General features: G+C 35.7%; 3 protein-coding genes across 4 annotated transcripts; 1 reads left to right on the top strand and 2 right to left on the bottom strand.

The window, feature by feature from the left end:
• Positions 1–3,410: 3,410 nt before the first annotated feature.
• On the bottom strand, positions 3,411–42,227 carry SMC4 (structural maintenance of chromosomes 4). 2 transcript variants are annotated; one of them, XM_090273354.1, is made up of 24 exons: positions 42,008–42,227; positions 40,705–41,033; positions 39,608–39,786; positions 38,963–39,154; positions 37,295–37,471; positions 30,133–30,297; positions 29,764–29,891; positions 29,131–29,271; positions 28,334–28,484; positions 26,445–26,609; positions 24,543–24,776; positions 22,622–22,807; positions 20,504–20,665; positions 15,875–16,100; positions 15,717–15,793; positions 14,659–14,811; positions 13,519–13,645; positions 10,979–11,168; positions 9,479–9,623; positions 9,021–9,194; positions 8,108–8,290; positions 7,749–7,981; positions 5,247–5,430; positions 3,411–4,774 (listed from the first exon to the last, which is right to left on the bottom strand). In XM_090273354.1, exons 2-24 carry the CDS (start codon positions 40,841–40,843, stop codon positions 4,622–4,624), a joined length of 3,864 nt encoding a protein of 1,287 aa, XP_090129480.1. In that variant the 5' UTR covers positions 40,844–41,033; positions 42,008–42,227; the 3' UTR covers positions 3,411–4,621. The 2 variants fall into 2 exon arrangements, with proteins under 2 accessions (XP_090129480.1, XP_090129488.1); XM_090273362.1 differs by lacking the exons at positions 37,295–37,471; positions 38,963–39,154; positions 39,608–39,786; positions 40,705–41,033 and having other exon boundaries at positions 42,067–42,202.
• Positions 42,228–53,619: 11,392 nt separating this feature from the next.
• Positions 53,620–54,579, bottom strand: LOC150020799 (C1GALT1-specific chaperone 1-like). Its single transcript, XM_090285841.1, is given in 1 exon segment — positions 53,620–54,579. A coding segment is annotated over 1 exon segment (957 nt). The 5' UTR covers positions 54,577–54,579.
• A 5,851-nt stretch (positions 54,580–60,430) lies between these two features.
• IFT80 (intraflagellar transport 80) lies at positions 60,431–143,429 on the top strand. Its single transcript, XM_090273076.1, has 18 exons — positions 60,431–60,647; positions 74,598–74,708; positions 76,218–76,286; positions 84,446–84,555; positions 88,213–88,302; positions 89,051–89,188; positions 106,313–106,492; positions 112,694–112,812; positions 115,463–115,537; positions 119,138–119,301; positions 125,115–125,179; positions 128,636–128,771; positions 129,167–129,314; positions 130,435–130,606; positions 131,740–131,829; positions 131,928–132,100; positions 139,739–139,862; positions 142,982–143,429. Exons 3-18 carry the CDS (start codon positions 76,259–76,261, stop codon positions 143,090–143,092), a joined length of 1,923 nt encoding a protein of 640 aa, XP_090129202.1. The 5' UTR covers positions 60,431–60,647; positions 74,598–74,708; positions 76,218–76,258; the 3' UTR covers positions 143,093–143,429.
• Positions 143,430–144,179: the final 750 nt, after the last annotated feature.

Here is a 144,179-nt window from a genome sequence, read left to right as displayed (position 1 = left end):
ATATTCCATATCATTGCTTTGATTCTCAGCTTCATCCATTCTACTATTGATTCCCTGTAAATTGTTCATTATTTCCATTAGTTTATCCTTCATTTCTGTTTAGGTCTTTTTATGCTGTTGAGGTCCTCACTAAGATCCTTGAGCATCCTTATAACCAGTGTTCTGAATAATGCATCTCAAAAATTGCTCATCTCCATTTAGTTCTTTTTCTGGAGTTCTGATGTGTTGGGTGGGTGGAGCCTCAGGGATTCCCTAGGGCGGAGCTAATGGTGTCATCCAGGTTGGTGGAGTCTCAGATATGAACCCCACCTGTTGGGGGGAGGGCTCAGAAAAAGAACAATGGCCTCTGGGAGAAAGTTGTCCCCCAGCTCTCCTTGATGCGAGCCACTTCAGTTCTTCCTTATATGCCACTGGTGCCTTTCAAGCTGCTACCCCAGTGCTGGAGCTGGGGGAGAATCTGAGTACGTCTGTGTGCGGGCCCTTTAAAGAGGCACTTCTTGGGAATTAAGTCGTCCCTTCACTAACTCAAACCCCACTGGTTTTTACAGCCGTAAGTATTGGGGCTTATCTTCCTGGCACTAGATCCCTGGGCTGGGAGACTAGGACCCTTCACTCTGGAGATCTCTTCTGAATTTTTATTCACTACATGTGTGTGTGGGGTCAGCCTGTCCCACATCTCCCTGTCTCCGACCAGTCTGGATGTATGTGGTTTCTTTAGTTCTGTAGGTGTCAAACTTCCATTCAACTCTTATTTCTGATGGTTCTGAGTGATGGTTGTTCTCTAGCTTAGTTTAATTATGATGTGGTTGTGCAAGGAGGTGAGCCATATTTACCTATGGAGCATCTTGATTGGAAGTCAAAAGATGTTTTTGATCAAACATACCTGATCCACACATTGTTTTAGATTTGTTGAACCTTAAAATGTTTATCAACATTCACTTCTAATAAAGCTATTGCTTTGGAAATCTAAGTGTTGTTAGGGGAGACACAGCAACATTTTTTAGTACTTATATTCTGTGATTTGTGTTAATTTATTTTAGGATATTTAACTTGTGTAGTATTTTAGTGGTCAGTGAAAGCAGTTCTTGGATATAAACTGTGAAACATGTTACTAGAACAGTATATTCCATTCTTATCAAACATGGCAACATGTTAGCTATTTACCTTAAAAATTATCTTAAATTGTTTGCCAAACATTCCTTTGTGTTAATTGCAAAGTACCGATAATTAAATCTTATTTTCTTGAGTTTTGCGTAAAAGAGAGTCTTAAAACTAAGATGGCTGGCTACATTAGGGTCATTTATGACCAGCATAATATACCTAGCGCAATTAATTATTGTTGGACAAGAAATACATGAAGGGTGTAATGGAAGTGGGGGAGATATATACTGATGCTAAAATTGTATTGACTTTGATTAAAATATTGTCACAACATGTAGTTTTAAAAAAAAGTAAAATTTTAAAATTGATTTGAGAGAGCAAGAGATACATTGCTTTGTTTCACTTATGCATTCATTGGTTGCTTCTTGTATGTGCCCTGACTAGGGCTGGAACCCACAACCTTGGTGTAATGGGGATGATGCTTTAACCAACTGAACAATCAGGCCAGGGCCAACATGTTTTAAAAACATGTAAATATTAATAAGCACTGCAATGTGTTATGTATCAAGCACATAATCTCACATTTCAGAGGTAGGTATGAACTTTGTAGAAGAAAAAACACAAAGTAATTTGTCCAAGGCCATGTAGTTAGTATATGGGCCACCCATATATTCTTTTCTTAATTCATGGTGTCATGCTACCTTTATTTTATTTATTTTTAAAAGGTCTTATTTATCTTTAGTGAGAGAGGAAGGGAGGTAGAGGGAGAGAAATATCAATATGTGGTTGCCTCTCATGGCAATGAACTGGGGACCTGGCCTGTAACCCAGGCTTGTGCCCTGACTGGGAATTGAACCGGCAACCCTGACATGCTACCTTTAAAAGGATTTAAGCCGACCAGTGTGGCTGGGTTGGGCGTTGTCCTACAATGGGAGGAGTCACAGTTCTAGTCCTGCATGAGAAGCAACTGATCATTGTTTCTCACATCAATGTTTCCCTCTTTACCCCCCTTTCCCCTCTATAAATAGTAACATCTTTGGGAAAAACGAAAACAAAGAAAAGGATTTAAGTACGCGAAGATATTTATTATATTGGGGCTTCTAATCTATTAAGAATCACAGCTAAAAACTGAAGCATAAACTTAGCAACATTTTGTTTGACATCACTTTTTTTTTAAAGGGGGAGAAAGGGCGAAAAACATGGATGTGAGAAACATCAATTGGTTGCCTTCTGTTTGTGCCCCAGGGGACTGAACTCACAACCCAGGCATGGGCCCTTATGAAACACGTGACCTGTTCTTTCAAGGGATGATGCCCAATCAAGCCACACTGGCTGTGGTATTTGGCCAGTTTTGTAACTTGCCAGTTTTTAATAGACTAAAACTTGATTTTTTGATTTATGTAGTGTGCATGAATATAGTCAAGTACAGGTATACCTTGTTTTATTGTGCTTTGCAGATTTTTTTTTTTATTTTTAGCAATAAAGCATTTTTAAATTTAGGTATATACATTATTAAAAATATATGCTATTGTACCAAATAGACTGCAATATGTGTAGCATAAACATAACCTTTATATGCACTAGGAAACCAAAAAATTGTGACGTGCTTTATTATGAGTCGGGAAATGAACCTGCGGTATCTCCAAGTTATGCCTGTATCCAAATAACTGATTCTTAAACATGCTGTTCTCTTTCTTAATTTTACCAGGAGGATGAGACGATAATATTGAAAGTATATATTGAAATATTTCTTATATTTATATATAACAAAAGTATGTATTTCTTAAAGTTCTTGATATTTAGAGTGGCTTAAGAAGGCACTCAGACTCAGGAGTGGTAACTTTGGAATTTTGTGGATATCACATACTTTTAACTTTTTAAAACTTAGTACTAAGCTTTACTACTCCATCGGTTATTAAAATGTAATAAATTATTTAATTCCATTCACCTCTGCTCTTGATTTTAATTATAGCCTTTTCTAGTTACTTTTACATAATCTTGATTGAAAACAAATGACAAGGGTGTGAGGACAAACTGGCTGGCTGTAACATCTATTGCCAGGGTGATTGTGCTGATCTGGCTGGCTAGGTGGATGTCCCCTTTCTCCCTCACTACTCCATGTGTCCCTCCTGAAGCCACACACATTGTTGAAGGCTGCACTCCCCTGCTAGAACCTCCGAACAAAATCTTAAGGTCCTTTGTAGGAAAACAGTCAAGCTTCCAAAACTCCAGACACACGCAAATGAAGTGCTGCCTGTGGCAGCCTGCCTTTCTTTTCACAATGCAATTTAATAAATAAAAGACTACACTTGAGTTTCAGATATTTATTTAAGTCCACACTAATGTATTTACATTATGATACAAATCTTTGTTGGATTTTTAGTCTCTCCTAACACTTTACTAAATAATGAGCTAATTAACTCTTTTAAGTTCTCAAGATCAATATGTACAAATTGGATACTAAGGGTAGACTTTTGACTCAATACTGAAAACTGATAACCACGTGGTTGCCAACTTATTTCCAGTAGTGTATTTCTTGAGCTAATACAGTGTGTAAAAACACACACACAAACAACCCACGACAATTTGGTAGGGGAACAGCCCTCCATTTTAATTTCCACTTATACTAAGGAATTTAACCTCTGTATACACCTTTCTTTCATGAAGTAACTATAGTGGCATTTCTTCTCTTCACCGTATGCAATATCCCAGTCATGTTCAGACAACTGTTTGTTGGCCCTCTAGCAAGTGTTTTAAATATACCTCAAATTTTAGACAAGCATATAAAGTATTTATATTTTCATCCTTATAATTCAGAATGACTTATTTAAAAAAATGTTCCCAGTATATGATTAATAAACATAGTGATTGTCTAAATTAGTAAATTATTGGAATACCCTAAGAATTTTTTTTAGAATTTTTTAGAGAGGGGAAGGGAGGTAGAGGGTGAAAAATATTGACGTGTGGCTGCCTCTGACACGCCCCCAACTGGGGATGTGTCCTGCAACCCAGGCAAGTGCCCTGACTGGGAATCGAACTAGTGACCCTTTGGTGCGCAGGCCAGTGCTCAATCCACTGAGCCACACCAGCCGGGGCTGGACTCCCTTTGGAATTTATAAACTAGTAGTTGGTAAGTTTTCCCACTGTAAGTCCAAGGTCCATGAGAGTATGCTGTGTCTTGAAAACATGAACTAGTTTAGAACTTTAATGTTACCTAAACTAACATACTTTTAACTGCTGGTAGCAATTTGGGAAAAAGTGCAGCAACCTGACCCTCTAGATATCTTATTTTCTCCATAGTCTGCTCACAAAATTGTCAGATTCTTATAATCTCCTAGAAGCAGGTAGGGAGAATTATTTATTAGACTTCTAACAGCATGAACTAGGAGCCAGGTTACATGATCCAGTTTAGGAATATGAATTTTATACAGACTATAATAATTTACAAAGAAAAATAGTAGTAATACAATACACTGAATCTATGCTGATTCAATTTGATGAATTTTCAGTATAAACAAGTTTAACAAAGTCCCTTAGATGCAATTTCTTTTGGGTTTACCGCAACACTTTTTGTTATATTGTATGTCTTGTAAATTCCAATAAGTCTATCTGAAATCTCAAACATATTATTTCGAAGAGATATTATTATGAACTGGGCATTTTTTGTTTGTTCCTAAAGAGAAAAGAAAAAGTAAGTTAGAAATATTAAGTATCGACAGGTACATCATATAATCATCATCTAAGCTTTACCTCCCTGCAATCTATTTTAGGCAATACATTTAACAATACATCAATAATTAACATAAACAGGAATGATAAGATGGGTAATTTATGAAACAGTATTTGAGAGGAATTTGGGTATTTTGCTTAGAAATCTTCTAATGAAAACAAATTCTAGGCAGGATATAGAAGATTCTAGCTGTGTTTCTGCAATTAATTTGTATTATCAATTTATATTTTACTTTCCCCAAATGAAAATATTTGGTTCAAGTAAAGAACTTTGTTTCCTTTGATACTGCAGGACATGGAGTTAGGGAATAGTTTTGAAAAAGTTCAAAATTAAGAAATAAGTCAAAGAATTCCATGTGCAATGTTTGAGGCACTCATAAAACTTTTAGGGTAAGAACCTCTAAATGATTACTTACGTATATGTAAAATGCAACAATAGACACATTTTTAAAATCAAGGGCTGCATCAATCTCATCCATGAAGTACAGGGGAGTGGGTTTGTAGTGATGAAGAGCAAATACTAAAGCCAATGAACTAAGTGTTTTCTCTCCTCCTGAAAGGTTGAAGATCTTCTTCCAACTTTTCTTAGGTGGTCGAACACTGAAATAAGAAAATCTCATTAGTTGAATTATGTTTAAAGCTTAAGACTGATTTGTTTCCCAGGATCACCTTCCTCAAGAATTTCTAACTTGCTTTTCACAATTCTAAACTTTTGGGGGGTAATTTTATAAAAACATGATTGGAGGATGAACACATAAGAACATCTACCCAAACTTTAACATTTAAAAAGCAGGCTAGTAAGTACTGCTTGCTATTCTTACTCCATTTCCAATGCAGTTTTTAAATCTGAATGTTAAGATTGAGGTATAAACACACTTTGCTTCTGTACACAAGTACAGCAAGAATTACAACTAGACTATAAAACAAATATGACCCAGATTCGTCAGAAAATCAAGCTGTAGGGAAGTCCAACAACCAAGGATTTAAAGAAGCCACACTGATCCAGATGGGTAGGAGCAGAGGCATGGAGAGGCATCAGAAGGGATGGCCCCATATTAACCTGTGGTGGATAAAAATCGGGAGGGATACCTCAGGAGCAAGTGGTCCCAGCTCTAGACCAGATCACCCAGCTCAGGGTTCCAGCACTAGGAAGATACATTCCCATAACTTCTGGCTGCAAAAACCAGTGGGGACTGGGTGTTGGAAAAAACTGTGGGATTCTCTAAAGAGCCTGTACAGACTTAGGACTTATTTAGACTCACCCCCTCTAAGATTCAGCACCAGGGCTACAGCTGGAAGGGCACCAGTAGCATATGGGGAGAAAGTGAAGTGTAAGTGCCAGGAGACAGCTTCCTCCTGGGCAATCTCCAGAAGCCAGGCAGCAGCACTGTCCTCTCCCATACAAAGCCACAAAGGGTGAAATGGGTTGCCTTGCCAGGGTGATGACCTAAAGCTCTGCCCCATACAATTTACAGGTGCCTTTTCTACAATAGGCCACTCTACTAAGACAGGGAGTCAAAGCAGCTCTATCTAACACAGGAACAAACAGGGAGGCTGCCAAAATGAGGAGGCAAAGAAACATGGCCCAAACCAAAGAAAAGAACGAAATGAAATGGAGATAAGCTACCTATCAGATGCAGACTTTATAACACTGGTTATCAGGATGCTCAAAGAAATCACCGGATACTACAACAGTATAAAAGACCCAGGCAGAAATAAAGGCTGCATCAAATGAAATAAAGAAAAATCTACATGGAACCAACAGTGGAGGAGATGATGCTGAGAATCAAATCAATAATTTAGAACATAAGGAATGAAAAAGCATTCAATCAGAACAGCAAGAGAAGAAAGAAAGAGAAAAAGAGGATAGAATAAGGAGCCTCAGCAGCATCTCCAAATGTACCCACATCCCGATTACAGGGATGCCAGAAGAAAAAGCAAGAAATTGGAAAATCAATGGAAAGAAAAAAGAAAGGAAAGTTCCCTAATTTGGTGAAGGATGTAGACATACAAGTCCAGGAAGCACAAAGTCCCAAACAAGCTAGACTCAAAGAGGACCACACCAAGACACATAATTAAAATGCCAAAGGTTCAAGATAAAGAGAATCTTAAAAGCAGCAAGAGAAACAAGAGAGTTACCTACAAAGGAGTTCCCACAAGACTATGAGTTGATTTCTAAAAAGATACTTTGTAGGCTAGAAGGGACTGGCAAGAAGAATTCAAAGTGATGAAAAGTGAGGACCTACAACCAACACTACTCTATCCAGCAAAGCTATCATTTAGAATTGAAGGTCAGACAGAGAACTTCCCAGACATGGTAAAGCTAAAGGAGTTCACCATCACCAAGTCATTATTATATGAAATGTTAAAAGGAACTATATAAGAAAAAAAAAAAATCAAAACTATGAACATTAAAATTGCAAATTCACAACAATAACAATCTAAAAAACAAACTAAGCAAACAAGCAGAACAGGAATAGAATTATGGATTCTGGGAGGGGGAAGGGGTGAATGGAGGAAAAAGTACAGGGATTAAGTACAAATTGGTAGGTGCAAAATAGACAGGGGCATGTTAAGAACACTATAGGAAATGGAGTAGTCAAAGAACGTATATGCATGACCCATGGACATGAACTAAGGGAGGGGGCTGCTGGAGGGAAGGGGGGTACTGGGTACAGGGGGGCCAAGGGGGAAAAATTGAGACAACTGTAATAGCATAATCAATAAAATATATTTTTAAAAAGTATTGGCTGTTTGCCCAGAACTTATGCTCTAAACTGCCAATATGTAAATAATTTAGTATTTATCATCAAATAAAACAAGTTATATATTTTCAGACTTCACATCCCTCTAAGAGTTTGGAGAAAATACAGAGCTATGTAACAGGAGGATCCAGAACTTAGGATTTGATTACAAACCTGAACATGATTCCTTCAGAGAAAGGATCCAAGCTGTCTACAAGCTCCAGTTCAGCATCACCTCCTAAAGTAAGCATTTGGTAATTTTCCTTTAATTTATTTGTTATTATATAAAAACCTGCCATGAATTCATTAAGCCTTTGTTTCCGAAGATCTTCATATGCCTGTCTAAAATGATCTCTTTCTTGTGTAATTTTGTCCAATTCTGCTACCCGTTGTAAATATAATTCTTCCTATGAAAAGAAGAATATGAGAATAAGGATATGACAACACTGAAAATTACTTAAAATTAAAGGTCACAATTTAGGTTGAGGACTAACAGAATTTTTGACTATGATAGAAGAACAGTTTTTTCGTACCTTCTTTTTATACTCTGCAATGGCACCAAGGTTTGGTTTCATTTCATGACACTGGGCTTCCAAAAGTGCAATTTGATTTGTTATGGAATCTGGATTCTTGATTGCTTCAAGATCCTCTGGGCTCAGAACGGAAATCTCTTCAACAGGATTATGTTCTATGGGATGCAGTGATATTTTTGAAATCTAAAAGTTCAATTAAATGAAAAGTTAGGGAGGGCATGGTATTACCATTCATTGTTTAAAAAGAATCAAATCAACAAAATGACAACAAAGAATCAAATCAACAATGTGACAACTTAACCTGTCTACTAAACCAACATATATTGTTTGTAACTAATTAGTGCACCAACTACTTTTCAAAGGACTTCAAGAAAAACAAGTATGGTACATTTACACAATAGAATACTACTTGGCCACAAAAAATAAAAAAATAAATTTTTTTTACCTTTTCCAATAGCATGGATGGATCTAGAGAACATTATGCTAAGTGAAATAAGCCAGTCAAAGAAAGACAAATACAATGAGTTCACTCATCTGTGGAATCTAATGAATAAACTGAACTAACAAGCAAAACAGAGACAGACTAATAATAGATGGAGAGCAAGCTGACAGCTCTGGGGGTGGGGGTTAGGGAGTAGAGGGATTGAGTAAAAAGAAAAACGACTCGTGGACATGGACAACAGCCCTTGGATGAATATGTCGACTACTTCTAAAAATTACCCAGATTTTTCTGTATGTATATTACTACATATTGTTCTTTTATGTTCCCTACAAAACTGTGAAGTGATATTATGGAATTATGAATTATAAAATACCTCAAACACACACACACACACACACACACACCAAAAAAAACCAACCATTTTTCATAAAGGATATTTTAAAAGTTATATTTAACTGGTAACAATCTCACCTCTTTTTGCCAATATCTTATTTTAGAATTATGTTCTGCAATGTGCCCATCTATTTGTTCAAGTTTCAATTTAATACTAAGTGCATCTTTTTGAAGAGCATGTTCATTTTCTTGAATTACTTTTAGTTCTTGAAGTAGATTACGATGTTCTTTTTGGATCTCCGGTAAGGATTCCTAAAAACCAAGAAGAACTGCTACAGATATGACCTTCCCAAATAAAGAACAGGTATTTCACACACAAAGCTGAAATTGGCAATCTCTCCCCATGCTCTTTCCATTTTAAATTAAAACTTATTTACTCAAAAGTTATAGTACAGTATTCATTTTTATTGTACAAAGAAAAGTTAATATAGTTACAAGTTTTAACCTACTAAGTGTTTATTTTGGAAGGCACTGATGCCATATATACAATTCCTTAAACTGCTCCACAACCATTCTCTCCCTTCTCCAAGTCTTACCTCTGCAGCATTTGTATTCTTTATGACCTCTGTTGCTTTTTCCTCAAGATTTTTTAGCTCTGCTGTTAAGTCACCTACTTCTTTTGCAGTATCTTTTATTTCTTTTTCGGTGCGAAAGACAGAGTCTTGTGCTTTTTTAAGATTTCTAAACAGGCAAAATAATATAATAAAAATGAATGTGGCAATTAGTGACTAATTAATCTGCTTCTTAAAACCTACCAAAGAATTTTCATGACATATCAGTAATTTTTTTCTATTACAGATTTAAAGATTTACGATTTACAAAACCACCCCTGAATTGGTTATGTTTATATATACACATATACTTGTGGGATTTGTATATTTTATTAAACTCTCAGTACAAATTCATGAACCTTCCTTATATCTAAGCTTCTACTATCATTCAATCTTACACTATGAAGCAGGTTCAATTATTATATTATTTTGTAATTTTCTTCTCAGATTGGAGATTCTTAAAGTCACTGTACCCATGAAGCTATACATTGAAATGAAAATTACCTCCCAGTTCAAGTCAGGGCAACAAGTGCTTCCAAAGAGGTGTAGGAATGGGGCTTTGGGGGAAGACTGGGAGGAACAACAGTTTTCTCCCTTAATAAAATTACTTCTATTTTGACAAATGTGTTTAGGCAAAAATCTGCTCCTAATAAATGGCTTATTAGCACCTTATCTTTGAGCAAAAAGGCACTGACATAACTTAGTTACCGAATAATCAATGTGCAATCAGTTTCTTCCAATTTCAAGATAAAAGACAGCTGTTCACATTTCAACACTTATATACACTTCAATTATTTTAGAAACACTTAAGTAATCTAAAAATTAATTTTAAAACAGATCTATGAATGGATAAAAAAACTGATCTGGGACAATGGAATAATCTAGTTAATTAAGAATTTAAGTTACTAAGACAATTTTGCCAAGAGATCTTATCTCTTACTCTTCTAAAACCTACAATCTATTTAATCACCAACTGCTCTAAGCCAGTGAAACAAAACTAATTTCTATGTCCTCACAACATATGGGGAGTTACAGAACTACACTTTGTCAAGGTACAATAGTCCCTCTTTACATTGCAGTTCACTTATCATGGCCTCACTGTATCATGGGATTTTAAAAAATATTTAATTATTTATCACGGATTTTTTGCTATATTGCAGGATTTTGTGGTACTGTATATGTATATCGTTAAAGATACGTAGGTTTAAGAGTAGAATAAATGTAAGGTTCCTACTTTGTGGGGGTGGGGGGATCTTAAAAGTAATACCCGTGATAAGTGAGGGAACACTGTATACCTATTTATCAGTTAGAAACAAAACAAAACAGGTCATAGCATAAATATTTATAGCTTTCCCCTTACTAAAGTCCTATTAGGTAATTATATTTCACTAGTAGAGATATTTAATGGATATTAAGTATTAACCCCCTTTTCCAATGTTGAAGTAGGGAACAGGAAGACAGGTTAGGGTAGTATGCATACTCTACCTGTCAGCGGTCTTGATTGCCACTTGGGCTTTAGTAATAGCAGAAGCACATTCATCTAATTGCTTATTAATTTTATCAAGTTTGTCTTGCTGGGCCTTGAGTTTATGATTATTAATTTCCACGATGATATTGTGTAACCTTTTAACCTCAGCTTCTATTTTACCAGCTCTCTCAGCCACCTTGTCATATTCTGAAACAAAAAAATTTAAAAACTTAACTCATGTTTCTAGGTTAACAAGCACCACTTGTTGGATGTAAATTTCCTCAGTCAATATGACTAACCCAATGTATTTAAAAGAAATTTTAATACATTTGTGGAAAAGCCCCTCAAAACAAAAAACCTCCAAACACTCTATGTCAAGACAAATGGTATTATAACCACCATGGTAAATTCTCTGGCTCAGCTCTGAACATACAGATTTATTTAATGGCTTCATGCACTGAAGCTCTTTTCAACTTTTTCTTAGGGTACTTCCTTGACTATTGGTCTCATAATGATTTTTACCGTTAGACTATGTGTCCGTTAACTGCCAGTGGTGAGGAAATTGTGGTAATTTTATTCCACTAACCTAAGAGTTCTCCTCCACAGTGTTCTAACAAGAAAATGCGGGAGATAGGGTAAAACTGGCATTCTTGAGTGGCACAGAAAGCTAAGTTTTCTTTCTTAGATTCCCTTGTACCTAGGATTCAGACATTATTTAGGTCCATTCAATCAAAAGGAAATGCATTATTTGGAAGACAAATTAAACATGTTTCTGTAAGCAAGCAGTCACAGGGAAGTTCTTGGTGGAGTTAAGAGGTTCTGGTGTCCAGGCAAAAGCTTTGTGAACACAGGCAGTGGGATTAACTTTGATGGTATAGATTTTAGTGGGCGTAATGGGCTTCTGTTGGTAAATTATAATGTATCGTCCCAATTTGAGATTTGACTTTCCAATGGCAGTAGAGCTCCTTTGATGGTTCTCCAGAGTAACTCTGGAAATTATTCTTGAATGTTCAACCTAGAATTTCTTTCTTTGGTTATCCTAATGACTCTGTAAACAATCTACTACTCTCTTAAGCACACACACATGCTGTATACAAATCCTAATTACACTAGCCAGAGCGGATTCTGTTCTACTTGAATCTTAATCACTAATATAGGCAGGATGAAAGGTGACAAAAAGGTGAGAAGTTCAAGCTATCAATAAGATCTATGTCTAGAAAGGTAAACAAAAAATTGAGCTCACTTATGGAAAGAGATTCCCATAAAGCTCCTAGTAGGTGCATGGGCTTTTGATTGGATAAAAAATTAACTATTGCTTCCTTTTGTCTCTTCTCTTATGTAGGATGCAATTTCAACCTTTGCTATATCCCATAACTTAACCATTTCTCTCTTTTTATTCTACATTATCAGATAATTCTTTAGCCTGATCTTTCAGCCCATCCACTGAATTATTCAAACAACTCTTTTTTATATTTCTGAGATCACCACTTGACTCTTAAAAAACAAAAACAACCTGTTCTGTTGGTCTTTGGCTCCCCCTTTATCCTTTAAGGATATTAAATATATGTATTTAATAGTTCTATACTGACAACAGTAATAATTTTTTCTTCAAGTCTAAGATGGTTGAAACTCCATGAGGCTGCCTGTGTGCTCGGCTCACCTGCAGGCAAAGTACCAGCTGCAGTGCTGGCACCACGACTTGCATTTGGGATGGTCCGGCTCTGTAGCTGGAAAGGGTTCCAGACCTTTAGAACAATTTCTTCTTATTTTCAAGTATATACAATGCATTTCTTTTTTAGTATCTATAGGAGCATGTGTATTAGAAGTAGGAGAAAAATACTGTGGCATATAAAATCTGTAATCTTGAAGTCACTATTCTAATACTACCTTGCCTCCTTCCCCTTGCCCTATTTCTCTGCACATTAGCCAGAGAGACATTTTTAAGAACTAAACTGATGTAAGGTAAAATATTTAATCTTAAAGATATGCTTGCAGAAACGAGTTTCCAGGGAACACCGGGCCAAAGTATACAAAATATGAAAATCAAAGAGTATGGGTTCTGAAACAAGACTGGCTTGATTTTTCTTTTTTAAAATATATTTATTTATTTATTTTTAAAATGAGGGGAAGGGAGGGAAAAAGGGAGAGAAACATCAATGTGTGGTTGCCTCTTGCATGCCCCCAACTGGGGACCCCGGCCCACAACCCTCGCATGTGCCCTGATTGGGTGACCCTTTGGTTTGCAGGCTGGTGCTCAGTCCACTGAGCCACACCAGCCAGGGCTGCCTTCATTTTTTATAGCACCATATGCTATGTGACGTAGGGCAAATTACATAAGCCATTCTATGCCTTGGTTTCCTCAACTGTCAAATATAATTCTCAATTTAATAGTGCTTATTTAACCTTAATAGTACTTACTTTATAACCTTTTGAGAATGAATAGAAACCCTAAAACAGAGCCGTGACTTGCTATTTTTAGCCTACAAACTGCTATCTTAAACATCTCAAATGTTAAAAACCTGTTTTTAACAATCTCAGAAAAAGGGTCTGTACATACCTGTTTTGAAAGCACTAACATTTTCTTCTAGTAATTTCTGCCTTTTTTTGTCAGGGGCCGTAGCAAGCACATTAGCTTCAAGTTCCTTAACTTGGACATTCAAATATTCTTCTTGCTCTGACAAAGGCTATAGAACAGTTTTAACATTCAACGTCAAGATTTTAACTCAGTAAATTTCCTTAAAACACTCTGAACTTAAAAAAAAGGCACTTAAAATCTTTAAGGACAAATACAAAGAGGAAATCAAAAAACATGAACAATTTATATAAAAAATGAAAATGGCCAACAAACATAAAATGACAGGTAAACTCATTGCAAATATAAGTTAAAATGTCATTTTCAGTATATTAGAGTAGCAAATTTACAATGTACTGAAGACTACCTAGTGTTCTAAGAATTGGAAAAATAATTACTTGTATATGCTGTTAGTAGTACATGAATTAGAACCATCTTTTTGAGGTCACTTTGGCCTTATGAAACGAATGTCTTAAACACTGTACACATACTGAGTAGTAATTTTTATTTTAGAAATCTAACCTAAGGAAATAATTGAATTGAATGAATATATACCTAACAAGGGTATTTTAAAAATACAAGTGTACATAAAAACATTTATCAAATGGTATAAACAAAATGCTCTAACGCAACTGCAAAGTAAATATCCATTGGCTTAGAAAGAAAACCAGTTTCTAAAAGTGAAGAAAAGTTAGAAATAATTCATTAAAATTCCATATGGATACTTACTATATATATCCATATTTATCACATAAATAAACATTGAGGGTGATAATCTTTTGAGTATTTTCTGAAAATTGTTTTTTGGTGTTGTTTGTGAGCATGCATTGCTTTTCATAATTATGAAAACATTCCATTTTGAAAAAATGAAAATAAAGGATCACATAGTTGTTAAGGAAGAGACATTTCTATGGAGTACAAGTGGAAACCAGGAGTAGCTGTGGCTAGAGCAACACGGTGACAGGGCATTTATCCGTCAGTAATCAGGGAAACAAAATCATCAAGAGACAGACCTTCCACCTAGAGACCCACCTCCTCCCTCCCTTATATTTTAAAATTGCGAGCAAACAACAAAGTGCTTCTGCCAAATTACTAATCATTCAGCTAATAATAACAAAAGAGTACCTGGATGCTTGCAGTAAACTTTTCTAGGGTATTCCTCATTTCTCGTTGACTATGCTTTAACTTAACTACTGCCTCTTCCAGTTGTACTTTCTGTTCCTGGATTTTTACTGCTTTTTGAGAGTCTCGCTGCAACTGTGATTCCATTTTATTTACCTATGAAGAACAGTACCAGTGAAATAAGTTTTCTACAAGAGCACATCAGATTAACAGCAAAGTCAGTTGATGGTACCCTTTGGAAATATCTTAAGTGGAAGGAAACAAGCTATTTTAAAATATGGGGAGAAAAATGAAGAAATGAAGGCATAACTCTTTGAAAAAAGTCAGGTATCCAGGAGTAGATATAGTGTTCTGGGGGTGATAATAGAACACAGCAGTTTTCCCTAGACATTTTGACATTCTCATATACCTGTGGGCATATAAAATATTTTGAACTAAAATTTAAAAGCATGATCAGCAGTCTCTACTTATACATTAAAGAATTACTTTTGAAATAGAAAAAACTAATATGTAATACAGTAATAATTATATGAAAAAAAAACAAGTTAAATGACAAATAGTAAGTGAATGGTTAAATTATGAAATAGCCATATGATCCAAATGTAATAGAAAAAATACGTTAAGCATATATTTTCTAATTAATGTTTTATTTTTAGAACTTTAAATAAAGAGTTTTACATAAAATTCCACATCTTGCCCTAGCTAGTGTGGCTCAGTGGATCAAGCACTGGCCTGTGAATCAAAGGGTTGTCAGTTCAATTCCCAGTCAGGGTACATGCCTGGGTTATGGGCCAGGTCTCCATTTGGGGGCATGTGAGAGGCAACTACACATTGATGTTTCTCTCCCTCTCTTTCTCCCTCCATTCCCCTCTAAAAATAAATAAATAAAATCTTAGAAAAATAAAATAGAATTCCACATCTTACATAATAGTCATTTATGGAAATCTGTTAAAATGTGGGTACAGGATACTTAAAACGGCTGCATTTTATAGTTATGTATGTTATATATCAATAAAGCTGTTACAAAAGAAAAGTATGACCGTAGTTTTAAATGTGCCAACCTCTTCTTCAGAGATTTCAACAACCGATGAACCCATTCTTCCTTTCATTACTTTGCTTCCACCACCAGTCATTGTACCTGGAGAAAAGAGAAGTCAGACTTAGATGTCTCCTAAAATAAGATTAAGTAAACTCAATAAAAGGAATAAAACCATATTACCTGACTGTTCTATTATTTGTCCCTGCAACGTTACCACTCTCCATCTTCTATCTTTTTGATAGGCGACTCTTGTGGCTTGATCTAAGTTGTCAGCTACTAAGGTGTCCCGTAAAGCAAAGTAAAAAGCCTGGCGAATTTCCTCATCTTTTACTTTTACTAAATCAAATAACCGAGGAGTATGTTCAGGGGTTTGAATTCTGGTCATTTTCTTTGCCCATACTGCCATCTAAAAGTAAAATAATACACAAACAAATAAGTAAACAAAATATGATTTTAAGGTCTTAAGTAATACACATGTTATGTATGCAAGGTTCTGAGTATCTGCATAACTGAATATAGTAGTTCCCTGTTATCTGCAGGGTATATGGTCTAATACCACCAGTGGATGCCTAAAACTGTGGGTAGTACCGAACCCTATATGTAAAGTGTAATTTATAAATTAGGCACACTAAGAGATGAATAATAAAATAGAATGTTTATAATTCACTATAATACAAGTTGTATGAATGTGGTTTCTCTGATAACAGATCTGGCTACGAAGTGAGGAACAGGCAAGTAGCATATAACTTGGACAAAGGGATGACCTATGTCTGGGAAGACAGTGCGAGATTACACTACTCAGAATAGTATAAAGTTAATAAAACTTACGAACTGCTCTTTTCTGAAATTTTGCATTTAATATTTTCAAACTGTTACTTCACTTATTAAAAAAGTTATTATTAAACTATCCCTATTAATGACATAACGTTATATATACATAATCCTAAAGAACCCCCCACAAAACTATTAAAAATGATTATGAATTTAGCAAAGTTATAGACAAGACCAATATACAAAAATTATTTGTATTCCTACATAGAATTAAAAAACAAACCCAAAACTTACAACTAAGTTTAAAAAGGAACGCAAGACCTGTTTACTGAAGGCTATGAAACATTATTTTATGAAATTACACCTAAATAAATGAAGACATTCCAGGCTCATGGACTGTTAAAATTTAACATTAAGATGGCAATATGTACTATCCAAACTGATCTATTCAACCTGTATGTATGCAACCTATATCAAAATTCCAGTCACTTATCAAGGTCTATAAGTTATAGTAATGCCTAATCATTATATTGAACACCCCAAACTAAAATGATACTGTATGCCAACTATAACTAAAAACTAAAAACATTGGGCTTAACAAAATTTAAAAAAATTGTGCTTTAGAGGACACCATCAGGAAAGTTAAAAGAGGACTTCCGGCCAAGATGGGGGCGTAGACAGACATATTGCGTCTCCCTACACTACTAAGAAGGAATACGACTACCTCAAAACTAGAAACAACCAGAAGTTCCAGAAAATCAAACTGCATGGAAGTCCAGCAACCAAAGATATAAAGAAGAAATACTCATCTAGACAGGTAGGAGGGGTGGAGAGGATGTGGTGTGATGGCCACGGCAGTGGTGGGCCGGCAGAAAGCGCAGTCACACGTTTTAAAAAGTCAGGATGGACACCTGGGGAGCGTTCCCAGCTCCTCATCAGACCAGTCAGCTCACGGTCCCAGCACTGGGGAAAATCAAGCCTCATTGCTTCTGACTGTGCAGACCAGTGGCAGCTGGGACGGAGGAAGAAACTGCCGGTCTCTCAGCTGAGTCCGCTTGCTTAAACGGCCCCCATGGTCCTAGAACGTCCGCAGACCTACCCACTCTGGGAACGATGGCCAGGGCAGCAGCTAGAGGGGGGCCAGTCCGGTGTAGAAGTGGGAGAGGTGCCTGGAAAAGGGGCAAGTGCTGGGCAGGTGGCATTGTCCCTCTCAGACCCCTCCCCAACACACAGCACCACAACATGGTAAAACAGGTTGCCCTGTACTGACAAATCCCTAAGGCTCCGCCCCTTACATTGTAACAGTAGTGACAGCTCTACCTGGGACTCGGAGACAAACAAACACAGGAGCCTGTCAGAATGAGGAGACAGAGAAGTATGGCCCAAAAGGGGGAACAGATCAAGGTTCCAGTGGGAGAACTAAGCAACGAGAAGATAGTCAACCTCAAAGATGAGGAGATAAGACAACTTAATAGATGCAGAATTCAAAACACTGGTGATAAAGATGCTCACAGGCTTGACAGATATGCTTGAGTATGGCAAACGCATAAGAGAAGAAGTGAAGGCTATGATAAGTGCGACGAAGGAAAATCCACACAAAACCAATGGTGAAGGGAAGGAAACTGGGGTTCAAATCAATGATTTGGAACATAAGGAAGAAAAAAGTCAACCAGTGCAGAATGAGGAAGCAAGAATTGAAAAAAATGAGGAAAACTTCCCAAATTTTGCGAAGGAGATGGACATACAGGTCTGGGAAGCACGGAGGGTCCTGGGCGAGGTGGACCCAGAGGGGACCACACCAGGATGCATCATGATTGAGATGACAAATGTGAAAGATAAACAGAGTCCCGGGGGCAGCAAGAGAGAGGCGGAGAGTTGTCTACAGGGGGGTGCCTATAGGGACTATCAGCTGATTTCTCAGAGGACACTAAGAAGGGACTCGCAAGCAGTATTTAATGTGATGAAAAGGCAACCTGCAACCAGGATTACTGTATCCAGCAAAGCTATCATTTAGAATGGAAGGGCAGATGACGTGCTTCCCAGACAAGGTAAAGCTAAAGGAGCTCATTATCGCCAAGCCATTATTATATGAAATGTCAAAGGAACTTGCTTAAGAGAAAGAAGATCAAAACTATGAACATTAAAATGACAATAAACTCACAACTGTCAACAACTGAATCTAAAAAAATAAAAACAAAATTCAACTAAACAAACCAGAATAGGAAAGAATCAGAGGTATGGGGATCATTTGGAGGGTTATCAGCTGGGAGGGGGCAGGGGGAGAAATGGGGAAATGGTGCAGGGACTAAGAAGCATAATTGGTTGGTACAAAATAGACAGGGGGAAGTTAAGAATAATATAGGAAAGGGTGAAGCCAAATAACTTATATGCATGACCCATGGATATGAACTAAGGGGGGGTGCGGTTGCTGGAGGGAAGAGGTGTACTGGGCAGAGGGGAGAAAAAGGGAAAAAAACGGGAACTACTGTAACAACATTATCAATAAAATATACTTAAAAAAAAAAGTTAAGACAATCCACAGAATGGGAGAAAAGATTTGTAAATCATATATTTGACAAGACTTGTATCCAGAATATATAAAGAACTCTTACAACTCAATAATAAAGACAAATAAACCAATTAATAGGCAAAGGATTTGAATAGATATTTCTCCAAAGATAACAAATGGCCAATAAGCACATGAGAAGATGTTCATCACTAGTCATCAGCAGATGCAAATCAAGCACGAGATACCACATGACTACACCAAGTGTTTGTGAGGACGTTAAAAAAAAAAAAAAAAAAAGAGAATGCCCATACATTGTTGGTAGGAAATGGGACAGCCACTGTGAAAAAGTTTGGTAGTTCCTCAAAAAGTTAAACAGTTTGCATGTGACCCAGCAATTCCATTCCTAGGCATTAACCCAAGAGAATTAAAAACATATCTGCACAGAAAATTGCACTCGAAAAGTTCGTAGCTGCATTATCCTTAACAGCCAAACATGAAATAACACAAATGTCTAACTGACGAATAAACAAAATGTGGTATATACATACGGTCAGAACATGGCAGTGGCTGGACTGCCCACCTAGACTTTTGACATATGCAAATGATCTATATGCAAATTAACCTGCAAAAAGTGTTGATGGGTAAACTCACCCTCAAGGAAATGAAGGCACCTGCAGAAACATAAGCAGGCGATTCCCATGGGCCGTGTGGGTGACTGGGAGTCTCCTTTCCTGTTTCCCTTGCTCCTATGGGCCCTCGGGCCCTCAGGTCAGTCCGGGAGTTTCTTCCCTGCCCCCCTTTCCCCTTTTTATCCTCAATAAACCTGCTGTACAAACCTAGTGGTCTCTGGGAAATTTCTCAGAGCAAAGCTATCCTGCCACATACAATGGAAAATCATTCAGCAATAAAAATACTGAATAGATATTTCTCTAAAGATAACAATAAAAATGAAGTACCGATGCATACTACAACATGGATTAGCTTTGAAAATCTGCTCAGTTTAAGAAGCCATATACAAAAGGATCCGTATTATATGATTTGATTTATATGAAATGTCCAGAATAGGTAAATCTATGGTGAGACACAAAAAACAGCCTGAGGTTGCTTGGGGGGAGTAGTGACTGCTAATGTGAATAAGGTTTCTTTTGGAGTTGATGAAAAAAATCTGCAATTAGAGAGGTCAAAATTAAACAACCTTGTGAATACATTAAAACTCACTGAATTTATGTTAAATGGTGAGTTTTTTGGTATGTGAAATATATCTCAATAAAGAATTTATTTCTTTAAAACACTTACTGATGGAAATTAGAAATGCAAGCCACCAGTCACTCTAACAATGGAATGTATAATCCTTTAGGGGATGCATTATAAGATGATTTATTCACAACCATGTAACCCCAGAGCCTAAAATAATCCTCAAAATCTATAAGGCATTCACTAAATAACCATGAAGAAAAAAGCCAGGGGGGAAAAACACCAAAACACTTGGTGCTTAATTAAATTACATGTAGCTTTTTATGAGTACCTACCTTATCCAAACCTATAAAGGTCGCAACTCCAATATTTTGTCTCTTAAGGAAGTTTACACACTCTTGCGCTGTATCAATAGAATCAACAACAATGTAGTCTAATGCACGACAACAGGATGAAATAGCAACATCATATTTTTCATCAATTGCTCCTAAGTCGCCCTAATATATAATAGGAGGGGGGAAAAAAAATCAATGTACAATCAGCAGGAAATTAGGCACATGATCATCTCGTAACTATTCATATGCTTTTGCAAATGACTCTTAATTGAAAAACTGTATTTACATATGGTTTTAAAAAATACAAAAAAGGACCCTGGCTGCTGTGGCTCAGTGGATTGAGTGTTGGCCTGTGAGCCAAGGGTCGCTGGTTCAATTCCCAGTCAGGGCACATGACTAGGTTGCACGTCAGGTCCCCAGCTGGGGGGGCGAGTGAGAGGCAACTACACAGTGATGTTTCTCTCCCACTCTTTCTCCTTTCCCCTCTCTCTAAAAATAAATAAATAAACAAATAAATAATTTTAAAAAAATACAGAAAGGGTACACAATGAAAATGTAAGTGTTCCTGTCACTCAACTTGAGTTAATCTATTTTTAAAAAGGTTATAAATATGCAGTTTTAAATTTTAATGAAAGCACAAAATGAAAGAACTGCTTTCATTGTACAAAAATTAAAACGTGAGAATTTGAAACCTAAAATACAAACAAAATAACTTATGAAATAAAACTGAATTATTCAAAGCCATCAAAGATTATGTAAATCCGAATGCAACAATTTGCTTATCAATCTATTAATAAATTAGCTATCAAGCAGTATTAACTGAGTAGATTGATTTTTCCTTGAGAGCAAATAAATATGAGGGGGGACTCCCAACACCCCCCCCGAAAAAACACCAGAATTTATTTATAAGAAATTGTATATTTATTCTCATGTTTAAACTTCAGTTGCCTTCAAAGTACTCTCCATTTGATGCTATATACCTATCAAGACACCCCCCCCCCATCCACTGCTCAAAACAGTTTTCAATTACATGCTGGCAGAACATTTCCCTTTGAGAACCTTTTTCATCCAGGGAAACAAAAAAGTTCTTCAGGGTAAGATCGGGTGAATATGGAGGGTGAGGCATGGGGGCCATGATTTTTTTTGTTGAAAACTGCTGGACACTCAGTGTACTGTGGGCAAATGTGCTTGTAAATAAACCATCATGAAATGGACAAAGGCATTGAAAGAGTCTTAAAAAAAAACGTACTGAAGCCAAGTGCAGCCTCTCACAATACCAGCTAGTGCACTGATACAGAGGGGTTCCTAGAACACTCACCTCACAGCAGAAGCCGGTGCTACAAAGGGCCCACCCACCAGAAGATAATTCTGGGTTTTTTTTTTTGGTCCCCCCTGATAGAATTGTGTATCTTTGAGAAAATTAGATGGCAGTCGCTTAATATTTAAATATGAAAGCAACTATGCTGGGTAATTTTCATTAGCCCATGTGAATCCCTCTCTTCTGCTTCCTTCTCAGGGGTTACATCAATTGGCTCCTCTGGCTCTCTAGCTTTTTAGCTAATGTGAAGCACTAACTAGTGTAACGGGCAGGGTAGGAGATGAATGAAGTTGAAATATATAAATATTTCCCCCATTTCTCCTAGCCAGCCTCTAGCCATGGCCACAGTTTTCTTTCCTCTTTGGTCTCAGGAGCAGGAATGGTCCACACTATTGCTAGCCTTGGGTTTCTGAATATCCCTTGCTGACGTTCCTAAACACTAGCCACATCCTCTGGTATAATGGTATAAAACACAGAATATAATTGATCAAATTCCTTATAAAAAGAAAAAAAGAACAGAGTAGCTTTGTAAGTTCCCTTGGCATTAAAATGATTATAATTACCCAAACTAAGAAACAAACAAAAAATCCTAGTTTTGATATGAGAGAATCCATACTACAAAGAATTTTACCTTGCCTAAGTGTAAGAGCAAAATGTTTAAAAATGAATGTCCTTTCAAACAAACAAAAATGAATGTTATTTTATTTTAGTGACACTCAGTTTCGCTAAGGTAAGAAAATTATTTACAATGTTTTACTTGAGAAAAAGAATGTAGTTATTTCCAAATAAATCTACTTTACCAATCTTCCATATATTCCTGGAATCCTGCCAGCTTTTTTTTCTTGAATTATTGCATCAAGAACTTTCCCCCTACTTTGATTCATTGCTAAGGAACTCTTTGCCTCTTCAACTTTTTGGAAAAGATCACGAACCAAACTTTTGCAATTTATTTCTTCTTGTGTGAGTTTTTGAAGTTCCTTTTCTTTCTAAAAGTGAAAAGTAAAAAAATAAAAAAAAATTGAACCCCAGAGTTCTACTCTCAATTACAGCAGTGTTAGTTGTAATGCCTGAAAAAAGAAGAAAAAGACAGACCAACAAAAAACACCTGAACCAGAACTAAGTGACCATATTGCAACTGCTGGTTTGGTTTTGAAAAAATGTGGATGGATTTTCTATTTTTAAAAGGGCATTAAATTATTTGGGTCAATAATAAAGAACACAAATGCAGTATTGTTCTAGGAGCAATACATTGACATTCATAGAGCAAGGAAAGCCAGGGTTGTGGAAATCCCAGTTTGGAACCACAGTTATGTGTAAGTGTGTCCTAATTCTTAAATTCTGTACTAATAAAGAAAGAGACTCTAGTACAGGACCCTGGATATGGGTGACCAGGCAGGACTATGGTTATACTGTATTTTGCTTTCTAACTAATAAAGAAAATTTGTTATATATTATGTTTAATTAAGTAAAGGAAAAAAACAACAGAAAAGCACAGTTCTGAAATGAATGGGAATATGAGTGAACAGTACTACTGCTATACAAAAAAGTCAGGCTGCCAAAAGGACAGGAACCATACACATGCACACAAAAATTCAAATTCTCAGTTGTTTAATTTCCAACTTAGAGCAGCCATTGTTTCCTGACACTCCCCTCATTAGCAGTCACATAGGTATAAAGTTAAAGCTCCAGTTATAGCTACACTTTATCCAAAAATAAACTGAATTACTAGGGAGATAATAGTCACTAAATATAACAAGTTTACATTTAAATTTTACAGTCAAGAAATTCCCCAATGACCAATGAGTGTACACTTACTAAAATGGAAAAACAAAAACAGAACAAAAACCAAAACTATTTCCAAACTTATAATTTCTCTTCAGATTGCATTTTCTATTGCCACCTTGCCTCATAAGGCTTTGGAGATTAAATTTATGAAATTACTTAGATAGATATGTCACTCAGGACTGGAGGGGCACCAATGGGCTAAACGAGGTATCCTGAGTAGTTCAAAAGTTTGTAGTTCCAACAAAGAAACTACATCCATAAAATAAAAAACAATACATTAAGATGGCTGGCTTGCATATTCATCCATAAATATATTTATGGTTTTCATTTATGTGTGCATAATTTGTCTACACTTAAACTTTTGTTTAAATTATTTCCACGGGAAACAATGGGGGTGGTAACAGGGTTATTTGCTGTTCAATGCCAATTTCTTGACAATCTCAGGTCTTGTCGGTTGGAATACTAAAATTCTAACCCCATTCTGTGGGAAAGATTAACACTAAATGAAATACACACACACACACACACACACACACACACACACACACACAAAAATGTCCCTTGACTTAGGATGGGGTTACACACCAATAACCACATGTTAGGTGAAAATACTATTAAGTCAAAAATGTATTTAATACACAACCTACTGAACATCATAGCCTAGCCTACTTAAATGTGCTTAAAACATTTACATTAGCCTACAGTTAAGCAAAATCATCGAACAAAAAGCCTATTTTCTTATAAAATGTTGAATATCTCATGTATCTTATGTGCATTGCTTTCACACCACTGTAAAATTAAAAAATCCTGAATTGGGAACCATCTGACTACTAGTCACTTCAGATGTTGAGATTAAAAGAAAAAATAATCAAAAAATATATACAAAACTTGGGTTGACAAACAATGTTCAAATGAAATACAGAAGCAAAAATTTACCTCCTTTAATTCGTGTTCAGTGTGAGGGAGTTTTGCCTCTATATCTCCGATTGCAGCTTTTCTTTCTTTGAGAGTCTCAGAAGCTGCAATTAAAGCTTCCTTGGCCTTACTTAATTGAGACACCGCAGTATTATGCCGACTGAGATAGATATCAAGTTCTGACTGGGCTACATCCATCTTTGAACGTGCTTCATTTACCAATTTGCTGAAACCCATGAGTTCTTTCTCTTGACTCTGTTAAAATATGATAGACTCCATTAAATCTGAAATATGTTTTCAAACCTAAACTGAAATAGAAGCCATGTATTTTGAATTCAGTTTAAGAGATTCTACATGTGGAATGGACTAAAAGTTTTTGCCTAATTGCCAGTGTTCACAGTATACAGTCTTTTCCCAACTGATTTCACAAGAGTTTAATGAGGTATATACTAGTATGCTCATTTCAGAAATTAAAACAAACAAAAAAACGGTTAAGAGAATAAACATTTGGGTCTAACCTCTCTATGGTCTTTACACACCACCTTACCTAAAATGGTTAAGGTTTAAGGTCTATTCAGCAGAAAATTCCAAAACTAATCCTCTTTTTGATAGTGAGTAGAAATTTGGGCTACCATAATGGACTGTGTATAATTTACTTATTAGAGTAATGGCACAAGAAAGACCCTCACAAAAGTCTGACCCCTTCATTTCACACATAAAGGAATAGGCCCAGAAATATCAGGTCTGTCCAAAGTCATCAGATAATCACTTTAAATGTTTGATGGTGAAAATCATTAACACTAACACATTATTCACTATATTCTAGACAGTTATGTTTTGTATGTGTTCATCCTTAACATAATAATCCTATGAGATAAATACCATCGTTATGTCCATTTTGAGGAGATCAAGAGTTTGAATAACTTGCTCAAATGCACTCATAAATGGCAGAGGCTGTTTTGAGCTACTACTTCGTGCTGAGGAATGAAGACACCTGGATGTGTCTCGTTTTTTTTTTAACTAACAGAGGGTGCAAAGGCAAATACTCAAATACAACCACTTTTTGAGGTATAATTAACAAAGGTTGTACGTACGTGAATTTAACTTAATTACCAAAATATATATTAAAATACCTAACATACTCAGTATTCTTAAAAAGGCTGTGGTGAGTATAAACAAAGACAGCTAAATATTGTGCTTATAATCCCCTTGTTAGGAAGATAAATAATACCAATGTGACAACCATGCACTCATTATATTAATCAAATGCTAAAGTAATGTAATAGCCAACATTTCTTAATTCCAAGGCATTTATATGAGTATATGTATATGTATATTATATACACACACAAACACACATACATTATTTTATTTTCACAAAGATTCTTAAGATGAGTATTATTTTTTCAGTTTTGAGGAATATGACTTGGAGACACAATCTACACAAGATCAGAAATAATAAATTAAGTTAATGACCTAGGATTTGAACCAAGAACCGACACAAGGGTTGTAATTTTAAACTATTATGTAAAAGCTATAGAAGCAAAGAAAGGAGATGTCAACCTGTGGTTAGTTTGGTCCCAGGTTTTTCTTGGTAACCAATTAAGTTACCAAGAAAATAAATTAGGACAAGATGAAAAAGAAAATTTGATGATAAAATTAACAGGCTCACCAAAGAATGGCATCTATAACAAAGTATTTCACATAGTACATTTTCTGCAACCACTATAAATTCTCATTCAGCTATTTTTTTATTTTTAAATGGGAAAGCAGAAAAGAAGAACGGTGTGAGCTATTTTTAGGAATTTTAGGTATTAAAAACCAAATTTTTTCTTCTAAAAGGTCAGTTTTTACTATTACTACAAAAACTGAGTTAGAAAAAAGCCACCAAAATAAATACCAAGTGATGAAAAAAAATCTTACTTCTTTTTCTTTCTGAAGCCCTTGTGTTTCCTGTTTAAGGCTATCCATAACTTCCTTCAATTTTTCTTCTTCTTTCTCTTTTTCCTTCTCAAGGACATTCTTTCTAGTTGTTGTCTCAGTTATGATATTCTCACTCTTGGCAGGTATATTTTCAAATTCTTCTACCTAAAATTATAAAACAAAGTTGCAGGCGCATGTGCCTTTAGGCTGCACAGCACTATCAACATCTGACTTATTTAAAAAGCATTTCTCAGGGTCTTCCAGGTCTTTTGGTTTTCTTTAAAATGAGATTTAAAATAGTGGGTTTCAGCAAGCACTTTTTCTTTTTTTGTGTCTCTTTGATAGAATTTATTTGCAAAGGGTTATCAGCAAGTACAATACCTTCTTAACCATTTACTGAAATTTCTATATTCTCTCAGTCAGGTAAAGCTAATTCTATGAAATCTTGATTTCTTATGAAGAAAATTCTCCCTGCCTGGGCGTTAGGTCTTTTCTTCCTTCGGTTTCAATTTCAGGTGATAATTATCCTTTCACCTATTAAAATGCTCTGAATACATGACATTTCTTAAACTATCTCTCATGGTATATTACAACTTACCACGAATTACCTTTACATGCCCCCCTCTCCCCAGATCCCTCAAATCTTAAGATCTTTCACAACTTAACCCTTTCAGAGTCACCATGTAGAACTAATATTTTATTCCATTACTACTTTCTGGTAATAACTACTCACTCACATTTGATTCCTAAAGGCCAATCCCTCTCTAACAGTTACATGTGGCTATCTGTCCAATCTAGGGGTTACTCTCAAATCCAAATAATATTCTATTCTGATTATCTAGTACTACAGAAATTCAACATTTTCCTAAATGGTTATTTCTCAAACACTGATTCATGTAAGATTCATTATTGTACCAAGCAGAAAGTATTCTGTAAACAAATGCATTTAGGAAATGCTAATAAGGTAAAGCAAAGCCTATATTGTAATTACTATGAAACTACATGGTGAAAAGCTGTTTGGGGGTAGGGGGTTTAGGTGTCATGTCTTATTAGTATCTGACAGAGCTTTGAACTTAGGCATTCTGGTCCAAAGTTCATCTTTAAATATTGTTGGAAATTACCAGATTCCCCCTTCCATCCTTTATAAGGGGGAGCTCAATTTAATTTTTGTAGAATGCAGATAATATTTTAAAGTCTATAACACATAACTAAAAATTTCATATTTTCCTTTTAAAGAACTTTATTTTTTGTTTTTCCATTACCATTTATCCCCGTTGTACCCTTCTCCCACATACCCCACAATTACCACACTGTAGTCTGTGTCCACGAGTTTATTTTTTTTCTCAATCTCTCCACCCCACAACTGCTCCCCCCTCTACCCTGGAGGGAAAAATTATTTTATCACCAAAACAGAATTGCTGATTTGGCAAATGTTCCCTGAACAATATATATCATAGAAACAAAAGCTCTAAAACTCAAAATCAATGAATGTCAAGATTTCTCCCTGGGAAAAAAATCAGGTTCAGATATAAATCTTAAAACACTCAACATTTAGAATCCCAATACATTCTCTTAGGTAATAAGGGGCAAGCACAAGCCCTGGCTGCTGTGGCTCAATGGATTGAGCGTCGGCCTGCGAACCAAGTGTCGCTGGTTCGATTCCCAGTCAGGGTACATTACTAGCTTGCACGTCAGGTCCCCAGTTGGGGGCGCGTGAGAGGTAACCACACAGTGATGTTTCTCTCCCTCTCTTTCTCCTTTCCCCTCTCTCTAAAAATAAATAAATAAACAAATAAAAAATATTTTTAAAAAAGGGGCAAGCACATTTATGAAAAATCATAAAAACTGTTATGCAGATGTTAAATTTTAAGGATTTTCTTTAAACCTACCTTTTCTTTATCTTTCTGAAGTTGTTTCTCCAGTTTTTTTGCCTTACTTGAAGCATGTTTTAATTTTTCCCTAACTTGAACATCTTCCAAATCTAGCTGTGTAAATTTTTCTTTGTTCTCCTCAATATATTTTGTAATTTTATTCAGTTTCCTAACAAAAGCAAGGAAATCATTGGTCACTATATTTGATGTTCAAATATTTAAAGCCATACTATACACCTTGCCCAGGAAAATAACCTATTTTCAAGTTGATTCTACCTTACCCCCGTATTTGACTAAGCCATTAAATGATTACGAAAGTTATTTTGTTCTTCTAAGCTGGATGATAAATACTCCATTTTACAGGAAGTCTAGGTATAAAATTTTGCTATAAAAGCCAAATTTATTTTAAAGAATAAAAAAAATCACATTAAGAGATATTGGTTTTATTAAATATGGGCACAGAAAAAGTCATAAGCAAAAATTTTAAAAAATCTATCTAAAATAACCCCAATTCTACCTCCATTAGATTTGTGGACTCTTTTAGCTGTGATGTTTTGTATTATGGAGTTCTGCCACAAGAGGGTAGCATCCGCCATTATTTTAAGACCAATGAGTACTAAAATCTGTAAAGATGACGTACTGGATGCAGGACAATTAAATTTTTTGTTTTTGTCTCCAAAAGGAGACCATTTTATATGCTTGTATATGTACTATACGCATGTGCTGCCAGTAGTTTATATATATACACACACACATACAGGTAATAAAATTAACTGAATTTAAATACTTCTAGTACTTTACAAAAAAATTATTACTTCTCTATATCTTTTACAGCTTTATTTTTAGCTTTCATTTCATTTGACAGTATACTGCTCTTCTCATTAATTTCTTTGGTATCTTCATTAATTTTTTCCTTTTGAGTTTCTATTTCAGCAACTCGTTTCTGCAGGTCATGACTATAGAGGGAGGAAAAGAAAAAAAGAAAAAAGAAATTGGAGATCCTAAAATGCCATTTCTAAAATTATGTAACTATTTTAGTAAAACCAGCTGTTCCTAAAATATTCTTAGCTACAGTCAATTACAATTACCTGGGGCTACTGGGGGATGTGTGTGGAGGAAGGGGAAGGCAACATACTCGGCTCAAGACTAGAATTAGGGGCAAAACCGGTTCCATATAAACAAAGTTAGATCTGTCAAATGAATTTAAGGAATATATGTAAAATAATTTGGTAATAAATAGTTGGGAACCCACCTCTCAACTTAAAGTTGGATACTGAAAAGTCAGCTTCAATACTATGGTAAACAACCCTAATTTAATGTATTCATCATCTAAAACAATTTTTAGAACTTTTTTACTTCAGTCTTCACATCTCTAATATAGGAAAAGAGAAGGGGATTTGATTTAATGTCAGAAACTAATATAAAAATTAAGAAATTAAGGTACTTACACGTAATATTGACAAACATGATTCTTTTTTTTAAATATTTCATTTTCCAAGGTAAGAAAATCAATTGCTAAGTTTTTCTCTCCTTCTAAGGCATCTTTTTCCTTTTCCACCATCTTAACTCTGTTTAACTACAAAAATCAATAGTGTGTAGATTGTTAAAATACACTTCAGATATATAGCCTGAATTTAAAATATGCCAACATTAAAAACATAAATGATGTTAATAAAATGTTAACAAAAAATATAAAATTCAATCTAAAATAAACATTTTCCAGTAATTATGATCTATTTTAACTTGAATATTTAATTCAGTAAAATTTGTTAATAAATGAAACATTCTGATTTACAGCAAGTCTACAAAAGATTCACCTTCTCTCCTCTGTGTTCATTTAAAATTTCAACTCTCCGACACAAGACTTTAATAGGTTCATTTAGCCGTCCACAACCAATTATATCTTCTAAGTATTCAAGCATACCCTCATCATGTTCAGTCTGGCCTTTCGGTTTCATCATAGCAATTTGTTCAACTTCACCCTTTAAAAAAAAGTCACATTTCACATTCATTTTGCATGTTTACCCTACATCAACCTTAAACTGAGAATTAGGAACAATTAACAAATCCAACAGTAATAAACAGACAAGTGTTGTAAATCGGTAGTTTAGAGATTTAATAAGATACAAATAAAAAATGTTCTCTTTACTGATATAGTCTAAGAGTTTTAATTTTACATAAGAAATGTATATTTACACTCTCTTACATAAACTCATATATTATAATATATACCCACATATACACACAGAGGTAAAAGGAAGATTCCCCAGGTACAATGTTCATTCAATATATATAAAACAACTTTCCTATTGCAAGATTCAGAAAGATTATTCATAATCTGCAACTTGATTATTGTGGCAACATTATCAACTGTTAATAACATAATTAGAGTTTCTGTTTTAAAACCAAGAATTTTCAAAAAGACCAATTTATGGTTATGACATGGCAGGAATCCTGTCTCTAGGTGGCTAGTATTACTAAACTTGCTCTATAAACTCAGTATTATGAGTTGCTCAACAAGTGCTGGGATTCATAAGGATGTCGCAAACCTAACGTTCTAACTTTCTAAAAACAAGATCATTAACTGGAAAAGGAAATCACCTATTTCTCATGGTAATAGAAGAAATTTAACTTACTGAAAACTAAAGGTTCTGATACATTACATTGAAAAACTTGTTTGTAATCATTAATATAAAACTTTGAACTATAATTAAAATCTTAGATGAACATCATATATTAGTATTTACATCATTTATTTACAAAGGAAAAGGGAAAAAGACCCACAATCAGTAACCTTCAAGAATGACTTCTAGGCAGCCATTTGTTTGATGGTGGAGAAAATTTTGTGTAAATATACTCAGGCAAAATGCTGCTATTTTACTTCACAGAAGTAGCCTGCTTGAATTCTATATTACTACAACAAAAGAACAGGAATAGGCAAGTACAAAAAAAAGAAAAGAAAAACCCTTATTTTAGAAAAATAGCAAGGATGAAAAATAATTTTAAAAAATTACACATTAAAAAGAACATATTACTCTTTCTCAATTTAAATATTTAAAGTATTTATTTATGAATGAATCCAAATATTTGGGATAGAGCTTGTTCATGACAAAGCATCATGTACCAAAAGCTTCAACATAATTATGAAAAACCAAAAAACCTCATTTTTAATACTCACTAAAGACATAATTTTTCACATTTATACATCATCATCACATTTCCTATCTGACAACACAGTAGCACCTGATCGTCAAATACAAAGTGAAATGTTACCCAAAGAACCTGTTTAGATTTTTCTATAATCTTCAGTATGCATGAATGAATGTTTTTTAAAAAATTAGTGTTTGAAATATGTAGATATTTTATTCTGCTTTCAATGATCAGTTCTTTCTAAATATCTGCAGAAACAGTTTAAGTTTTAGACAAGATTTAAGCCTGGAAAAGACCCAAAACTTCGGATTACAACAGGGTGAATTCTAACCACTGCAGAAGCAAACTCTTTAAAATTTTCATCAGGCAGGGCTTATCAATAGTGACATTTTGTGCTAGATATTTTTTGTTGTGGGGAGCTATGCTGGTCATCTTAGTATGTTGAATAGCATCTCCTTTCTCCCAGCTGTAATAACCTAAACTGACTCAATGCAAAACTACCCTTAATTGAGAACCATGGATTTATTTTTTAAGTCTTTTGGGTTATTCAAGTAACAAATATAATAGCTGATACCTGATATTACAACTATGCCAAGAGAAATTACATATTAATCAAATGGTCATATAATTTAAGTACAGTATACATTTTTCAGATAACCAAAAGCTGAGATCCAGTATACCAGTTTGCACTGATAAAAATATTCCTAAAGGCATCACACTTTTCCCTGCCAAATTACTTATTGAAGTGATGACATACCACTATTAGAACACTGCCTAGCTTCGGGTATAGTGGTTACTTGTTTTTCCTCCCTCTATCCACAGTTAAAATAAAGGATTTAGAGCTGTAACTTATTTTCATTTTAACAAGGTTGCCCAGTTGAAAATAAATATTAAAACGGAAAAGGACACTTATGAATCAAAATAGTTCAATCTCAAGTTCCAAACAACATTCAGTTTTAGACTTTTATTATTAGGTACTAAAAATTTTTTTAAAGCAGTTATCAGATTAGAACTATCGCATCAATAAGCTATTCGAACACTTAGGCCTCTCTCCTTGTCACTTGACTGTTAGGACTGCTCTGGTATTCTGATGATGACCAGAGACCTTTCCTGTGACTGTTCCTTGATGTCTTTGCCCCCCTTTCCCACCTCCTACTATTTGCTTTTATGCTTTTTACATTTTGTGCCATTTCATACAAAATCTGTGAGTTGATAGTCTGTGCCCTGATGACCACATCTTTATTTTTCAGAAATATTACCTGTCCCATAGGAAATTATAAAAAAGTTTTAATTTAAGACACTAAGCTCAATACATTCCAGATATAATTTTAAGGCATCGACCTGAATTTAAAATCATCCTTCCATAGCAAGGCTCACATATAGTGGTAACATAATAATAAAAAAGTTTCAAGTTGCTATAATTCTAGCATCTGAGGCTGACAGTTTTATAGGTCTCTATACTGTTATTTCTAGTTTCTATGGCTTATGTATACTAAATAAAATTTTAAACAAATTTTTTGCTATTATTTATTACAAACTATGTTTTAAATTATGTTCAAACTATATCAGACATTAAACAACTGTGGAAAATATCTACTATGGTTTTTAAGAGTAACACAGAAATAACAAACATATTTCAAGAGAATATTTATAATATAAAAGCTTAAATCTTAACTTATTGAAGTGGGTGGCAAACCTGTATATTGTGATTCAGCTATACCATTCTTTGATAATATAACTTACAGGAATTCAACATAAAAATCTAAGAGGAATGAATAGGTATGATGCTGTTTACCTTTATTCAATGAAATTCAAAATTTTAGCAAAAGCATGAACCACAAAAACTCAAATATGTAATTATAATAAAACGTTTTTCCCTAATAAGGCCTAAAGTATTCTTAAAATAAACATGGGTGTTCGCACCAAAATTAAATGGCCCACAATTACTAAACTTTAAAGTTTAATCTTTTTGTTTTCTCCATTTCCACTATAAATTATTGTCATTTATCTTATTCTAAAAAATTTCATTCTAACTTGCTCTTTGTGAGCTACCAGAGGCCAAAAAACACTATCACTAAGGTTAGTAGTTAGTATCTGTCTTAAATAAATATACAAATAGAATGGATCTGGCTCAGTGGACTGAGCACCGGCCTGCGAACCAAAGGGGTTGGTGGTTTGATTCCCAGTCAGGGCACATGCCTGGGTTGCAAGCCAGGTTCCCAATTGGGGGTGTGTGAGAGGCAACCACATGTTGATGTCTCTCTCCCTCTTTCTCCCTCCCTTCCCCTCTCTCTAAAAATAAATAAGTAAAATCTTTTAAAAGGAAAAGAAAAAAGAAAAGAAAAACAATGCTTTAGAGCAGTGATTTTTCAACTGGTGTGCTGTAAGAATATTTAAAACATGCAATACCTGACTATTTAGTTAGGGGCACTGACCTTTTTTCCCTTGGATTGTCAAATTAAAAAATGACAACAGCCAACACAAAAGCCAGCTGGTATGAATGAATCAAAATAATACCTATTTTTTTTTTTTTTTTGTCAAATTGGCAAAAAATGTATTTTTTGGTGTGCTGGAGAATTTTAGCAATTGGTTTATGTATGCCATGAATGAGATGCAAAAGGCTAAAAATTGCTGCTTTAGTGGGTGGATGGCTTGATATCTCTTCTGGTTGCTTATGGTCAGCCTATTTTCTTTCATAGTTGAGGCCACTGAACAAGACACTATTAAATAATTGAGGAATTGTTGATAAAAGTAAAAAATTTCTTTGATCCAGCACGGACTTACTTCTACAGGCTAAAAGACTATAACTCAAATAGTTTGTATGCCATGCCAGGCTTAGGGAGAACTATACTGGAAAGAAAGAGATGGATAGGTAACAACTCAGAGCTAAATCTAATCTCCAAATTATTAAACAGTAAGAAAAAACATCTTGGTTCTTATTTGAAATCTTCTTAAAAAATATTTTTAAAATTTATTTTTAGAGAAAGGGGAAGGGAGGGAAGAGAAGGAGAGAAACATTAATGTGCGTTTGCCCCTGGTAGGCCCCCAACCCAGGATCCAGCCTGCAACCCAGGCATGCACCCTGACTGGAAACTGAACTGGTGACCCTGATTTGCAGGCTGGCACTCATCCACTGAGCCACACCAACCAGGGCCTTCTTTGAAATTTTCAATTCAGATTTGGTAATAGAAACACAAACCATATAAAGTAGAAACCCTGACAAAACTAAAATTGTGTTAATTGTTGTAGCTTTTCAGGTGTTTACAAAAAAACTCCCGAGACAGCAATCATTAATGCAACTTTGAACTATAATAAAAGCATTAAGCGTTAGCATTCTTCTAACCTTGAATGGAGCAAATGCATCCAAACCAACTAAACCTAACTTATAAGACACAGTCACCACGAAATGCTTTCCAGAGCTAATGAAACCCTACTTGTTTGCACCGATAATTATTATAATGGGACAAAGGATCCCAATCAGGTACATATAAATGAATAAATATACAAACATGACAAGTACAATGGTCAATTATAATCTAACACTTTTTGAAGGCATGTATATTAGTGCCTCTAAGGACAAGAACAGGGTTTAACCATCTCTGTATCATTTATAGCATCTTAGCATAGTACCTACTGAGGTACTCATCTGAGTGGTCAACTGATAAAATATAACCTTATGGACTTCTGTTGTTCATCACTGCTGGCCAGTCTATACACTTTATTCAAAGTAATCACTTATGTCTTGGATGGTGATATTATGATGTCTCCATGTTTCCAGCCTCCCAAACCATAGCTAGTTTTTAAGATAAATGTTATTCAGTGGGAGAGAAAGTAATAAAAACCACATTATTACTTACCTTCAAATGCTTTAAATCTCTAGTGCAGAAGTCTAAGATTTTGATAAGGAACTAAATAAAAATCTATAGAAACCACTGCATCTTTCCCTCAAACTTTTAAATGGGGTATCATTAGTTCTACCTAGTCTAATCCCTCTTTCTTCTTCCTAACAGATAAGTTCCTGAAGTGCTTACCTGTAAATTTAATCAAATGGAATTTAATCTGTTAATTTGGAAAGCTTACCTTTGTAAGCATCTTAGGTACTTCAGAAGCACATATATAATATAAAGTTGACAATTAAAAAAACTATTCTTATTTACTTTTTTTGGGAAGCTGTTACTTTATTTAGCTTCCTTTATTATTGAATTATGGAGAGAGGCTGCACCAAGGAAAAAATTTACCCTTACAAGGGTTAAAATGCAGTCCACTTTATTTTGATGTCTTTGCACATGCATAAAACTTTGATTATCCCAAGATAATAGTAAACAGCAAATTATAAATAAAAGATAAATACAAGTATAGGTTCCTACAAAATGGTATCATTATCAAATTTAGTATTATAAAGGGACACAACTTTCTATCCATAATTAACTAAACCAAATCCCAGAACACAATGGTCCATAAAACAGTTAAAACTTGATTTATAAAACCCACAAAGCTTTAATTCCACTTTTGGTGGTTAACTCAAATCTTGTTTAAAAATATATCTAGAGCTGATTTACCAACATTCTTTTAAAAATAATTCTGGGTTATAAAAGCATTACAAATGTACCGTCCTGGTAACAAAAGGTATTAATATAAGTCATTTCAGAATAATAATTATTTACTTTGTACATATACTATGCATGTCTAAAAGTAAAATTTTCTTTTAAAAAAATAGTTGAGAAACAAACACAAAAATGGAAAAAGGGGTTAACATTTTATAAATCTGTTACTGGGAACACTCAGTCACCCTAACAAAACTTGCAGTATCAAATAAAAATTCCCAGCTTAGTGTAAAATCGTAGAACAAGATACTAAAGAATATTAGCAGCTATTTACACATTGCAATATAGTTTTGTTTTTATTATGATCCCTTTGGTGATTCTGGGCAGGACACAGGAAAAGACAGCCTCAAGTAAAAAAGGAACTTTACTACGTCAGGCAAAATCATGCTTTACACTAAAGTTTTTAAAAAGGCAATGACACATAAAGAAGAAAAGATAAAGCATTTTTCTTACTAAGCAATACTAGTAGAATATATCCTTACTGAAATAAAGAATACAGGCTTTGTAATAAAAATCAACTTAACACCAAGTACTTAAATTTATACCTCTTTAAAAAAACTTTAAGAGTTGTGATACTTAAGAATAAAATATCAGTTATTCTCTGATCTTCCAATAGTGATTCAAGTAGGCCATTCTAAACAAAACAAGAACCAATTTCAGTAAGCTTTTAATTAACCATTCTAGATTAAAGTAGCTAGGTGCTCACTTAAATTTGGCAAAGACCGAGTGTACAAAGTCTTTTCTTTTTTGCTATATAATATTAGTACAGATAAGAATAAGAACAAAAGTAAAGAAAAAGAACTATTTGGAGATAATGAATCTTATTTAAAATGTTATATAAAAAGGAAATAAGAACAAAAATCATAAATAGTTGCTATATCCCTGTCACACTAAAGCAGCACAATAATATTGGTGTTTGATATTTATTTCACTACGCCAATATTTACGTGCTGCTAGAGCGGAACAGGACAGTCAGTCCATCCAAACACGAGCAGCTAATGATGAAAATATAGTTTAAAACGAATTCCCTTAAATTTCTAGAGCAGCAAATAATGATTCGCATCTTGATTGTAGTATGTAAACCATGATGTGCTGCTATAGTACTTTAAGGCCTCAAAAATACAGGATTTCTCCAACAGGGGAAACCCCCCTAAACTTTATTTGAGGGGGAAAAAAAAAAAGTTAACAGGAATAAGAGAACCTATTAAGCCTTTAATAAACTTACCTGCAAAATTAAAAATCTATTATGGTCCAAGTCAATTCCATGGCTTCGAAGAAGATTTCCAACATCCTTAAACATTGACTTCTTCCCACTTATGTGATACACAGAAGTATTATCTCTGTAGGCCGTTCTGGACACATAGAAGTTACTGTTAGGAATGACTTCATAATCATCCCCTTCCTGTTTTGAGGAAAAAACAAAACCAGAAAACAATTGTTGGTACTAAGTTACAGGTCTGCTTGAAATTGTACTCATATCATATTGAAAATAATTCTATGGATTAAAATTTTAAAGAGTATGCATATAAACTAGAAATAGTTCTCAGAAATAATTTTCTTAGCAAAGTATACTTTTCAAAGTTGTCTGACTCCTTCCTCAGATCACAAAAAACAAAAAGCCAAACCAAATAAAAAAAAACAAAGAAACCCCCACCTTCAAACAAGCCTAAAAACATTTGACTGAGAAAAGAGTTGATGAAGGGGGCAAGAACCTGACCATATCCAAAATAAACCCACACAGATTATTAAATCATGTTGACAGATTAAATTATTAGTCCATTAAAAAAGGCAGCAAAGGATGATTCAAGGAAAAAAGAAGGCAGTAACGAAGTGATACGGCTTAGTTGTTTTTTTTTGAGGGGCTGGGGGGAGGAAAAAATACCATTACTTGAAGGTAAAAAGAATTGTAAAAAATTAATTGATAACTACATTCCCCACACTTAGAAACAATCAGATTTAAAAAAATAAATGAAGTACAAAATCTACTTTATTAAAATTCACTTCCCCTTAAAAGTCTGTCATTTTGAAATTATGACTTAAAATTTACATTAGCAAATAGAATTTAATCTGATTTACTAGCAATCCATTTTCCAATTCAATTTGTATGATAAGGAGTTAAACAAAAAGAAAATAGATGCAACTGTGTAGATCTATAGGCCTTTATATTAAAAAAATTAAAATAAAACCTACAAGCTGAGTAATATCCCCTTTTCATTATATAATTAGTTTTCTATATTTTTAGGTTCCAGCCAGTCATTTTTGAACTATGAATTTCCAAAGTTAATTATTAATCAGAAAAGAAAAAAACCTATAACAAAACCGTGTAAACTGCCTCCTTTTCTAGAAAACAAACATGTCAGCTCACCCTTCCCCCTTCCCGTATGAAAAGGGTAGTGCAAACTGAAGCAAAGCTCTTTCATATCAGATACACAGGAATACTGACATTACATTTAATGTGAGCTGAAATAACAGAGATGGTTAAATTGGCCAACTGTTACATTTTCAAGTTTAAGTAATTTATTTGAAAGCAATACAAATGTAGTTTTAAAAATGAAGCAAAAATTCATAGTAAAAGAATGCCTATTTGGCACTCAGAATACTAAAACTGCTTAATGTTTCATTCTAGAAAAGTAAGAACTAACTACTGCGAGCTACTTAAAATTAACTTCCCTGGCTAAAAATTTTAATATTTTAAGTTTCACAGCCACCACCACCACTACTCAAAAAGAAAATATGGTCACGGAGGTAATTAAATGAATAATCTGTTTTGTTTTAACCATATATTAACTTTGAAAAGCCAAATTCAAGCCAAAAATAACAAAATGTGCAACGTATTAAAATATTTTGTATTCCTTACTTGAAATTGCAAATAATAGCCAAATCCCTTCCTTACCTTATCAATTATCTTTTGAAAATGAACTTCTACAGTACAACTCTGAATATCCTTGTGTTCATCAGAATTGTGTATTAGTACTGAGAGTTTTTTAGATCTTATTTTTTGTGCTCGATAGCCAAACACAAAAAGCATAGAATCAATAACATTGGATTTGCCACTGCCATTTGGCCCAATAATACAGGAAAAGCGCTGCATAAAAAGAACAGAAAAAAAAAAAAATTAAAGTGAAGTTTAGAAGGTCATACTGATTATGAACTGCTTGATTTTTTAAACTTGCAGCAAATCTACACATATTCAAGTTTTCACTGCTACAAGATAACACAACTTAAGTTTTTTTACTCCTGTCACAAGCTTCAAAACCTTAAAAGACCACATTCTAATTTTTTACAAAATTCATCCTAATAGTAAAGAGAAAATACTCACTTCAAACCCAAAACTCACCAATTCTATTTAGTTAGAAAAACTTTACAATAGAGAAAGAGGTACCAAAGAAAATCATATAAAAAAACTAATTTATTGTTAAAAGCCAAGAAAGCATACTATGTATCAATCATACATCAATATAATACTGTAGTTACAAAAATCAAAACGCCTTGTAATAAACTCATTATCATTCAATAGTCATTTAAAATTATCAAATACCTTATGAAAAGGTCCCAGAATTTTTTCCCCAGCATAGGATTTGAAGTTCTGGTTTACAATATGAGTTATCATAAGTCGAGGAGCTCCAGCTTCATTGGTCATTGCTGGAGGTGGGGGAGGAGGGATGCTATTCAAAATCTCTTCTAAACTTCTTTTATCAGTTTCTTCACTTGGAGTCTCTAAGTCAGTCAAAGGAAACGCAAAGGAAGGCAAGGGGGGAAAGAACCTGAATTAGTGCAATTCGTTCTGAGGACTGGAAGTGCCTGCTAATCTCTGTAGAACTGTTACTTAAGAAATTTAGGAATCTCTATTTTCCACTTAAATAGTATTAACCTAAGCTCACACGAGACGAGCATCTTTCATCTTGGTTTAAAACAAAAACAAAATCAAACCCAAATTCTTTCAAGAAATGCCACCAGTCACAAAAATCTATAGAAGCATAACTCTTTGGAGTCAAAACACTACATCACAAGGCAAATCTGGGAAAACCACAACAGCCTGATCCCTGCTCCCCACGTAAAGAGGTGGTTAAATCCTAAGGCTCTAGATCCAACTCTCTACGTATCTTTCAGCACCTGGAAACTTAACTTTGGACACGCCCGGGCTCCACCGAAATTGTCACAGGGGTTCCATGTCATTCAAATTATTGGACTCACAAAAGCTCCGATAGTTTCGAGTAATTATCATCCCTTTAATCCCACTTTAAGACCACGTAAGTGACGTTAGGGTCAAGCAACTTTTCATTATATTGACATAGTCACGGTGATGCTGCCTGAAAAAAAGTCCCCTGGCTATTGGCTGACCGTGCCGATTTCCGCGGAAATAACAAGGCCAGAATCAGAAATTCACAACTGAGGCCATTTATTCGCCCCCACCTCCTCCAGCACCGTTACACCGAAACAGCACGAAGAGCCTAATCTCTGAAAATTGCCAAATCGCTTTCTTGAGCAGACCTAACGGACCGACACGCGATCTTCAGATGTCAACCCCGCAGCCACTCTCGCCCACGCTAAATAACCCGCAGGTCTCGGGGTGGACGCGGACCCCTTGGGGTCGCCCCCGCGCGCTTTCCGGCCGAGTCTCGGCGGGCTACTCACCTGCGGTACCAGAGGCCGGGCTCCGGGCACGGCCGGGCGGCGGCTCGGGCTCCGCGTCGCTGCTGGTGCCGTTCGGGGACTGCGGCGGCCCTTCCTCTCTGCTCCGGGCCGTTGAGGGCTGGGTGCCTTTACGGGGCATGGTCGCTGCGACCGGATGAGAGCGGGGAGGAAGACAGCCCACCGGCCTCAGGGCCCTGCAGGTTACGTAGGTTCCCCGCCAGATCCCGCGGCCGGACGGCTCTGCCTCTACCCGACCCCAATCGAGGAAAAACTCCGTCCACCCGTTTCTGAGAGCCTGTTTAAAAAACCCCGCTCAACGCCAGCGGGTCCTGGGGAAAGAAGGCACAAAAGACCCAAGTGCTAAGGAGTCGGGATTCGCGTTCTTAAAAAAAAAAAGAAAAAAAAAAAAGTCCTAAGCAAATGGGGAAACCTAGACGTGCCTGGGAATCAAGCAACGATGGAGCAACTGCTTAAGGAACTTTTATTTTTAAATGCTCTACCCCCTCGCCGATAGTATAAGTGTATAAGCATATCTGAATGCAATTTCTAAACGAAGTCATTTCCATACGTTGGCATTTACTAACATTCCCACGCTCTCGGGGCTAGGGATGCAAGTGCAGACTTCTTAGACGAGTTCGTATTAGCTTTTGGTTGGAGGGGCTATTAACTGTGCCTAGAGCAGAAGACTAACGGACTACTAGCGCCCACTATCCTCTCCCCGCCTTTTGGCTCTTGGGTGCCGTTGACGGCTCGGGGACTTCGAGGTCTCTTCTCTACAGCCCGACTGGGCTGGCCGGAGCCTGGGGTCAACAACTCGCGACTTCCAAATCGGACTCCGGGGGCGCCTGCTCCGGTTCAAACATTTTGGGGTGACCGGGGCTTGTCCCTCCGGGGCCCGCGGCGGAATCTCGTTGGATAATAAACTATGAAAGGTCACCAGTAAAGGCTAAGACCCGCCGATTAGTCTGTTGGGAGAAGAGAGTAGGGCAGGGGGCAGGGGGGCAACGCCCTTTCCCCGACAGACACCAAGATTTCTGAGATCCGTGAGGCTCAGAACCCCTACCCCCCCACCCCGAGCGACGCTTGAGTAGCTCAGAGAAGTGGCGCCCGGGAAAAGCGCGCGGGAGCCCCGACTGCCGAGGAGTGGCCGAGGGGGGGAGGGGTGACAGCGAAACAAATCTCCCGGCGACAGCCTCAGCGCAGACTTCGGCTGCTCCAGCTCAAGGCCTCTACTTTCAGGGCGCGCGCGGACGGCGTAGGAAGTGAGAGTATGACAACCTGATCAGGAAAAGATGTACTTTACCTTCGGGACAGTCCACCAGACCAAGACTGGAAACGGCTGTATAAGCCCCCCTCTCCTACCGGTGTTTCGGCTCCGGGTCCTTCACTCGAAAATGGCGCCTAAAATACAAACTCGAACGGAAATTCGTTACAAATGTGCGCAATGCTTTCTGGGAATCATTAATTTGAAAAAAAGTGCGGCGATTATCATCGCCATCTTCTGGTCGTTTACACACATGCGCGAACTACTAGAGGGGGAAGCCAGGAGACTGGGGACATTTTTACTAAGTGAAAAGGAAGAGAGAAGCAATGTTTACCCTGTGACCTACGGAAACAGCATTCTTATAAAAATATTACAACCCCCCTTAACCCTCCTCCAACCTGACGAGTTTTGAAAGAGGAAAAAAATAAGAGTAGGGTTCCACCCACAGTTGGAGGCGGGACTCATTAGCCCAATAACGCCCAAAGACAGGGCGGGCTCTCCGGGGGGCGGGGCTTCAGGCCCGCTCGGGTGACGCGCTGTGGGGAAGTATCGCGGGAAGAGGGAGTGAGCGTAGCTCTTTAGAAGTCACTATGGTGACAGGGAGGTCGGGAAGCTTCTTGATAACTGGTCTCAGCTCTGTGAGAGCAATCGCCACATCTTTCCTGAAATTTAAGGTAAATTTCTTCATCTTTGGACGTGGCGAAGAAAGGGTTTGGAAGTTGTGACCATCACTGAGTCCCACCTTTGCTGCTTCGAGGGTGTGTGCGGCTTGGAGCATCGGTTATTTTCTGTCTCCTTGGGGGGGCAGTGGGGCTCTGGACGTAGCTTTTGGGATGCGACGGAGGAAGCCCTGAATTTGGAGGGAGTCCAGGGACAACAAGGAGAAGATCTGGATTGGTGAATGATCGTATAGTACACATGTGAATAACGAAATAATAATTTAGAGTTATTGGTGTTAGGTCGTTAGTGTTACTAGTGAAGGGGTCGGGGGTGGCCTTTTGAAATCATTTGACTTTTGAAAAACTCCGTCAGGGAAGAAACGATTTACTGATGTCATCTGGTTATCTTTATGAGGAAATTATAGATCCGCAAATATTTCTAAAGTAGCTATCGTATATATCGCACTGTACAAGGCATAATCAGGATTATTAAGCAAGTAGTTCTGTTCCCAGAGAACTTAGTTATGTCAGTAAGTTTTTAACCCGGAGTCTGTGTATCTGGTGGTTGGTGACTGGACTTAAGAGGAGTTCCGAGTTTCCTCCTTCCACCCTCTGAAATAGTATACAAAATTCTGTATGTTTGTGCATTTTTCTGAGGAGTTAGTTTTTCCAGAACTTTGATCAGATTCTTCAGAGTTGTCTTAATCACCCAGTTAATATTTACTCAGCAACTTTTCTGTACTTGACATTGAGAACTAGGAGCCTCTTTTTTCTTTCTTTAAATTTTGCACACCGAGGGCCTGGTATACTAAAGCACCAATCAGCTTTATGAATGAATTTATATTGTCGTTCTAAGTAAGTATTATGACTCCTGTCCTGAGGAGCATAAAATCAGGTTTAGTAATTAACAAAGAGGGGTGTGTACACTCACCACAGGTGTATGAATCTGGTGAGCTTGGGAGACTGGTGTGGTTTGAATAAGCATTTACTTGATATTATACCTTTATATTTATTGTTTTCGTAAGACAAACTACAGAAAATAAAACTGAAGGAAAAAAATTGGCTGGTAGGCATACAAGAAGATATAAGGATTCTCTTTGAAAGCTTCTGAAATCTTTTGGATATTTGAAGTTTGTAAAACAATGCAAAACATGAGCTGGAGAGATGCCAACCATGAAAAAGAAAAGACTAGACCACATTGAGTGTTGTAAATTGGAGACAGCACAATGTCGTAGAAAGATGTAATAGGTAACAATCTCAAATCCCATCATTTTGTAGCTACATGCTTGGACAATTTATTCAATGTATCACTTTCTCTGAAAGTATTTATTTATAAAACCAGCATGTAATACCTATCTCAAAGAATTGTTTGATTGTTCATATAGCACGCATGCGATAAGCATTTGCTATTGTGCTAAGAGTGTACAATGGGATGTCAAGTTAGAAGAAGGTTAGCTTATGAAGGGTCTTGAAAGCTAGGTCAGGGATTTTAGATATGATATAGAGGAAACATCTATTAAAAAAATTTTGCGCCAGGGAATGACTTGGTAAAAAGAACAGTAATTAGTAGTTATGTGAGATGTGTTAAAGGCAAAAGAGACTGAAACCAGGCATGGCTTAGTTAGATTATTACTGTACAGTCTTCCATGTGGGAGGTGAGAAGTCCCTGGTAGCAGAATGGAAAAAATATGACACATTTGGAAGAAATAAAGTCTGTAGCTTTTATAGATTTTAATGTACAAAGTTAAGAGTGTAAACTTAAAATGAGATACTGTTCTTTGTTTGAATCTTTGAATTAGTGATGAAGGGATAGGAAGAAAGCTAAATCACAGATAAATCCTACTTTTACTGCCTTTGATGATTGTTATAAATAATGGTAGGTCCTAATGACTGTTGAGAAAGAACTGTAATTTTAGTAAATCAATAAAGTGACTGATGGCTTTAGATTTAGTTGAACCTAACTATGCCCAACTCAGAACAAATATTTTCTAAACAGCCTTAAACCAGATTGTATAATGAAGAAAAGACATTCATAACAAACAGCTACAGAGTAGACATAAATCTAGAGTGAAAATAGGACACTCAGAATAAGAAGTGATTTGAAAAGAGATAAAGGTCACAAGAAATAAAGACTGGAGCACTGGCTGGTGTGGATCAGTAGATTGAGTGCTGACCTGTGAGCTGAAAGGTGGCTGGTTTGAATCCCAGTCAGAGAGCATGCCTGGGTTGCTGGCTAGGTCCCCAGTTGGGGGTGTGCAAGAGGCAACTGATGGTTTCATCTTCTCTCTCTCTCTCCCTTCCCCTCTTTCTGAAAAATAAATTAAGAAAATAAATAAATAAAGACTTGATCAGTTCCTGCCAATACTTCTCATGAAATTAACACTGTCTAATTGATAAAAAGAGGCTGGTCCAGTTGAAATGGACTAGGTCATAATCATTTTGGAAAGTATAAATAAGTCTTTCTGATCCAAAATCATCCACTAACAACCATTTACTATAATTTTAGGCAGACCAGGAAGACAGCCCACAATTTTACATTTTAAAAGTAAAATTGTACCCCATAGGAAGAAATAAGTTCAGAAAAAAGTTGAAAGTAGAATTAAAACCACATTTGCAATTCTTCAGGTGCATGATTTTGTCATTATTACAATATAAGTTTTGTCTGTCTTCTAATGTGGTTGCAACATTTCATAAAGTGAAATTAGTTTTGCAGGTAAATATTTAAAAATATTAATCAGGTTCGTGATTGTAAACTTTGAGTTAACTAGATATTAACTAATAAATCAAAATGAATAAATATGAACTTATATAAGTGATGTATAAGTACTTAGAAAATATTGTTCAAGATTAATAAATTGGATATAGACACAGGACAGATAGTAATAAATATTCCTCTTGGTAATATAAGCCTCCACGTATATTAACCTTGTTGAAACTCTCACTTAACTAAATGCAGAGAAAATAGAAAGTGAAGAAGTAGAATAGTTTTTTTTGGGGGGGGGGATCATTTTGAAAGATGAGGTTTTTTAAAAAAAAATTCATGTTTGTTGGGATTATGAAAATATATGCATTTATCCAATGGGCAGTAGCAGTAGAGAATATAGATCAAGAGAGAAAATAGGATGAGACAGTGTTATAAGAATAGTTGGAACACTAAAAATTGATTAGACTTTTAAAGTTATGAGTAGAGAAGGGATAACATCAGAAAATTTTCATCCTTAGAATCTAGGAAAAAGAAATAATCATAGTAATATCTATGGTAGGACTCTACACATGACAGAAAACCCAATCCTATTTGTTTTAAGGGAAAAAAAAATTGGCTCCCACAATCAAAATATCAGGTGACCATAACTGGATTCAGAGTTCAAACAAAGACAACAGGGTTTGGTTTCTTTCTTTGCTCTGCTTTGCATACCATTGTCTTGGCATTATTCACAGGCTCCACATAGTCGCCTTTGGCACCTCCAGGGTGTGTCCCTGCTGTGGTAAGATAGCTACAGTAACTCCAGCCTCAAATCTTCTAAAATTAAAGACTGAGGGTAAGGAGGGTTTCTCTTCCCCATCATTTATTTGACTAAAAGTTCTAGGCCATTTTTGAAACAGTCTCTATGTAAAGGGAATGGAATGCTCTAATTGGCTGAAGTCTGGGTCTCATGCTGGCCCCATTCAAGCCACATGAGTTAAGAGTGAGAAAGTCTGTGTTCCAAGAGTTCTTTGTAACTAGGACAGGAGTGAATATATGCAGGGTGAGAAAAACACCAATTTGCACTATAAATAGGTAACAATGATTAAGTTCTTACTATGTTTCAGCATTCTAACTGAACACTATGTACTTATTTAATCATCATAATCAATCTGTGAAATAAGTATTAGCCCCATTTTAAATAAGGAAGAACACAATGTACAATATGTGGAAGATCACTAGGACAGGGTCACTGTGAGAAGGGGGTCAAGTGTAGTAGAGATTGCAAAGAGAATGGACATGATGATTTTATTAAAAAATATAATAACATGTTTTTTAAAAAATTCAGAAATGCATAAAGAAAAAATATAATTGGGCCATAATCCTATCACGCAGTTAATTCTATAATAAATATATGACTGTATAGATCAATAAAATACTATGAACATGTTAAAACGTCAAACACTTCAGAAACATAGAAAATGAGAATTAAAAGCTTCCCTTCTCATCCTTGTGCCCCTACCCTCACAGACATCTCCATTAAGTGTCTTGTATATCTTCCCAGAAAAATAATTTAGTATCCAATAGCTTAAATATATATCCCTTTTTATTTACACAAAAGGGATTGAGTTATATAATATTGCGGTATAGCTTTTGTCATTTATTATAGACATCATTCTATATCAATAAATAGTGATTTCTTTTCATTTTTTAAACAGTTGCACAGCACTCTAGTATATTGGTTGAATGATTCTTCCATGCTAGTTGAATTAAAAGGATGAATTAAAGATGACTACTTTTAAAAAATTTTTTGAGTCACATGGTTATTGGATAGAGTAATAATAAACACCCTGCATTTATTAGGACACCCTGCCCAAGGATTACAAATTTAGCCAATAAAAATAATACGAAAGTGTGATTGGCAAGGTCTAGCTATAATGACAACTAGAATTGCAAGGAAATGTAAATATGACAGTATATACCTACACTTCAGCAAATGCATACGGGTAATTGGAGTGGTGTGGGGGTTGGAGGTCTTTTGTAATTGAACTGTACTCCCATTTGAAAACCTGTTTCCTTTGCTTGTTGTGTCTTTGAATCTGTCCCTAGAAATGGTGAGCCTGCCTCTTTTCCCAGTCATACAAGAGAGTTCTTGTACAGTTCTATGATGGGACCAATCTGAATAAAAAATCTACCTCTCTCCCTTTTTTCCTTTTTTTGGGAATGAGACATAGTAGTCTGATTAGAGCTATCAGTTGAGAAGATTGTTGATAAAAATTGCACTTTTAAAAATAGGACCTTGGGTAGTCATAAGCAAACCACTAATTTCAACTATTAATATCAATACACCAGTGTCAGCCAACATGCAAATGACCTAGAAAGAACTTGGTATTAATATGCTTATGATCTAGCTTTTGCATTTCTTATCTATCCTTCACATTCTTGTTCACTACTGAGGCGTTTCTGCTACTTTTTATCTATAGGTACATTCTTGTCGACAAATCATGCCTTACTGCTGAAATTTTCTGCTTTTATTAGTGCTTCTGTCTCTGTTTTAGTTCTTCAATGTCATTCTTTTTTGTTTTCTTTTTTTGTAAACCATCGTAACAGTTTTTAAGTGTACAGTTCAGTAGCATTAAGTTCATTCATATTGTGCTACTATAACCTTCATCCATCCATAGAACTCTTTTCATCTTGCAGAACTGAAACCCTGTACCTATAAACAATAACCCCAATTGTCCTTCCTCCCAGCCTCTGGCAACCACCATTTTACTTTCTGTCTGTGCGAATCTGACTACTCTAGATACTTCATACAAGTGGAATCATACAGTATCTGTGCTTTTGTGCTGCCTTATTTCAGTTATCATAATGTTACATTTAATTCTTAACATTAATGCTTAATTCTCTTTTCTTAGTTCTAACTGTCTTCCACATTATAAACACATATATCCATGACATGAACCCTAATAGGGATCTCCAGAGAAAGATTTGATATAATAGTCTTGAATTTGAAAATTCAGGCAAAATTTCTTCTGTTTCAGCCTGGAAGCACAACTCCTTCTTTGGGAAACCTTGGTCTTTGCTCTACATCAACACTAGTACTGCCTAAGAGACCAGTTCCAGGAAGGAGGCTACAATATAAATTGATTATCCACCTTTCCTTAAGAGAACACTGGGACCATTCCATCATTCCTTATACCCCTGTTTACCTCCTTCAGGACTCAATTCCCTGCATTTGTTCGTTAGTAGGTTTAGCTCCTGATGACAGTAACTTAAACACGATAAAACTTTATTCTCTATCACGTAAAATTCTGAATAGGTGGTAGAGGACTTATGTGACTCCACAAAGCAAAGAGTCTTGGTTCCTTCTATCTTGTTACTGTGTTATACATGGCCTTGATGGTACAGCGTGGAGAGTACTCTTATTTTCTAAGTTCTTATTTGCCACTTATGTGATTTATATAACTTTTATAAGAGGTAATAAAATAGCTTCCTTAAAAAGTAAATGAGTTACCTCTGTGGACTCATTACTTTTGGGCAGTGTCATCTACCACCACAGAATGTAAATCCCAGATTGGGCCACTAGGTTGATGATGTTCTAATAGCAAACATTCAGATTTTTCTATCACGTAAGTAGGGATAAATGAATATTGGAGGACAGTCTGCTGTTTTGACCATTTCCCACTACCTGCTCCAAACTCTTGGCTCTTTCCAATCTAAACCCTACCGCTCTTTTGGAACTCACAGTGTGTCCTTGGCCAGATCTGTGTCCTCAACCTTTACTCTGATTTATTTCTTTACCTTCATAGTCTAACTTAAATCTTGTTGTTTCCTAAGGAAATTGCTTTCCACATGGTCCTCTCAAGTGGAGGCTGTTTTGCCTCCAAGATTCCCGTGTGTCTGAGAGCCTTGTTTGTCGTTAGTGTATCTGGACAATGGGTTTTCTTTCCTCTTCTTCTAAAGTCCCCTACTGTCTTTGAAATAAGTCCTACCAGATTAAACCATTCTCTACCCTGCCTTTCTGCAGTCATATGCAGATCTCAGCTATTTTTCCTTACTCAATGAATATTCTAGCACCTGGCTAACTGTCTATGGCTCCACCACTATTCCTCTCATTCTCAGTTACTTAATATCCACAGATCAATCCATGCCATTCCCTGGCCTCTCAGTTCCTTGACTTTGGCCAACTATTCTTCACAGGTTTAACAAACCTCATCATTACCAGTATCAACACACTCTCTCCAGATCTCTCTTAAGCGTCTGATTGTCTTTATATCTCCACTTGTTTTTCTCTGGTTTACTTTTTTTTTTAAGTATATTTTACTGATTATGTTGTTACAGTAGTTCCAATTTTTCCCCGCTTCGCTCCCTTCTGCCTAGTACCTGCCTTCCCTCCAGCAATCCCACATCCGTTTGTTCATGTCCATAGGTTGTGCCTATAAGTTCTTTGGCTTCACCCTTTCCTATGTTATTCTTAACTTCCCCCTGTCTGTTTTGTACCAACCGATTATGCTTCTTAATCCCTGCACAATTTCCCCATTTCTCCCCCTTCCTCCTCTCAGCTTATAACCCTCCAAATGATCCCCATACCTATGATTCTGTTCCTATTCTGGTTTGCTTAGTTGGGTTTTGTTTTTATTTTTTAGATTCATTTGTTGATAGTTGTGACTTTGTTGTCATTTTAATGTTCATAGTTTTGATCTTCTTTTTCTTAAATAAGTTCCTTTAACATTTCCTATAATAATGGCTTGGTGATGATGAACTCCTTTAGCTGTGCCTTGTCTGGGGAGCACTTCCTCTGCCCTTCCATTCTAAATGATAGCTTTGCTGGATAGAGTAACCTTGGTTGTAGGTCCTTGCTTTTCATCACATTGAATACTTCTTGCCAGCCCCTTCTTGCCTGCAAAGTGCCTTTTGAGAAATCAGCTGATAGTCTTATAGGCACCCCTTTGTAGGCAACTCTCCGCTTCTCTCTTGCTGTTTTTAGGTTTCTCTCTTTATCTTTCACCTTTGGCATTTTAATCATGATGTGTCCTGGTGTGGTTCCCTCTGGGTCCAGCTCGCCTGGGACTCTGTGCTTCCTGGATTTATATGTCTATTTCCTTCGCAAAATTTGGGAAGTTTTCCTTCATGATTTTTTCACATAAGATTTCAATTTCTTCCTCTTCCTCTTCTCCTTCTGGCACCCCCATGATTTGGATGTTGGCACGTTTAAAGTTGTCCCAGAGGTTCCCAAGCCTCCCTTCATTTTTTTGAATTCTTGTTTCCTCATTCTGTACTGGTTGACTGTTTATTCTTCCTGATGTTCCAAATCATTGATTTGAACCCCGGTTTCCTTCCATTTGCCATTGGTTTTGTGTGGATTTTCCTTCATTTCACTTAGCATAGCCTTCACTTCTTCCCTTATGCTTTTGCCATACTCAAGCATATCCGTCAAGCCTGTGAGCATCTTTATCACCAGTGTTTTGAATTCTTCATCTGTTAGGTTGGCTATCTCCTCGTCACTTAGTTCTCCCACTGGAACCTTGATTCGTTCCCTCTTTTGGGTTATACTTCTCTGTCTCCTCATTCTGACAGGCTCCTGTGTTTGTTTAACTCTGTGTCTTAGGTAGAGCTGTCACTCCTGTTATGTTGTAAGGGGCAGAGCCTTAGGGATTCGTCAGTACAGGGCGACCTGTTTCACCACGTTGTGGTGCTGTATGTGGGTGAGGGACCAGAGAGGGAAAAATGCCGCTTGCCCAGCACTCGCCCCCTTTCCAGGCACTTCTCCCACTTCCGTATGGGACTGGCGCCCCTCTAGCTGCTGCCCTGGCCATCGTTCCCAGAGTGGGTGCATCTGTGGATGTTCTAGGGCCGTGGCAGCCCTTCAAACAAGTGGACTCTGCTGAGACCTGCAGTTTCTACCTCCCCTCCAACCCTACACTGGTTTGCACAGTCAGAAGCAATGAGGCTTGATTTTCCCCAGTGCTGGGACCATGAGCTGCATGGTCTGGTGAGGAGCTGGGATTGCTCCCCAGGTGTCCCTCCTGACTTTTTAAAATGTGTAACTGTGCTTTCCGCCGGCCTGCCGCTGCCACCACCACACTCTGCCCCGGCTCCGGCCCTCCTACCTGTCTAGATGAGTATTTCTTCTTTATATCTTTGTTTGTTGGACTTCCATGCAGCTTGATTTTCTGGAACTTATGGTTGTCTTTAGTTTTGAGGTGGTTGTATTCCTTTTTAGTTGTGGAGGGAGACGCAGCGTGTCTGTCTATGCCTCCATCTTACTTCCTATAGAATCTTAATGCAGACAGTACTTCAGACTTGAGTAGGACTTCTAGGCCATTGAAACAACCACCTTTTCATGTAGTGGGGAAGTCTCATCGTATCCATGGCTTTGAACACTATCTTTGTGCTGGCAACCCTCAAACTAATATGTCATTGTCATCTCCAGCTCTGTCCTCTTCCTTGACTCCAGACTTGTATATCCTACCTATCCTTGAATTCTCTGTTTGGGTGTCTAACAGGTACCTTAAACTTATCATATCCAAACAAGAATTCTTCTTATCCTCTCTTCCAACATGTTCCTCCCTCGATCTTCCTCATTTCAGTAAATGGCAACTCTGTTCTGCCTGCTGAAACTTCAGAGTCCTTTCTTATTCTTCCTTCTCTTAAACCTAATTCATCAACAACTCCTATGGAATCTTGTTTCAAAACATATTCAGAATATACCCACTTCTTACCAGTTGTACCTACACTGCCTTCCTCATCCAAGCCACTTTCATCTCTCTTCCAGACTGTTGAAATCCTAATTGGCCTACCTGCTTCCAGTCTCATTCATCCTTGCTCTGCTTTTTTGTTTTTTTCTTTGTTTTAAATATACTGTTCATACTGACACTTTAAAAAAACTGTAAGTCAGATCATACCACTCCGTTGTTCATAACCCTTCATTGTATTCTCTGTTCATTCAGAAGAAAATCTGAAGCTTTTATTGTGTTTTTTCAAGCCCCTACATGATCTGTATCCCTCCTCTTCTCCCTCAATTTTTTTTGCCACTTCCTTCACTCATTCTGTATTAGCCATACTGGCCTTCATGATCTTAATCTTAAAAGCATTACTGGCTGCTGTATTTAGAAGAGTTTGAAGGGAGTAAGTATAGGAGCAGGAAGGTCATTTCTGGGGTTACTGCAATAATCAAGGCCGGGGATGATGGTAGCTTTGAACTATGATGGATGTACTGAGAAGAGGCCAGATTTGGGGTGTATTTTGGTAGTTGGACTCTTAGGGTTTGCTGAGCACATTTTTTCCTCTTAAGCCCTGTGAATGTTGACCCACACTAGACCAAAGACAACTTATAAATAATTTTTGGTAGCAAAGGCATAGTTGCTCCCATGTACTTCCTATACAAAGTTGTGAACTAGATCAGTTTATCTATATTCAAGAAACTTTCTTTTTATTATTTCCCCCTGCCCCACTTCTAATACCACTGACTAGTCAGATCCTTGGTAACCAATGCCTTTGGGCAGAAAACATGCCTCAATGCAGCCCTCAGGAAGCTCTGTACTTCCCCAAATTGACTATGTTCTAATACTACTTTTTCATTATTCATTTAGTTTCACATCAGAATGCACATATCCTTCATGCAAATGATCTCAGCTCAATAGGATTAATGGGGAAGATCTTTCTGAGCAAGGGAGAATCTTCCCAGTGTTAGCATGCCACCCTCCTCTTTCTGTAATTCCTTGGCACCTTATTTCTGAATGGTTGCAGATTCCTTTCTCATAAAAAACATGAGAAATTATTCCTAATTATTCTGGGTTTCATGTTTGAGGTATTTTGATCTAGATTACATCATATCTTTGTCAAAGATCTTTTAAGTTTCTGGTTGAAATATCTATTCAGATTATATACATACATATATTTTAAAGTTTTAACTTTAATCATAAGTTCACAATTAAAGACTCATTTACATATCTTAGAAAGCCAAAGACATGAAAAATTTTAACCAATCAGCTAAAATATGTGCCACAAATTTTAATGTTAATAATTTAGAATTTATCACATAAATATATTTATAAATATGTGGTTTATTTGCAAGATTATTATATTTAAAACATTTCTTCCAACATGTTTGAAATTTTCATGTTTTAAGGAAGAAAACCCACCCTATTTAAAAGTGTACTACTAAGTTTTAATGTAATTAAATCAGTGTCATGAAATGGAAAAGGAATAAAAGAAACATACTGCAGTGTTAGATATGTAGTTGTTACTACAAACAATGACAACACATGTCCTGTAAGGTGATCACATACATGCTCTTGTTTCACTTCTCAGCCATTGTCAGAACCATTTGGAGGTAAGAAAACCAATGCATCATTGAAAGTATGCCCTAAGGCCCTAAGACGGTATACCCCATACATCATCACATGCATCTGATTAGGAGTCAGTCCATTAAAAGTAACAGCCACATCTGAACAATGTCCTTCTACTACCAAGTTGGGTTGATTAGTCATTGCTTCTTTAATAAAAAGTCCAACAGATTTGGTATTAAATACATCTTTTCCTTCAGAATCTTCTGCGTTTTTTGCAAACACTTGAGCATATTTCAGGCAGACTGCTAGCTGTTTATCTTCAGATATCTTTCAAATCATCCCTCCCTGTTCAGGACACTTTTCAGGGACACTAAGAAGGCTGTTAAGCCTTTTCATTGATTCTATAATTAAGACAGTTCCTCCTTCCACATTCACATATTCAAGGTCTCCAGATTTTACAGTGTGGCCTAGATAGAAAGGTTGTGATGGATCCTTTTTTAACAAAAAATACTTCAGGTTTTCAATAATAGCAAATGTTGAGGGATGTGCAAGGAAGAACGAGTTGTACTGGTCTCTGTATTTATCAAAGGAGTATTTATAAGCTTTTCTCATCATTAACCACATGTCATTTGTTTCCATGTTAATTGACTCAAATACTTTAACATTTTCAGAACTGAAGAACTCTGCTCTGTCACAGTGTTTGGTCCAAGTCTCCTTCACTGCTGTCCAAAGACTCACATCTTTAGGTTTTACAATGACTTTACAGGATACCCGAAAGCTCTTGCTGAGCTCTATGCGTTCATTCTCTGAAATTTTCAAGATATCTTCTTTATTGGGACCTTGTCGGTGATAATGATCATGGTGGTACATTCTATTTCCATAACCAATCCTAATGTGCCCTTGCATAGTGATCAAGGCACAGAAAACACTTCCCAGCATCACACCTTCCAAAAATGAACTGCTTTCAGAAAGCATTTTTCCGCTGTCCTGCCTCCGTTGCTGCTGCTGCTGCTGCTGCCGCAGACAGCACAGCTTGAACTCTTCTCTCGGGCTCCGCTCCTCCTACCTGTCTGGATGAGCACCACTTCTTTATAACTCTGTATGTTGGACTTCCATTTATTTTCTGGAACTTCTGGTTATTTCTGGTTTTGCAGTGATTGTATTCCTTCTTAGTTGTAGAGGGAGACGGAGCATGTCAGTCTAGGCCTCCATCTTGGCTGGAAGTCACCTGTGTTTGTTTACTTCCGTGTCCCAGGTAGAGCTGTCACTCCTCCTACGTTGTAAGGGGCGGAGCCTTAGGGATTCGTCAGTAATGGGCGACCTGTTTCACCACGTTGTGGCGCTGTATGCGGGGGAGGGGTGCAAGAGGGAACAATGCTGTTTGCCCAGCACTTGCCCCTTTTCCAGGCACCTCTCCCACTTCCACACTGGACTGGCCCCCGTCTAGCTGCTGCCCTGGCCGTTGTTCCCAGAGTGGGTGGGTCTGCAGACGTTCTAGGACCGTGGGGGCCCATTAAACAAGCAGACTCTGCTGAGACCAGCAGTTTCTGCCTCCATCCCCAACCCCTACTGGTCTGCACACTCAGAAGCAATGAGGCTTGATATTCCCCAGTGCTAGGACAGTGAGCTGCGCAGTCTGGTGAGGAGCTGGGAACACCCCCCAGGTGTCCCTCCTGACTTTTTAAAACGTGTAACTGTGCTTTCTGCTGGCCCACCACTGCCGCCACCACTGCCACCGCTGCTGCCACCACCACGCCTCGTCCTCTTCACCTCGGCTCTGCCCCTCCTACCTGTCTGGATGAGTATTTCTTCTTTATATCTTTGTTTGCTGAACTTCCATGCACTTTGATTTTCTGGAACTTCTTTTTGTTTCTAGTTTTGAGGTAGTTGTATTCCTTCTTAGTTGTGGAGGGAGACGCAGCATGTCTACACCTCAATCTTGACCGGAAGCCAGATTATATATATTTTTTCTTGCCTTTTGTGTTGTCATTTCCAGAGGCAACAATTATCTGCTTTTCGTCGGCAGCCGTCTGTCTCGAGAGACGATGGTGTAGCTTCTTAAGAGTCTATCTGCACCGCCGAGAATGGCTGTGCAGTCCAACTCGGGAGTGACACGGTATCTGTCTCCTCCCGTGTTGAATCGACATCTTGTGATGACGCTGGAGTGTCCTCTCCAGTGAAGCTGAAGCTACAGAGCCTGGGCAGGGTGATATGGAGGGTCTGCTGTTGCCCATGCAGCAGACCCCCCCTCTCTTCGCAGCTGAAGGGTCCAAGGGAAAGACGGAGTCAATACAGCTTGACTTCAGGTGCGCCGCAGGAGTTGCGGGTGTTGACTACAACGTCAAACCGCCTTAGGGACTCCGGCTCCGGATTTTCTGTCGGGGTTTACTCCCTTAGCCTTTCCCCTGAAGAGATATGCCGCAAGGCAGCGGAGGTTTTTTGGAGTCAGAGTTTTCCTTCTCTGATGTGCCCTGACTGGAAGATCGAACCAGCGACACTTAGCTCGCAGGCCGACGCTCAATCCACTGAGCCAAACCAGCCAGGGTTATCTGCTTTTATTCTTTAAAAATCCATATAAACTGGGTGAATTTGAATTATTGTGAAAAAGCAGAATTCTATAAATATGTTGACTTTTCATTCTCTTATTAGAAGAGATCTGATGGAAGGGATAAAGGAGTTTTGAGAAAAATGTTGAAACTCCTACAGATCAAAAGTGAGCCTGCAAGGTGTACCGGGCAGAGATTGTATTCTCTCTCTGGCTGCTGTACATAGCTTCATATTTCTGATTTCAAACAGAAATCTTCCTGAGTGAACTGGAAGAGAGAGAAGGCTTCTTACCCTAGTTGCATATTGGCTGACCATAAAACTTCAGTTTTTTTCTGTGGTTTTAACAACTTTCCTCCCAGTCTAACAAACTTATGAGTAGAATAAGTGAAAAAGGTGCTTTGAAATGCAGTTATATTTAGCACCTTGCTGATCTAAAGGTCTTCCTGGAGTAGGGGGAATGAGAGGTTATCTGAGGGAGGCCTACTCAATTCTTATCTATACTCAGCACATACTTTGATCCAGTTAGCATTAATTTTCTACTTGAAGAGGATTTTGTCCTTTTAATAACATTTATTTAATTTATTAATTTTCTTATAGGTTAGTGATATTACCCAGAAAAAAATCCCATAACTATAAACTGAATTTAGAGAAGTTAGCATCTTCTTGATTTGTATCTTTTGATGTCCTAATTATTGGGGTGGAGGCTGTTTTTTTTCTTCTTCCAAATTTTTATTTGTCAATTATATGTGATTGTTATATAATTTTTATAAGAGATTTATTACCTCTGCCTTAAATAACTCTCTTGTTTTTTACATTGCCACTATAGCAAACATAACTGTTGGGGCAGTTTATCTGCCCCCAATAGAATGTAAATCTCACATTGGACCACTAGGTTGATGATGTCATGATATATCCAAGTGGGTTCCAGAATTAAGGCCCTTAAGATCTTAGCCCTTGATCAGACCTTTATTCTAATGTATTCAGTAGGACTAGCATTGATTTGCCATTGAGGGGATTCCCAGTTTACAGAGTCTTTTGACTTGACCTCAGTATAGCTTTTGGAAATTATTTACCCGACCAGATTTAGTGGTGTTCTGCACCTGTTTCAGGCAGAGTGTTGAGGGTCTCTGGAGTCCAACCCATGGCCTGCAATCGCCCCTTGACAGGAATAGCACACTGATTGGTTTTCTTCCTCTTTTATCTCTTTGATACCAGCAGGACTGAAAGTGTTTGAGTGTCCTTGGGTGCTAAGGTGTTTTGCTTGCTTGTATTTTTTTGTGTACATGTGTTTGTTTTCAATGCAGATTTTATATGTTTCCCCTAACTTTTATTTTTACAGTGAATACAATCAAGTTACGTTTTAAAATTTTGCTGGAAAGTCGAAACATGAGACTGAAGATATCTCTTTTAAAAGAACCAAAGCATATCCTTTTAACACTTACAGACTTTATTGTGATCATCTTACTAGAGTATTGTTAAAAGGTTTGTTCTATTTTGTGTTCTACTTGGAATGTCTTTTTTTCATTCCTTTAATGGTAGTTTGGCTAAATTGTTTTTGAAATATTTGAGATCATGTGTTGAAGGTAATTCTCCAAAGTAAACTATTTGCTCTAAATCTTACTTTCAAATTCTATTGACATTTTTCTTACTTTACTTAAGTACTGTACTTAAGTACATAAAAAACAGTTTTGTTTAGTCTAGTAAGATCTTAAAGAGAAGCTTTCTTTTTAACCAAATAATTTCTTTGCTAATGTAATCTAATATGTTTTTGAATGAGTTCTGCTCTATTTCTTCATACTTGTGATAAAGTGGAGAACAAGCTTGGGAAAGCTGAACAGTCAGAACTTAATTATTTCATGTAGGAAGATGGCAATTATAAATATTTTCTCAAACACATAACCCTATAGTTTGTCATTAAGAATTACCAATTATGTTTCAGGAAGATACGGTAGGCCCTTCTACCTTCATTCTTATTTATACCAGTGCTTCTAAGAGAATTATCTGCAGACTTGATCACAGGTCTGTAAAGGGATAAGTACAGAAATTGAAAGTAAGAGATAAAATATTTTTGTAGCAATTTGACATTGTGACACCATCCAAATATAAGCTCATTTTAGTAATCCATCTTTATTTTATCTTACAAAATGTTTGTCTGAGACAGAGTTTTAATCAGGAAAAATGTATTCCTTCTTCAGAGATAGAAAAGCACTGATTTAGACATTTGATAAAATATTTGAATTTATATAGTCTGCTTGTTTTACCTTTTGAGTGAAGATATAATTCCTCTTATTTCTACTTAAATCATTTTTACTGCTTTTTCAAAGTATGTGCTCAAGTGTTCATATAATCATACCATATACAATATTCATACCATTTACATGATTCTCATTATCTGCTTTTACCTTTCTTTTCAAGCTTGAATAATAATAATATAATAGCAATCTTTTTAGACTTTCTTAATCTGGTAGTCTTCTCATTTCTCTCATAATTGTAGTTGTCCTATTAGTTTGAAGATATATCATGCACATCTGGTGTGTATTTATAGCAATTTATATAAGGAAAAGCTTAATGTGTTATGTTTAGGGGTGTGTGTGTGAATTTTTTCCTTTTCTAGGTTTTACCTAATGTTCTCCCTTTCTAAAGGTCTTATGTAACATCATTTAGGCTATAGCCTTGACTGGTGTGACTCAGTTGGTTGGGCATTGTTGGCAAAGCGAAATGTCACTGGTTCAATTCCCAGTCAGGGCACATGTTTGCCTTGTGGGCCAGGTCCCCAGTTAGGGATGTGCAAGAGGCAACCAAACGATGTTTTTCTCACACATTGATGTTTCTCTCCCTTTCTCCCTCCCTTCCCCTCTCTCTAAAAATAAGTAAATAAAATCTTAAAAATAAACATCATTTAGGCTATGGAAATATTTTTAGTAATGGTCTAGTGATATCCTTGCTTGCTTGCTTGCTTGATTTTTTATTGACTTTAGAAAGAGAGAAAGGGGCGGGGGGTATAGGTTTGTTGTTCCACTTATTTATGCATTCATTGGTTTATTCTTGCATGTGCACTAATTAGGGAGTGAACCCTATGCTCTAACCAATAAGCTACCCAGCCAGGGCTCTTCTTGTTTAGATTATATATTGAATTACCAGTATTCCAGTGCCACTCTCTTGCCTATTTATCTTTAGACTCTTATATCTTTCTAAAAGTTCTTTTAGCCTTTTTGGTTATTTGCTTAATCTGCCATGGTTTGAAGTATTAAAAAATCTTAGACCATCTCAGAATAAATATGGCACATTGTCTCTTTTTCCTTGAAGTTTTTTGAATGCTCAGATAAGCTGATAAAAAGCACTGATGAGAAGAGGAGGAAGTAAAAGGATTAGATAGTAACAACAAAAGAACAAACAACCCACATAAGAATGATTTGGTAATATAGAATTCCAGATTTAAGCAACAGAAGGCGTCCCTTGTAAACAACAAACTGAATGCCTTCTCTAGATATACAATTCTGCTAGGGTAAGCAGCCTGTTCTGATAGAAGAAGTGAGGGCTGCTTGATTTAGAAGAAATCTTCCTGATAAATCAGAGACCAAAAAAAATGGGTTAAATAAAGCAAGAATTTTAGGGCTCACATCTCATCCAGCACTATTCACTTTATAGGTGCAGTAAATGGTAATTGAACTATTTCCTGAATTTAATGTCAGTAAGTTTGGTAAGATTTTAGTTTCAGCTGTTAAGTTGTAGGTTTTTTCCTAGGTAAATTGTTATAATGTGTAATTTAAGCAGATATTTTACTGTTAGATTTCAATCTTCTTTTAATACTTGATTTTTTATAAACATATTAAAATAATACATCTTATTCTAATAACTTAAATGATACAAATATATGTAGATAAAAAAGGATAGTTCCCATTTCTCCCCCACTTATCCCCCAGTCGTTTAGTGTATATCCTTTCATCCCTTTTGATCTCTTGGATGTCTTTGTGTATCTTTTGGCCTTGTTTATAGAATATCTTTTAACAGAATATTCAAGTTTTCATGTTGTCAAGTCTTTCTTTTTTTCTCTTTTGGCATCTGGTTTTCTTATCTTGCTTTCCATTCTTATAACTGTTTTGATTAGATGCTCATTTTCCTTTAAATGGAAAAGATATAAAGTCATAAAATGAAAAATAAATTTAGAAGCTTGAAATGTTTCATTCTATTTTATACTCATAATCTGTATCTGAAAACTTTTATTATTTAAAATTTAAGACTTTTCTGTGTTTTATGTCCCCTTAACATGGTGACACATCAAGAATTAGTAAGCTGTGTGGGCTGGACTACTGCTGAAGAACTGTATTCATGTAGTGATGATCACCAAATAGTGAAATGGAACTTGTTAACCAGTGAAACAAGTCAAATAGTAAAGCTTCCTGATGATATTTACCCAATAGATCTTCACTGGTTTCCAAAAAGTTCAGGCACAAAGAAACAAACTCAAGCAGAAAGTTTTGTCCTCACAAGCTCTGATGGTAAGTTCTTGATGTTATGTGCTCATCTTTGTATTTAAAAGACATCATGTTGATATGACTTTTATGCTTTGAGTTATTTTACAAACAGATATTTGTGGATCTGCCTGCCTTCATTCACACGTTTTGTCTTTTCTATTTAGTCAGTTGATTTATGTACATTGTAAGCTCTGAAACTATTGTCATGAAAAAGTGAATTATCTGGAGTGCAGTGGTATTGAATGTGACCTTTGGCTTTATTTTTTCTGTGCTCTTGTACTAGTTGTTAAGCTGTTACCAGTTTTGGTTTCTAATTTCTTCAAATTTAACTTTATGGCATAACTATACTAAAAATATGGACACAACACATACTCATTTAGTAAGCTATCTTTATTTTCTAGCACATGTTAGTATCTACTTACAGAGTTGGAGATTTATTTAACTTAACCTTAGATTTGTTACTGGTGCACAAAAAGCATGATTTTCTACTTTTTAAGGGAATGTTTTAATTTTCTTAGAAATAATTTGAATTGTTTTTGTCTGTATGACACTTTACCTACTATGTCAGTTAAGAGTACATTCATCAAAGGTAACAGAAACTTACTCAGCTAACACTTAGGCACAGATGTAGTTTTTCGGTTCGCTTAGTTGCAGGATAGATCTTGAAGCACAGCTGCATCAGGCCCCTGTTCTCACCATATCTTGGATAGGCTTCCCTGCAAGCTGAGCACGATCGAAACCTGCAGACCAAGTCTTATCTTACTAGAAAAGAAGTATCAGCAGAGAGTGCTTCTTCCTAAATATCTCTTACAGGCAAGTAGCAGAGAGGGTTGTGGGAGGTCATGGGGGTCACTTGCCCATCACTGAGTAAATTACTTTAGCCAGAGGAACGGGACACTGATTGAGCACAGCAGGCTTCAGGCCAGTGTGGAAAAGGAAACAAAGAGAAGAGGGCTTTTGTAACCAGAACGTTTTCTGGGGAAGGGATGCTATGGCAGACAAGCGCGTCAGATTCCATGACTTTTACAGACAGAACTTATAGTAATTCTTTTTAACTTGATGTTTCTTGACTAAATGAGATATTGTGTGAAAGTACTTGTTATAGTGCCTGGTGCTTAGAAGACTGAACCACAGCTGGAATTCACTTTATCTCAGATGATAAAGCATTGACTTAAAAAAACAACAACACACAAAACCTTTTAATGTTGATTTAATTTCACATTTACTGAGAAGTTGCAAGAATGTACGAGTAGCTCTTCCCTATCCTTAATCTAAATTTACTGATTGTTAACATTTTGTTCTATATTCTTTACAATTGGCTCTCTCCTCTCCACTTCTCTCTCTGCCCCCTCCCCACATTTGAAAGTAATGTATAGACATGCCCTTTAACCATGAATAAATACTTTAATGTATTTCCTAAAAATAAGGATTTTCTGTTATATAACCATAATACATTGATCAAAATCAGGAAATTTAACATTGATGCAATAATATTATCTTTCTAATCTATAGTTCATATTAAAATTTTAACAACTGTCCTAATAATGTCTTTTGTAGAAATTTGTTTTTTCTGATACTGAATAACACATTGGTTTTGTTATGTCTCTAGCCTCCTTTAATCAGGAGCAAGGCCTTAGTTTTTCTTTTTTAATCTTGGCAGCTTTGAAGAATACAGGCCTGTTATTTTTATAGAAAGGCCCACAATTTGTGTTTGTTGGCTGTTTCCTCATGATTAGACTTAGTTTACACTTTTTAGAATCAATACTTAGGGCATCAGATTGGGAGATTCATAATGCTGGTTTGACCCATTATTAGTGATCTTAACTTTGATTACTTCAAAAGTAGTGCTCACTAAATTAATCTTCTGTAAAGTTATTACTTTAGTCTTTTAATAAATAATTTGTGAAAGAATACTTTCAGACTATGTAAAAATATTCTTTTCCTTCTTAGACTCCCTCCCACTATCTTAGCATCTATTGATGATTTCTGGCTGAATTATTTATTACTAAGATGGTTACCAAATAGTAATTTTAAAAAACTTCATAATCCCTTCCAGATTGATTAGTTAGTATTCTACTGCAAGGAAGAACCTCGTATCTCCCACCATTTATTTATTTACTTGTTTGCTTACTTCATTTAGATTCAGATTCTTATTTTATTTCTTGAGTATACTGTTACTGTTTCCCCTGGCTGGTTTGGCTCAGTGGATTGAGCGTTGGCCTGCGAGCTAAGTGTCGCTGGTTCGATCTTCCAGTCAGGGCACATCAGAGAAGGAAAACTCTGACTCCAAAAAACCTCCGCTGCCTTGCGGCATACCTCTTCAGGGGAAAGGCTAAGGGAGTAAACCCCGACAGAAAATCCGGAGCCGGAGTCCCTAAGGCGGTTTGACGTTGTAGTCAACACCCGCAACTCCTGCGGCGCACCTGAAGCCAAGCTGTATTGACTCCGTCTTTCCCTTGGACCCTTCAGCTGCGAAGAGAGGGGGGGTCTGCTGCATGGGCAACAGCAGACCCTCCATATCACCCTGCCCAGGCTCTGTAGCTTCAGCTTCACTGGAGAGGACACTCCAGCGTCATCGCAAGATGTCGATTCAACATGGGAGGAGACAGATATCGTGTCACTCCCGAGTCGGACTGCACAACCATTCTCGGCGGTGCAGATAGACTTAAGAAGCTACACCATCGTCTCTCGAGACGGACGGCTGCCGACGACTGTTACTGTTATTTTTAAATTTTGATGTTAAAATTGTCCAAGATTTGGCCAGTGGGAGCTCTGTTATGCCTCTCAAAATTTTTTTGGGGGGGTGGCGGGGAGAGGGTATGTGTCTTCTTCATTTTTTGAGCGATTCTTTGCCGGCACAAGATGTAATTGGCTCATCTTGTACTTTCCCAGTCCCAACCCCCAAATCAGCCGTTTCTCCTCTGTGTGTGTGTGTGTGTATGCTTAATGATATTTAAAAACTAAGATGAGCGTGCTAGTGTGCTCATTTCAAAGGAGTGTGTTTACTACAAGCCCCTTTCAGAGGACTGAGCTAAGAATTATGAATATAAATGTATGTTTAAAAAATACATCTACAGTTATTTCTTTCTCTCTTCCTCCCTCCCTTCTTTTCATTTTATTTTTTATTTTTCTAAAGTATATTTTATTGATTATGTTATTGCAGTTGTCCCAATTTTCCCCCCTCTGCCCCCTCTGCCCGGCTCCTCCCTTCCCTCCAGCAATCCCGCCCCCACTTTAATTTATGTCCATGGGTTGTGCATATAAGTTCTTTGACTTCCCGATTTCCTATAATATTCTTAACATCGCCCTGTCTATTTTGTTCCTACCAATTACGCTTCTTAATCCTTTTCCCCTGTTTTTCTTCTTCCCCCTCTCAGCTGATAACCCTTCATATGATCTCCATACCTATGATTCTGTTCCTGTTCTAGTTATTTGCTTAGTTTAAAAAAAATTTTTTAATTCATTTTCTGATAGTTGTGAATTTGTTGCTTTTTTAGTGTTCATAGTTTTGATCTTCTACTTTTTCTTAAATTAGTCCCTTTAACATGCAATAATGGCTAGGAGATGATCAATTCCTTTAGCTTTACCTTGTCTGGGAAGCACTTTATCTGCCCTTCCATTCTAAATGACAGCTTTGCTGGGTAGAGTAATCTAGGTTGTAGGTCCTTGCTTTTCATCACCTTGAATGCTTCTTGCGAGTCTCTTCTTGCCCTCAAAGTTTCTTTTGAGAAATCAGCTGACAGTCTTATGGGAACCCTTTTGTAGGTAAATGTCTTCTTTTCTCTTGCTGTTTCTAAGATTCTCTCTTTATATTTAACCTTTGGCATTTTAATCATGATGTATCTTGCTGTGGTCTTCTTTGGGTGTAACTTGTTTGGGACTCTTTGTGCTTCCTGAACTTTTATGTCTTATTTCCTTCGCCAAATTAAGGAAGTTTTCTTTCATGCTTTTTTCAAATAAGTTTTCAATTTCTTGCTCTTCCTCATCTCCTTCTGGCACCCCTATGATTCAGATGTTTGCACTTTTGGAGATGTCCCAGAGTCTTCTTAAACTATTATCCTTTTTTTTTTTGCTTTCTTCTTTCGTCTTTCTGTTCTAGTTGGTTGTTTATTTCTTCTTTTTGTTTCAAATCGTTGATTTGAATCCTGGCTTCCTTCCCTTCACTGTTGGTTCCCTGTATATTTTTCTTTATTTCACTTAATATAACTGTCATTTCTTCCTTTATGTTGTAACCATACTCATTGACTTCTTTGAGCCTCCTGCTCACCAGTGTTCTGAATTCTGATTCTGATAGGTTGGTTATCTCTGTTTCATTTCGTTCTTTTTCTGGTTTTTTTTCTGTTTTTTCATTTGGGCTATATTTCTTTGTCTTCTCAATTTGACAGTCTCCCCGTTCTTGTTTCTGTGTATTAGGTATACCTGAGCTGCTTTACTCTCTGTAAAAGTAACCTGTAAATTGTGTGTGACAAGGCCTTAGGTAATTGCCAGGGTGGAGCAACCCTCTTCACCACTTTGTGGCTCTGTGTGGGGAGAGGGCCTGAAGAGGGGACTGTGCCACTGTCTGGCCTCTGGGGATTTGCGTGGCACTCCCCCGTATCCAGTCACTTCACCCACTCCCCATATGCGACTGGTGCCCTTCCAGCTGTTATCCTGGTGTTGAATTCCAGAGTGGGTGAGTTTGTGTACGTTTTTAAGATTGTGCAGGCCCTTAAGCAAGGTCCTGAAAATCTTGCAGTTTCTTCTGCTGCTCCCATCCCCACTAGTTTTTATAGTCAGAAATTATGAGGCTTTATCTTCCCAGTGCTGGAACCCTGGGCTGTGCTCTCTGGCCTGGGATCACTCACTCCCAAGGTATCTCTCCCAACTTTTACCCACTACTCGTGACTGTGGGACTGCCTGTACCAGTTGTGCCACTGCTGCTGCCTCTCTGAACCACACCAGTCTCCTCGCCTCTCTGCCCTGTCTGTTTCTCTGCCCCTCCTACCCATCTGGATGATTGTGGCTTCTTTTAAGTCCTTGGTGTTCGGACTTCTATATAGTTCGATTTTCTGACAGTTTCAGATGTTATATGTTTTGAGATTTAGTTGTAATCATTCTGTGGTTGTGCGAGGAGGCAAAGCATATCTACCTATGCCTGTATCTTGACCAAAAGTTCTCCAATTTTTTCTTTTCATGCAAAAAACCATGACTTAATTCTGATACTACCAGTTCTAATTCAATACCACAGAGTTAATTCTAGTGTCGTTTTCTCCATACTTGAAAACAGTGAGAAAGCCTGGCTTTCATTATCCTCAATACATTTATTCATTTGCTCAATTCTACAGTACACGGTAGGTTGTTTCAGAGTTGCTAATCCCTACTACTGAAAGAAATTAATTAAGAGTTCCATATTTGTTTATTGTTGTTATCTTTACATTGAGGCTATAGAGTCAAAGTCCTGTGTTCAAAAGTTACCTGCGTTTCCTCCTGCTTAAGTGTTGTTATTCACTTAAGATACAGTTGAGTATATTAATTTCTTTTGTTTTCCATTTAAGGTTTTCCTCCCCCATTCTTGTTGATTTATTTTTGAATATGTTAAACGTTAACATGGATGGTTCCATAAAGTCAAAACTGTATTTAAAAAAATACTTAGGGGACTATTACTACCCCACCCACCCAATCCAATACACCATGTTTTTATTTACTCCCTTTAGGTAGCCAGTCTCTTTGGTTCTGGCTTATTCTTCCTGTATTTCTTTTGGCAAAGATAAACAAGTGCATGTATATTTTGCCATTTCACCTTTTTAAAAATTACACAGAAGATAGCATTGCATTTTCATTGCATTTTCCTTATTAAACTCAACAGTATACAAGGATTGACTTTTATATGCTAAATATTAATAGTAAATCTAATTAGTCTTGATAATTTCTGTTGTCTGAGTGTTCCCTGAATTATTAAGATTACTTAATTACACTTAACTAAAGAATAATTTCTTGGGGCTTCTGGCCAAGATGGAGGTGCCGGTAGATAGCTTTGCCTCCTTGCACAACCATAAGGGTTACAGGAACCTCAGAACAAAGAACAACCAGAACTGCCAGAAAATTGAACTGTATGGAAGTCCAACAATCAAGGATTTCAAGAGGAAATATTCATTCAGATAGGAGGGGGGATGATGGGGTATGGCAGCAGCCTGTGGAATGGGCAGTCCCACATTCCCCTGTGGTGGATAAAGCTGGAAGGATCACCTGGGGAGTGATCCCAGTCTCAGTCCAGACCAGAAGCCCAGGGTTCCAGTGCCTGGAAAATAAAGCCTCATAGTTTCTGGCTGTGAAAACCAGTGGGTTTTGGGGCAGTGGAAGAAACTTCCCATTTCTCAGGAGAGTCCATTTAGAGGGCCCCCATGGTCCTAGAACATAAGCAAGCCCACCCACTCTGGGATCCATCACCTGAACAATAGCTAGAGGGGCACCAGTTGCATATGGGGAGTGGAAGAAGTGACTGGAAAAAGGGAGAGTGCTGAGCAAGTGGCATTGTTCCCTCTCTGACCCCTCCCCTACATACAGTGCCACCAAGCAGTGAAACAAGTCTCCCTGCACTGATGAATACTTACGGCTCTGCCCCTTTCAATGTAACAGGTGTGGCATCTCTACCTTAATACACAGAAACAAACACAGGGAGGCTGCCAAACTGAGAAGACAAAGAAATATAGCCCAAATGAAAGAAAAGGTCAAAACTCCAGAAAAAGAACTAAGTGAAACAGAGAAAGCCAACCTATCAGGTGCAGAGTTCAAAACAGTGGTGATAAGAATGTTCAGAGAACTCATTAAGTATGGCAAACACATAAGGGAAGAAATGAAGGCTACACTAAGTGAAATAAAGAAAAATCCACGCAGAACCAATAGTGAAGGGAAGGAAGCCAGGATTCAAATCAATTAATTGAAACATAAGGAAGAAAAAAACAGTCAACCAGTACAGAATGAGGAAACAAGAATTCAAAAAAATGAGATAAGAAGATTCTGGGACATCTCCAAAAGTGCCAATATCTGAATCATAGGGATGCCAGAATGTGAGAAACGCTCACAATAAAAACTGTGACACAGGACTTGAGCAGTAAAGTGAGGCCTTTGTTCACGAGTCTGCAGAGCCAGGCACACCCTCACAGCCAGGAGAATGTGCACGCCAAGTAGACAAAGGAAACTGGTTTTATTGTCTTAGCTTCCCCACCCTGAAATTGCCACCCTAAAGTGATTATCTTCTCCACCCTAAAATTGCCACCCTAAAGTGATTATCTTCCTTGCCCTAAAGTGAGAGCAATTAGCTTCCCCGCCCTAACGCAATTAGCTCCCCTTCCCCTCTCCTTCTTCCCCGTTTCTCCATTACTGGTTACTCCAGAGTTACAATCTAACAGTTATCTAAATGCCCCTTCTGTGGTTTGTAGATATGCCAGTGCTGTCAACTCCCTTCTCAGAGATCCTCTAATTACATTTGCCCTTAAGACCCTTTAATTACATTTGCCCTTTGTTACTAATGACTTTTTACTGGTTTGGGAGTCACTATGTCCTTGTTTCTAACAAGAAGGAGAAGAGGAAGAGCAAGAAATTGAAAACTTATTTATAAAATAATGAAACAAAACTTCCCTAATTTAGCAAAGGAAATAAACATACAAGTCCAAGAACCACAGAGTCCCAAACAAGTTGGACCCAAAGAGGACCACACCAAGACACATCATAATTAAAATGCCAACGGTTAAAGATAAAGAGAAAATCTTAAAAGCAGCAAGAGTAAAGCAGAGAGTTACCTACAAAAGAGTTCCCGTAAGACCGACAGCTGAAACCCTGGTTGGTGTGACTCAGTGGGTTGAGTGCCAGTCTGGGAATCAAAGGGTTGCCTGTTCGATTCCCAGTCAGGGCACATACCTGGTTTGTGGGCCAGGTCTCCAGTTGGGGGCATGTGAGAGGGAACCACACATTGATGTTTCTCTCCCTCTCCTTCTTCCTTCCTTCCCTTCTTTCTAAAAATAAATAAAATCTGAAAAAAAAAAAAAAGACTGTCAGCTGATTTCTCAAAAGAAACTGCAGAAAAGAAGGGAGTGGCAAGAAGTATTCAAAGTGAGGAAAAACAGGACCTGCAACCTAGATTACTCTATGCAGCAAAGCTATTGTTTAGAATGGAAGGGCAGATAAAGTGCTTCCCAGACAAGGTAAAGCTAAAGGAATTCATCATCACCAAGCCCTTATTATATGAAATGTTAAAGGAACTAATTTAAGAAAAAGAAGAAGATCAAAACTATGAACAGTAAAATGACAAGAACTCATAACTATCAGCAACTGAATCTAAAAATCAAAAACAGAAACGAACTTAGCAAACCACTAGAACAGGAACAGAATCATAGATATGGAGATCATATGGAGGGTTATCAGTGGGAATGTGGAAGGGAGAGAATAGGGGAAAAGGTACAAGGATTAAGAAGCATAATTGGTAGGAAAAAAATAAACAAGAGGATGTTAAGAATAGTATAGGAAATGTAGAGGCCAAAGAACTTACATGCAAGACTTATGGACATGAACTAAAGGGGTATTGCTGGAGGGACGGGGGTATCGGGTGGAGGGGGTAAAGGAGAAAAATTGGGACAACTGTAATAGCATAATCAATAACATACTTTAAAAAAAGAATAATTGCTTGGGTCTTTATTTCAAATTGGCTTTAGATAAAATACTTTCTGATAGGAAAAAATGCCTAACAAATGTAATTTAAAAGACACATTTGCAAGAGTAAATAAGGGAAAATGCATTATGACTTGGGAAACTAGAATGTTTAATGTTATTTTGGGGTTTACTATATAAAAAATAAGGTAACATGCCACAACTAGATGTGGGAAGAAGAGAAAACCAGAGCAGAGTAGTTGAGTATTTTCTCCTAGGCCAGGATGAGGAATATCTGGCATCTTATGAAAGAGAGGGAAAAGGATGATAGATCAAAGAAAAGAAGTGGAAGGGTAAGACAAAACAACATCCAGCAATGGAAAAGAAACATTCTAGTAAAGGAGAAAGTGGATGCCACCAGGAGGTGGTCAAGGAGTTGCCTGCCACACAAAGATCTGAGGTGTTTTATATATCAGTGCCATACTCTATGTTAACCCAACATTAAAAAAATACAACTATTATTCTGGTTAAAAAAAAAAACATGAGATCTGTTCTCTTACTCAATTTTTAATTGTGCCATGCGGTATAGTTAACCATAAACACAATATTGTACAGTAGATTTCTCGGGCTTTTGCAATTTGTGTGATGTTAATCTCATACTTAAAAAAAAAATTCTCTTCAAGATTTAATTCATTGTTCAAGAGGTTTTCTTTTCTAGTTGCCACCAACTTTCTCTTCTTAATTTCCCCCCTCCACCCTGTCAGAAAAAATTACAATTTTTGAGTTTGTTCATCACTCTTCCAGTGTTTCCTTTGTCCTACCTCCTCCCTCTTCTGTGGTCTTAGTGGTAACTTTCAAAAAACATCCCTGGTTTTTGGGGCAGGTCCTAACATAAAGCAGCCCTTTGCCAAGTATTTTGTCTCACCAATAATTCTCTCTTCAATATTATTTCTTCTTTGAACATTTCATGCAGTTGTATTCCACTTTTTAGAGGAGATATTCTTTAACAACGTGTTAAAAGATTTACATTTTAAAAAGAATTATTTAAAATGCATTAGGGAGCTTCTATGTTAAGGAATTCTGATATAAAATCTTCTGGAAATCCAATAAACACTCCTTAAAGTATATTTAGTGAAAGTTGACACTTTCATACGTTGTATTAGATATCTTATAATAATCCCTATATTCTCTTTATTAGTTAATATGTCCGTTTTAAAATCCCAGTTTAAAAAGAATTTGTGTGTTCATTTCTTTTTATCAGAAGTTAGCAGTTACCAATCTCTGTGGCTTTTTGCAACCATCTGCCAAAACATTTCTGCTCTTAAGCATTCTGCAAAAGTGCTCATGTGCTCTTTTTTCCTAACACCCTCTTCCAAGCCTTCTTATGTTTCCATGGACATTTCTTAAGGCATTTCTAATTTTTAAAAAATGTGTTTCATATAATTCTAATTTACTTCCTCTGTTCTTTTTCTTTTTTATAACATTTTCCTCTTTTTAATCTTTAATAGCAAGAGATTAATTTTATACCCCAGAATTTAAATACCCATGTCTTTTATACAAATTACTTACTGTTTAATAAATCAATAAATGAATCATATTGATTATATTATCTTCCCAACCCTACCCTTAGCAAATAATTGGAAATAAATTAATTGATCTCTGATTTTAGTCTTGCACTTTAAAAAGTTATAGAAATCCTGGAGAAAAGAAGAACCAAAAGAGTGAAAAATAAATAATTATTGTTTTTAAATATTTGATGCATGTAACTTTATGCTTTACTTTGGGTGTGCTATTCAAACAATTTGTAATAGCCAATATACAAAGGCCAAAGATATTAAGTGTCAAATCTATGCCAAGTGCTGACTTTAGTTATCCCAGTGTATATCTTCCGTAAGGTTGTAGGAAGCAAGAATAGTTTAGTACTTGTTAGAAAGTCACATATTTGGTATTTTATAATAAGAAATATCATTGACCAAAACAAGATTTCTGAAATATGCAATAGAATAAAAGACAATTTTTGGACCCTTTATTTTTAGTTGAAGAATTTGGTTAATCTCTTTGGTGATGGATTTATTCATTATATCCAATAATTATTTAGTATGTGGATATTCTGTGCTAGGCAGTATGCTAACATTTAGTGAAAAAGACCTGGGTTAAGTAAATAATGGCCACAGCATTAGCTTTCCACTGATACATGTCATCTTTACAGTTTCTTCTCTGGAGATTTTTTTTCTCCCTTGTATTTTCTCTGTAATTTTAAGTTAGTCTTATAAAGAGAGTAGTACCACAGTTTAATTCAAAGTAATTGTTACATTGAAAAATGACCCAGTGGTAATTATAAAACTAAAAGGAAGGTGTGGGGAAAAGTAGATGGTGCTGGTGGTGCTAGTGGGTTGTTGGATGAAGGAAAAGAGGATATTATTGTTGGAGTGCTAGAAAATGAATGAGAAAGAAACGAATGTTAAAGTAGTCAATTTTTAAAAAGTTACTTATTTGTAGTTACTGGGTATGGTTAAGTTGGTTAAATTGAACAAATGCTGATTATGTAAAAGCATATTGCAAATAAAGATATGACTAAGACATGGCCCCATGCCCTGAAACAAATCACAACCCAATAAAAAATGCTGCAGCAGAGCTACAAATAATGTACACTGTGTGTAAAAAAGAGGGAAAGACTTTGTTGGTGGGGATGGATATATGATCAGTGAAAGAACCACAGGGTGCTAGGTGTTAAATGTTTTAAAACCATCTGTATTAGAGTTCTCCAGAGAAATGTTTTAAAGCCATTTTAAGCATCTGACTGGAATATTTTTTAATATTAAGCCAGAGCTTAAAAACCTTAAGTTAAAAGTGAATTGAAACAAAATAAATTATCTGAAACAAAATTTGGTTAGGTAGCCACATTATTCTTTTACTGCAAAAAAAAAAAAATTTTACAGATATATACACAAATTTATATACGAGGTATCCAACCATGTGACATGAAATTTAGAGACATTTATCGAAGAAGATACAACTTACAAGAAACACTGTACATAGGACGATGACACCTTAATCCCCTTCAAAGTAGGCACCTTGGGACCTCACACAGTTCTCCCAGTTGCCATTAGCTACCCCATTGTATTTTCCTGAATCTCATCGATGGCCTGAAATCTCTTCCTTTTCAAGGGTGATTTTAATTTTGGGAAAAGCCAGAAGTTGCAGGGCCCCAAATCTGTGCTGTAGTGGGGCTGAGCCACCTGGGTGATTTGATGTTTTGCCAGAAAACTACATGAGATGTGATGCATGAGCAGGCACATTATCGTGATGAAGCTGCCAATCACCAGTTGCCCATAGCTATGGCCTTCTGAGTCATTCAAATAGTTTCTGCAGAGGGATCTTCAAGCTTAACACAAAATTTGATGGAGATTCATTGCTCCACATAGTCATTTTGAATGTGACGGCCACACAGTACACATGCCCACCCAACCGCATCCTCCACCCCCACTGACTAGTACAGTGAAGTCATCATTGTTCATGCATGTGCATTCCAGTCCACTCTCCTTTGTTGCCAGGTTACATTGATGTCATGCAAACCGTTCTTGTTATATTAACAATGGCTGGACTTTTTCTGGACAGACCTTCTATATATTGATTTGGGGAACATTTCTAGTTTCACAGTACGTAATTTATTACAGCCTATGTGTTCTTGTACTTCATGATCATTCAAAACCACACTGATCTTTTCTTGGATTCCTGTAGTACTTACTCTTTGCACAGTTGCCTTGTCCCCTTGACATCTCTTATATACTTTGTTCATGTACTTTAAAGATGAAGTTTGTTAACTTTTTTCCTATATACAAGGTGAGGCAAAAATAGGTTTACAGTTGTGAGTACATGAACCACAGAGTTTATTCTTGTATTATTATTTATTAATTATTGTATTATTTTTCATATAAACAACTGTAAATCTAATTTTGGCCCACCCTGTATGTGTGAACTTTTTGAGGTTAGCAACCAAGTGGCCTGCTTTTTTTGTCTGCCTGGTGCCTGGCACAGTGTAACATTATATAAGGTAAGTTTTAAAATTTGGGATTTTTAATTGTTAAATTAACTAAATAAGGAGTCCATTAGACTGAGGCGATTCTAATGCTGTTGGCCCACATAGGCACACCAAAATCTAAGCCTGTAAATGCCTCAAGTTTATGTAATTGAAACCTAAGGACAACCAATCACAAACAGCAGCCGGCAGCCGTCCGTCTCGAGAGACGATGGTGTAGCTTCTTAAGAGTCTATCTGCACCGCCGAGAATGGCTGTGCAGTCCGACTCGGGAGTGACACGGTATCTGTCTCCTCCCGTGTTGAATCGACATCTTGCGATGACGCTGGAGTGTCCTCTCCAGTGAAGCTGAAGCTACAGAGCCTGGGCAGGGTGATATGGAGGGTCTGCTGTTGCCCATGCAGCAGACCCCCCCTCTCTTCGCAGCTGAAGGGCCCAAGGGAAAGACGGAGTCAATACAGCTTGGCTTCAGGTGCGCCGCAGGAGTTGCGGGTGTTGACTACAACGTCAAACCGCCTTAGGGACTCCGGCTCCGGATTTTCTGTCGGGGTTTACTCCCTTAGCCTTTCCCCTGAAGAGGTATGCCTCAAGGCAGCGGAGGTTTTTTGGAGTCAGAGTTTTCCTTCTCTGATGTGCCCTGACTGGAAGATCGAACCAGCCACACTTAGCTCACAGGCCGACGCTCAATCCACTGAGCCAAACCAGCCAGGGTGAATCACAAACAGCCAACTAGGCTTTAAGCTATAGTCACTAATTTCCTTAGATTGCCTCTGCCTTTTCTCTATATAAAGTCTCTCTCTGAGCTCCTTTTGGGGGAGTGTTCCTAACCACTTCTCGTTTGATGCTCTCTGATTGGAAAACTTATTTAAAGTTTTAAAATATGCCTCAGTTTACCTTTTAAAACCATTTCAGTGTCTTGGTTCCTTTCCTCTACACCTTTTCCAGCTTTTCAATAGCCTGTAAAAAAAAGCAGCAAGCCTGCAAAACTGCTTAAATAGAAGGCTTTCTTAACATTTCTTTGGGTTCCCTTTGGCCATATCCAGCAAAGTTTTATTGTCCCTCTGAATTATGATAACATCATTTATATATTTTCTCTTATATCAGTTGTTTCAAGGTTTTATAATTTTGTTTTTGTGCCTATTTTCCAATAGATTTGTATGCTCCTTAATAGTAAGAATAATTATATTTTTTGCCCTTTTGTCTTCAGTGCCTAGCACTATGTTAACTAGTCCAGTAGTAGGTAGTCAACAGATGTTTATAGACTGATTGAATTCATTTAATAACATAGATATCTCAAGTATAATTTCTTTCAGGTAAATTTCATCTGATTTCTAAGTTAGGAAGAGTAGAAAAAAGTGTAGAAGCTCACTGCGGAGCAGTACTTGCAGGAAGATGGAATTATGAAGGAACAGCATTGGTTACAGGTAAGTTGCAAAAATGACATTTTAAGTGAATTTTTTAAAGAAAAATTTTCAGAGGAACAGAATATTTTGTTAGAAATAGTCTTTCACTATCTAATAGTAAATAATTGGCACAGTATTGATCTAGATTGCAATATAATGTTATAATTTAGAACGTCATATTAATTACTGGTTTTCTTACATGACTTATCGAGAATATTCTGTCAAAAATACTTTTGGAATGCTCAAGTAGAAAAATAAATAAAAATTGTAATTCTTTAAAATTTTAAAATTCAAAATATTCTCATTTAACCAAACTATATACCCTCTTCCATCTCTTTCCCATCTCCTGCCCTATTGCAAGAATTCCTTTTTGCCCCTGTTGTATTAGTTATCTATTATTTTATAACAAATTACCCCCAAAGTTGGTGACTTAAGATAATAAACATGTATTATCTTACAGTTTCTGTGGGACAGGGAACAGTTTAACTGGGTGGTTCTGTCCTAGACTCAAGAAGTTAGATGGGGCTGCAATCATATGAAAGCTTGATTGGGGCTGAAGAATCAGCTTCCAAGATTGCTTACTCACCTGGCTGTTGGCCAGAGTTCTTAGTTTTCTCTGACTGTTGGCAGAGGCCTTATTTCTTCACCACATGAGCCTCTCCAAAGAGCTGCTTGCGTATCCTAACGATAGCTGGCTTCCCCCCACCAAGTGAGTGATCCATAAGAAAACAAGATAGAAGCTGCAGTATATTTTATGACTCACCCTCAGAAGCTGTATCCCATCATTTCTACCACATTCTATTAGGAGCAAGTCACTAAGTATAGCTCACACTGAAGGAGAGATAAATTAAGCTCCACCTCTTAAAAGGAGGAATAACAAAGAATTTGTGGATATGTTTTAAAATCACCACACCCATCCCCTGGGCCTTCTGTAGGACTTTTCTCTGTGAGTTGTCCCTTCTCTTGCTTGTTTCTTCAACTTCTGCTTTTCCAGTGGTTTCTTTTTCAGTGCAGTAGTGTTCAGTTGTCATCCATCTTGAAAATTGAGAAGAAAGAAGTAAAAATCCCTCTGCTAACCAATAACTGTGTAGCTACAACTTCCTCTTTCTTTTTAACTCTGCAGGCAGACTGTTCAAAAAAGTAATCTACTGCTTCATTCATTCAGTCCCCAACTTGTTGGAATTTGGCTGCAACTTATCTTATTACACTGAAAGCCCTTTTCTTAGAATTCTAGGATGGAGATTTCAGTGAAAATGAAATTATTATTTCAATTATATATTCATAAGTCTTCTAATGTTAAATAAAAAATTAAAATTTTGTCATGGAAGTTAGGCTATTTTGATAAAATTGTTTCTGAGTAACTTCAGTTAAATCTTACAGTTATGAAGCACTGTTATTTAGAGTAATTTTTGTCTGAGTTTTAAATGTGTGTTAATATAGATACTGCTGATTTTTATATGTAAATTTAATGTTTAAATTTAAATTTCTTTGTTATAGCTAAAAATATCAATTATTAATTTTTCTTTATAGTGGGAGAAGATGGACAAATAAAAATCTGGTCAAAGACTGGAATGCTAAGATCAACTTTAGCTCAACAAGGTATGTATTATAATCAATACAAATGTCTTAGCATTTTCTTTTAAAAACAGTCTTAATACCATTCCTAAGACTGATTTTGATCAGTTTCAAAACCTGAAATCTCTTAGTTCTGTTTACACTTTTTCCTCTTATTTTTCATATTGCCTGATGGACGATGGTACCTGTGTTATTCAAGCCAAGAAATATACGAAATACTAAAGGGCTTTTCTTTATTAGTGAATCTATACAAATGCAGCTATAGGCTAATGATTCTTTTAAAAATAATTCTGAAGCATAACAAACATATCATGTCTAGAATAGGATTTAATATCTACTTATGTAATTAATAGTAACAGAAAATATTATCTCCTGACATAAAGTCCTAATAACTTCATAATATTAGCACCCTTTCTAAACTATGTTGTATATTCGATTTCTGTACTAATGGAAGGGAGCAGACACCCTGATGATCAGAAACTTGGTAGGCTACAACTACTTAGAGCAGCATCTCAGTTTTCTATGTTAGTTGGAAAGAACTACCTGTAAGTCGATCTATAAAATGGTCATTCCTGTTGGGATTTAGGTTACATAAAATTTTTCTGTGTAACAGATTTATTTTCCTAATTACATTTATCTAGGAACAATAAAACAGATTTAATGTTGACCTGGGAATTTATGAACTGATCTTTAGAAACAGGTGGCCAAAAAGCTGCTTGCAGTCTATCCTTCAGATTATATGATACAGTCATACTGTGAAGCATCTCCAGCAACTGACTTCCAAAACTCTGTAATTTCATTTTTTAAGTTGTTTACTCTTAGGATAACTTTGAAATAGTTATGTTTTTTTTAGCTACACATTAACCAAATGTTAGCAAAGGAACCAGAAGTACTAGTTAGTACTTATCTCCTGAGGTTAAATCTTTGCTACAGATAATCTCCAAGTAGAATATTTATCCATGAATAGAAAATTTAGAGTTTATAGAAGCATTCACAGGTGAATTTTAGTTAGGAAAAAAATCAGTTTATTGTTACTTTAGTAATAAAATGTACTTTTATAAAATAAATTTATTTTAGTCTTCTCCTGGGTCTGGGGATTTACTTTTGGCTTTATAATTTTTGTTAGGGCTAATTATTTGACATTCTCACTTTATGATGTCTGACTTATGAGCATCTGACGGAATTCTTCCAGAGAATTCTTGGAGCTGCTGCTGCTGCCAGAACATATCCTATTTTCCTTTCTTTTCTTGTTTGCTAAATTTGTTGTCTACAGAAAACACAGATCTTCAGAGAAATTCTGAAAGCTTACACCACTACCCACTGTATCTGAATTGTTGCCTAAGGTCCTTCCTTCATCAGGGCACCACTAGGGCTCCTTCTGTTTCCTTCAGTTCCTCCCAGACATCTCCTTCCCTTTTACTATCCTAGGACCCACCATTTTGGACTTTCCAAAGTCTAAAGTTGAAACTTAGAATCAATTGTTTAACATAAACATTGTTAATCATAGAAGGTAGGTGACAATGCTATAGCTTACCTGTAAATGGGTCTAGAAACCAAATTATTACTTATTTTATTCTTACTGAGAAAATGCATTTAGATGTTCCAAATTTGTAAGTTTTTTAGAACCACAGTATATTTATAAATTAAAGACTTTATAAATCAGAGGTCACAAACAGGTGGCCTTTGAGCTGAATCTGGTCCACTAGCACGGTACAGACCCAATATTACAAATCAGGACATTTCACATACAAATTTGGATTTCTGGAGTCTAGAAAAATTGGAAGATCTGGCAACATTAGGCCTGCTTTTTGGAAGAGTACAATAAGCTGGAGTTCAGTAGTGGCTGCTCCATTTTTAGTTGGATTTTAAACTTCTTATTTTTCTTATACTCACTTCACTCATTTAGTTACATAGGAGAACACAACATAAATCTGAAGGTATTTGAGTTTGCAACCCCTGCTTTTAATAATAGAGATCATAAAATTTTGATTGGTAGTATGTACCTTGCAGGGAGCACTTAAATCTTTTAATTTTATTTTTAAGTATTAATTTTTAATAAATAACACATTCACATGTTTCAGAATTTAAAATATATAAAAGAGTATAATGTTCCCTTTTAAATACTCTTTTGATCTCTCATATTACCCCTATTGTCCAGCCCCCCAACAAACATTCCCAGAAGCAACTGGTATAACTTTTTCTTGTGTAGCAAATCTGCTTTTATATATTCCTTTTATTCTATTATAAACAAGTGGTTGTGTACTGTATCTACTACAATATGCTCTTTGCTTATTTTTACTTGAGTCATGAACTATCTTGGAGATAGTTCTATATAGTTTTATATCAATAAATACAAATCTTCAAGTTGTTTTCCAAAGTGAAAGTACCATTTTATATTCCTGCTAGAAATATATGAAGGTTTCAATTTCTCCACATTCTCAACACTTGTTATTGGTTGTCTTTTTGATTATAATCATCCTAGTGAGTGTAAAGTGGTGTCTCAGCATAGTTTTGATTTGCATTTCCCTGGTGGCTAATGATATTGAGCAACTTTTTATGTGCTTATTGGCCATTTGTATATCTTCTCTGGAGAAATGTCTATTGCAAACTTTTGCATACTTTTAAATTGGGTTGTTTTTTTATTGCTGAGTTGCAAGAATTCTTTATATATTCTGGTTAATAGACTTAATTTGGTATATTTTTTATCTACTCTGTGAGTTTCTTTTAAACTGTCTTGGTATTTTTTTAAAATACAAAAGTTTTGATGAAGTTCAATTTATCTACTTTTTTTCTTTCATTGCTTCTGCTTTTGGTCATATCTAAGAAACCATTTTCTAACACAAAGTCATAAAGATTTACACCTGTTTTCTTCTAAGAATTCTATAGTTTTAGTGATTGCATTTAGGCGTATGATTCATTCTGAGTTAGTGTTTGTGTATGGTGTTTATTTTGGAGAGGGATGAGTGGTACTCTTTTTTTTCTTCCTCCCAGCTACATGGGGAAATAGGGTTCTCTTAAAAGCCGAAATATGGATTATGTCGTATAATATAGGTAATTTTATTATATATTCATATCATGTAATGATATTTTCCATCAACATTCCAAATAGCTATAAATTCCTTAACATCAAATGGCTGTGAAAGGGCCAATTATTTTTATCCTATTTGAATCCTATTTATTTTTTTCACCCTCAAGATTTATGTTAATTATAAAGTTAATGTGCAAAATTAAATTAGATTTTCTTATTTTAGTTAACCTCCTGGTATTTCAGTTGAGTAATCTGATATCTTTTTCTAGGTTAAGGATTACGAATTTACTACAGAACCGTACATCTAATTTTTGAGTTTTTGATCATTGGTGCCACCCATACTTCTCTAATAAGGCGCAGATTTTTCCTGTTTTATCTTTGAGAAAAATTAAGTTATAGTGACATTAATTTCAAAGGTTGTTTGATTTATTAGAAACTACAAGTTTTGAGGGTTAGTAACTACTTCAAGCTGGATGCTGAAGGATCAAATAAGAGGGTCAAGTTAGGTGGAAGTGGGAACTTCTGCCTCCTTTGAGGAAAAAAATGAAAGTTTGGCACAAAAATGAAATAAAGTAAGTGATTTATTGTAAAACTTGGAATTTAGTAAACAATGTTGAAAGCATTCTTGTCATTTTTACTACATGTTTATGTTAATTATACTCATTTCTTGATGAATAGAAATTAATTTCTGAGTTAATTTCTTGATGATTGGAACGAGATATACAAATAAAAGAAGTCAAAGTCATTACCTTCTCCTTTGTTACAGAAGAAGGATTAATCCCAAGTTTTAGGGGGAAATTTGACTTAGTTTAAAAATGATTCTTATTGATACCTTTGAGGAGTTCCTTTTCCTAGTTAGAAAAAAATAATGTGTAGACCTGGGGTAGTTATAATGAAGCCCTATCATGTGTTACATTATATAGTATTTTAATTATAGGTTAAAATTGGAGTAGAGTATTGCAAACCTTTTTCACACTATATTTAAATGGAAGAATGGAATGACTAACATGGAACCTGTCCATAATGAATTTAGTGAAGGAAGTAAACTGGAAATATAAAGAACTATAATACTAGGTAGAATGTGCTCATTGCTATAAAGTGCTGTGGGAAGACAAGGAAGGCAGAGATTAATACTTATGAGGGAGAAAGTATCAGAAAAGCTTCCTGGACAAATTGCAGCATGTTTTGGCTGGGCTTTGAAGGTTGAAGAAATTAGGTAAGGAAATGGATTGTTTCCATGGAGGAAGTTAGATGATTAGGGGCGTAGCGGTGGACCAGCATAAGCCATGGAAGTCAGGTGAAAGAGAGCCTACCCTTTGGGCCAAAGTATAGGCTGTGTGAGCGACTGACTGTGGGACCAAGACACTTAGTCTCAGGTGCTACATGGAGGGTTTGGAGTTTAGTTCATAAGCCTTTTGTTCTAAAACCTTTAAACAAATTGAGCAGGAGAGTAAGAGATAAGGGATGTCTTTTAGGGAAATTACCTTAGCTGTAATATGTAGGGTAAATTAGAGGAGATAGAGATTAAATAGGGGTGGCTAGTAGGAGGTTACTGAATGTTCCATGCTAGTGTGGATTTAGGCTTCAACACAAAGGCAGTGATGATAATAGTTGAAAAAAATGAATAGTTCTTCATGACTGAGAGGAATGGATACCCTATAAGGTAAGAATTCAGAGGGAAGAATAAGTGAGGAGATATGTGTAGAGGGATGACAGCTTTGAATATGTAGAATTTGCAGTTCTGACATGTCTTTGGGGGAAGAGGAAATGTTAGAGCTCAGAGGTAAAGGCTGAAATATTAATGTGAGAGTCAGTTACAGAAAGTAAACGGTGAAGCTATGGGGGAAGTTGAGGTCCCCAAGGGAGAGGTGGCTGATAGAAATTAAAGAAACAAATGCCTCTATTTAAACTTTTCTCTATACTGACCCAGTGCTTACATAACCAGAAAAAGTTCCTTTTTTTAATGTAATAAATTGCAGTTGATTCCCTATTGTTAGTACATGTCCCGTGGTTTTTGAATTTTTCATAATTTGGTACACAAATGGTTGCTTATTGTATTGCAAAGTAATTTTAGTAGTCATCACTAACACAGTGCTTATACAGCGCCAGACTCTGCTCCAAACACTTGCCTATTCAGTGTTAACTTATATTTCATTCAAGGCAAAGATAACTAATGCTTCATCAAACTAGTGAACATCTGTTTCAAAAGCATTCTTAAAAACATTCAAAAACAACATTTTTAGGGGATACCTTTTAGCATGAATGTGAAAAACATGGTATATTTGACCAGGTACTTCCTTAAAACAATTGAAATACATTTTTGCCTCCTCTTCTGTGGTTTAAAATGCCTTCAACAGGTTGAAAGAATTTAGATAATTTGTTTTACAGAGAGATAAGGGCCTGACATTTAACACAACCCCAGGTGCATGTGGTTTCTTAAAAAATGTCAAAAAGGTCACATGATTGTATTGTACAAAGTCAGAAAAACAAGATCTTTTAGAGTGTCTTAACTGAAATGGAACATAAATAAAAATTCCCAATATAAAAAGCAAGAAATTGCTTATAAATTTTCTTTTGTTTTTTGGTCTATTTTTGTTAGTTATGGAGTTAAAAACATTTTATTACATAATTTGATAAACATTTTGTTTTAAAGTTACTCAATGTGAAAGGCTAAATTTATTTCCATGCTGACTTTACAAAGTGAAGTGTAGCACTAGTAAAAATTCCGTGTTTTAATAAAGTATGTTTTTAAAGTATTTAAAATATTATAGATTTGTTTCAAATGCTAATGGTGGATTTCATCACAATAGAAATAATTTTTTTTTCTGAAGCTAATTTATCCACTTTCAATAATGATGCTTGTTAGAACCACTCAAATTGGAAGTTGTATAGCAATGTGTAGTACATTTCCTTTTGCAAAAAAAAAAAAAATTCATATATACAATAGTTTCACACTTAATATTTTATAAATTTAAAGGGTGAGTATAATGAAGACTTCTCTTAGCTCGTAATGTTTCATCCATTTTGAATGTTGACTGTTAGGAAGACTGAACTAATGAGACGTAGCTGTTGATCTTATTTAAGGTTATTTATTCTAAATAGCTCAATATTTGTTTTTGGATTGAAGGAATGTGGTTCAAAATCACATGTTCAATGAAGGAATTACTTTTTCTCCATAAGCTTATTTTGTTTTAAACCATAGTTATTATATATGTTTCTTTAACATTATTATTGTATAAAATATTGTTTTATAAACAGGAAATGACTGATCTTCATGTCCCAAAAGGGAAGATAAGTATTCTGAAGATCTATAAGGTTTATAAACAAGGAAATGGAGCCACAAATTCAATGTTAGAGAGGATTAAAGCGTCCCTAGCTCCTCATCCTATACCCCAACTGTGCCTTTGACCACAACTGAAGGGCTAGAGTCACATCCTGTATAACTCAATGGGAGTTGTATTTCCTTGGGTATAGATGTTTGTCGTTGTTTAATATATACCTCAGGAAAGTGTAATTTTACTGAGTGTATTCATGAAGATGTGATAACCTGTAATTAAAATATATTAATTTACTTTTTTGTACAATAATTACAACTATAATAATTAAAATAAAGAAGGCACCTATAATCCTAACTTTTTATCAAATAAGTTTTCCTCCCCTATTCCCTTTCAGTCCTCATCCAATAACTGCATTTGAGATATGTGAAATTTTTATTTACATTTCCTGGGGAGTTTATTAGCATTGAATTCTGTTCATTTTGAGATTTACTTCTGAAGTCCAGGTCAGCTCCTGGCTACTCCCAGAAAATATTCCAAGAAAATGTACTTATCAAGTACAGAAGAAGGAAACCTGCCTTCTGAGGTTGGCTGTCTCATTGGCCATCAATAGGTTCCTCTGATAACAGAACAATCCTAGGTGTCATTGACCGAATAGGATATTGAGACCCAATATAATGTCTATCCTAAACTGTGGAATGCATGCTTCAGGATTTTTTTGGATTAGATCTAAATTAGGCTTTCTAAGTGTTGTACACCGCTGAGATTTGCTCACAGTTGTGTTTGTTTTTTTTTTTTAAGTATATTTTATTGAATATATTGTTACTACAGTTGTGTTTTGATTGGGAGGAAAACGGCACAAAATAGTAGAGTACCACTTGAACACAAGCTTTTATCTAACTGATATGTGTGTGTGTGTGTGTGTATCAGTATTTTATAGATTAATTTTATAACCTGATTCACTTTCCTAGTGAATAGGTAACTGGGTCAGACATTGGAGTATAGATTTTTAATACTTTCAATAGATATGATACTCATTGTTTAAAAAACTTTCTAGAAGGTATTAGGTAATCTAGAAAGTAATTGAGTTAGAAAATACCATCCCCAAATTCCTATCCTAGGACATTAAAAACAGTATGAAATCAAATGTATTGATAGTTAATGGTATGAGAGGTCACTCAAACTTGTATCTTTCCCCTGGAAGTGGAGTCAACTTTGTCCTGGTTATAGGACATTTGAGCCCTTTTTAGCCCAGCTTTCAGCCTAAAGCCACACTAGATCAATAGCAAGACTTTCCCTGATCTGATACTTAATTTGCCATTTGTGAATTCATAGATGGGAGAGATAGGTCATTTGGGGGTTTGGTGATTTCTATGCATTAGACTACTTCTTAAGCAGCAGATGAGTGGAAATTCTGTTGCCTGTCGCAGCATCAGGAATGGGAATTATCTATAAGGTGAGTATACCATATATAATTTTGTGTGGAAAATTTAAGTCAGTTTATGCATTGAGTCAGTTTAAACTGATGGCTATTGATGATGGGAAATGATACCTCTTTATATCTTAAAATAATGTAGTGTATTTATTTTATGTATTTCAATAGCAAAATATCTTGAATTCCTAAAAACTCCATCTTTTCTCAGCAAGACCAGAATTAGTTAAAAATATAGTTTGTCAGTTTCGAAGCAGATTTTCAATGGTCAATGGTAACCCAGTTTGTATTTCAATATGAAGCTCTACTCCAGTTTGAAAGAGGTTCTGAATTAGGAGGAAACAAAATGACACCCCAAATTACTTTTTTGATCCTCTTAACAATCTCTCTTTTTATAAGGCATGATAATTAGAGTTTATCAGTTTGTTTGTTTTTTTCCTTTTTACAGGAACCCCAGTGTATTCAGTGGCGTGGGGCCCTGATTCAGAAAAGGTTCTTTATACAGCAGGCAAGCAGCTGATCATTAAACCTCTTCAACCCAATGCTAAAGTTTTGCAGGTACTTCTCAGGCTTTTGTAAATTGTCAGGATTTGCCAGACTGTTAGGTGAGAGGTCACTTTCTTCTGGGTGGTCTTTTTACAGTCTGAGGATTTTAAGTGTGTGGTTTTATCAGCCTTTATTATAGAATAGGGAATATCTGATTATGTTTCCAACAAGGTTCACTTCCTCCTTATTCCAACTCACATTATACCAGTAAATCATAAATGTGTTTTGTGTTACTAAATTGTCACATGATTTGGCATGATTGGCAATTTAGCAGAGTCAATCTCAAATGTATACATTTGAGACAAAACAGGACAAAATCATAAAACTTTAAAAGCTTGTTTAGACTGTTTTTTATTATCATCACTATCATCATCCTCCTTCTCCTCATCTATTCAATACACTTGGGGTTTCTCTAAGGCTCCAGCATTCTTTCAGTGTTTTTGGAATGGAGGGGGAGACAATGTAGAACAATTTAGAACAAATTAGGTGTATATAATTATACCAATTACATAGAAGCAAAACAATGATGGCAGTTAAAACAAGTCAGTACAAATTCATGGAAAACCTTTAAGCCTATGTCTGGAATTTTGATGTTTGATTCCAGTGTTAAAAGGAAGAATCATTTATATGTTGATAATGACACAGTATAGTGTGGTAAATAAGAATATAGGCTTTGGAGTCAGTCTCCTGGCTTCAAGTGCAAGTTATAAAGTATCTTTGAGCCTCAGCTCTCTTAGGTCTTAGTTGTGATACTTGATAAGATTATTGTGAGGATTAAATGAGTTAAATTTCAGAGTGCATAGGATAGTACATACAATAAATGTATTGAGTTTGTACAGAAAGCAGTTGATATAGAGGAATTGTTATTGATGCTATTATTAACTTATCTCTACCTTTTAATCAGTCCCTAATAAACTAGATCTAAGGAGGCCAGAAAAGATATGTAAAATAGTAGGTACTGGTTAAGGGATTTGGTGCTGGAGACTGATATGCTACAGCAGGTTATAAATGTGTTTTACGAAGAAGCATCAGATTTAACAGTTGAGTAGATACAGATTTGGGGGAGTAAGGAGATAGAAATGACTTTGAGGTTTCATATTAGTAATTTGTATATAGATTATGCTATATATATCATATAGTCAGCATGGATTTACATTTTTACCGCATGCAGAACAGTCTGTTAAGAACTGTGGGACAAACAAGAAATAAAAGATTTAAGTTCCTCCTCTTAGGTAACTAAGGAAAAGAATTTGGGCAAAAGGAAGAAGCTGGAAAAGAGAACTCATTCTAACTAACTTTAGCCAAAGCTCTACCCTACCACTTAAACTCAGGAAATCTGCTATGAAATTTCATAGCAAAAAACAGGCAAGATGAATCTTTTAGTTTACAATTATGTGATTTGGAAGATGCTTATGTCACCATTGATAAATTAAATTATAATTTAGTGGTTTGGTAGAAACTTTGAGCCAGGAAGTAGTAAAGGAAAGGAAAAGTATCTAGTGTCAAAGTTCAGCTAGAGTAGAGGAAGAGTTAAAGTATGATTAGTAATAGTGCAAATTTTCTATTCCTTTTAAAATACTAAAGCTGTGACAATGCTCCTTGAGCATAAATATATACTCAAATCTGGATTGTCCACAAAAAAGAATGCTTAATTAATTCTTGCTTGTAGAATACAGTTCAAAAATATACATCTCATTTCCCATAAGAGCTGTAGGGGTTCAACTAGAGACCCAGAACTTGGTTTTATAGTGAGGAGACATTTTTTATTTATTCCGTAGGTGAAAATGTAGTGCATACCCGCTATATACCAGGTAGTATGCTACCTGCGAGATATTCAATGTGAAACAGAACATTTTCTGGTATCAAGGAGCTTGTTCAAAAGAATTTTATAAAATGACTAACATTGAGAAATAAGTGAAAACTGTACATTATATGTAATAGTAAATATATGTAGTATATAAATTGATATCCTAAAGCATAGTACAGTTAATCCTTGAAAAACACATGGGTTAGTGGCACTGACCCTTGCACAGTCGAAAATTCAACTATAACCTCTGGTGCTCTGAAACTTAACTACAAGTAGCCTACCGTTGATCAGAAGCCTTACCAATAACATAAACAGTCAATTGACACATATTTTGTATGTTATATGTATTAGATACTATATTCTTATAATAAAAGAAGCTAGAGAAAATACTAAAATCATAGGAAGATAAAATACATTTATTGTATTTATTGAAAGAAAATTCGCATGTAAGTGGACCCACTTAGTTCAAAATCATGGGTCAATTGTATAAGGGAACTTTAAATCATACTTTGTTCCTAACTTTTGAATATTCATTAATTTTTGTAGCTTTAAAATGAAACTCTCAAGAATCTCTATGTGTATGTCTAGCTATATATCTCTGTCTATATATTGTTACTTTTGTCCTTGCAGTTTATTTTAGGACATTGGGTTAATTTGTCAGTAAATTGTGAGAATTATTGCTTTTTAACATATATTATCAAAACCTAGGTTTTTGAGAATATGTATTTTTATATCTTGAATAAAACAAGCTATGAATTATTCTTATTTGGGCCTAATTTAATATTTTATTCTGTATACATTGGGAAGGGTCTATAGAGAGAGCCCTTAAAATCTGTCACTTTTTGATATGAAGTTAATTGACTGAGATATTAATATATACCTTAGAGGCTTCAAGGAAAATTCTTTTTTCAGGTATATTATTCTGCATCAACATGGTGAAAGATAGCTTTTTAATTACATGTGTGGTAATAGCTAAATGGGTATATTAATTATATTTAAAAGGAACTAGTATAAATAACCCATGGACATGGACAACGGGGTGGGGATTGACTGTGGGAGAGGGGGTGGACTGGGTGGGGGGGAGCAATGGGGGAAAAAGTGGGACAACTGGAACGAAAAAACAATAAAAATAAATTTTAAAAAATTAAAAAAATATATTTAAGAACAAGAAAATATCCATGCTTACTTTCTGGATTGCCAATTTCTGGGTCACTTTGTATACATTCATATATGTATGTATAGAATATATAAGTGTCTGTGGAATACATCCTTTTGTATTATGGAAAATGCAGCAGAAGGTTCTCATAGTTGTTCAGTGACTTCTCTAGAGACAGGAGGGTAAAGAGAATGAAGCTTAGGAGAATATACAGAAGGGAATGAAAAAAGTACTAAAGAAGGTGTTCATATAGTAGAAGTTTAAAAAAAGAAAAGAATTAATTAACAAGAATGAAAGCAGTATCAGTTACGGAATCAGCTGTACAAAGGAGAACAAGCTTTGGGTTTAACTAAGTTTTGGAGTATATAACATTCATTCCAGTCTTAGCACACAAATATCAAACTTGGAATAGTCCAATAGCAGGTGACTTTCCATCTGGAATTCAGGCATCTGAGGAAATTTGTAAGGATGTAAGCTATATAGTGGATGTCATAGGGCTAGGTACTTGCATTAGTGCAAAGTAGAAATGAAACAAGCAAGTGAAGTTATGCATAATGGCTGTGAAAGGAAGTTGGGAATCTCCAAGGAGAAAACAAGAGAATCATTAGAAAGAGGCAAAATGTCTTTTCCTATTAAAAAACAAAAACAAAAACAAAACTTTTCAGTGCTCTTGAAGTTATAATTAATGTCTTATTTTTTTTCATAGTGGAAAGCTCATGATGGTATTATTTTAAAAGTCGATTGGAACTCAGTCAATGATTTAATTTTATCTGCTGGTGAAGACTGTAAATACAAGGTATGTTTGAATTAATCACCTGGCCGAAAGAATCAAATTTAGGTGAAAAGTATATTTAGCATCTAAGAATATTCTTTTAGTCCTTCATTTTTGCCATGTCATTTAACTCTAATGACTTAGCAAATCATTATTTTATAATTTTAAGTGGTAATTTAAAGTTCTGACTTTCTCATTGGCCGACCTCATTGACCTATTGAATTTGATTTAGTAAGTACCAACATAAATACAACTTCTAGTTTTAGTGATTCCATTTAAATCAACTCTATTTTGGTTTTTAAAAATCAAGATTATTAGTTCATTAAACATTTATGAGCTTCAGACCAAAATAATTTGGGGGGAAGGGTAAGATTTAATGTATCTGTAGTAAGAGAAAATTTAATTGAAATAAATGCTTTTAGAGAAAGTTGATAGAGCATTTGTTGGACAAAAAGAATTTAAGCAAAAAAGCAACATCTCCAAACTTTATTACATTTAAACAGACTGAAAATGGGTAGGTTTTATGTTTAATCAGAGATTTAGTAACTTAAGAAAATTATAATGTTATCATAATATATATATCTTTTGAGATATTCAGGTTTCAAGGAATACACCTTTCTCCCCCCTTGTGTGATAGTAAAGACATTTAATTGTTAATATTGTAAAGCAATGATTTCTGAATCTTTACTTGATACCTCACTGTAGGATAAATTTGTTTATAATAATGTGGTGCTGACTGTTATAAAAGATTTTTAAAAATTTGCTTTTATAGGTGTGGGATAGTTATGGCCGTCTTTTGTACAATTCACAACCTCATGAGCATCCTATTACCTCAGTTGCCTGGGCTCCAGATGGAGAATTATTTGCTATTGGCTCGTTTCATACCTTACGCTTGTGTGATAAAACTGGGGTAAGTTACAGTTATAGTGGTGAGCAATCACAGATGTGCTGTCATAAATGTGGTAATGCACAACACACCTGGTTCTCGATCTTTTTTTTGTTAAGTTTCCCAGCAAATTGCTTTTAAAAAAAAAATTGTATTTTTTCCATTACCATTTATTTTGCTACATGGTTCTCCATCTTTAAAAAACATTTCCAATGATTGCATTTGACTGAATCTTTCTGATTTGTCTTCCTAATATACTGGTTCAATTGATTCCAGATTTATGGAACCAAACTCTTTTAAGTTTGAAGAATGGGTATATTCTCTACAATTTGTCTTTCTGGAAATACTTACTTTAAGCATGATTATACAAGATGGTAAAATAGCTAAATATTAAAATTTATGCTCAATCATTAATCATTATGGAGAGTTCAATTTTAAACTTTTCAAAATTATCAAATAATTTTCATACAAAAGTTTTGATAGCATATTTTTGGTAAGATACTGGTAGTAAATTTAAAAACTAGTCATTTTAAAACCTAAGGACTTTTTTTTGTTGTTGTTGTTATGAATTCCATGTTTGAATATCTGTGAGACTTTTTCTTCACAAGAGACTATGCCTTCTGTCACACAAATTCTGTATAGAACTTAAGCAAACAGCCAAGCTCAACAGCATTTACCAATTGTACTTGAAGCATAAATTGTTTCATCAAAGTGCTCCAGAAGCAGCAGTGTTATATGGGTGGGGCTATTCCGTACTATTTTTAACTATGAGGAAATCACATAATTTGTTCTGTGGCTTAGTTTCCTCAATTGCAAAATAAGACCATTAACTTAGAATTTTTAACACTTTATAAAATGATCCTGTTAAGTTTTCTGTCTACTTGTTGTCTGTTACATAAAATATAAAGTCCTCTGCCTGGCTTTACAAATTCTCTGAAACCTGGTGCCACAACTCCCTAATTTCTATCTGCTCCACTCAGGTCAAACAGTGAGTCATGACTCTTCTCTGTCCTCACTAACTTCCTCAGTCTTCTTCTTTCATGGAATGCTCTCACCCCTGTCTTATACTTACTGAGTCTTATACTTACTGAGTACTACCCATGTTTGACTTCCTTTCGTGGTACCTTCCATAGATGATCTAAAGTGTTATCTATTTTTCTAACTTCTCATTTAGGCCTCTTTTTTTCTTAGTTATAACATCAGGATAATGGAGCAGGTGATATCATTTTCACCTGATTTTCTATCAGTGATTCTAAGTCTATAGAATATATACTTGCATTTTCACAATGTACTGTGCTCTTATATTGTCCACTTTAGATTTATGCATATTATTTTTGACTCCCTAGATAGTTTATATTATCCCATAGCTTAAGGATTCTGTATTATCTATACAACACAGTAGTTATTTAATAATTCAATTTAAACATAATACATTTTTGCCATTTTGATGAAAATAGTTAAAAATTTTTAAAGCTTGGAGCATTGGGTTGATCTGAATAAGTGAAGATTTACTTTATTAAACATCCAACCCATGTTTAGAATGTTAATAATCTGGAAAACTTTCTAAAAGGATTTTTGTTTTTTTCAATAGATATTAAATATATACTACTCATGAGAGTATTTTAGAAACTGGGGATGGAAAGCTGTTAAGATTTTCATTCAAATTGTTGACAGTCTAGTAGAGATCAGACTATAGGACTTAGAGTACAGTGTGGTAAGTGCTCTACAGGAGGTTTGTTTAGTGTAAGCACTGTGAAGGGGTGGCAGGGCCTAACTCTGCCAGTGGGACATTAATAAGAGAGCTGAGGCTTAAAGAATTAGTAGTTCTCCAAGTAGTTGCAGGCAGAGGGAAGCTCTTGTGCATCAAAATATCAGAGTATGGTGCTTTTGTGTAGTGTCAGTAAGGGTTTACATAGGGTAGTATCAGGAGATAATACAGAAAAGACATTCTCAGGCCAGACCTTGTTTGCCATGTAAAAGAGTTTAGAGCTTAATAATTTTAAATCTAATTGTTTTCCCTGGGTCCTTCTTAAGTGTTGCTGTGGGGTGGAAAACAGGTGAGGGGCCTGAGCTCCTGGTCCTCCTCTTCCCCCACAACCAGAGAAGCTACACATTGATCAGCTTTACTGTTAACATCCAATGTAAGATTTCCTTCGAACAGCTAAAGCAATGCAGTTGGAAAACCATTATGTTAGTCAGTACAGAACCATGGATGCTGGGTAGTAACACGATAATATTCACATGTTGGAAATACTGCTTTGGTTTTAAAGGAACGGTGGTGCAGGCACCAAGTAGGGCCTACTTTCAGGTAAAATGTTGTAAAAAAATGGAAATTCACTCAATACGTTCCCTTCTTTCAACTATTGACTCCTCTCAAGTTTCTGCCTGCTCTTTTTAAAAAAATCAACTTTATTGAGGTATAATTCACACACTATATATTTATCCAATTAAAGTGTACAGTTTACTATTTTTATTATATTTATAAGATTGTGCAACCACGACCACACTCTATTTAGAACATTTTCCTCTTCTCTAAAAGGAATCACATACTCATTATCAATCGTTATTTCTTCCTAAGTCACCCCCAGTCCCTGGCAATTACTAATCTACTTTCTTTTTGTATGAATATGTCTGTTCTCACCACATAAATGGAATAATACATTATGTGGCCTCTTGTGGCTGGCCTCTTTCACTTAGCATAGTATTTTTAAGGTTCATCCATGTTGTAGCATATATCAATACATCATTCCTTTTTATGGACAAATAATATTCCATTATATGAATATGATATGTTTTGTTTATCCATTTATCAGTTCATAGACATTTGGTTTATTCAGTTTTTTGTTATGAATAATTCTGCTATGAATATGTATAAGTTTTTGTGTGGATATATGTTTTCGTTGGGTATATACTTAAGAGTAGAATTACGGGGTTAAATAGTAACTCTATGTTTAATTTTTTGAAGAATGGCCAAACTTTTTTCAATTTGGCTATCTGTCTGCTTTTGATTTTTCTCCAGTCTTCAAGTACTTGTTTTTTGCATTTTGTCTTAAGTATATAAGTGTTATCAGTGAGAAGGCTGGTCCGTTAGCAGCTATTCTATTATCATTCTTTACATATTAACATTTTATTTAAAACAATTGATCATGATTTAAAAATTAGCTTTGCACATTTGAGAGCTATTCCAACTACTACAATGATTCTCAAGGTGGAGAGGGAGAGCTTAGCTACCCGGTTGAGATTCAGTGTTCAAGGAATTGTTCAGGACAATAGCCAGATGACAGGGATAAGCAGTTCACAGCACAAATGCAAATGGCCAATATAAACATGAAAGGATGTTCAATTTAACTAATATATAAATATAAAATAAAGAAATCACGATGTGTTTTACCTAAATAGGTTGGAAAGATTAACAATGACTTAAAAAACCTTGGGTTTACTCAGGTAGGAGTAAATGAGCTCTCTCATTTACACACTGTTGATGAGAATGTGAATTGATTTAATCTTTTTTTTTAGAGGGGAAGGGAGGGAGAAAGAGAGGGAAACATCACTATGTGGTTGCCTTTTGCGCACCCCGAACCAGGGACTTGGCCTGCAACCCAGGCATGTGTTCTTGAGCACCCCCAACCAGGGACTTGGCCTGCAACCCAGGCATGTGCCCTGACTGGGAATCGAATTGGCAACACTTTGGTTCGCACGCTGGCACTCAACCACTGAGCCACACCAGCCAGGTGATTTAATCTTTTTGAAGAGTAGTTTGATCATACGTATCCAAGTGTCAGTACATATTCCTTGACCTAGGGATCTCAATTATAGAAATTTTCTCTAAGAGATCATTGTACAAGTACACAAAGATGTATGCATAACAATTTCACCATAGTGTTCTAACAGTAAAAATTAGAAATAAATTAAATGTAGGAGACTAATTAGGTTATTATTCTTTATACCTAAAATTAATTACCCTCAACTCTTAAAAATGGGGAAGAAGGGTTATGTTTAAAACTGGAAAGATATCTGTGATATGTTATTTAATAAAAAGACCAGGTTTTAGGAGAGCATTTTATTCTAGGATCTTACTGAGGTAAAATAGAATAGCCATATTTTTAACTACCCTGCTAAAGATACACCCATGGGTGCTATATACTATATCTTTTTCTTCTTTTATGATTTTGTATAGTGTGAACCTTTTTTAATGAAAGGTATCAACTGTACAGATGCAATAAAGACCTTTAAAATATTCTCCAATAAAAATGAGCAAAAAAGGAGTGATGTCACAGAAAATGGTGAAGTAGGTAGCTCCAAGAATAGGTCTGTTTACTCAAGCCACCATTTAACTGGAAAAAATGTCAGATTCAACTCTTTTAGAGCTCTAGAATCTAATTTAAAACTTATAGCAACCAGAGGAGATGCTTAATGAAGAAAGAGACCGCTAAATTTTGATAAGAAAGCATTGTGGCATGTTTTGCTTACCTGCTTACCATCCCTCATTTGCAGCATGGCAGTGGCCCCGGGGAAGGTCTGGTGCAGCTTGCTGATGCCAGATGGGACAATATGAACCATGTTGTCAGAAAATTGTGGTTGTACTTCTTGACCTGTCTGGTGGTTCTCAGAGGGATTGACACAGAAGCTTGTCTTTGTTTTGCCTCCTTTGGAAATCTCGCAGAGCTGGAGTGGCTTCCCAGGTGGCCTCTGTCAAAAGCAAAGAAAGTATACCCAAGCCACCTGGGGCGAGCGTCAGACAGACCAAAAAGCCTAGGAAAGAGGTGTCTGAAGAGGAAAATACATGGCAGAATAAAAGCTTTGGAGGGTCCTCATGTACACCGAGGAATCCAGAGCGCAACACGCATGCCCAGAGCCAGACAGTCTCAGAAAAGACTTGAGGGGACGCTAGCCTTGTATCACTGGCAGATCTTTGGGCAGAGCTTTGTATCACAAGCAGGACATGAAGGCTAAGGAAGAATTATAGGTGGCCTGGCTAAGTGTTGCCAGAGTGCTCCAGCTCAGAGCCAATTGGCAAAGAATGGGAGAGTATTTTTTTTCTCTCCTTTGGCTCTGTCAGGTCACAAGCTGACCCCTGAGATAACAGAATGGAGACTTCAGTGACCACACATGAAAACAATAGTCTTGGCAAAAATAGTTTGGAAAGTTACTAAATAAACAATGAATGCAGCCCTCAAAAAGCAACAACAGCAAACCTGGGGAGCAGGGACCATCTGATTTCTAGCGGTAACCACATTATAATATCCAAAACATCTATTTTTTGACCAAAAAATTACAAGACATACAAAGAGGCAAGAAAGTATGGTCCATTCACAGGAAAAAAAGAAATAGAAACCATCCATTAGGAGGCCCAGCATTGGACTTAAAGTCTTTAAAGACAAAGACTTCAAATCAGTGGTCTTAAATACGTACCAAGAGATATGTCCAGAACAAGGTCTGGACAAATAGAAAAGATCAATAAAGTGATAGAAATTATAAAAAGGGACCAAATAGAAAATCTGGAACTGAAAAAAAAATGGGCAAAGTATAAAAGAAGTGCATTGTAAATATCCCCAGGACCCCCTAATGTGCCCAGTCTCTTCAATAATGAGCTTCATGCAAATAAAAATTACAGAGCAATGCCATTTCCCACTTAACAGAGAATGGGAAGATGGGCCTCCTCATAATGCATTGAAGGGAGCATTTATTGGTGCAACTTTTCTCATGTATATTTTGGCAAAACCTATCAAGATCCTTGAAATTTTGACACAATTATTGTACTTTCAAGGAATTTTAAAAAATGTATTGCATGTTAATTTGCTCATTTAATTTCATGTTTACTAATTCCTTCACCAATATTTGAGTCTACTGCATGCCAGTCATTTGCTCTAGGTGTTAAAAAGCTGTAAACAAAGTAAATTCTCTGCTCTGAGTTTTTATTCCAGTAGATGAAACTCTATAAGTAAATAAACGAAATGAGTATGTGATATATTAAATGGTAATACATGCTACAAAAATAAAGCTGGGTATGAGAGATGGCATTATTTGAGGTGTGATCAGGGAATATCAGTCACAAACCAAATGTACATTATTGAGTTACTGGTAAAATAAATTATGGTGTATATGAATTACTTATGGCAGAAAAACTAAAAGCCATACATAGTATTGTAGTTTTTCTCTGGATTCCGTAAGTTTTATTTTTACCTTTGATTTTGGAAAGACATGATTCAAATATGTAAGGTAAAATCTTTCAAATTAACAGTTAGAAATAAGTATGCAGAATATATTAGTGGATTACATTATATTAAATTAAGTGTAATAGAAATCAAAGGAAATTTTTGAATATGTTAGGTACCTTTCAGCACAACTAAATTACCTTTTTACTTTTATTTATCAGCAGGTGGTGCTGTTGCTTGTGTAAGAGAACTTACTGCCATTCTTATTTTCTCTGCGTGTGAATACCGTTTGTCATTATCATAAAAACATTACCTACCCTCTCTTCATTTATTCTTCCATTCAATTAAAATAATTGCAATGATTATTATATCATCTACAGTATCTAGTCTTACTGTTATATGTAAATTTTCATTATCAGTTATATGTCATTTTTAACCTTTTTTGTCTCATGGCATACATAGACTAATAACTAAAATTCTGTATACCCCCCAAAATCTGACAAAAATAAGTATGATTTTGATTCATTTGCACTGGATGGCTATGGTCATGATGGCTGTTGATATTTCTTAAATTTGACAATCTAAGGGAAAAGAGGTCAATGTCCCTGACTAAATAGTCAGATTTTGCATGTTATAAAAATTCTTGCAGCACACCTGTGGGCCAGGGAACACTGGCTGATAATTGCTGATTTATATTAACTTCTTATTTAGGACAGTCTGCAATTTGGTAATTCTTGGTACTATATGAGAGAGAATATTGATTTTAAAAATCAGTTAGTGTACCTTAAAGAAATGTAAGAAACTTTGCATCTATTTTCTCTTGCACCTGCCTTAATTTGTGAACACAAAACTTTATTAGTTGAATTCATTCAATGTTATTAAAGATACATGCTTTTGAAGATCCTTTTAACCAAGTATATTTATATAGGGGTAAAGAGAAGGGTGAGGTAGACATTTAAGAGGTACTTTTAAAAGTTATTATAGTAAAGTCATGTTTTTTAGTTTAAATATTTCTTATTTCCCTATTGGGAATTAATCTGCATGCCTAAGCAATTTGAGGGAATACAGGGAAGAAAGGGTCCCTAAGGGATGTAAAATCTTAATAAGTCAAGACTCCAATGGTGAAGTTACAGAGTTAAAATCTCCTGGGTCTTCAGTTTCCATATCTATAAAGGAAATAGGCTGGGCTAAGTGGTTGCCTTCTTTTAACTCACAATTCCATGAGACCTTTTCCATGGGCATTGGACATACTGCTTGCTTCCTCTCATGAGTACTGTTACTGTGTTGTTTGTTTCTTTGTTTTTAAATGTAAGACTGTTGTGTAGAAGAGGCAGCACTGCAGATGTTGTGCTAGAAGTTCTATTACATAATTTATGTTTAATCTTTGAAAAATTCACACCTAACATATAGTAGGTGTTCCATAAATGTTGCATTTTAATGGATCATTGTACAAACAGAAGATTTTGCTTTGGTTTTTAATGACACATTAATTTAACTGAATTAATGTAACTCAATGACTTACACTGGAGCATTTGACTAGTTCATTAGTTCATTACTAGAATTGATCCCTTTAGTCAGTTTGGTTGATGTTTTTGAGAAAGCTAGTTTAAAATTTCTAAATGTAATGCCCTGGATAGGCAGCTGAGTTAGTTAAGACATCGTCCCGTTACACCAAGTTTGGAGGTTTGATCCCCAGTCAGGATACATACAAGAATCAACCAGAAGATGGAGGTGTAGACAGACATGGTGCATCTCCCTCCACAACTAAGAAGGAATACAACTACCTCAAAACTAGAAATGACCAGAAGTTCCAGAAAATCAAACTGCATGGAAGTCCAGCAAACAAAGATATAAACAAGAAATATGCATCCAGAAAGGTAGGGGGGGCGCAGAGCTGGGGCAGAGAGGACATGGTGTGGTGGCGACAGCAGCGGTGGCGGCAGTGGCGGCAGTGGCAGGCTGGCAGAAAGTGTAGTCACACGTTTAAAAAAGCAGGAGGGACACCTGGGGAGTGTTCCCAGCTCCTCACCAGCCATTGCAGCTCACAGTCCCAGCACTGGGGAAAATCAAGCCTCATTGCTTCTGACCATGCAAACCAGTGGGGGTTGGGGTGGAGGCAGAAACTGCTGGTCCCAGTAGAGTCTGCTTGTTTAAAGGGCCCCCACAGTCCTAGAATGTCCACAGACCCACCCACTCTGGGAAAGACGACCAGGGCAGCAGCTAGAGGGGCGCCATTCCAGTGTGGAAGTGGGAGAGGTGCCTAGAAAAGGGGTGAGTTCTGTGTAGGCAGCATTGTTCCCTGTTGGACCCCTACCCAACATACAATGCCACAACGTGGTGAAACAGGTTGCCCTGTACAGAAGAATCCCTAAGACTCCTCCCCTTACAATGTTACAGGAGCGACAGCTCTACCTGGGATGTAGAGACAAACAAACACAGGGGTCTGTCACAATGAGGAGACAGAGAAGTGTGGCCCCAAAGGGGGAACGGATCAAGGTTCCAGTGGGAGAACTAAGCGACGAGGAGATAGCCAACCTCACAGATGAGAGATAGACAACCTAACAGATGCAGAATTCAAAACACTGGTGATAAAGATGGTCACAGGCTTGACAGATATGCTTGAGTACAGCAGATGCATAAGAAGTAAAGGCTATGTTAAGTGAAACGAAGGAAAATCCACACAAAACCAATGGTGAAGGGAAGGAAACTGGGGTTCAAATCAATGATTTGGAACATAAGGAAGAAAAAAACAATCAACTAGTGCAGAATAAGGAAGCAAGAATTGAAAAAAATGAGGAAAACTTCCCAAATTTTGCGAAGGAGATGGACATACAGGTCCGGGAAGCACGAAGGGTCTTGGGCGAGCTGGACCCAGAGGGGACCACACCAGGACGCATCAAGACTAAGATGCCAAAGGTGAAAGATAAAGACAGAGTCCTGGGGGCAGCAAGAGAGAGGCGGAGAGTTGCCTACAGGGGGTGCCTATAGGACTATCAGCTGATTTCTCAGAGGACTCTTTGCAGGCAGGAAGGGACTGGCAAGCAGTATTCAATATGATGAAAAGCAATCTACAACCAGAATTATTCTATCCAGCAAAGCTATCATTTAGAATGGAAGGGCAGATGAAGTGCTTCCCAGACAAGGCGAAACAAAAGGAGTTCAGCATCACCAAGCCATTATTCTATGAAATGTCAAAGGGACTTATTTAAGAAAAAGAAGATCAAAACTATGAACACTAAAATGACAACAAACTCACAACTGTCAACAACTGAATCTAAAAAACAAACAAAATCCAACTAAACAAACCAGAATAGGTACAGAATCGTAGGTATGGGGATCATTTGGAGGGTTATTAGCTGGGAGGGAGAAGAGGGAGAAATGGGGAAATGGTGCAGGGATTAAGAAGCATAATCGGTTGGTACAAAATAGACAGGGGGATGTTAAGAATAATATAGGAAAGGTGAAGCCAAAGAACTTATATGCATGACCTATGGACATGAACTAAGGGGGGTGAGATTGCTGGAGGGAAGGGGGGTACTGGGCAGAGGAGAGCAAAGGGGAAAAAAATTGGAACTACTGAACAACATAATCAATAAAATATATTTTAAAAAAAGAAGAATCAACCAATGAGTGCATAAATAAGTGGAACAACAAATCGATGTCTCTCTCTCCCCTTCTCTCCCTTCCTCTCTAAAATCAATAAGAAATTTTATTAAAAAATAAAATAAAATTTCTAAATACTTGCTTTTAATTTGTTCCTTGGATTTTTAATTTTAAAAGTCAAGTTTGATTAAAGTCATCATTGAGCTCTGGGAAGGACGACTTGCCTGAAGACACAGGCACATTCATTCATTGCTCTTTCATATCTGTTTCTCTCTCTCGTCCCCATTTCTCTAAAATGAATAAAAACATATCCTTGGGTGAGGATTTTTTGAAAAGAATAAACTGATTATATTATAGGTATTAATTTAGGAATAAAAGTATATTACTTAAAATCAGATATGGGTAAAAGGAGGGGGATAGGATATCTCCTAATTTTCATATTGCTTATAATAGACAACCAATAGGAAAATACCCCAAAATGTGGCATAGGGGTAAGGCTATTTTTATAAAAGTAATTAGTGTAAAGGTAATCATTAGATTAAAAATAGAGACCTCTCTGAATACTAAAGTATATTCTAAAAAAGAGCAAGAGCAAATTGAATAGACCACATGTGAAAGGCCCATAAAAGCCACACATGTATGTATGCATAGGAATTCGTCGGCAGCCGTCCGTCTCGAGAGACGATGGTGTAGCTTCTTAAGAGTCTATCTGCACCGCCGAGAATGGCTGTGCAGTCCAACTCGGGAGTGACACGGTATCTGTCTCCTCCCGTGTTGAATCGACATCTTGCGATGACGCTGGAGTGTCCTCTCCAGTGAAGCTGAAGCTACAGAGCCTGGGCAGGGTGATATGGAGGGTCTGCTGTTGCCCATGCAGCAGACACCCCCTCTCTTCGCAGCTGAAGGGTCCAAGGGAAAGACGGAGTCAATACAGCTTGGCTTCAGGTGCGCCGCAGGAGTTGCCGGTGTTGACTACAACGTCAAACCGCCTTAGGGACTCCGGCTCCAGATTTTCTGTCGGGGTTTACTCCTTTAGCCTTTCCCCTGAAGAGGTATGCCGCAAGGCAGCGGAGGTTTTTTGGAGTCAGAGTTTTCCTTCTCTGATGTGCCCTGACTGGAAGATCGAACCAGCAACACTTAGCTCGCAGGCCGACGCTCAATCCACTGAGCCAAACCAGCCAGGGGAGCATAGGAATTACACAAAAACATATTGCTCATACTGTCAATGGCTATAAAAGAATGTATTCATATACTGCAATAGATAATATCCTGTATATTGTTAGACATATTTGCAGCACTACTCCTGCCCCTTTCTTAGGTAAGTGCTGATGTGTACACACACAAACACACATGCACATATTGATGAAAGATGTAAGGATAAAACATAAAATAAAAGATAGTTTATTCGGGAAAGAAAATGGAAATATAAGGGATAGAAGTTAGACTTCTTTGATTGTACATATATATTATACTACACACACACATACACACACATATATATTAGTAAATTTACCTTTGGAACCATGTAAATATTTCACATAATTATAAAACAAAATTAAAATTTTAGAAAACAGTTCATAAAACTCAAAAGTAAATGAAATAAATGAGCCTAATTGTAGTTAGTGGTTTGTGTAACTACTCAGAGAGGTGCTATTCCAACTGATTAAGTGATTTGATTGCTCCTTGTTTCACAGTAGAAACTCAATAGAAAATCAATTTTGAAAAACAGTTTGGCAGTTCCTCACAATGTCAAACATAAAGTTACCGTAGACCCAGCAATTCCACCCTTAGATATGTACACAGAGAAATGAAAACATATGTCTACACAAAAGTCTATACACAAATACTCATAGTAGCATTATTCATAATAACCAAAAAGCTGAAAACCCCAAATGCCCATTAAATGATGAATGGAGAAACAAAATGTTATATTTATACAATGCAATATTATTTGGTGATCAAAAGGGATGAAGTACTGACACGTGCTACAACATGGAGGGACCTTGAAAACATTACGCTAAGTGAAAGAAGCCAGTCACAAAAGCCACATAATGTATTATTCCATTTATATGAAATGGCAGGAGTAGAAAATGAAAACAGATTAGTGGTTGCCATGAGCCAGGGTAGAGGAGTAATGGGAGTGACTGCTAATGGGTATGGGTTTCTTTTTGTGGTGATAAAAATGTTCTGAAATTACATAGTGATAATGGTTGTACAACTCTGTCTATACTTAAAAGCCACTGAATTCTATACTTTAAAAGGATGAATTTTAGAATATGTGAAATGTATCTCAATGTTGTTATTTTTTAAAGGAAATAGGCTTAGGGCAAAGGAATGAAAAAATAAAATTTAAAACTTGCTATGGTTTGTGATGTTGATATTGTTATTTTGAGTATTTATATTGGTTCCCTAAAAAATTGGGATTTTTGGCTAGCTGAAAGGAGATATTGAGATAAGGTTGGTTAGGATAAATAAAAATTCTATTGTTTCTGAGTTTGAATGGGAAGTGTCAGTTTGAGTTCATGAAAAGTATTTTCTAGTTCTGTTCATTAAAAAGGCCTAGAAAAGCAATGATCAGTCAGTAACAGTAAGTACTTCTAGCACTTGTGGGTTTTCTCTCAATACCATTTTCCACATTTCCGTAAAATGAACTAGGGCCTATTGAAGAAAAGGCTGATTCCAGGTGTGGGTCAGGAAGTATAAAATACGAATCTGGCACATTTTGTCATACTAGAAAATAGCGAAAAGTAAGCAAAGACTGTTATGATTCTGTCAAAAGGACTAAAGAACCAACTTGAAGGGATCCTACTGGTTACAGCTGGGCTAATTGGAGCATTATACATATTTATTAAAACACATCAAATGTGTTGAAATTAAAGAGCTCATGATACTGAACAATACCATTTACTGGTTACATTTGGAGGTTATAAGGGAATCAGCTGGTGTAAGAATTCCCATTTACCCATTACCCAGCTTCCATCAGTTGTCAACTAATGGCCAGTTCTTATCTCACCTGTACCACCACCTGCTCCACCATGGCCCAGATTATTTTGAGCAAATCCCTGACATCATGTCATTCCATCACTAAATATTTCTACACATCACTAAAAGCATAGGCTTTAAAAAATGTAACTTCTATACCATTATTAAACCTAAAAACAATGAATAATAATGTTTTACTATTCTCAAGTATCCAGTCACTTCAAATATTTCTAATTGTCTTTTGTTTTTCAGTTTGTTGGAATTGAGATTGAAATAAGGTGCAGTCATCGTGATTGTTGACAAATCTTTTAGATCTCTTTTGGTCTATGAGTTCTCCTGAATCCCCTTGCATTTTTCTATAGTTGAAGAAACTAGGCCTCGATTGGTATGGCTCAGTGGATTGAGTGCCAGCCTGCGAACCAAAGGGTCGCTGGTTTGATTCCCAGTCAGGGCACATGCCTGGGTTGCAGGCCAGGTTCCCAGCTGGGGGAGCGTGAGAGGCAACCACACAAAAGGGATGAAGTACTGACATACTACAACATGGAGGAACCTTTTTTCTTTCCCTTTCTTTCTCCCTTCCTTCCCTTCTCTCTCTAAAAAACAAAACAAAACAAATGAACAAACAAAAAACCCTTAAAAAAAAACCAACAGGAGCAAAGAAACTGGGTCATGTCCCATAGGTTCCCACAGTCTGGATTTTGGATGTTTGAAATTCTAATAAAAAAGAAAAAGAAAAATATTAGGTTGATGAGTGTAAGAAACCAAATTTACACACAACTACGAGAAGCTGGTTTAGAGGCTAAGAAGGTCACATAGTTTTTTTAAGAGTTAGCAGATGAATTGGCAAGGTGTTAACAGTGAGCCAGATGCTCATGATAGTCTGAAACCAAATCACGGATTTAGCTTTTCTCTTGAATAATGGCTCTATATTAAAATCAGCGAATTTTAAAACCTACTCAGACCCACCCTTAAGAGATTCTGTATTTAATTGGTTGAATTCATGTTTTGTTTTATTTTTCCCAAGATAAATTCTAATGTGCAGCCAGAGTTGAGAACTAGTATTTTAACCTTACACATTTAAGTATCTCCTGAAGAGCTCATTAAAAGTTTCCTGGCCCTCACTCTCAGAGGATCAGATACACTAGGATCCGGTGGGACTAGCTAATTTGCATTTCTAACAAGATCACTCAAGTTAGAGATGCTGCTGGCTGAGCACACTGAGTAACAGTATCTTAAAGAAAGGGATAGTTTGGTTCAAGAAAGAGATAAAATTAAATGACAGGTATTTGAAAATTCATTTTCAGGGCTCTTACCACTAGAACCACTAAATTACACCCGGGGAAGCTGCCTCATTTTTTTCTAAACGGTAGACATGCAAACTTGAATCCAATATTCTTTGGCATATTTGGGGAAAAGGAGAGATTACAGTGTAAAAGTCTCTTTAAAAGCACAAATCATAACTAGATCTTTTGACTTACAAATAAAAAAAGCATTAAATTTACTTATTGGACAAACTATAACCCTGTCCTCCCAAATTTAGTAACTATTAAAGATCTGTTCTCTGGTGATTTACTTGTGCTGTATGTTTTTTATTATTACTACAGTAATCTGAAAAAGAAATAACTTCTAAAATTTTTAAAAGTGACAGGAATATCATATTTTATATTCTTCGAAATTTGTTTTTAAGAATAAATTGTATGTTGCAGATTTTATTTCTGTTGGTTGATATGGACTGTGAAAGAAGTCCGAGGAATATAGGGTAACGGTAATCTCTAAACATTGGGTTTTCTCCTCTCAGGATCAGGTGCCCATGAGTTCTTAGGTAAATATTTGTGTGTTCCTTTTTAGTAAGATGGTTCTTTCTGGCTAATTTAATTCCTTGGGTGTTTTAAAATCATACTTTAAATAGTTTTAAAATACAAGTCTATGGTTTTAAAATAAGTTCTCTCTCTGTTCCATTTACACCACAAGAATAGACCAGATTTATGAATAGAATGGAAGAGATGTACCAGAAGCATGGTCCAAGTCATTAAGTATTATATTTTATCCAATTGAGTTTCATATGTCTCTTTCAACCACTTTTTATGTTAAGTAGTAGTCATGTTGTATTTTGTGATTCTTGTTTGTGAAAACAAATGGGTTCATTTCATTTTATTGCCAGAAGCAGATTATTAATATGCTTGTTGTCTACACTTATTTTTTAAAAGAGGCTCTTACCACATATATTTCTTTTTTGAACTTATTCTTACTTTCAGAAAAGGAAGTTTCTAATATTTTCATGCTGCCGATAAAGTATGGTTTGTTTGTTACCACCTTCTTGATAACTTGATTATTGGGCCTTTTACTTAAGTAACAGAAGTTGAAGAGGGTGGGAAGGAGTTGCAAAAAAAAAATCAGTGTGCAGTAAGAATGATTCAGCATTTTTATTGTATATAGGAACTTTTATTTTATTGAGAATTTAAAATCTTGTTTTATAGTTGTATGAATTAGTAAATCTTTTTTGGTATTTTTGCCATTTTCTCCAAATGTTTTGTCAGTGAGCCCATAGCTAATAATATTGAAAAAATATATAAAACAAAAACAAATATTCATCCAGGAGCAACAACAAAAAAATCAATGGGAAATGGGTGGGGCAGGGGAGAGCAATGGGGAGAAAATGGGACAACTGTAATAGAACAACAATTTAAAAAATGAAAAAAAATCAAGACTTAATTGACTCTAGGTTATAGAATTGGAAAAATGGAAAGATACTGTATATCGTCGGCAGCCGTCCGTCTCGAGAGATGATGGTGTAGTTTCTTAAGAGTCTATCTGCACCGTCGAGAATGGCTGTGCAGTCCGACTCGGGAGTGACACAGTATCTGTCTCCTCCCGTGTTGAATCGACATCTTGCGATGACACTGGAGTGTCCTCTCCAGTAAAGCTGAAGCTACAGAGCCTGGGCAGGGTGATATGGAGGGTCTGCTGTTGCCCATGCAGCAGACCCCCCCTCTCTTCGCAGCTGAAGGGTCCACGGGAAAGACGGAGTCAATACAGCTTGGCTTCAGGTGCGCCGCAGGAGTTGCGGGTGTTGACTACAACGTCAAACCGCCTTAGGGACTCCGGCTCCGGATTTTCTGTCGGGGTTTACTCCCTTAGCCTTTCCCCTGAAGAGGTTATGCAGCAAGGCAGCGGAGGTTTTTTGGAGTCAGAGTTTTCCTTCTCTGATGATACTGTATATAAATTTAGTGAAATAAAGAAATCATCCTTTTAGCTGTTGGGAGGAGAAAATTCCCCTCCTTTACTCACTGCTAATAAAATTGACAGAAGATTAGCTTAACAGGAAAAACAAAACAAAACAGTATGTCCATATGGGTGATCAAAAATGATACTCAGGCAAATGATTGAACCAGCCAGCTTTTTATACTTTTAGACAAACAATACATTTGTGAAGAATTGACAGGATAAGACTTAGGTTTTGGATGCTCATTAGGAAGGAATCTAAAAGAAAGGGAGAGAGCTTGGGTAGTAAATTAGTGAAAAAATAATAAGGTGTTTTTAAAGAGGATTCTTGGCTCTGGATTCCTTAACTCTAACAATAAGGGGGTGTCTCTTATCCCCCTTGGAACAAGAAGGTACCTTTCATAGGGGAGATTTATTTTCTGCATTCGAAGTGCTCTTCTTGCACTAGATGCTTTTCAAGTGGCTTTAATTATAAGTAATCGATATGCCATTATGAGATATTTGGGGTTGCTTGCCCTGGGTCCTGACATAGCAAACACGTATATGCACCTAAAAAATTAAAGAAAATGCATATAATACCATCTTTCAAAAAAATTTTTCTTACTGACTTATACACACATGCCTCTCCCCCCAATCCCCAGCTAATGCTTATTGATATCTCTAGGCAATATTCTCAGATAGATAAGTCCTAGAAGAGTTTATACTTACTGCATTCTGAAAAAAAGAGATCAATGTACCTATACTTTCATGATTTAATGTGTAAATCAAAGATGGTTTAGTTACATTATGTTTAGTTTCAATTCTTGAAATATGGTCAGAAATTTTTAGATATAGCGACTATAAAGATCCTCGAGAATTAATAGTAAGATGTCTTTGTTTTTTTTCACACAGAATTTTTGTATGTACCCACTCAGTATTATTACTTAAAAGTAATAATGTGATTCAAAATGGTGTGGGTATTTTTCAGATCTTGAGAGATTTCAAACATGTTACATGTTTCATACATAGTCTACTGCATACTTTAAAACTTACATCTTTTGTTTAGTACACTTTTAATTGACAAAAATATTAATAATTCTAAAATGAAGATTTAAAAAATTACCTTAATATGTTAACATATGCTCAATTTAAAACTTATTTAAATTAAAAAAATACATTGATTTTTCTCTTGTTTTTTCTTCCCCAGTGGTCATATGCTTTAGAAAAGCCCAACACTGGCAGCATATTTAATATTGCCTGGTCAGTTGATGGCACTCAGGTTGCTGGAGCTTGCGGAAATGGACATGTTGTTTTTGCACACATAGTGGAGCAACGCTGGGAGTGGAAGAATTTTCAAGTAACATTAACCAAAAGAAGGACTATGCAGGTAAGGTTAGGGTACATGGTTTATTAAACCTACTTCTTTTCACATTGGTTCACTCTACAGATTATGGAATTATCTTCATTAATTATATTTAAGTTTATAACAATTCAGTCACATTAGATGTATTTTAACTATACCATTAATGATTTTTTTTGCATGACATAAGGTAAGAACCTTTCACTAATATAGAGCTTGAGTGTTCACAGCTACTGAGATTATGGGGTTGAGTTAGGGATAAACATGAAGCATTTAAGAAAGGTGTGTATTCAGCTGAGGAACGAGGGAGGAAACTATGACAAATTAAATTTAATTCCTGGACCGGACCCCAAGGCAGGCCTAACCTTCTCACCACAGTCAGGGTTACATTATTTATTTATTTATAGTTATATGAATTTGCTTAACCTTGTTAATTTTTTTTTTCCTTTTAAGAATTACCTAAGGCAAGCCAAAGTGGGAAAATAATAGGAAGTTCTTACTGAGAGTCAGGAAGAAAAACAGGTAACTCTGGAGTGAAATACTTTGTAGAGTAAGACAGAAAGACTGGGGTGTGGAAATGGGAGGTGAAGGGAAATGTTTCGCAGGCAGAGAACATCAGAGGGAAGGACTCGCTATTCAGTTGTAAGTCTCTTACACTGTACTGTATTTCACTTGTCTGTATTTCCCCTAGAGGACCTAGCCCAGCACCTTCTATATAATAAGCACTCAACAAATATTTTTAAAGTTAATTGATGAAAGGTAGGAGGAAGAGGCCAAAGACAATGTCCAATGGCAAACCCTCTGCCAAAGAAAGGGGAACTTGACCTTCTCCCTTCTCTTTCTCCTGTCTGTTATCAGTTGCCTCTATCTTCAGTATTCAGAATTCAGATTGTTATAAATACTGTAAAAATTTAGAAGCATATATCTTGTGATCTTTTGGACAGATCTATTAAAATATTCTTTAGCCTAAGTATCCAGATTTTTAAATTTGGATAAGATGGTCACCAGCTTCATAATGATTAGGTACACTATAACTTTTCTTCGTTTTGTTTTCTTATTTTTAAATTTTCAAATTTCTTATTATGGAAAATTTTAAACATATATAAAAGTAGACAGAATAGTATACTGAATCTCTATTACTCATCACCTAGCCCCCTACATAATCAACCCATTTATGTCCGTGTCTATTTTCTCCCCCCAGAACTGACATCTCATTACTTTTGCCATATTTAATTCATTAGAAGCAAGCTTCTACTAGGCCCAGCCCACACCCAAATGGAGAGACTTACACAAGGATGTGAGTACCAGGAAGCTAGGATCATTAAGAGCCACTTTACAAATTACCTAACCACATGTACATACCCCTTATTCATATACGTATACCTTAGAAATGCACTACTTAACGAATGCAGCTCTTCCATATGCAATGGAAACAAACCCATCCCTTCCCTAAAAGAAGATAACTCACATTCTTCCAGTTATTCCACCCACCTCCAAATCTCTGGTCTGAAAAACTAAATAAACATGAATCTTAATTATTCTCTTCACTCTCCCCATATTCCCAATTTACAGTGATGAGGGGGAAACAGAACAGCTTCAGTGGAAACAGTTGAAAAAAGGGGAGAAGAAAAATAACACAATGATTAACCAGGTCCTCAGCGAAAATCCAGCTGGCCGGGAATATCCTGAGAACCTGAGACCCTTTTTCTTAGCAATAGAGTTAGTTTCTTGGTTAATTTGGTAACTCTAGTTTGGCTTTCTGGATAGTCTACTACTTGAGAGGATTCCCTTTCTGGAGACTACTATACATTTTAGTAGCCCACTTAATTTTTTTTCAGCCCCTAAAGGAAGCAGTTGGGGTTTTGCTTGTATGTTTGTTTGTTTGTTGGTTTATTTTTAATTCAGTCAACCTGCATGATAATATTTAGAGAACCCTAACAGCCAACCCCTTTATAATGCAAATTCTTGGCTTCGTCCACTCCTCCACCTCCCTTTTGGAAAGCATCAGCTTGTTCTCTATATCTGTGGCTCTGTTTCTGTTTCATTTTGTTTATTCTTTTTTTTTTTATTTCCACGTATAACTAAGCCATGCAGTATTTGTTTTTCTTGGCCTAACTTATTTCACTTAGCACAATATACTCTAGGTCTCTCCATGTTGCCACAAATGGCAATATTTCATTCTTTTTTCTTGCTGAGTAATATCCCATAATAAATCACATCTTCTTTATCCATTCATCTACCAGTGGACACCTAGGTTGCTTCCATATCTTGTCTATTGTAAATAATATTACAGTGAACATAAGGGTACATATATCTTTTCAAATAGTGTTTTTGTTTTCTTTGGGTAAATGCCCAGAAGTGGAAGTAGTCCACTTAATTTTGTTTTGATGTGGGAGTCACGGATTGCCATAGAGGTGGACTAAGCACAATTTTTTGTTTGCTTGGTTTAGAATTTTACAATTTCCTTAGAAGCTTAGTTGACTGTTGGTTGATTTGTGTTTCATTAACTCAGAAACCGGAGATCATGTTGAGTCATAATTCTTGAATCTAGACCTTCACATGGCAGTAGGCTACATTGCCCTACCTGAATCCTGTTTGTCAGCTTTTGTGTGACCCAATAACCTTGAGAGAATGTTTTTTAATCTGCTCGTTGCCTCTAGGCTGTATCCCAGTGGATAATTTTTTTTTCCAAAAGGGATAGTTGATGTCTCTGTTAGGAGGAAGTGCCTGGAAGGGAGAGGCTACAGGTGAAGGAGATGAGGTATTTCTTAGGTCTCAAGCTTACCTCTTTCCCACCAGTCTTAATTTAGCATAGGGCACAACTTTGGTTTTTAATAGTTTCAGAAGTTCAAGATTATTTGAATATTAGTTACTTTATCTCCTGTAAAGATAAGAGTTAATAATAGAGTGGTTTTGAGAATTGAGATAACATATGTAAAACGAAAATAAATGGTAGCTATTGCTATGATTATAGCTATCTATAGGATTAAATGGGTATTTTGGAAATGTGGAAACAGAATTTTTGGATTTATGTCAATCTGAGGAGTCTAAATATTGTGGTTAGGTGATACAAGTATCAAGAGAGGTTAATCCTGAATCTGCCCTGAATTGAACAGAGTAATAGATGCAATTTGATGTAGGATTTGCCATAGTTACGACATTTTAACAGCAATTATGAGTGTATCTTTAGTTTTGTTATTATGGCTGGGATGTTTTATCCTATGTAGTTCTAGTGTTCCAGATTCACAAAAAAAGAGAATTCGTCCGTGTGAAGCTTTAGGCAAATATGAATTTTAAGAAATCTGTCTATAATTTGAATAATGACAGGCCTATAAAATTTGGTTTTTAAATATTGAATTTTTCTAAATCTGTATTAAGAGCGAGTTTGTTTCTCTGGGTATCATATTGCTATAAAGAAACTATCATATAACTTCCTTTAAAAACTTTTATTTCATTGCATTAGCTTTAAAATGTTTCTAGGAAAGGATGGCATTTTGGACCTTTTAAAAAGTCTCTGGGAGCTCAGACTTCTGGTGAAGATGGTGTCATAAGTTCACAGTTGGAAGGAATAGATATACCTTTGGCTCCAAAGACATCAATAATACATGAAAAAATATTTTTAAAAGTCTTATCTGGACTCAAAAAACAAGATAAACATTTCTGTGGACCAGAAATGGAACACAAATGCAGAGTGTGGAATGAAGCTCTGACCTGCTTGACTCCAGGTCCCAAAGGAGGCAGGCGAAGGCACTGAGGAGAGTGGCTCCTGCTAATGGAACTAAACGTACTTGAAGTGGGACAAATGGCAGATCCAGGTCTCTGTCTGAAATCAGAGCATGGGGGTCTCTGGGGTAGTCCTCTTCTCCCCTTTATGAAAGAAGACTTTTAAAAGCCTAGGGTTTGAAGAGAGATTCACAGGGTTACCACGGAACCCTAAACCTAAAAAAAAAACAAACATATATATATATATGTTTCAGATAATATATATATATTTCAGATAATATATATATGTTTCAGATAATAAATCAATATTATTCTAATAATGTTACTGAATACTATTTAAGATTTCTTGTTTTATTATTTAATATAAACAAATCCATATATCTTTCTATCCTTTCCTTTATTAGATAAAAGGTATCATACTATACACACTGTTTGGCATCTTGCATTTTTAACTTTATAATATATTCTGGAGATCACTCCATAGATTGTCCCTATTCCTTTTACAGCTATATAGGGTTCCACATTGTGAATGTACCATAGTTTGTTCAATCTGTTTTGTACTGCTAGATAGTTGGGCTGTTTCTAGTCCTTTGCTGCTACCATTAGTGCTGTGTGTAGTAATAGCCTTGTGAACATGTTATTTCATAGTTTTGCTTGTTTATCTTTGGGCTAGAATTCTAGAAGTAAGATTACTGGGTCAAGAAATATATGTTATATAATTTTGCTATCTCTTGTGGTGATAATAGTTTAGTGGGGATAGGAGTTAAGGAGCAGATAATAAAAATATAATATGCTTTATAGCGAGAAGTACTTCAAAGAAATACAAGAAGTTTGACTTTGTCTTCCTATCTTTTTTTCCCATACCTTGTAATTCTTCATTAATACTGTAATTATCACAGTATACTGTATTAGAAAGATGATATGTTGAAGAGAGTTGAAAGAAATGATTACAATTAATCTTTTTCTCTTTTTCAGCTCTTACTATATTATCTTACCCATTGGATAAGTTTAACTTGCCCAACATTTTTCCAAACTTTTTGCAGATTGTCCATCAACTTCAGGATTTTTGGCCGATACTACCGACTGTTAAAATCTTTGCAAACTTGATTCTGTTACAAACATTTACAACACAATTTTGACTGTCAAAGGCAAATCTCCTTTCGTTAGTTGGTGATTGACTTTCTTATTTATTATCTTTTTTATATATGGAAATACTTTCTTCTCTCAGTGCAGCTTGGTTTTTTCACTATGCAATTGGTTTCTTGACTAATACCTCCTACTCTACTTTTTGAATATATTATATATCTTTTTTTTAGAACTGAAATTTTAAAGTAATATCTAACCCTAAAAATATATATGAGGTCTGTCCAGCGATGTAATATGAAAAGGAGACATTTATTGAAGAAGATATGAGATACAAGAAACATTGTACACAGGACAATGACGCCTCAGTCTCCTTCAAAGCAGGCACCTTGGGACCTCACACAGCTCTCCCAGTCACCATCTGCTGCCCTGTTGTATTTTCCTGAATTTCATCGACAGTCTGAAATACTCTCTCTTTCAAAGGTGATTTTAGTTTTGGGAAAAGCCAGAAGGCACAGGGTGCCAGATCTGGGCTGTAGGGGGACTGAACCATCTGGGTGATATGATGTTTCACCAAAAAACCTCTTCAGAAGACGTGATGCGTGAGTGGGCGCGCTGTCGTGATGAGGCTGCCAGTCACCAGTTGCCCACAGCTTCGTCCTTCTGAGTCATCCGCATAGTTTCTGCATTGGTCTACTCACTCAGTCATTTTGAATGTGATGGCCCCACAGTGCACATGCTCAGTCAATGGCCTCTACCACCCCACTGACTAGTACAGTGAAGTCATCAGTGTTCATGCATGTGCAGTCTAGTACACTCTCCTTGGCTGCCAGGTTACATGGATGTCATGCAAACCATTCTCATTATATTAATAATGGCTGGATATCTTCTGGACAGACCTCATATACTTACCAGTTCGGACAGAAATTATATAGAGTGGGGCAAGAATAGGTTTACAGTTCTGAGTATGCAAAACACAGAATATATTCTTGTATTATTATTTATTAATTATTGTATTGCTTTTCATACAAACAACTATAAACTTACTTTTGCTCCAACTTGTATAGTAGTCTCTTTCCAGCTCCCATCTGTCACACTTTTTCGACTGTATCTCAAGGTTATAGCATTTTTCACCTTATTTCTTCATTGCTACATTGTTCAGATAGACTTGCAAGTTAAAGATCTCTATACGTCTTTTTCTGTTTATTTCTAAAAAGTTTTCTGTGTCTGTAATTTTGTTGGTTGGTTTTTATACCCAGACATGCCATCCTATGCCTAGTTCTTATTGAATTTTTTTTTTTTTATACGATTGGGCAATCAAGAGACCATTGAATTTTTAGGTTTTCAAAATCTTGTGAACATCTAATAAAAGTTTGATGTATTTTAATGTTGTTTGTTGGTATTTCATTTTTCCTTGTTTAGGTTCGTAATGTCCTTAGTGATGCAGTGGATTTACTGGAATTCCGTGATAGAGTCATTAAAGCATCTTTGAACTATGCACACTTAGTTGTTTCAACGTCTCTTCAATGTTATGTGTTCTCGTAAGCATCTTGCCTTTCTTAAAAATCCAAAGTTTTGTCTATGATGAGGAATTTATTTTTTATCTTTCACATCAGCATGGTTTGGTTTAAACTTACCTTTCTCAAAATCTCACCTATCCTGAACTTAATCCCAAACAAGAGTGAGAAAAAGTGAGCTGTAAGCAGTGAAAATACCTCTAATAAAGTTTGTGAATCGCAGGTTAATAATCACTTTTATAATACTTTTCTGAAATAGTGTTTGCTCTTACTTTACTCACAGTTCTAAGGAATTTAGTATAATTTGATTTCAAAGCCCAGAGAAGATTAGAAAAAGCTGATAAGCAGTGTGAAAAGGAACCTCCTAACCATTGGAATAGGGGACAGTTAGCAACCTGACAACAGGCTCAATGAAATACGTATTTATTAAGGACACAAGGAGACATTTAGACTTAACATAGCGCAGAGTAATCATGATGTTTCTATTGACGATCTAGAGTTGTCAGAGATGATGAAAGCAAATACTACATTCAGTCTACTTTGTGTTAGAAAGCAGAGAATGATTCAACATATCCAAGACTTGCACCTGAAACTTTAATATACTTGGTATTTTTAACACGGTGACTCAGTATGTGCTACGAAATGTTGAACAACGGACTTTCTGGAAACAAACAGACTTGATATGCATTGAATGCTGATTTCTCTGATGTAAATACTTCTGCTATGGCTGCTTTCAAGCTACCAATGTGTTGTCTGAAAGCAGAATTGAGGAGAGGTGCATAGCAGCAAACCACTACATAGTACCACAGTATAGACACGATAGATGTAAATAATCTCAAGTGCATAGATAATAGTAGAATGGATAAAATAACCTGGAGGTTATGTTTTAAGTATTTATTATCTTTGTTTTAAATATAATTTAGTATGATTTTAAATAATGGCTTCATTTAACAGTTGGTTTGCAAAATTCCTAAAAATAAAACAGTTGGTACAAGCTGGCTCTAGCATACCAGCAGTTAACTCCTTAATTACCCAGAAAACTCAGGGAACTGCTATGACACTTGAAAGAGTTGTGCACATGTAGCACACTGCCCAGCATGTGGTAGGTACTTAATAAATAAGAAAGTATTTTTGGATGAATAAATGAATTGAAAACATGAAAAATAATGTTTTCTTGGTATCCTAATGCCCAGTAATACACAACACAAAAGTATCCAAATTAATTAACAATTTTTACAACTATGTGTTAATATTTCTCACTCACTGTATAAATTTGCTACTAATCAGAATCTGCAACTGGGATAATAGCCAAGTCTGGAGTAATGACATGAGAGAAGCAAAGGAGAGGGGACTAAGAAACAAACAGCTCAATTTTATATGAACAATTTTTTCTTAAATGAAAGAGAAGGAGCAACAGGAAGAATTTGAGAAGTCAAGAAAGATACAAAGTTAAACAGTTGAGATATGGGGAAAGTATTATAGATTGTGAGAAAAATCTCAATGACTTAGTGTACGTGAATATTTAAATAATTAGTTTTCATGGGGGTTGAGGAAATAGAGAATATCTCTTCATTTTGGGGTTTGTTTGAAGAAGGTAGAACTCTTCACTATAATGAGGGATTTATTCTACTCTTTATAGAGGCAAGGATGTAATATTTGAACCTGTAGGATTAGTATCTTTAGGTGTTTCTATTACACATCGATTTTTCTCTTCCTCTCTCCCTCCCTTCCCCTCTTTAAACAATAAATAAAATCTTTAAAAAATAATAAATAAATAAATGTAAGCTTAAGAGCCAAGACCTTTATAAAAAATAAAGCATTGCTTCTATGAAAGCAATTGAGAGAGATTCAGAATATATAGCAGTAATAAAACATATTTTAAACTGTGAAACAACTGATTATTTGGAGATAGGTTTTTCAGGTTGTAAAGGTTCTCTCCACCCATCCCTATCTTTGAATCATATTACACTATAAAAATTAAAGGAATTATTTGTTCATTTATGCATCTATTTATTTATTTAATGAGTATTTATATAATATTTTACAGTTAACAGAATGCTTCACAAACACCTGTTTGGGAGACCTGTAGGAAAAATAATCATGTTTATCACATTATTGTTATTATAGTTTCTGTTTGTTCAATATCTGCTATATAATGGGCAGTTAGCTAAATACTTAGATAAGTTGTCATTATCTTCATTTTACAAGTAAGGAAACTGATGCTTAGGGGCTTAAGCTTATTGAGGTCATATGACTGACAGTGGTGAAACCAGATTTCAAATCCTGAGCTGATACACCAAAAACCCATCCTCTTTCACTGTGCCACGCTGCTACTGTTTTTCAGATGAGAAACATTAGATGAATTACCTAAATCACAAAGCTAACAAATGACAGAACTTGTACTTAGGATTCTTCAATTCACTTATTGTGGTTCCTACAATAATTTCTATTAAATGCTTTCTGTGTTCTAGGTCCTAGGGACACAGAATCTCTGCCTTCTAGTGAGGGACATGGTAATTAAGTGAATAATTTCAGAACGATGTGCCAACTGCTGTAGTAGAAATATACACTAAGTTACTGTGAAACTGAAAACACTAGAAATGAGTACTGTCTCCTTATAAAAAGTATTCAGTATTTTAAATGTTAATAAATATCCATTTTATTTCTCTTTTAGTACAAAGAACTGGAATACGCCTCTTATATTTGATCTCAAAGAAGGAACTGTTAGTTTAATTCTACAGGCAGAAAGGTAATTTGTTTATCATGTTTGACTATTGAATTTGGGGTTAAAATACTTCAGATTACAGCAAAGCACTCTTTAAAGCCTGCCATTTACAGAATGATATTGTATATTAGTCATTAGTTATCAATCTGTTTTTTACTATTTATTTTAAAAGTAAAAAGGTAAGAAAATAAGCTCTTAGATTAATGGTTCTGAACTATTTGATGTCAGAATTTGCTTACATTCATACAAAGATATTGAGGGTTATATGTGGGTTATAGATATCACCATTTACTATGTTAAAAATTAAAGTTGAGATTTAAAAGTTATTAATTTCTTTAAAATGATGAGAATAAACTCATTTGAAGTAAACATCAGAATAATGACATGAGGAAATGAGAGTGAAACAGGCAAATTGCTATGAAATAGTTTTGACATCATGGTCACTTTATTTTCTATTCTCTTCTGTTTTTGTTTTCAAATATTTGTTGAAACTCATTGATTTTATGAGCCACTACTTGGCTGTGACCTGAAGTTTGAAAAGTAATTTTTCTCTTCCAAAACCTTCAGTGTATACAGGACTAAGAAACTCCAGACCAATTAACTATACTAAGGATGGAATAGCTATTACTTAGGAATCCATATTTTCCATGAAAACTATCGGTCTTTTAAGTACAGTGAGACACTACTAAATCACAGGTCAAAGTTAGAAAACTATAGTCCCCCAAAAACCTGGAAAAAAGTATGAAAATATAATAGACAATGACCTAAAATAGCTACCTATAAAAATATTTGCACTAAACCATGCATTTTTTTCCTCATCCCTTTACTCACCATCTAGGCAGCTCTTAATAGTGTTGATTATCAGGTTTTCTAGCCCACAGCATTTTATAAATAGCAAAGCAGAAGAGGAATGGTGCTGGTGGGCGGTTAGAGGCTGGCACAGTGACGGGGAGAAAAGTGACTGCCTGGCAAGGGAGCATAGAGAAAAGTTAAAGCACAGAGCTGTGTAGCTGAGTGGCATCATTATTTTGATGCACCAACAGATTTTCATGAGCCAAAGCTATCAATTAACTAGTTATTGAAGACCATGATCATCATATTGATGACCTTGATTGATCAAGAAAATAATTGTGTCAAATTTTATATCATTTGTTTAATGAAAGTGAATGTATGTTTATTTATTTAGTTATATCATAAATCTTTAAAACAAGAAGACATCATTGCCACTTAAAAGGTAAGTTGTTAGCTATCCAAAAAACCATATTTCTGAAATTCTTTTTACTCAAACAGTTCCAAATAAACTTTTGTATTTATAAATGTATTTATTGAACATGATTTTAGTAAAGGCATATGCCAATGGAATAAATTATTGGGAGAGTATATTTTACTTACTGCCTATTGCTGGTCTTATTTGTATATTTAGATGTTTGCCTGTTGAAACAGTGTTTGTTAACAAGAAGGTTAAAAGCTATAGTGTCTTGTTTAGAAGAGAAAATGCTTTTAGTACTGATGCTAAGAAAAAATATATATTAATATGATGTGTCACTTTGTCAACATTAGCTAATGCACACTAATGTGTAAGGGCCAAACCCTTTAATGAAATAAACTGCACATTAATGCTCAAGTATTAATTTAATTAAAGAGTATATGAAGGGGGACCCCCAAAAAACCTGGAATTTATTTTTAAAATTGTGTATTTATTCTTACATGTTTAACTTCAGTTACCTTCAAAGTACTTTCCACTTGATGCAATCACACCTATTAAGGCGGTTTTTCCACTGCTCAAAACAGTTTTTGAACTTGTCGATCTTGATGCCTTTTAGTGCTTCTGTCATTTTTTTGTTTTACCTCTTCCACATCAGCAAAACATTTCCCTTTGAGGAATTTTGAGGACTTTTTTCATCCGGGGAAACAAAAACAAAAAAAGTTGCTCAGGTGAATAGGAAGGGTGGGGCACGGGGGTCATGCTGTTTTTGATCAAAAACTGCTGACCACTCAGCGCAGTGTGGGAAGGTACACCCATAAATCACCCATGATGAAATGGGCAAATACGTTGTCTTAAAAAAATTAACTGAAGCTGAACACAGCCTCTCACAACAATGCCAGCCTGTAACTGATACAGATGGGTTCCTAGAACAATTAAATAGCGGGACAAGCCTGTACTACAAGGGTCCCCACCCTCCAGAAGATAATTCTGGTTTTTTCGGGGTCCCCTCTTATATATTTGGGATTTATTATATACTAACTTTTCATTGGTTTTGGTGTGTATTTCCTATTTGTTTCCATAGCAAGAGAGCAATTAGCAATTCCTGAATCAAGAATTAGTTCTGTAAAAAGAATTAGTTCTGTATCAAGGATATTAAAACCTTGAATATAAGATTTTAAAAATGTAATAATGTGCTTAGTATTGAAGAAATAGGCACTTCAATATAGCAGTCATAGGAGTGTAAATCAATACAACCTTTTAAAGGGCAGTTTAACTATATATATTAAACTTTTAACACTGTAAGGCCTTTGATGCAATAACTGCAATGCTAGGAGTTGTACCAAGAAAATAAGTAAGGTAGATGTACAGAGATGTGTATAGACTCTAGACATTCTTTAAAACAGTAAGTAATTTGAAATAAAAGTCCATTAGGAATGAGTTAACTAAGTAAAGTTATGGTGTATTCATACTTCGTTTACTGTAAGTTATCTTTATGGAGGTAGGATTGCAAGAGATCTTTTGATTTCTTTATTGTTTAAATTGTACTTTTACAACGCTTATAAATTTTCTTTTTTGTATTTTATTTAATCTTTATTGTATTTTTTCCACTACCCGTTAGTCCCCTTATACACCCCACCCCCTAGCAATCACCGCACTGATGTCCATGTCCATGAGTCCTTTTTTCTTTTTGCTCAATCCCTTTGTCCCCTAACCTCTGCCCCCACTTGCTGTTATCCTGCTCTCCATCTGAGTCTGTCCCCAATTTTCAAAGAAAAAATGACAGCCATTAAATATCTAAATTTTGCCATAATAAAAAATTAGCTACGCAGAACCCTTATGCCTTGAGTATAGCTGTCAACACAGCAAATGAACCCTAGTCCCAGCTGTTAAAAAATGTTATTTTAGATATGAATCCATTGCTGATGGTCAAAGTCAAAGCATCTAATTTTAATAAATACTGACCCTGATGTTAATTTTTGAGTCATTTTTACTGTTTTGGACTTCAACCAATATTTAATCTTTTTCTTGAGCATAATATCGTTAATTGTGAAATATGTACTAATGCTGTTCCGTGACACAAATAGCATCAGGAATTAAAATCACTGAATTGTAAATTGTGAGATTTTCTTATTGCCTTTGTATAGAAGTACATCTTTAGGAATGGAAATGAATTGCAAGTATAATGTAAAAGAGATCAGAATTTTAGTATATAGGGTGGTGATTATGGGCATTTTCATTTTTCTTCTCCTACCTCCATCAAAAAACAAAAACCTAGAAGCAAACCAGAACAACCAGTGCTGACTTTTCAGGTTGTTTGTATATTTCATTTTGTGTATATCTGTGCGCAAAGGATAAACTATAATGTAAAAATACAGTAAACTCCTATTTGAGAATATTTCTTTTTCTTTATTTTTTAGACATTTTCTTCTTGTGGATGGTGGTGGTATCTATGTGTATTCTTATGAAGGACGCTTCATTTCTTCTCCAAAATTTCCTGGAATGAGAACAGATATTCTGAATGCACAAACTGTGTCTCTGAGTAATGATACTATAGCAATTAAAGACAAAACTGATGAAAAAAGTAAGCACATTTTTATAATCTTCTATATCAAATTTCCATGAGATTTGTTAACATTGTAAAATTTTCATAAATTATCTTTCATTTTCTCATCTATTAATATGTTAACTTTATATGAAAGAACTATGAGCTTTCTAATTTGTCCTAATGAATTAATGAAAGAACTGAAGTTGTCCCACTATATACAAAGTTGACATACTCTATTTAACAAATATATATGGTTACAACAATAATAAAGCTTAGCAGGTAAGGAATAAATCTTTACATATTCAGTAGCTGTTGGTACAGAGTTTGAATTCAAGATTGTGAGTCTGAAAAAGGTTCATTAATTTTTAAGTTTATTGATCTTTTTATTTTTTATTTTTTAAAGTATATTTTATTGATTATGCTATTACAGTTACCCAAAATTTTCCCCCTTTGCCCCGATCTGCCTGGTACCCACTTTCCCTCCAGCACTCCCCCCCTTTAGTTCATGTCCATGGGTTGTGCATATAAGTTCTTTGGCATCTCCATTTCCTTTACTATTCTTAACTTCCCCCTGTCTATTTTATACCTACCAATTATGCTTCTTAATCCCTGTACCTTTTCCTCCATCCTCCCCCTTCCCACTGCTAACACTCCAAATGATCTCCATATCTATGATTCTGTTCCTGTTCTCATTGTTTGCTTAGTTTGTTTTTATTTTTGTTTTTTAGATTCAGTTGTTGATAGTTATGAGTTCATTATCATTTTACTGTTCATAGTTTTGATCTTCTTTTTCTTAGATTAGTCCCTTTAACATTTCATGTAATAATTTAATGGCTTGGTGATGATGAATTCCTTTAGCTTTACCTTGTCTGGGAAGCACTTTACCTGCCCTTCCATTCTAAACGATACCTTTGCTGAATAAAGTAATGTTGGGTGCAGGTCCTTGCTTTTCATTACTTTGAATACTTCTTGCCAGTCCCTTCTTTCCTGCAAAGTTTCTTTTGAGAAATCAGCTGACAGTCTTATGGGAACTCCTTTGTAGGTAACTCTCTGCTTTTCTCTTGTGGCTTTTAAGGTTTTTTCTATATCTTTCACCTTTGGAATTTTAATTATGATGTATCTTGATGTGATCCTCTTCGGGTCTAGCTTGTTTGGGACTCTCTGTGCTTCTTGGACTTGCATGTCTATTTCCTTCACCAAATTAGGGTTGTTTTCTTTCATTAGTTTTCCAAATAAGTTTTCAATTTCTTGTTCTTCCTCTTCTCCTTTTGGCATCCCTATGATTCAGATGTTTGCACCTTTGGAGATGTCCCAGAGTCTTCTTATTCTGTCCTCATTTTTTGAATTCTTGTTCTTCATATTATTCTGGTTAACTGTTTATTTCTTCCTTGTGTCCCAAATTGTTGATTTGAATCCTGGCTTCCTTCCCCTCACTGTTGGTTCCCTGTGGATTTTTGTTTATTTCACTTAGTGTAGCCTTCATTTCTTCCCTTATGCTTTTGCCATACTCAATGAGTTCTCTGAGCACCCTTATCACCAATGTTCTGAATTCTGCATCTGATAGATTGCTTATCTCCATTTCATTTCTTTTTCTGGGGTTTTGTTCTGTTCTTTCATTTGGGCCATATTTCTTTTGTCTCCTCAATTTGGCAGCCTCCATGTGTTTGTTTCTGTGTATTAGGCAGAGCTGCATTGACTCCCTGTGTTGGCACACCTATTACATTATATGGGGCAGAGCCTTAGGTAATCACCAGGGTGGGGCAACTCACTTCACTGCTTTGTGGCTCTGATTGTGGAGGAGGGATTGGAGGGGGGACAGTGCTGCTCTCTGGCCGCTGGAGGCTTGCTCAGCACTTGGCCCATTTCCAGACATCTCACCCACTTCCCGTATGCGACTGGCACCTTTCTAACTGTTGTCTTGGTGGTGGTTCCCAGGGTGGGTGAGTTTGGTTACATTCTAGGACCATGTGGACCCTTTAAAAGGACTCTCCTGAGAGACTGGCAGTTTCCTCTGCTGCCCCAACTGGTTTTTAGAGCCAGAAGTTATGAGGCTTTATTTTCCCAGTGCTGGAACCCTGGGCTGTGCCATCTGGCCTGGGGCTGGGATCGCTCATTCCCCAGGTACTGCTCCTGTTCTTTATCTACCACACACGAATGCGGGACCACCTGTTCAGCTGGCTGCCGCCACTGCTGCCTTGCTGCAGCCACACCGCGTCCTCTCCGCCCTGGCTCCCCATCTCCGTCCGTCCTACTCATCTGGATGAATATGGTTCTTTAAATCCTTGGTTATCGGACTTTAATACGGTTCAATTTTCTGGCAGTTCTGGGTATTCTTTATTTTGAGGTTAGTTGTGATCCTTCTTATGGTTGTGCGAGGAGGTGAAGTGTGTCTATCTTTGCCTCCGTCTCAACCAGAAGTCTGGATGTATTGATCTTAAAGATTTCCTTTTTCTTCATCTGGTAACGTTGTGCTTCATTGTAAATATTGTGCTTCGTTGCACTATTTATTTTGCTTATATATTTTTAAATCAATATTTTAAATTAATGAAGTAGAATTTTCATATATAAATCCAGACCACATTATTAGTTATAAATAAATATGTCAGGTGTTTTGCAATTGCGTAGTACAGTAAAACCATTTCATTAAAGCATTGCTGCATCACAGTTTTGTTTATCCAACAAATATGAGTGGTTATTATGTGCCAAGTACTTTTCTAGAAGCTGAAGATACAATGTGAACAAGACAAACCAAAAATGTATAAAAAATAGCTAATGACACCCGCTGCGAGGAAAACTAATGCAGAGTGAGGGAAGAGAGAAATCTGGAGGTGGGCGAGGGGAATGACTATAGGAGAAGCATGTGCAAGGGTTCTGAGGTGGGAATGATTAGCGTGTAAAAGAACTGCCAGAGGGCCTTGTGACTAGGTCTACATGAGTTAAGCAGAATCCCAGGGGAGGAGGACAGAGAATAGATAAGCAGGAGCCAGATCATGTAAGGACTTTCCTATGGTAAAGATGTGGGCAGGAGGGAACAAGAGGAGGCAAGGATATTATCACAGGTTTTTATCTGGGATGAATGAGATAGAAGACAGGGAAAAAAGAAGTTTAGAGGGGTTACACAAACCATAAGATTCTATTGGGTTGGCCAAAAATTCTATTTATTTTATTCCATAAAATAAAAGACACATTTTTCATTTTCACAAATAACTTTATTGATTTAGATATTTTAAGTATGTTGGCTATCTCCTGCTATTGGTTTCTAGTGGGTAGAGGCCAGGGATGCTGCTAAACATCTTCCAGTGCATAAGACAGCCCCACAGCAAAGAATTGTTTGGCCAAAATGTCAATAGTACCAAGAAATTCTGCAAACCACTTTTGACACATTAGATCAGTCACAGCACCTTCTCCATACACCGCACAAATCTTTTTTCCTTTTCAGTTGCATTTTTACCTTTCTTGAAATAATAAAGCATAATACGATGAAAATGTTGTGTATCTTCTTCCATCTTCAGTGTTAACATGGCTGCACAAAAATTCACCAGTTTTGGTAAGTTTTTTTAAAAAATGTGTGCTGATATGACAGCTGTTACAGTATAATCTACAGAAAAAACTAAATAAACTTTTTGGCCAACCCAATGTTTTGTTCATGGTAAATTTAAATACTTTTTAGACATCTAAGTATGGATGGAGAGTAAACAATTGGATGAACAAGTCCCGGGCCCAGGAGAGAGGTGGGGACTAGAGACATAAATTTGAAAGTCATTGATATACAGGTGGTGCCACGGCACTAAATGAAATCACCTAGAAAGTAAGTAGAGAGAGATAAGAAGACCAAAGACTTATGAAATTTTCTATATTTAATCATATATGAAACATATTTTATTATTCTTTAATCCTTTGCTAATTTATAGACTTTTACATTTAGGAAGAATTATGAACATTTCCAGAAACATGGATTTGCATATGTGCCAATAAATTTTGTTTTATGTACATAAATTTTTATTGTTGATCAACATAACCATGTAATTTTGTTTTGCTATAACTAGAACATCTAGAAGACTAAAATAAAATTATTGTAGAACGGATAAAATGAGATGGAAAATATTTTCTTTATACTCCCTTTTAAAGAAATTAGTACTCATGAATGGCTAAACAGTGGTATACCCTAACAATAGAAAACACAATTCAAGGACCTAAATCTTTACCATGGAATTCTTAAAATTTCCTTTCAAGGGGGGGCCATCCACAAAGTAAAACCAGTGGTTCCTTTCTAATTTGGGACCTCCTGTATGGGCAAGATCCTTGAACCAAGCACAGAACTCTGTTATGGGAGGTGCTCAATAATCACATGGTACATGGATTTGCAGAAACCCTTGGATAATTAGTTAAGTAGTAGAGAGGTACTGCTTTTGACTTCCTTCTTCTCCTCATCCACCTTCACATGTACAGTATGATATTAGTGTGGGTGATTATTTGAAACAAATGTCTGGGTATGAGGGACATGGAAGTTAGAGAGCATTTATGTTTAGAAGCAACTCTTTTCAGCTCCTGGTTCCTTAGTTGTTCTTTCTGCCAGTTTCTGTTACATGTTATCACTAAAACAAAGATCCAGCCTCCCATTGGTCAAGTTCATCCTTATACCTCCAGCTCTTTATAATACGTGCAGTCAGCATAAGGATAGAAGGTTTTTCTTTTTAAGTTATTAGTTTGTATAGCTATGACATTAAATGGGTTTAGCCAAGCCCAAAGCATTTTTTTAGAATGGAAGCCAAAATTTTCTAATTTTATTTCTATACTTAATAAAAAATCTGTTACATATTTTTTAACCTTTCTCAGCATAATTGGCAATCTTAGAACATAACTTATTGTTATGACATGATTTTCTCTGAATATAACCAGTGACCTCAAACTTAATATCCTAAGGTTTAGTAAAAGCTAATGATCAATATACTAAAAGTGTGATTCTCTGGAATTTAAATATCACATTATACATATTTTAACATTTTATGATGTTTATAAATTGTCCCTTTTTTTTGCTGACTGCTTGTACCACTTTTCTCTTTTCATGCCATTTCTGCCTTTTCTGTGTGTATGTTCGGTTATATAAAATTACTCCATTAGGGATGAATCTTGGGCTGAGTAATTCTGGAATTACTTAAAGAGAATCATGAAAACACTCCCAACAGTCTTTCCCCCTCAACGATCTTTTTTAAAAGAGAGAAGAACAGCTGCTAATACCACTGTCATGTTTGAAACCTTTGGTGAAACAGAGAAAGGGTCAGAGGCAGCATCTTTTCCACCAAGTATCCCTTTTAGCAAAGACACTCCTATCCCTCAGGGGATTCCAAGGGTTCAAGTTCTCTTCCAGGAATCCAGGGGAAACATCAGACAAATTATACCGCAATAGGTATACTGACCACAGGGAAACAAACAGTGCATAACACGTTGCCTGGTTTTATAGTAGGCACTTGATACAATTTTCCTTTGTGAAATAATGATTGTTTGTGATGTTATTCTGATCTAAATCAGAGTTATCAAAACTAGAGATTACATCCAGATTTGGACCTGCCATTGTTGATCCCGTGTAGCATTGAAGCCATACCATTAATAACAGTTCTAATTAGGGAATGTATGTTTTAGGGAGAAGTATCCAGTTCCACTGTTTTCATAAGAATTATGATGCCATTAATAAATAGGAATTTGATGCTGGTGCTCTTCTGTGCAGATAGATGCTCTGTGGGCCACTGAGTTGAATAATTTCTCATGAGGATTATGATAATTCCATTGGAGTTTACCAATAAATATGCTAATATAAGACATTAACTAATGTTCTACCTTTCTTTTTTAAGTAATCTTCCTCTTTGAGGCATCAACTGGAAAGCCATTAGGTGATGGAAAGCTTCTTTCTCATAAGGTAATGGACATTCGCTATTTCTAATGTAAATAGCCACTTATTACTTCCTTTTTAAAATTAATGTTTTCCAAACAAACGAGAAAAATAGAACCAGAGGCATGAAAACAAGGAACAGATTGACAGTGACCAGAGGGGAGGGGGAAGGACGAGAGGGGGGAAAGAAGGGGAAGGGTCTAGTCAAGGAACAAGTATAAAGGACTTGCTGCAGCCAACCAACAAGGTGGGGATTGACTGTGGGAGGGGGGACAGTGGAAAGCAATGGGGGGAAAATTGGGACAAATGTAATAGAACAACAATAAAAAAAAAATTAAAAAAATAAATACTATATACTCATAGGGAAAGAAGGACTAGAAAGAAATACAATAAGTTGTTAATACTGGTTCTAGCTCAGTTGCACAATTAAGATAATTTTTATTTTTCTTCATATTTATTCAGTTTGCAATTATTTAATAATAGTTTTACTCTCTTAACAGAAAAATGTTATATCTAAAAATCTAGCGTTAAAGACAAAGATATGTATTAAGTGAAAAAAGGGAAAAATAAACATAGGAGGGCAGATCTAGAAGTATACTATAATTTAAATAGTAATGGGTTACAATGGTGAGATAATATAGAGGACTTACTGTCTCAACTCCTTTTAATGCCACTATACTTCTTTTAATGTGTTAAAATAATAATAAAACACCAAATTAAACATTAAAACAATAAAAACTTAAATTAATTGGTAAACAGAGTAAACACCAAGAAAAATTATAAAATCTTTTCTCTACAATAGAAATTACATAGATAATATAGCCAGAACCACACTACCTAGAATCAGTATCATGTGAGTGAGGGGAAGTAGCCAGGTACTAAAAGATACCTGGCAGCAGAGTGGGCGGAAGAACCAACACAAGCATTGGGGCCCGCTTTCCAGGACTCACCTCTGAATCCATCACCAGCTAGCTGAGACACTTTCATAAATCCCTGAATTTTCTGAGTGCTGGTTTTCTCACCTGAAGGGAGCTATGTTGGCAATTGCTACTCTCAGGGTTGTTGTGAGGAGCACATGTCAATATATGTACACGAAAGGGTTTTTAGCCTGAAGCACGTATTTAAAGCATTAATGATCTGCTACTAACTCCTGCCCAGTCACACAACTGATGTAAAGACTAATTTTGAACTCTATGGTGACTCTAGAATCCTAATTATTCCTGATTCATTATTTCAATAAATTTAAAAACTGTGGTTTAAAAAAATAAATAAAATTAATGTTTTCATTTTAAGGGACTAAGAAGTACAAATAGGTAGTGACAGAATAGCCATGGGGATGTAAATACAGTACAGGAAATGGAGCAGCCAAAGAACTTAGACACATGACCCATGGACAGGAGCAATGGTGTGGGGATTGCCTGAGGGAGTGGGGAGTGGGGCGTGCTGGGTGGAGGGGGATAAAGGGGAAAATTTTGGGACAGCTGTCATAAAAAGAAAAAGAAAGAATGAAAAACAATAAAATCAATGCTATCATTTTAAGGAGGAAAACATAGGTATATATGGAAATTAATGGCGTAAAAGGATCTGACTTATATGTCTACCATCCAGGCTCTTTTCTCCTTTTCAATAAAATCTTCTTTCTTGATTAAACTATTTGTACCAATTAGTAAATAAAAGTGTATTTAGATTTCAAAATACCTTGCAGCTTTCCCATTGACTTGTCCTTAGCCAGCATTTTCTTTAGGTTTTAAGACTGTAGTTAAACTGAAAACAAATTCAATAGAAGTACAAAAAGACACTGAATTGTGAATTGTTTATTGGTTTCTGATTTTTTAGCCTTAAAATAAATAAAGGGGCACATTTTATTGAATTATCTTTCTAATAAGTGATTTATTAGGGTCTAAAGATGCTTTTAACTATATTGTTCAATGCTTCTAGTGAAGTGTTACACTATTATTTCCTTTTTGTAATTATTAGAGTTAAATTTGAATAACAAATACATTCATATGGTTCAGAAATCAAAAAGCATAAAAAAGTATACAGTGAAAATGTCTACCTAATACACCTATTCCTCTTCAATACAGTTTCTTTCTACCAAATAAGTAACCATCTTATTAATCTCCTACATATCCTTTCAGAGATTAAAAAAAAAAAGACTGTTCTCCCATTCTGATGTAATGGTCTGGGGTATAACTTGAGCACTACTTCATTCATTCATATATTTATTTACACTTTTTATCCTCACCCCAGGACATGCTTATTGATTTTAGAAAGAAGGGAAGGGAGGGAGGGAGAGAGAGAAAGTGAGAGAAATATTGATGTGAGAGATTTCAACTGTGCCCCAACTGGGGACTGGACCTGCAACCTAAACATGTGCCCTGGGTGGTAAAGATCACTATCTATGAAAGGTTTTTATTTTGAAAATACCTAAAATAATATTTCATGCATACCTTGATATACATGGAATGAAATTATTTTCTTCCTTAAAATACAACTGATAGTGTTTTCAAAGAAAAGAATTTTTTAAAAATGTATTATGAACTGACATATGGGTTATCCTGATTCATCAACTTGGATAAGGGTATATGTGTGTTTTGTTTTCTAAAGATGTTATGATAGTATACAATAGATAAAATTACTTGATGTAGTCATGATTCTTATTGAATTTACAGATCCTAGCAGATCTTCAGACATAATAAGCAGTAAAGAAATACTCTTTGAATTGAATAGAAATAAATCCATACTGAACCATTTTTAAATTATAAGGAAATTCATTTCACTAACTAGTATAATAATATAATAGATTAATGCAATATGCCAGAAATACTTTGCTACTGTCGACAGATTACTAACTGTGCAATCAGAAGTCTGAGTTGTAAAATCTAATTATGCTTGTTAACAGCTTTTTCTGAGCAAAATCACTTAATGGTTATGGATCTCAGTCTTCTTATCTGCAAAGTAAGTATAATAATACCTACATCAGAAGATTGTTTCCTGTTTCACACGAAATTCATGTGAAAGAATCATAAGATATTTCATTAATCAATTCTTACAAATCTTTAAACTATAGGCAATCTACTTAGAGTAAAATTTGGTATGAGGTGCTTAATCAAAGTAGACCCCCCCCTTTTCTTTTTCAAAGTAATCTCTCATGTGATATCGACATGCCTCTCACTCTTCACCCTGACTACTAAGGTGAAGTGTTTCTCAGCTTTCTAAGTTTCAAAATACATATTATTTTAATGTTTTAAGGGGGGCATCTTTCTCTGCTAAATTTTTAAAAAGTACATGTTAGTATAGCTTTTGAATTATTAGCATATTAGCAGTTTAAAATTATTTAACAAGGACAGTTTGTCACTCTAAGTAGGGGAGTGATATATGATATAATGATCTTTAAGTAAACAAATATTCTTTAAGTAATTAAAATGGTCTGATGGTTAAGCACTAAAACTAATCCAGTATTTTCTTTCTTTTTTTTTTTAGAATGAAATTTTGGAAATTGCTCTGGACCAAAAAGGACTTACCAATGATAGAAAAATTGCTTTCATTGATAAAAATAGAGATCTTTATATCACTTCAGTGAAACGATTTGGGAAGGAAGAACAAATTATCAAACTCGGTAAAAAGTTGTAACACGTTTAGAATTTTAATTACTTTCCATTTTCTTAGATCTATCTGTCATACAAATAGCTTGAATGAATCTATGAATGCTTTGATTTCATAACATTAGCTACTTAATTCTATTTTAATAGCATGTCTTTAGCTGCCACAGCTAAGTTGTCACTGAAGAAAGACTTGCAAATTAAAAATACAATGGTTCTCGTTAGAATATCCAAATATTTCCATTAATTCTTATGTGAATTTTTATACAGGTTTCACCATTATATGATTAGAAAAGAGAGTCATACCTACCAGAAATTAGATGGGGTCTTGTATGTCAGCTGATTTTAAAGATATATTTTTAATATTTATATAGTGGAACTAATAGTACATTAACATTCTTTTTAAAATAAGGAACAATGGTGCATACCTTGGCATGGAGTGATACATGCAATATCCTTTGTGGACTTCAAGATACTCGATTTACAGCATGGTATTATCCTAACACAGTTTATGTGGACAGAGACATTTTGCCTAAAACATTATATGAAAGGGATGCAAGGTAACATTTTACTGCATAGAATTTTTTATTTTGGTAAATAAAATGAATAAGAGTATCATGTCTTTGCCTCTAATTTTAATCCTGCAAGGTATCTTTCACTTCACTCAGTCAACTAAATAATTTGTTCAGGTAAAGCTGGTTTAGTAAGACTTAAGTGATAGAACCAAGTTGAAAGTGTTGTGTAATACCATTATACTTATTTACTTGTTTCTTATATGAATATAACTTTCCTTAAGTAAATGTGGTTTTCAAGCTTAATGTTTAATGGTAGTTTTTTTCAAAGCAGTTTAGTGATTCTAATGTAGGCATTCTTAAGGTTTTTCAGTGATACGCAACCTTGTGACAACCTTGACTGTCCCAAATGATCATTTTAAGGCTTTCAGGAGTGTATATGTTCTAAAATTGAATTCAATCTAATATTGAATTTTGAAATTAACATTAAAGATAAAAATAAAATTACTGAAAAGTCCTTTAAATTTTATATGCTTCAGAAAGTCAAATACATTTTTAATTCTAAATCCTCTAAGAAACAGCAAGGGGATCTCTCTCACTCTTGACAAAACAGGATTACAAAAACTTTAACTCTAAACCTTAGCTTAACTTGCAAATCTATTTTGAGCTCATTTTTAATATTCAAATTCACAACCTTAGCAGAACCAGAGAGGCATTTTAAAAGTTTTTAAACTAATAAAGAGAGGTTAGTCTCTTTACTTAAAGTTCACCTCTTTTTATGGTGAGAAAATAATCGTGAAATCAGCTTAATTTTTAATGGTTTACACTTTAATACTTTAAAAGCTCAAACTAAGCGATTTAATCATTTGTGTGATTTACCTTCGGACTGAGGGAAAAAAGTAATTTGAAATGCTTTTAGGAATAGTTCTCACATATGTAATAGTTTCACCATGTTAAACAATATATTTTGCTCCAAGTGTATATAATGAGTTAGATTCGAATGTTTATTTGAATACATACATTCTCTGTGGAGTTAACTTCTTTGGAGATGCATTTTGGAAGCTGGATACTTCATATGTGTGTCAGAGATCAACTTCCCAAATTTAATATATATGAAAAATTTGCTTGGCATATAAATTACACTTCGCTTTTTATTCTTTTTCTACAGTGAATTTAGTAAAAATCCCCATATTGTGAGTTTTGTTGGAAATCAGGTAACTATAAGAAGAGCTGATGGCTCGCTGGTTCACATCACCATATCACCGTATCCTGCTATTCTCCATGAATATGTAAGCAGTTCAAAATGGGAAGATGCTGTAAGACTTTGTCGCTTTGTTAAGGTACTTACATTTCAGATCCATAGTTGTAGATTAGTTTACACAATATCTTTGTGCAAGATGAGAAATGGTAACAGTTAAGGGCTGGAAAATATGCAGTTGGGATCATGTCTCTTTTTATATGTGAAGATATGAGTGATACAGGGAATAGATGCTCTGTAATTTATTCTCTGAAGAAACTATAATTTAAATGTGTAGTTTCTTAATACTGATACACATAAAAACTCCTCTAAACTTTTTTAAAAATCAGATTCCCAAATTCTACCCCCAGAGATTCTAATTTCCTAAATCTGGGGAGCTCCTCAGATGATTCATACAGCTAAGGATTAAGAATCTACTTTAGATCAGCATTTCCCAATTTGGTTGAATTCAGGATTTTCCAAATATGTTTGACCACAGAACTCTTTTGTTGAACATTGTTTCACATTCTGTAGAATTCACTTCTGTGGAATGACTTCTCGGTGTTTTTTTCCACAATGGGTTGTTGGTGGCAATCTGCTATAGTAGCATTATCCAATAACCTTATTCCTCAGGCTCCCTGTATGTTGTTTCCTTTGCCATTTCATCAGAAAGACTGGAGGGTTTAAACCTTAAGTTATCTTAAAAGTATATCATTAATTTCAGCCCTGGCTGATGTGGCTCAGTGGACTGAGTGCTGGCCCGTGAACCGAAAGGTCAGCAGATTAATTCCTGGTCAGGGCACATGCCTGGGTTGCAGGCCATGTCGCTGACTGGGGGCGTGCAAGAGGCAACAGATCTGTTTATGTCTTGCACATTGCTATTTCTGTCCCTTTCTTTCTCCCTCCCCTCCCTTCTCTCTAAAGGTAAATAAATAAAATCTGTAAAAAAAATATATATATATTGTTAAGTTCAAAAATAAATCTTTGATAATTAGAAAAGAAAATTTAAAAAATCTTTTTCCAAAGAAGTTCTCTATGTGATATTAATACAGTTTAACAAAATAGCCACAATGGAATTTCAACATCATTAATTTATTGAATTATTAGTTCTTTCAGTGTCATGCTGAGTAAATTTTTTATTTTTAATTAAAATACAATTTTATTATATATTAAATCACTGTTTACTTTATAACTTCAGCCATGTATTGAGATAATTATTCTCATATTTCATTTTAGGAACAAACCATGTGGGCTTGCCTAGCTGCTATGGCAGTTGCTAATCGAGACATGACGACTGCAGAAATAGCCTATGCAGCAATTGGTGAAGTAAATAACATTTACTTATGTGTATATGTGTGTGTGTGTGTTTCCAAATTTGTTATATTTCTGTTACTATCCAATTCAAATATTTTTTCTTTTATTAGATTGATAAGGTTCAGTACATCAATTCTATAAAAGATCTTCCATCTAAAGAATCAAAAATGGCCCACATATTTATGTTTAGTGGGAATATACAGGAAGCTGAAATAGTGCTTCTTCAGGCTGGCCTGGTTTATCAAGCGATCCAGATCAATATTAATCTCTACAACTGGGAAAGGTAATAAAAATAATTTTTATCAATTCCAAAACTTGATTGATCTTCTTATTTCACCTATCACTTTAGTACATTTTCCACTATACTTAATAGTTTCCTAACACCACAAAAGAATTTATTTAGGTTTATATTTTTGAGTAGATTGTCATTCAAGATTTATGCCGTCTCTGAACTTGTGATTGATTAAAACTTGGGGTGTGAATAAGAAAAGAGAGTCTAAGATGGTTCCCAAATTTCTTTTTTCAGTAACTGAATAGATGAAGACACTAATATTAGCAGATTTGGAAGGGAAAGTAGTTCAGTTTTAGGCATACTGAATTTGAAACATTTGTGAGGAAATACATGCTAATAGTTGGTTAAATAGAACAGGAGCTCATGGGAAAGATTTGAACTGGAGATGTAGGTTTTGGAGTCATCAGGAAATGGAGTGCAGAAATGTGTGGCATGCGATGACATCGATGACATTTATGGGATGAGTGAAAGAAGAGAAATCCATGAAAGAGTGGGGTAAAGCAGTCAGACAGGCAGAGAGAAGGGCCAAGAGAGATGTGTGATGCTAAAGAAGAAAGATGAAAGGACTTCTAGTCACAAGTGGTCAGTAGTAATCTTCCCCCCACCTCTAGGCTCTGGGATGGACTGATTTCTAAGACAGAGCAGCATGCTGCCCCTTCCCAAAGACGTGGTTAGGTTCCAACACTCATTCTCTCAGTGAACAGGGTTGTGGTGCTTATATACATTCACCTCAGGTTACTATGTTGTAAAATCGGCATGCCTACTTTTCCAGGTTAGAAATGTCTTTCATCATCTCTGTTTCTCTCTGGGCTCAAATATAACCCATAAATCTTTCAATTACAGGCCCCTTACTTATAATTCCCTTGGATTAGAATTTTTATAGTTATCCTATCTCTAGACCTTTCCTTTGAACAGAAGTAACAAGAATGGCAGATAGTTATTTTGTTATTGACATATTCTAGTCTCTTTATTTAAATTATGCACGAATGATCTATATACTATTTATACAATTCAGCCCCTCTGTTTTTGTCCTTTATTTAGATAAATTTGTTGTCATTGTTTAACAGTACAAAGGATCATGAAAAATGTTTTTGGTTCTAAAAACATGAGTAAGATGTTATCCTTGTCCTCAGTTTATTCCTGATTTATGAATTTTAAAGTAAGTAGTTTGGAAAGAGACAATATGAATAATATTTTTAAAACTCTCTGTTAAGTGACTAATGAAAATTGTGTATACCATTACTAAGTTAGACTTCCATGAAAAATAGGAAAGAATAATGTTTAAAACATTCAATATTTTTGAGAAAATATGTTGTGTTAGAAACTACTATTCATACAGCACTCTGAACACTAAAATATTTTAAAAACTTATTAAAGATCCTTAGCCTTAAAAGCTTACAACCTGGTTAGGAAATCTATTTTATTGTAATTAATAATAGTAATTTTAATGAAACTAAACTACTTATACCATATACAAAAATTAACTGAAAATGGATTAAAGACTTGAATGTAAGACCTGAAACAATAAAATATGTAGAAGAAAACATAGGCACTAAGCATATGGATATTGCTTTTAGAGGTGTTTTTTTTAACTTGACCCTCAAGGCAAGGGAAACAAAAGCAAAAATAAACGAATGAGACTACATCAAGCTTAAAAGCTTCTGCACAGCAAAAGAAACCATCAAAACTAAACAAGGCAATCAGCCAAATGGGAGAAGATATTTGTAAATGATACTTCCAATAAGCATCTAATATCCAAAAAATATAAAGAACATACAGCTGAACAACAGAAAAGCAAACAATGTGATTTTAAAAACAGGTAGGGGACTAAATAGATGCTTTTCCAAGGAAGACATATAGGTGGCCAATAGACATATGAAAAGATGCTCAACATCACTAGTGATTAGAGAATGCAAATCAAACCACAACGAAGTAATATCTCATTTAATCAAATTAAGAGATTTAATTAAAATTAAAATTACAGGACAGTTTAAAAAAAAAAATGAAGCCTCTATTGAGGGCATATGATATGCCAGGGATTGTGTTAAACACTTTCCGTGTATCATCTTATTTCGCTATCACAGCATTTTACAAATGAAGAAGTTGAGGCTTACTCATAACTCAGTGGCAGATCTAGGATTTGAACTTCGTTTCTAATATCAAAGAGGACTTGAATTTTTTTAGTATCATCAAGCAGATATGTATTGTTGGTACTACTACTTACTTTTTTTATTGGATTGCTGTTTATCTTTTTCATTTATCTGCATATTTTTGCAGCATCTTTTCCCTTTAAAATTCCACCAGTCCCTCCCCTATATCGCGGTTCACTTATCGTGGCCTCACTGTATCACGGGATTTTAAAAAATATTATATTATTTATCGTGGATTTTTCACTAAATCGCGGGATTTTGCAGTACTGTATACATATGTTGTTAAAGTTACGTAGGTTTAAGAGTGTAGAATAAATGTAAGGTTCCTACTTTGCGGGGGGGTCTGGAATATAATACCCGCGATAAGTGAGGGAATACTGTATAATTATACACTTACTACAGGACAGAAAATGCCCTGGCTGGTTTAGCTCAGTGGATTGAGCGTCGGCCTGCGAGCTAAGTGTCGCTGGTTCGATCTTCCAGTCAGGGTACATCAGAGAAGGAAAACTCTGACTCCAAAAAACCTCCGCTGCCTTGCGGCATACCTCTTCAGGGGAAAGGCTAAGGGAGTAAACCCCGACAGAAAATCCGGAGCCGGAGTCCCTAAGGCGGTTTGACGTTGTAGTCAACACCGGCAACTCCTGCGGCGCACCTGAACCCAAGCTGTATCGACTCCGTCTTTCCCTTGGACCCTTCAGCTGCGAAGAGAGGGGGGGTCTGCTGCATGGGCAACAGCAGACCCTCCATATTACCCTGCCCAGGCTCTGTAGCTTCAGCGTCATCGCAAGATGTCGATTCAACACGGGAGGAGACAGATACCATGTCACTCCCGAGTCGGACTGCACAGCCATTCTTGGCGGTGCAGATAGACTCTGAAGAAGCTACACCATCGTCTCTCGAGACGGACGGCTGCCGACGACGACAGGACAGAAATATTTTATATTACATATACATAGTAGGTCTTAATATTCATGCTCTTAATCTATATGCTATGCCCTTAATCACTTTGCAGTGCTCCTCTATAAACATTAAGTGTAGATACGTAGCAGCGTGGCTCTCCTACCCATTCTTCACACTATAGTCATAATGATCTTGTCACATAGCAAGAAGATGAGGATATTTGCCTCTAATGGCTTCTATTGATAGCCTATAATATATTATAATACATATGATGCCCTCTGAACATTCCTTGTACCGCCTTGACTAGGTGAAACTTACTCTTCTCAGAGAACACTGGTCCTCTGCCTATCGTCTCAGATGGGATCAGTTATTTCTGATTCCACATTTCTTAGGATCTGGGTGTGAACAGAGTGGGTGCCCTTTTTGCCCTGTCATCTTTATTTCCCCATCTTATTTCCCCTGTAACTTCATATCTTCTCTATTATTTTCATACCCTGCTCCCTGTACCTCCCTTCTTCCCCACCTCCAATTGTCAGCAAATGACCCTACCTTAAGATTCAACCTCAAGGAGAGGGAAAACAAGAGGGATAAAGAGAATTTGACGGGGAAGGAATGAACACATTAGTGCTCCTCCATTCCTCCTGTCTACCTGACATCTTCCTTTCCTACACTTCTTGCTTTTTATCTTAACTATAAACCAGTGGGCTGGTCGAGTGCTGGTAGACCTTTGTGTCTGTGTCTTAAAGATCCAGGAGCATGGTTCCAGGATTCTGATTACTAATTACATACTTAAGACTCCCAGATATGTACCTCTCATCTAGGCCTCTATCTTGCCCATATTTTGCTTCTAGAACCAGCTATCTTTTTAGTCTGTGCAAAGCTGGAAATCTAGGAGTTACATTTGACATTTTCCTTATGCTCCCCCCTCAATTACCAATTATTTTTCTTCCTAAATACCTGACTCTCATCCACTTTACCACGAGCACCCTTGTGTTAGCTGATCCAACTTTTTCTCAGTATAACATCATTACTGATCTCTCTGCATCTACTGTTCCTCTCCTACACATTCTTCTTCACACTGTAGTCGTAATGAGCTGGTCACAACGTAAATCTGATCATGTCACTCTTGACTTCCAACTCATGTAAAATGAAAACCATAGTTTCCCATCATTTTTAGCGTAATGATGAAGGACTGATTAAAAAGTGACTTCAGATAATCAGTAGAAGTTAAAGAAACTTTTATGTATTGTCATTTCCAAATTGGAAACACTTGGAATATTTGTTCCTTTGCATATTCAAGTATTCAGCATATATTTATTGAGTGCTTGCCATATTAGGCATATTTAAACATTACATGGAGATATGTTTCCTTTAAAAAACAACAACAACCACTCTTTTGTTGAAGTATCTGGTCATTTTAAAGGTACTTGTTCAAAAAGATTGTTGAATAGGAGAAGGACAGATGTAGTGGTTAAGGATGGGTTCTTTGGAATCAGACCTAGGTTTGACCTCTGGTTCTGCATTTATAGCTCTGTGATCTTGGACAGGTAATTGAGGCTCTATATATCTGTTTCCTTATGTTGGAAATGGTGGTATTAAAACTTCATGTTTATTGTCCAGATTAAAATTGTGAAAATTTCTTAGCATACTGCCTGACACATACATAGTAAGCCTTCAACAAATGGTAGCTGTTATTCATTTTTAAAATATTTATTGAGTGTCTCTCATGTGCCAGGTTTTAAGCTCTGGGAATACAGCAATGAACAAAATCATCCAAATTCTGTGATGACAATTTTTGATTCTAAATAGTAAGGCTAAGATGAAAAGGTAGGAGGAGTAAGAGGGATATATATTTGCATCTAATATAAGAATCAGTTTATAACAGCATAATCCAAAGAATGAATTGGATGATAAATATATTAGTTTGCTTTTAAGATCCTTGAACTTCTATATTTCTTTAAAGCCTTTAGAAGGGAACAGATTTTATTTTAATATGTGTTATTCCATTTGGGAAGCATAGTCTTGCTGGTTTGTGCTTCTGTCATTCCTACTTGAATTTGAAAATTACCCGCAACCTAATAAAATGCAGTCCATGAAGAGTTGTAGGTAAGCAAGTTATCCACTTGACGTTCACTTTGGACATTTGGTGGTGGTCTGTTCTGAAAAACTGAAGTAAAGAAAGATAGAAACTAAAAACTTCAGGTATACATATTGATTTTTTATATTAAGTATTAATAAAAATAATTTCTCCACTTCTACCAGTTACATAAAGTGATTTTGCTATATTCAGGATATGCAAAAAAAGTAATGTTTTGAAGTTATCTTTTTATATAACTTCCTTCTATTTAAAATCAGAGAAGATACATGGATTTATTCCAGCCCCATAATCTAATGTTACATTTGTTTGGTTGCCAAATAACCATTTGCTAGAGACATGCTGTTCCCATAACCCTTATATAATTTGGAGTGAATTCCCTCCTAAATGTGGTATGGAAACATTTTTTACCCAGTGTATACTTTTAGAGAACATTTAAAATAACACGTACCATTTGAATGTTTATCTTTAGCCATTGCTCTTTAATCAGATAATACATATTTTATAATAATGACTATAATGATAGATAATACTTAATATCTAGTATATAAATGCAAGATTAAACATCATATTCTATCCTTTCTACATAATTAAATGTATTGATGTTCCATAACAGAATATCTCTTTGGAATTTTTGAAAAGCCCCACCTAGAATGGGTGCTTATGTACACTCCACTTAGAATGCTTCTGGTTGTGTGCAATCAAGAACTCCTTCCCTCATCACATACAATCATAAAGAAAGAATGAAAAATAGAACTTCTGAAGTGCCAAAAGGGTGCTTCACCAGTTTCCACTCAAACATACACCTCTGGAATCAGAGCCTTGGGGAAAAACAGGGGGTGATGGAAGAGTGTTACAAAGATTAAGGCAGATAATCTTCCCATCTTTTGATTTTCTATGATTTTTTTGCTTTTTCTTATCTTCCACTTTTGTTCCTCTATATTTCAATACCTCCACAATCTTTTCTGTGTATCCTCTTTTTCTCTGAATGACTTAAAGTCACAGAGGAATAAAGGAACTTTGTGAGGAGTTTGTAATGGATAGCAAATATCAATACCCTTGAATTTGGCAATATGGTTTATGCCAATGTATTTTTACAATAAATTGTGCTGAATTTTGATATTATCATTTGTATAACATGACTTACATTCATGATTTTTTCATATTAAGTTTTTAACTTCTCAATTGTCTATTTATTGTCAGTTAATACACACAGCATATCTAAAATCTTAAAGTAATTATTTAGTTTATGTCAAATCAAAGCATGCTAAAAATGAAACAGACTTTCCTACTAAAGAGTCACATGTTGCAAACATTAGTCAATCTTGTCTAAAACAACAGATTTATAATAGTTGGCTCTGACAAATCATGATGGGCCTATTCAGAAGTTATTAAGTCACATGAGAAAGTAAGAAAACTTGAGGAACAATGTACAGTGACTCTTATGATGGCTGTTTCCCATACTTTACACTTGATCTTAGCCAAAAGGCCAAGAAGCAATGTTTCCCATACTTTAAAACAAGATGACAGAAAACAGTATTAGGAGAGCTGTACTGAATTGTTCCTGACTGACCCAACTAATGTGAATTATTCACAGGATCACAGGTTGAGATGCCGTCCAAACACCTGCATACACACATCAGCCTGGAATTGAGAATTAATCTTTTCATTTCCCACCGTATTATCAATATATAGATTTTATGTCTTTGGTGTTATACTACTGATTATAGCAATTTATTTAGTTCTTGTCTCCTATTTAAATATTACCTTAAAATAACTTAGTCATTTAGATATTAAGTTATGTAACTTAAATGACTATTAACTTTTTCTAAGAATCAAATGGCAAAGGCTTTTTTCAAACTCATTATCCTCAAACTTTATTTCCATAATACTTTAAATTTGCTGTATTAGTAACATAAGGATATCAGTTTTTAGTTGACTATTAACCAGAATAAATTCATTATAGACTTACAAAAATGATCAAGATTGTCGGACCACTTCCATTAGGGGAAGTTCATTTACTTGCGTTTTATTATGATTTCAGTGAAGTGTTCAATGAACATTTACCATACATGTACTCTTAGTACTCACCAAAAAGAAATGAAAGTCAAATCTTCCTTCAATAAATATATAGGTTAGTGAAGGAAACAGACTTAGAATAATTTTTTTCAGACTTAGAATAATTTAATATACTATTAAGTAGTTCTGTAATAACAGTATGCATAAAATGTTATGGGCCACAGATAAGGTAATGGTGATTTATTTCTATAAGGGGAGCTGTCAGGGAGAAGAGATCATGCTTGATCCGACCTTGAGGTATAAATAGAAATTTGCAAGATGGATGAGGTAGGGAATGATGATCTATACTGAGAGATGAGTGGAGGGAACAACGTAGACCTTTTGTCCCACTCTTTCACCCCAAAACTCTACCTCCCATAGAGAGCAATCGAGCAGTGCTGATAATCTGTTTTATTCTCATTAAAGGGCACTTGAATTGGCTGTAAAATACAAAACACATGTTGATACAGTTCTTGCCTACCGTCAAAAGTTTTTGGAGACATTTGGTAAACAGGAAACTAATAAACGATATTTACAGTATGCAGAAGGTGTAAGTATTCTACAGTATTTTATAATAATGTATATGTTGTATAATTTATATATAATATTCACCTTAATGAGATAGAATTTGAATAATCTATGCCTTCATCTGAAAAAAAATTACTTTATGCCTTATGATGTTGTAGTCTTATTTTGAATTATATTTTATTGGTTATGCTATTACAGTTGTCCTGACTTTTCCCCCTTTGCTCCCCTACACCCACCACTGCCCATTCCCTCATGCAATCCCCCACCATTGTTCATGTCCATGGGTCATGTGTATAAGTTCTTTGGCTACTCCATTTCCTGTACTGTACTTTACATCCCCGTGGCTGTTCTGTAATGATCTATTTGTACTTAAATTCCCCTTACCTCTTCATACCTCCCATCTGGCAGCCATCAAAACACTCTCTATATCCATGATTCTGTCTCTGTTCTTCTTGTTTGCTTAGTTATTTAGATTCAATTGTTGATAGATACATACTTATTGCCATTTTAGTGTTCATAGTTTTGGTCTTTTTCTTAAATAAGCCCCTTTAACATATCATATAATAATGGTTTGGTGATGATGAACTCTTTTAGTTTTTTCTTCTCTGGGAAGCTCTTTATCTGCCATACATGGCTTTTTTAGGTAGTTTGCTTTCTTTTCATCCTCAAACTATATAGATTACTTAGATTCCCTGTGGTACTATGTTCCAGTTTCCTAGTTTTCTTTTTCATAAATGTAATTTGGAAGTTAACTAGAAATCATAAAGCAGTAGTTTAAGATGAAAATGTTCTTTAACTTAAAAAAAAATCCCCCCCTATTTTATCTATTGTGGTCAAAACTGTGATTACATAAATTCATTACTTCATGACTAAGAATTGAATAGAAAAAGGTCATTTCATAAACACTTCAAAAATTTATTCTAGATATATTAATTCTAGTGGGTTCACAATGCATAATGTGAAGGTTTAGACATACTTAGAGGTGAAGAATTTTATATATATTCATGTTTATGAGCCCAGAAATATTACTTGGCATTTCTAATCTAAAATGTTGAAATTTGGGATTCACATAAGATGATCTGTCTTCTAAGAACCCATTAGAGTCATTGTACCTGGCTTACAATGGTGTTCGGTGGTTTTGTAAAATAATTTGTAAGTCTGGCAAATAAATCCACTTGAGGAACATGTTCAGTCTACTGAATACATACTCTGTGGAAGAAGAAAAGTAGAAGAACCTGGGAATGTTTAAAACATTATGGTAGGAGAAAGAGAAATAAAGCAAAAAAACCAACCAACCAACAAACATTTCATGAGCAGCTGACCTTTAGCTGAGTCTGAGCAAGATGGGATAGAGGCAGGAGAGCCATACTGGTATGATTTTTAAATTACTTATATGTAAATGAGAATTGACTAGGAACTAGAATGAGAAGTGTCAACTGGTATTGACACTCCCTGTAATAGAAAAGGATATTTTTTAGTACAGAAGTCACTTGGCAGTTGTCATGAGTACATCCTCATATAAAGCTCACTATTTAAAAATACTCTGTTCCAAGGACCAAATTATCAGAACACTGCTCTAAAACTGGATAAATGCCAAAGTGAAAGTGAAACATTTATTTTCAGTAGGGCACTATCAACTGACACCCTCATTTGAATTATGACAAATAACTAATATAGATGTCATCAATTTACTTGATGGACTTCTGTTGTAACAGAACAACAGTTATTCAGAGTACCATCAATATATGGTTTTATTGTGATTGATCTGAGAAACATATGTAAGTCAATTTAAGGCTGGAAGAAGGCCAAAGCATTCATCAGATTTGCCTTTCTCTTTGCAAAGGTTTTGTTAGACATAGAAACAAGTGTTTTGCCATTTTAAAAATATCGAGCTCTGGCCTGACTGAGAAGTGAGTCTTTCAAATAATCTAATGTTTGCTCTGCCTTTCAGTGAGCTGTCCCTTGCATCTCAGCACAGACATTCATCTTCTGTTAGTGAGAAGGATTTTTCTAATTCATCTATTTGATGTATTATAGGAAAAGTATATGGAATTATTATCTTTAAAAAAAGATGGCCAAAAATATCCACAAATTAATTCAGAGAAATTTGGATAAAGAATATTGGAATAAAAAAAGAACCAAGTATTTCATTTCATCAACTTCTGGCACGAAATACAGGAGGCATTAATTCCTTAATCTCTCTATTACTTAAGATAAATCTGTTCAAGCAGCAAACAGTACTTCAGTGTGATGTAATATTACTTATTCCACCCCTCTCCACTACATGGAGGTGAAAACCTATTCACTTTAGGCTCAGTCTCAGGAGTTTGGGTTTATTTCATAGTAAATCAGAGTTACTTTAGCCTGGGACACAATTTTTCCTGTATTTTGCCTGGAAGGATGTATATTTCTTAATCAGTGATCTCTAAACTTTTTAAGACAGAAGAATGTTTTTTCTTGAAGAAATTGTTCATAGAACTCAGGACAGAGTTATTCCTGATACCAGATGTAATGATGGCAGGGCAGAGATGCTGCATCATGGATCAAAGGGGAAGAGACAGATTAAAAATTATCACTTTTCAGTGACTGTAATGTGTTCCAGCCTTGCTTTCCCACTGCTTCCTCTGATATCCTTACATCTTTGTTTTAACTACCACTATGACTTTGTATTACTTTAAGACTTGTTGTGAAGGAGCCATTTTGCAGAGTGTGCTCCAGGGAAGCAAATGCCGCCCTATCTTTCCTCATAGCTAGACCTCTAATGGGAACTTCAGTGCATAAGTGGTGAAGAGCTGACCCATTTGCAGCAGGCTTGGTGGACAGTGGTCCACCTTCACCCCTGTGTCCCAGAGGCACCTGTGGAGAATCCTATGGTTCCATGGAACTGTTTAGATGTGCCTTTTATAAATTGCTACAGCAAGATTTTGGTCTTTTTAATCACAATGAAAGTTTTTGCTTTTTATTGTAGTAATTGTTCTGTTTTATTCTTAAAGCTATTTTTTTTCTTAACTTTTCTTTCATACCCTTTTACTCTAATGCTTTGGAAGTCATCTATTCTATTTTTGTTTATTCCTGGTTTCTTTGGATTAAACAAAAATGTCTTTACTAAATAAGCATTTTTCTTCTTTTCTCCTACTGCAGCTCCAAATAGACTGGGAGAAAATCAAAGCCAAAATTGAGATGGAAATTACTAAAGAACGAGAGCGATCATCAAGCAGCCAGTCCAGCAAGAATACAGGTCTGAAGTACTAAACGCCATGCTTACCTTTAAGAAGTTTTACCTTTTGAAACTAATTCTGAGTAACCAAGGGTAAGCATGTATTCTTTGCTAACAAGAAAGGCAGAATCTTTAAGTATAAGCACTTTCTGTGTATTTAATACTAAAAGTATATTCAGAAAAACTAAACACAAAATGATGGATGTAATTTCATCTTTTATATTTTTTAGTCTGATAATTTGCAAACCATTCCTATATATTTATGATATACCTGTGTAGTGTTGCTTACATTCCAATTTTTTGTCTATCATTTTATCCCTGAATCTTTAGCGTAAATATTAATGCTGATAATAAAGTATTGGACTCCTTAAAGTGTATGTTATCATTAATTTCTATTGGAGCTCTAAATCACAAAGTGCTCTAGTAGTTTATTTATACAACTAAAATACATGAAGATAGGTTTATGAAAATCTACAATACATATACTTGTACACCAGTGTTCATAGCAGCATTATTCACAATAGTAAAAAGGTGAGAAAAAAGATGAATGGGTGAACAAAATGTACATATATATACTCGAATATCATTCAGCCTTAAAAAGTAATGACATTCTTGCTCATGCTACAACATGGATGAACCTTGAAAATACTATGCTAAGTGAAATAAGCCAGGCCAAAAGTATATGATCCGACTTGTTGGAGGTACCTAAAATAGGCAAATTCACTGAAACATAAATGAGAATATTGGTTGCCAGGGGCTGGAGGAGGGGGGAATGGGGAATTATTGTTTGTTTAATGAGTACTAAATTCCTGTTTGGGATGAACAAGTTCTGACATGGATAATGGTGATAACTGTGCAACATCGTGAATGTACTTAATGCCACTGAATTGTACAATTGAAACTAGCTAAAACAGCAAATTTTACTTTATATATTTTACCATAACTTTAGAAATATACCTAGAATGGGCAAGAAATATTTTCCTCATTCCTCTTCTGATTTGAGAATGTACAGGTCCTAGACCCTGGAGCCTGAATTTGTGAAAATCTTCTTAAATGATAAAGCTGTTTAACTAGACTTAATTCAGTATGTTCCAAAATTATTACCGCAAAGCTTTTAACATT

This window comes from Furipterus horrens, unplaced genomic scaffold (genome assembly GCF_987537825.1).
Source record: "Furipterus horrens unplaced genomic scaffold, mFurHor1.1.pri manual_scaffold_1, whole genome shotgun sequence".
NCBI classification, from domain to species: Eukaryota; Metazoa; Chordata; class Mammalia; order Chiroptera; family Furipteridae; genus Furipterus; species Furipterus horrens.
This window is presented reverse-complemented; position numbering and strand designations above follow the sequence as displayed.

Coding starts and splice junctions, on each gene's coding strand:
- SMC4 (XM_090273354.1), bottom strand. CDS start 40,843: ATGCCCCGTAAAGGCACCCAGCCCTCAACGGCCCGGAGCAGAGAGGAA. Junction 28,485..29,130: donor GCTGTAAAAGATATAGAGAA/GTAATAATTTTT, acceptor TGCTTTTGTTAG/GAAACTGAATAAAATTACAA. Junction 26,610..28,333: donor TTCAGAAAGATAAAGAAAAG/GTAGGTTTAAAG, acceptor TTATAATTTTAG/GTAGAAGAATTTGAAAATAT.
- IFT80 (XM_090273076.1), top strand. CDS start 76,259: ATGCTAAGATCAACTTTAGCTCAACAAG. Junction 89,189..106,312: donor GCTTGTGTGATAAAACTGGG/GTAAGTTACAGT, acceptor TTTCTTCCCCAG/TGGTCATATGCTTTAGAAAA. Junction 132,101..139,738: donor AATCTCTACAACTGGGAAAG/GTAATAAAAATA, acceptor TTCTCATTAAAG/GGCACTTGAATTGGCTGTAA.